General features: G+C 38.4%; 3 protein-coding genes and 1 pseudogene across 8 annotated transcripts; 3 read left to right on the top strand and 1 right to left on the bottom strand.

Moving 5' to 3' along the window:
- Window positions 1-8465: 8465 nt before the first annotated feature.
- Ccdc126 (coiled-coil domain containing 126) lies at window positions 8466-72894 on the top strand. Of its 2 annotated transcripts, XM_071613801.1 has the most exons (6): window positions 8471-8553; window positions 16414-16482; window positions 22765-23153; window positions 58125-58331; window positions 63785-63892; window positions 72715-72894. In XM_071613801.1, the coding sequence occupies exons 3-6, from the start codon at window positions 22916-22918 to the stop codon at window positions 72735-72737; spliced, it is 576 nt and encodes a 191-aa protein (XP_071469902.1). In that variant the 5' UTR covers window positions 8471-8553; window positions 16414-16482; window positions 22765-22915; the 3' UTR covers window positions 72738-72894. The 2 variants fall into 2 exon arrangements, with proteins under 2 accessions (XP_027788486.1, XP_071469902.1); XM_027932685.2 differs by lacking the exons at window positions 16414-16482; window positions 58125-58331; window positions 63785-63892; window positions 72715-72894 and adding an exon at window positions 32693-34666 and having other exon boundaries at window positions 8466-8553.
- Window positions 55308-80521, top strand: LOC114090486 (tubulin beta chain-like). Of its 2 annotated transcripts, XM_071613799.1 has the most exons (4): window positions 55308-55466; window positions 77970-78078; window positions 78402-78512; window positions 79194-80521. In XM_071613799.1, the coding sequence occupies exons 1-4, from the start codon at window positions 55386-55388 to the stop codon at window positions 80258-80260; spliced, it is 1368 nt and encodes a 455-aa protein (XP_071469900.1). In that variant the 5' UTR covers window positions 55308-55385; the 3' UTR covers window positions 80261-80521. The 2 variants fall into 2 exon arrangements, with proteins under 2 accessions (XP_071469900.1, XP_071469901.1); XM_071613800.1 differs by lacking the exon at window positions 78402-78512.
- A 5443-nt stretch (window positions 80522-85964) lies between these two features.
- LOC114090535 (HUWE1-associated protein modifying stress responses pseudogene) lies at window positions 85965-86590 on the top strand (annotated as a pseudogene).
- A 4061-nt stretch (window positions 86591-90651) lies between these two features.
- LOC114082660 (protein FAM221A) lies at window positions 90652-113633 on the bottom strand. Of its 4 annotated transcripts, XM_071608098.1 has the most exons (7): window positions 113569-113633; window positions 109835-110008; window positions 106703-106893; window positions 103839-104045; window positions 98086-98193; window positions 96070-96152; window positions 90652-90720 (listed from the first exon to the last, which is right to left on the bottom strand). In XM_071608098.1, the coding sequence occupies exons 1-7, from the start codon at window positions 113631-113633 to the stop codon at window positions 90652-90654; spliced, it is 897 nt and encodes a 298-aa protein (XP_071464199.1). The 4 variants fall into 4 exon arrangements, with proteins under 4 accessions (XP_071464199.1, XP_071464218.1, XP_071464208.1 ...); XM_071608117.1 differs by lacking the exon at window positions 109835-110008; XM_071608107.1 differs by lacking the exon at window positions 98086-98193.
- Window positions 113634-136831: the final 23198 nt, after the last annotated feature.

Raw genomic sequence — 136831 nt, forward strand, 5'->3', positions numbered from 1 at the left:
TTAACCTTCTTGTAAAACCACCAAGTGTGGGTCTGTTGTTCTTGCCATGTGTTCTCCAAGGCACCAGGCATAAATCTGGGCAGTTGGTGTTCTAGAAATATTTGATGAACTGACTCAATAGAGAAAATTATTTGTATGATAACTGAGAATGTGTGTCCTATTTGTTATCATCAGCCAAATGAGGAAACAGTGTAGTTAACTGCCTGCTGTTTTTTTTTTTTAAACTTCTTTTCCTCCCTCTCTTTTTTTTTTTTTTTTTAATTTTGTGGAATCTGAGAGAGATGGCTGACAGGATGTGGGTGGGAATAGATGAATCTGACAAGGACTCGAGTTTTAATGTTGCATCTATCTGTTCTGCTAAAGGACTATCTATTCTGCTGAAGGATTGATCTGAGTTGTGTGTAATGAGGAATGTATTAGGATGCGTGAATTTTGTAGAACACATTTAAGTGGAACAGATGACAGACAAAACTCTTGGGATTATAAGAATTAAATGTAATAAAGTTATAATGCTTAGATGAAAATATTAATATGATTCAACACCACATTACATTTCTTTCTGTAAATTCTCAGTGTCATCTATCTTGATTGATTAGATCTCATAATCTATTTGAGAAAGTCTAAGAAGAGAGAAACTTATTTTAGTCAGCTGCTTTGTGTTGCTGTGACCAAAATACTTGATAAAAACAAGTTAAAGGAGTTTAACAAGTTTATATGGGGCTCATGGTTTCAGAGGTCTTAGTCCATGATTTGTTGACTCCATTGTTCTGGGTGAGAGGTGAGGGAGAATATAATGGTAGAAGGGCATGGTGGAGGAAAGGTGCTCAGCTCAAGGCAGCCAGGAAGCAAAGAAAAGAAAGGGAAAGGGGCTGGAGACAAGATAAACCCTTCAGGACATGTTCCTAGTGACTTACTTCCTCCAACTAGTTTCCATCTCCAAGTTGTAGTTCATTCAGCTATCATGTATTAATCCTTCAAATGAATTAATCCACTGATGATTTGCCGGGATTTGTTCACTCAGGGGTCACTCCAGGGGAACTGGGCTAACTGGGCTGTGTGAAATAACCACATAAGAGACAGAAATACCTTTTTCTTTGGGGTTGCTATGAGGGCTCCTCTGACCTTAAAGGTCTTCAGGAAGAGAGAGAGAGAGAGAGAGAGAGAGAGAGAGAGAGAGAGAGAGAGAGAGAGACTGCCTGTGCTGACCCCTTTTATTGAGGAGAAGCTATTCAAATGAGGCAAGGGGTCAGGTTTCAGGGGGCTGAGTCTAGCTTCAGGATGTCTGCTGTCAGCAGGTTGACTGACATATAGGTAGGCCACACTCAAGGGCACAGTAAGATAAGGGGACACACAAAAGGCATTTCCATGGAACATTCTAACCCAAACAGGGCAAGGGGTAATATTACAAAGAAACAGGTGAGCATAGTTCCATCCATGGGGCTGTAGGAAGACACGCCCATGCACGAAGATATGGTCCCTCAACCCAAGAAGGGTGGGGCAGTCTGCCAAGCTCTCAATCACTTAGCTTGCACTCAGTCACGTGCAAGGTTGGTCTCCCACAATGAGGTCCAAACCCTCATGATCCAATCATTGCCTAAGAGCCCCACCTCTGAACCTTGCTGCATTGGGGATTAAGGTTTCATCACATGAGCTTTTGGGGGACATTCCAGATCCAAACTATAACAGTACCTATAATTTTATAATAAATAAACTAAAACATAACCAGGTAAAATGACTTAATCACTGGGATTTATTAAATAAAATTATTAAAAATTGAATCCATTTTAGAAATTTTCATTATGGTTAGCAGGTTACTTTCACATTCCAAGGTCCCAAAGAAGAGGGAAAAGGCAAGTCCTGTCCTTACCTAGCCTGTTGGACTCCTCCAGATCAAACATTTGGGACTATCATACTGAAAAATAGAGGTGTCCATGGAGGTCAGGCACCCCTACAGCCGAATGGAAGTTGCTTCCTGGTTTAGGCCTTACCAACAATGGCCTCCACCAGGGAGGCTTACTTCACTTCTGACTTGGCTCTCTCTCCTACCATTGTACTCCCTATAAGCGCATGGTGACCAAATGATGGAGGCAGGAAAGGGGAAGCAAACTTTGGATCAGTAAGCTTTCTTTTATTCTTCAGCGAAGTCAATCAATCAGGCACAGGAGGGCTCATTTTCTGGGTACAGGAAATAGGCTCCGGGGTTTACAGAAGGAATTTGGGTTAAGTTTACAGTGAGGGTGACTTAATCACTGGGGATGGCAGACATGCAGTTTGGACAGACAGGGACCTAGTTGTGCAGGTTAAAATTTTAACTCGGGAAGGCAGTTGTAAAAAGTTTTAAACTTGTCACTGGGAAAAGCCCACAACTAGGTGTTCACTGCTTATCTCTGGGACCCATTGTTATCTAGAGATTCACTATTTGCTTTTCTCCTTCCAGAACTCATCTGCAATGGGAAAGGGTAAAAGTCCAGGGCCTAGTGTTTCAGTATTTGCCTCCTTCCCTCAGGACCCATTGTGGGTTGGAAGGGGTAAATGTTTGCTTTTGGTGGAGATGCTGGAGATGAACCCTGGGAGGGATGAAAGTTTGTTTTTTTCCTCAGGGCCCATTGTTAATGTTTGGCTAATTTCCCTCCCTCCTCCTGAGCCACACTGCCCTCCATTTTTTCTTGGGAAGCTATTTTGTAGGAGCATTATTTTCCATAACCCTTGACTCCCCATTTCAAACTCAGAAAAGAGTCAAATCTGCTCACAGGAAAGAATCACCATTTCCTTATATATTTAGTGCAGGATTCTTTTCATGGTTTTAGGAAATCTGAGATATTTCAGGCCTGAGCATTATGCTCTTCCTCAGAAATAAGAATGGAACTAGAAACTCCAATTCTACTTCCTTATACCTATTCAGGTTAACTCTTTTCCTCAGAGAGTGCACAGTTAAACTTGGGAATGACTATTTCTCTTGTTTGCATATTACTAGTCTTGTCTTTTTAAAGATATCTTTCTTTTTTTTATAAATATTTTTTTAAAGATGGACACAATATCTTTATTCATTTTATTTTTTATGTGGTGCTGAGGATCAAATCCAGTGCCTCACCCATGCTAGGCAAACACTCTACCACTGAGCCACAACCCTAACCCCCAGCCTTATCTTTTAGGAAGAGATTACCTTCTTCTGTATTATGTTGTTTAGGAAGGTGGCAATTTCCTAGCAGGAGTCTGGTCCTAGTTGGCTGTGGGTTTTCTCTTTGTTTCCAGAAAGCAATACTTTCAACTCTTATTAAATTCATTTGAGCAGCTAATTACATTTTTAAAAAATTCTAGGTCTTTCTTTGACAGATGAGTGGGAGGAGTTTGGCAATACATCTCCCTATTAAGAAAATGGTTTCTAAGTTGGAAAGTGCTATAAAAGATAGAGCAATTATTATTATTTTTTAAGTCTCTTGAGACTTCTAAATTAGTTTACTCTTTGTCTACTAAGATGTATGTGACAGGAAGTCTTGAAAGTAGCTTTAACTGAACCCTTAAAATTGAGGGAAACTCTGTCAGAGAGTTAAATAACACTTACTAAATAGATATAGTGACCAGAAATTCGTGTACTGTGGTCCAGAGATAGATTCATTCACTCACCATGTATTTATCAAGTGCTCTTGCCAGTGTCTGGAAACAGTGGATAGCAAGGCGTTTATGATCTAACATAGAAAATTGGTTTAATATACATAAATATGAGGTAATCAAATACAGAACCACCTCCCATCTTAACACTTCATGACTTCTCAAATTAAAGTTCTTTAATTTGTTCTTTAATGTGGCATTTAAGGCCCTCCAAGCTCCTGTTTCTCCTACCTTTTTAGTTTTCTCATATAACTCTATAGCAGCACTGTCCAACAGAAATATAAAACAAGCTGGATGTGCTAGCGCAGGCCTGTAATCCTAGGATCTTGGAAGGCTGGGCAGGATGATCACAAGCCTGGGCAATTTAGTGAGCCCCTGTCTCAAAATAAAATAAAAAAGTCTTCGTAATGGAGCATGCCCTGTAATCCCAATGGTTCAGGAGGTTGAGGCAGGAGGATCACGAGTTCAAAGTCAGTTTAGGCAATTTAGCAAGGCACTTAGCAACCCTGTCTCTAAAATACGGGGGAAAAAAGTGAGGGTAGGAGGGTGCGGTGCTGGGGATGTGGCTCAGTGGCTAAACACCCTGGGTTCAATTCCCAGTACTAAAAAAAAAAAAAAAAAAAATCTGAGAGTGTACCTTGATGGTAGAGTACTTGCCTACCATGTTCAAGGTTCTGGGTTCAATCCTCATTATCCACCTCCTTTTATATACATATGTATATATATATATATATCAATCCACAAATCTGATTTTATTTTCGCTTACAATTATATTTTAAAAAGTAAAAAAATTATGTAAATTAATTTTTAAATTTTTGTACTGGAAATTGAATCCAGGGGAGCTTAACCACTGAGCCTTATATATCCCCAGCCCTTTTTATTTTTTAATTTGAGACAGGGTCTTGCTAAGTTACTTAGGTGCTAAATTGCTGAGGCTGGCCTTGAACTTGGGATCCTCCTGTTTTAGCTTCTTGAGTCACTGGGATTATAGGCCTGTGCCATTGCACCTGGCAGATAATTTACTTTTAACAATGTATTTTATTTAACTAATACAAAAAAAATGTATCATTTAACATATATATATATATATATCCAATATTTTAAAACCCTAAGAAATTTTGCTTTCTTTTTCATACTAAATCTTCAATATTTGGTGTGTATATTATATTTACAGCACAATTCAAGTCACATTAGCTACATTGAAGTTCTCAAGAGTCACATGTGGTTAGTGCTACTGCCCCATTCAGATGCAAGTATTTTTTCTCTACATGTAGCAGATACCACATTCTACTGAGGCTGTTTGTATATTTATTATCTCCATATCCTCTACCATACAGGTTTATCTCATGATTTACCTACTTTAGTGTCTTTAATGTGATAAAATGATAATAATCAACACCTCCTGAGGACTTGTCCAAGCTCTGTGAACCGGTGGTGTTTACTGCTGAACTACATCCCCAAGCCTTTTTTTAAAAATTTTGAGACAGGATCTTGTTAAGTTGCCTAGGCTGTCCTTGAACTTGTGATCCTCCTGCCTTAGCCTCTTTTTCTTCAATATTTATTTTTTAGTTTTAGGTCGACACAATATCTTTATTTTATTTTTCTGTGGTGCTGAGGATCGAACCCAGTGCTTCATGCATGCTAGGCGAACACCCTACCACTGAGCCACAACCCCGGCCCAGCCTTTATTTATTTATTTTTTAAACTGGGTGGAATATGAACCATTTTTAAAAGTATTTATTTATTTTTATATGGTACTATGGGTAGAACCCAGTGTCTTACACATGCTGGGGAAGTACTCTGCCACTGAGTGATAGCTCTAGCTTTGCCTCACCCTCTTGAGTCCCTGGGATTACAGGTGTGTACCACCACACCCAGCTGCTCTTTTATTTTTAAATTGGCAAACATGTGGAAAATGTATAAACAATAAATATACTATAGTCTAACAAATTATACAGTTTACAACTGTGTAACTACCACCTATACCAAGAAATAGAGAGTTGTAGACTGTCTGCCGGCCTCTTCCCAATCTCAACTCCCTCCTCTTAGGGCTTCCAGAGGTAGTCATTACTTACCCTTTTATGGTAACCAATTCCTTGCTTTTTTAATATTTTAACACCTAAGTATGCATTCTTTTTTTTTCTTTTTTGAAAATTATAAGATGGAATTACACAGTATATATTATCTTGTATATAATTTTTTTAACATTATGTTTTAAGAATTCATCTATTTGTAGCTTGTTCCTTTTCCTAAATTGCTCTATTAATTTGCTCTTCCTGTAGCAAAGTATGAGAATTCCCAATGTTTTCTGCTCCTGGTCAACATTTGCAATTGTTAGCCATTTTTATTTTGGCCATTCTGGTGGGTGATGTAGCATTCTCTCATTATGGTTTGAATTTTCCTGTTTTTAGATGAAGTTGACTTTGTTTTATGTGTGTTTACTGATTATTTGGATTTATTCCTTAGTGAAGAGTCTGTTGAAATATTTTTCTTATAATTGCATTTCTTTATATATTCTGAATAAAAGTTCTTTCTTGATTATACATATTGTAAACTTATTCAACTCTGAGGCTTGGCTTTTTACTCTTTTAATGGTGTAATTTAATTTGATGAAAACAAGTCTTTTATTTTATTTCATTTTAGTTGTCAATGGACCTTTATTTTATTTATTGATATGTGGTGCTGAGAATCAAACCCCGTGCCTCACACATGCTAGGCAAGTGCTCTGCCACTGAGCCACCACCCCAGCCCTGAAAGCAAGTCTTAGTGTAAGCAAATTTATTCATTTTTTTCTATCACAGTGCTTTTTGAATTAGCTTAAAAAAACTGTCCCCTACTTTTGAAGTCATAGATACATGCTTCCATGTTATCTTTAAAAACAAAACAATTAAAACTTTATTGTTTTTGCCTTCCAAATTTATGTCTATTATCTACCTGGAATTGATTTTTGTGTGTAATGTGGAGTCCAATTTCATTTATTTCCCATGTAGAACTATTTTTCTCAGAACAATTAGTTATTGAAAACTGTCCTTTAGGTATTGCTCTCCATTGCCACCATGACAACATAAATCAATTCCTATTTATGGGTGAGACTTTCATGGCTCTTTATTCTGTCCCATTGGTATGTTCTGTTCCACTGATATATATAACTCAATGTAGTATATCTCAATATATCAAGCCTAAGGAGTTGCTGGGCCCAGACTCTGACAGGAAATTTTAAATTACTTTGTCAAGTTTTTCTGTTTCATACACAGACAAATCTATTGATACAGCCTGGACTAGCCCTGAATATATAGATAAAATTGGAGAGACTTTGACATCTCTAAGTATTGAGTTTTCCAACCTATGAGTATGGTATAGCTCTGATTTATTTAGGTCTTCTTCAGTACCTTTCACTGTTTTCTTCATACAGATTTTGTATCTTATTCAAACGTCCTTGATATTTGTTGGAGTTACTCTAAATCATATTATTTTTTCCCTGGCATACAGAAATAACATTGATTTTTAAAAGTCTGATTTTGTGTGGTATTCAACTAAGGCCATGTTCTTGCTAGGCTAAAGCTTTACCACTGACCCCAAGACCCCAATTTAAAAAATCTATTAATTTTGTTAAACTCTTATTAATCATAATAAAATTTTGTTTTGGGGGGGTTGGGGTGGGTGGAAGAATGCAACCCAGGGTGTTTTTATCACTGAGCTACACCTCCAGTTCTTTTTATTTTTTGAGACAGGGCCTCGCTAAGTTGCTGATTCTGCTCTGGAATTTAACAATCCTCCTGCTTCAGCCTCCTGAGTCGCTGGGATTACAGGTTTGTAATCTGTAATTAATTGTACTAATTTATCTGATATTCTTTTTGGCTTGTCATATACAAAATTCTATCCGTCAAAAGAGTAATTTTGCTTCCTCCTATTTGATCTTTAGTCCTCTTATTTTTCTTGCGAGGCTAAAGACCTTCGGTAGCGATATTGGGCACACTGGCACACTTAAAACACTAGTAAGCCTCGCGAGGGAGGGTTGGTGGGCTAACGGAAGGTCTGGAGACGGCGGCGCCCTCCTTTCTGCGCCTGCAGCGGGTTGGGGCGCGGGTACGCCTCTCGTAGGCTCCTTTTCCAATCCCAAGAAGCCGACCGCCCCTCTCTGGTTGCCGCGCAACCGCGTCACCCTGACCCGGAGCAGCTGCAGGGCTGCTAGGAGCACGTGCCATAGTCCCTAGGGCAGGGACTACGTTCCCCATAATGCCGCGCGTAAGGGGCGGCGGGCCCGGGGAGTTGGGGAAGGGCCGGGCTGGGAGGCGGAGCGGAAGCGGAGTGCGAGGGGCGAGAGGAGTACTATCTGCACACGCCGGGAGCCTACCTCGTCCTGACTCCAAACCCCGGCCTTTCTCCATCCCGACGTGGAGGCTGTTCCTCCACTGCGAGACGCAGCTGACGCCCGCTAATCGGCTTTGGCTGCGCCCCTCCGGCTCGGGAGCCCAGTGGCGGCGGCGACCGTGACGAGAAGCCCACGAGCAAGGTAATGAGGAGGGGCGACACAGAAGCGCGGGGAGGTGGCGGCTCCGCGGACCCGCCCGGGCCGCCCCTTCCCCGGCAGGGATCCCGCCCCCCGGGGCCTCTGCCGCCGCTACGGCTTCGGGACTGGCCGGCAGCCCCTGCCGCGGCGGGGAAGGCTCTTTGTCCCTCTCTTCCTTCGGCCGCGACCCTGCCCCCGGGATGTCACCGCCGCGACCCCGTGGACCCGGGGCGGAGGAGCGAGCGTGGCTCTGGCTGCGTGAGCGGAGCGGGGCGGGCTAAGTCCCGAGCTGCAGCGATGGGGAGCCCGGCGGCCGCCGCTCTCACTTCTTGTTCTGTTTTTGACAGCTCAGTTCTGTTCTACTTTGGGAAAGAGAGAGGAAGTCAGATGCCCTTTTTAAACTCGCTCTTCAAAACTCATCTCCTGGGTTACTGGTAAGGATGAACTTAAACGGCTTTGATATTGTGGAGCGTGACGCGAGAGCCTAGACCAGGGTTCGAACCCTGATTGTCTCGCTCTGAATTTGTGATCTTGGTTCATTAGAAGGTTCTAAGCCTGAGTTTTCTCACCTAGCAGTAGGAGATAATATTAGGATAGGATATGCCTGTTGTACCACTAGTTCTTCATTTGATGAAAAGAGCCTTTGAATGCGATACTTGAAATAGCTACGACTGAAGTGGCCTATGGACTTGTGAGTTTTGTGCTTTATTTTGTTTAATCATTAGCATCCTGGATTGTGTTTTTCACTTTATTTTTTGTTCACCTTAAACCTAAGCAAAAAAAAAAAAAAAAAAAATCCTTGGAAATATGCCGTCTTCTTAATTTCCGTTGTTTTAAAATGGCTGAGAACGTTCTTAGGAAATTGATGACTCTGCTTTTCTGGGGATCAGCTGTAGAGATTCTGTACAAGGACTTATTCACCTCCCCATCCTCCCCAGCTGCGTCCTGTGGGGATCCTTAGAGGAGGTTAAATGTCTGTTTTGTCAGAGTCAGCATCTAGGTGTTCTGCAAACCTGCGGGGGTGGGGGGTGGCCCATGGGGGACTTTGCCAGTTTTATCCTCTTGTCAACTTTTTTGTACCTTCCTCTACACTTTCTCACTGGGTTCATAATTTTAGCTCCCTTTGGAATTGTGTTTCTAAGGTGTAGTTTTTGTTCTTAAGACACAATGAATGTGATATATTTGATAAGCAATGACTTGGAAAATTTCATGTTAGTCCCACTTCAGTTTTGATTGTTCTTGCACTCTTTTCGCCTTAATTTCTACTGAAATTGGTGGTGAGTTTTTCAAGGAAATACTTGTGGTCCTTAAATTGAATCTTATTTTTCATTTAAATGCCTGCTCTGTATTACTCTGAGTTCAGACACTATTTTGCAATATGTGAAATAACATGTCTTGAGTAAATGCTGTTTTTTACATATAGAATTGTAAGGGGTTGGGGAAAGGCAGTAGTCTAGATGAATTAATTGTCTGTAATTCTTTAGTGACAGGTGATTTAAAAAATATTTTTAATTATCAGTGGACCTTTATTTTATTTTTTACGGTGCTGAGAATTGAACCCAGTGCCTCACACATGCTCTACCACTGAGCCACAACACCAGCCCTATGACAGGTTTTTTTTAAAGCAATTTATATGAGGGGAAAGAAATTTAATGAAGATGTTTTATACAAGTAACTAGAGGGTCAGAGTAAGTAAGTGGAAAAAGGCATATGGACATAAAGATTTCTGGTTCGCTTTAATATGTTTGTCAAAAATACTCATTTTGAGGGAAATGTTTCTGTATTGGTGTTATTTAGTGCAGTGTAGGATGGAGAGTACAGACAGAAATAGGAGACCTTGGTTCTTGTCATAGCTCTGTCTCTATCTTTGTAACTGTAGGAAACTGTGTGGTCCTCCATTCTTTAATATACTGAATTGATGTGATTTCAAAGACTTATAGCTTAGGTTTTCATTGCTAAGGGTTTTTAAAGGTTCTTTTTAACATGAAAAAATTTGATATAGCTGGCATAGTCTGAAATCTCAGCTGTTTTGGGAGGCTGAGGCGGAGGATCACAATTCAAGGTCAAGGCCAGCCCCTGAATTTTAGGAAGACCATGTCTCAAAATAAAAAGGGCTGGGGATGGGATGTGGCTCAGTAGCAGAGTGCCCCCAAGGTTAATCTCCAGTTAAAAAAAAAAAAAAAAAACTGCCAGAAATCAGAATCTACCAGTCAGCTCATCCCTCTCTCTCATGAGAGCTGCATGTTTTTCTCTGCATCCCCATACCCACCCCCAGTACTGGATACTGAACCTAGAAACACTCTACCACTGAGCTACATCCCAAGCCCTTTTCATTTTTTAATTTTGAGACAGGGTCTCTCTAAATTAACAAGGCTGGCCTCTAATTTGTAGCCTCCTGCCGCAACCTCCCAATAACTGGGATTACAAGTGTGTTGGTCATCATGATGTATTTTAGATGAGACCTTTACCATATTACAGAATTAAGTAGTTTTCCTTTTGCTATAAAATTTTCTATTTCTATTCCTGTATTGCTTTACCCTTTTTCCTCTATTTTTCTAATTTTCAGTACTATTGTCTTCTCCCTTTCCCAAAGATGCCATCTAAAGGTGATCTGATATCTTCATATTTGTATTTCTGTATCTCAGCAGGAATAGTGCAATTTCTCTCAAGGCAGTGCGGTTTTTTTTTTTTTGGTAGTTGTGTTTGGAGAGCATGCCTTTATTTTATTTATTTTTATGTGGTGCTAAGGATCGAACCCAGTGCCTCATATGTGCTAGGCAAGCGCTCTGCCACTGAGCTACAGCCCCAGCCCCAAGGCAGTGCATTTTGTTATTTATTTTTACTTCTTATTTCTGGGGATTGAAACAAGTAACTGAACCCTCAGGCCCAAGGCAGTGCATTTTTAAATCTTAGACTTAATTTTGGAGTGCACGGCTGTGTCTGTACATAGGTATTAGCTCCAGGCAATATTTTGTAGAGAAACTATTTCAGGAATGGACTTTTCCCCAGAAATGACATTCTAGGGTCAGGTCTGCTGAGGGATCATTTCTGAGTCTTTTTTGGAAAGAACTATCTGCACCTCTGAGCTCTGTTGAACATACCATGTCTTTTTGTAATAAACATATGCCTCTCTGGCTGTAAATTCTTTTGAAGATTAATAAGCAGTGATTCTCATAGCACCTTTGACTGAGTTGAAAGCTGCTCTGCTCAATGGTTGCTGCTATTGTTGTTAATAGTTACTTTTAGCTATAAGTCATAACACTACAAAAATTAGAGCACTGAATAAGTGCAAAGATGGGATTTGAATGAGAGTTTTTAAGGTAGGATTAACCATCTGTTAATGTTTTTAATGTCATTGCAATGTTTGCATAAAAATGCATGGAAGTACTTCATGACAAGCAGTGTGAAATGAAGTGTTTTGAAAAGCTTTTTAACTGCAATTCACAGCAAGAGATCTTTTTAATTCAATACTTCATAAGTTTATAACTATGCACATGTGTATCTGGGTATGTAAAAATAAAGTTTTAGAAAAATTTTACAAAAATTGTAGTAGTGTGTACAGTCTATTCTGGTGGTTTCTATTTTATAACTTTAAAAATTTTTTTAAAAAGTGCTAGTTGCAAATTGTTAAGGTGATTTTTGTTCCCTCCTTTTGAAAAACAATGGAGCAGGCCTGGAGATGTAGCTCAGTGATGTACCAGAGACCCTGGGTTTGATCCCCAGCATCAAAAAAAAAAAAAAAGAGGGCTGAGGTTGTGGCTCAGCAGTAGAATGCTCGCTTAGCATGTGCGGGGACCCAGGATTTGATCCTCAGCACCACATAAAAATAAATAAGCAAAAGGTATTGTGTCCAAACACAACTAAAAAATAAAATATTAAAAAAAAAAGAAAGAAACATTGGGGTCCTGAGTTCAGAGTTTGGATGCCTAATCTCTCCTCTTTTTTTTGGCATTGGATACTTATTAATCCTTTTTGTATTTCACTTTCCTTATCTTTTTAAAAAATATTTATTTCTTAGTTGTAGTTGGACACAATACCTTTATTTTATTTATCTTTTATGTGGTGCTGAGGATCGAATCCAGGGCCTCGCACATGCTAAGTGAGTACTCTACCGCTGCGCCACAACCCTAGCCTACTTTCCTTATCTTTATAAGGAAGGTTTTCTGGTTTAAGTATTTAATGATTCTTTGTCTTTACTTTTCTCTAGCAGTGGAGTTGGACTAATGTATTTATCTTTAGGTTTCTGGCTAGACAGAAGCCACTGAAAAATTGCCTAAATGTCTGGTTGTTTACATGGTGTATTATTTGGCAAGTGGCATAATAGAACTTTGAATACTATTTTTCCTAAAAAATCTTGTAAATTGGAGTGGAAACATTGGGGCTTGTAATAAATATGAAAATATAACACTTTTGTGTTAACAAAGAATATTTTAGAGTTTGAGAAACTGTACTTAAAATGCTTAGTATGTTAACATGCCCACAGATTGCTGCTCAGGCTTCGTTCCATGTCTCACCTTGCCACTGCCTCTTTCAATTAATTAAAACACCAAGAAGAATCTGTTTTTCTTTGTCTCTCTCTCTCTCTCTCTCTCTCTCTCTCTCTCTCTCTTTTTTAGTTGTAGATAGACCTTTATTTTACTTTATTTATTTATATGTGGTACTGAGAATTGACCCAGTGCCTCACACATGCTAGGCAAGCACTCTGCCACTGAGCCACAATCCCAGCCCAAGAATCTGGTTTTTTGTTTTGTTTTATGTAAAGGCCACCACATCAGATCATTACTGTTCCTTGTATATTACCAGACAATGAAACTGCTAGTCTCATAAGAAAGGGAAACTCAAGGCTTTATTTGCTTGTGGTTTCCTTCTGTTCACTTTGGATGATTTCTCTAGACCAGACTATTCCAGGCTAGGGATTGAGAGTTCTTTGATTCTTATTTGTTTGTACCAAAGATTATAGGAATAAGGAATTTAATGCCTGCTCCCAAGATTCTGGTCAGAAAAGGTTTTAGTTGGAAGGAAATTGGAACCACATTTTGTACTGCCTCAGATCAAATATTATATGCTTAGAAGGCCTTCCTTGACCCCATACCTCATATAGACTTCCCAGACTCATCAGCTAGTTTAAAGTTTCTTCACAACAATTTATTATAAGCTCAAATTAGCTTGTTTCTTTTTACTTATTTGTTGTCCCACTCCTACTAAAGCTTAGTATCTAGGAGAATGGAATTCTATCTTATTTCACCTTTTCACTTCTCCAGTTCCCAGCACATAGTAGGTACTTTAATAAGTATTTTGAATAAATGGATAAACAAATGAATGAATAAAACAAGTTCTTTTATGGTTTTAAACAAAACTCTTGTATAGTGAGGCCTGGGCCTTTATGCATTTTCCTCCAAAGTCTTTTTTATGGAAATAAAAAGAATAGTGATCCTGGTGAAGTTCTCTATCTCTAGAAGATTTTGTATTTATTTTTGTGTTACTTTATACTTTTTCAATTCTATTTTTTTTTTGCCTGTATGAGAAATAATATAAAACTTACTTCTAAATCCTTTTGTAGGTACTTTGTAATACATTGATTTATGTGAATAAAATGTATTTGAAACTTTAATGGCTAACTTTTGGGTAAATTAATGAATAGTCTAAGTTATACACCTTCAGGATTTTAGGATCACTGCCCTAAACTGCCTTTATTATTTTTTAGTTCTAGTCTTTTAAAGCAAAAAAGAACAAAGCTTCATTTACTATTGCAATTCATTCAGTATTTAAACACAGCCTTGCTAGTAGATGTAAAGGAGTCAGTGTGGTGAAGAATTGAGACAGTGAGTTAAACCTATGTTCTGGACCAGTACACTTTCTGCCACTGGGTTAGTCAGCTTTTTTTTTTTTTAAAAACTTTTCTCCTTTTTTTTTTTTTAAGAGAGAGAGAGAGAGAATTTCCCAACATTTATTCTTCAGTTTTCGGTGGACACAACATCCTTGTTTGTATGTGGTGCTGAGGATCGAACCCGGGCCGCACGCACGCCAGGCGAGTGCGCCACCACTTGAGAGCCACATCCCCAGCCCTTAGTCAGCTTTTTGTTGCTGGTCAAAATACTCAACAGGAACAGCTTAGAGGAGGGCAAGTTTGTTTTGGCTCACAGTTCCAGAGGTTTGGTTCATGGTTGGCTGAGTCCATTGCTCTGGGCCCAAGGTGAGGCAGAACATCATGGTGGAAGGATGTGAAGGAGGAGCACTGCTCCATTTATGGCAGCCTAGAAGCAGAGAGCCAGCGAACCAGGGGGAAGGACCACAGGAGAGATGAACCTTTTCAGGCCATGTTCCCAGTGACCCTCCTCTTATAGCCATGCCCCACCTACTTACAATAACCACCCAGTTATTCTGTTTCAACTAGGATGGACTGATTAGGTTAGAGCTCTCAATCCAGGTATTTCACTTTCCAGACATTTCTGCATTAGCACAGAAACTTTTGGGGGACACCTCATATCCAAATCATAATAGCTGCTAACTGGTTATTTCATTTTAGGCAAGATACTTCACATATTTGTACTTCACTTTCTTCACCTGAAATTTGAGGGGATTAAATTGATTTCCTCTTGGATACTTCCAGCTCAGAAATGGATAACTGAAGATACTTTAACTTTACCTCCAAATTTTCGTCCTTTGTTACTGTGTTCTCAAAAGAAATTGCAGTGAGGTCACATTGCTGCTTGGGTTAAACTCAGGGACATATTTTAAATAAAGTAAGGTGTTTTTTAGTGATTACTGATAATTCATTAGGCTCTCTGGGAGATGTGGCAGCTGTCTAAGGCTTTTTTTTTTCTTTCTTTCTCAGAATTGAACCCAGGACCTTGTGCATGCCATGCAAGCCATCTACCACTGAGCTACACCCTCAGACTTTCACCCGTCCCCCCATCCCAATTTTGAATCAGGTTTCAGTAAATTGCTGAGACTGGCCTAGAATTTGTAATCTTTATGCCTCAGCCCTTCCAGTAGCTGGGATTATAGGTGTGTGCCACTGTACTTAGCTTAAGGCATGTAATTCTTTTAAGGAGGTGGGATTTAATCAAGGAGAAAAAGGCTGAGGCACATGAATAGCAATATGATGTATAAAATTGATGAGCACAAAATGTGGGTTAGAAGAAAGTTAGTGTGGGCCAAAATAAAGATTTGAGGTTTTAAAATCCTATAGCAGAGTTGAGCATGGTGGCACATTCCTGTAATCCCAGTGTTTTGGGAGCCTGAGGCAGGAGGATCTTGAGTTCAAAGCCAGCCTCAGCAATGACAAGGTACTAAGCAACTCAGTGAGACCCTGTCTCTAAATAAAATACAGAATAGGGCTGGGGATGTGGCTCAGTGGTTGAGTGCCCTTGAGTTCCATCCCAGGAACCCCTCCCTGCCCCCCACCCCCCAAAAAAATTCTTTAGCAGAGGCTCTATTGAAGCAAGTACTTTCATATAGTCTGTTTTTTTGGGCTATTTGAAAGATGAACTGTTCTGATCAACAATATGCTATTATGAAGTTTTAGGACTTCATTTAGTAACTTAATGAAACATTTCTGTCATCCACAAATTATGAGTAGAAACAGCCCATGAATGCAATCAGGAAATGTTAAAAGCTTTTCCTATATTTCCTCAAGTTGCTCAGATGATCAAGAATTAGCATTGTTGCATAAGTGTCTGATGCTAATAATAAGGGTTAATATTTATCGAGTAATATGAGATATCATTTAATCTTTATCAATATTAGGTAGGCACTATTGTCCTTATTACAGAAGTGAGGAAATCAGGACTTTGGGATATAAAGTATAGGGCAATAGTTCAGTGATAGACTGCTTGCCTGGCATGTATGAAGCCATGGGTTTCATCCCCAGCACTGAAAAAAGAACTTAAAGATAGAATATGAAATTTCATATGAAGAATATTTAAAAAGGACCTTGTGGCAGGAGGTGGGACAGAAATGAGAATGCTGTTTCTAAAGAGCTGACATTTGAGCCAAGTATTAAAGAATGAAAAGGAACAAACCACAGGAAGAGCATTCTAATCTGGGGAATGGCAATTGTAGATAGCCAAGGGTCCGAGAGAATTTAGTGTTTGTCTAGTGTGGCAACAGCACACTGAAGGAAGTGGTACAAGATTGAGACAGAGAGAAATGGGTGGAAGTTAGGTTATAGGACCTTGTGGACCTTTCTGTGGAGTCTGAATGTTATATTAGGATCAGTGGTAAACTATTGAAGGTTTTTTTTTTTTTTTTTTAGAGAGAGAGAGAGAGAATTTTTAATATTTATTTTTCAGTTTTTGGCAAACACACATCTTTATTTGTATGTGGTGCTGAGGATTGAACCCGGGCCGCACGCATGCCAGGTGAGTGCGCTACCGCTTAAAGCCACATCCCCAGCCCCCTTGAAGGGTTTTTAAACAGGGGAATGATACGTGTGTGTGTGTGTGTGTGTGTGTGTGTGCAGTAAAAAAAATATATAACATAAAATTTACCATTTGAACCATTTATAAATGACACAGTCACAGTGATGTTACGTAATGCTCATTGTTGTGCAACCATCACTACCATCCATTTCTAGAACATTTTCATCTTCCCAAATTGAAATTGTACCTATTAAATCATAATTCTCCCTTCTCTTTCATTGGCCCCTGACAACTATTTGTCTTTATAAATTTGCTCTTCTAGATCTTTTATATGAATAGAATAATAAAATAGCTGTCCTTTTGTGTCTGGCTCATTTAACTTTGCATAATATCTTTAAGGTTCAGTCATGTTGTAGCATGGTTCAGAGCATCTTTTCTTTTATGGTTGAATCATATTCCATTGTATATCTATGCCACATTTTGTTTATCCATTTATCTATGATGAATATTTGGGTTGTTTCCACCTTTTGGCTATTATGAGTAGTGCGGCAGAGAGCATTGATGTACAAATATCACTTTAGTTCCTCTTTTCAGTTCTTATGTATATGTACATTTTTTTTTTAAGTACTGGGGATTAAACCCAGGGGTTCTCTACCACTGAGCCATACCCCCAGCTACCCCCACCCCACCCCCTTTTTTTCTTTTTCAGATTTTGAGACAAGTTCTTACTAAGTTGTCCAGGCTGCCTTCAAACTTGTGTTCCTCCTGCCTCAGCTTTCTAAATAGATGGAATTAAAGGGGTATGCCACCCACCATTCCCATCTAGACACTTCATTTTCCTTTTACCTTTTTTGTATAAGTTTAATTTTAAATGTGTTTCTTCTCCTAAATCTTTCTACCTTTGTGCCATATTGACTTCATACCTTTTGTAATTCCTGCAATTAGAAATCCTAAAAATATTCAGGAGTTTATCTTAGGTCAAAATAATAATGATGGTAAAAGTGATGATTTTATCTTACTTTAAAAGGTCTCTTGGGCTAGGATTGTGGCATAGTGGTAGAACACTTGCCTAGCCCGGGCGGGACCTAGGTTCGATCCTCAGCACCACATAAAAATAAAGGCATTGTGTTGTGTCCATTTACACCAAAAAAAGAAAAAAGCTCTCTAGTTGCCTGGGTGAATTTGACATGTTTTTGTTGTTGTTTTGTTTTTTTGTTTTTAAGTCATCAGTAGAAAATTGATACAGAGGCCTACAAGTTAAAGTTAAAAAGTTTTTAGATTGTAGACCATTTTGGTGGAGGAGGGCTCTATAACAAAGAGTATGCTGGTTGCTAGCCTAAGCCCCCAGTAACAGTGTTGCCCTTTCAGATTTTAATTAGTGGTTCTTTCATGATCTAGTGGTTGTCAGGGGTAGGATCAGTACTTAAAACATGAAGAAAAGTGGTGAGATTCAGAGTGCAATTTCCTCTGTCGTCTGCAATTTTGAAAATTGCACAGAAAGAAGGGATTGCATCTTCCCCTTTCTTTATTTTTCTTTCCTGAAGATTGAAGCTAAGACTTATTTTCCTTTTTAATCACTAATGTAAAAGTACACTAGTAAATTATGTTCAGTCACTAAAGACTTTAAACTTCTTGCCTCCTCCTCTCCTACTGTGTGAAACCATAGACATAGTTCTCAGAGAACAGAACAGTGTATTCATATTGATTCTGGGAATTAAAGTAGTACCAATGGCAATTACTCTCTTTTCTTTACTTGCATGCTTGCCTCATTCACCTTGAAAGTAATAATTTGATGGGCTGGGGATGTGGCTCAAGCGGTAGCGCGCTCGCCTGGCATGCGTGCGGCCCAGGTTCGATCCTCAGCACCACATACCAACAAAGATGTTGTGTCCGCCGAAAACTAAAAAAAATAAATATTAAAAAAATTCGCTCTCACTCTCTCTCTCACTCTCTCTCTCTCTCTCACTCTTTTTAAAAAAAAAAAAAATTAGAAAGTAATAATTTGGGTTCCAGAAAAGATCACCTCTTTTCTTTTCTTTTTTTTTTTTTTTTTGAGAGAGAGAGAGAGACAGACAGACAGAGACAGAATTTTTTAATATTTATTTTTTAGTTTTCCGGTGGACACAACATCTTTGTTTGTATGTGGTGCTGAGGATCGAACCCGGGCTGCACGCATGCCAGGCGAGCACGCTACCGCTTGAGCCACATCCCCAGCCCCAAGATCACCTCTTTTCTGTCTCACCACTTTAAAAGGTTGTTGTGGGTAGGTCTAAGTAACAGGATTCCTGTGTCACACTGTTGAACTGAATTATAGATTTGAATTTAGACACCCTTTCTGCAGCTGTCATTGTTGCTTTATAAGAAGTTTGAGTTTTGGACAGTGGTTCTGTAACTTTGCTGCATAAAGACTCCAGTGTTCTTTAAAAAACTCTGATGCCTGGCTCCCATCTCCAGGCAGATTAATTTAGTTGGTACTGGGTGAGACTTGGCACTAGGATTTAAAACACACACACACACACACACACAAACAAAAAAACACAACTCTAGGTGATTTTAATGTGAAGCATTCCCTTGGAAGAGACCAAAGACAGAAATGTATCCTTTTAGAAATCTTACTCACCTCTGTTAGTTTTGTTTGGAATTTCTTATGAAAATGAACCCTTAGATAAAATAGTTTTCAGGCAGCCTTGGGTTGCTTTAGGGAATGCATGGGGTCCTTTGAGCTGCTTAGCTCTTTCTCAGGTATAAACTGGCTCCCAGCCACCTTTTTATATTTAGCCCCATTTTTGTGGTGGGGATAGAACCCACGACTCCCATAAGATAAGCAAGGCTCTACCCCTGAGCTACAGCCCCAGCTCTCAGGCCATCTTTTCACTTGGAGACAGCTCCATGATATTCTGTCTTCCTTGGTAGTCTTTTTGGAATTCCCTAATGTGAGTGAGATTAAGTGCTCCCAACTTCTCAGATCTTTGCTAATCCCAAAGACAAAACCTTTTTATGTTTAATATTTTACTTTTCACTGTAAAAATATATAATAAACATTAACAAGTTTCAAAACATTAAATTCCTTACCATGATAGTCCCTGTAAAAATTCCTGACTTTCCCTGAGATGAGCATCTGCACTGCTTTCATTTTGTTCAGGGCAGTGCTGAGCATTCACAGTCCATACAGAGTCCAGGCTGCTAAAGCCTTTCAATCATGAAAGCCTCATTTCTGAGTGTGATTCTACAGTGATATAGAGCAATAAGGATCTCAGATCTAAGTATGCAACTGAGATCTTTGGCCCCTTCTATTGAGAATCAGTAAGTTTAAACTAGTTCCCAGAGACTTGTTCCTTGGGACTTATTCTTTTGGGGTCATAAGTTCATCAGCTGTTCCTCTGTCCTGTCTAGTACCTATGTTTGTTGTTGGTTCTACTATTTACTCTTTAAGACAGTGCACAGTGGTTAGAAGCTTTGACATTCTTAAGTTTGTTCCTTCTTGGAAAGTTTTACCTATTATAGATGAGGCTCCCTGGGTTTGACTATCCTTTTCCCTACTCCATCTCCAAACTTGGCCTACCAAATCTCCTTTTATCTTCCCAATGCTATTGTAGTCTTGGTATTTTCTACTTTAATGAGTCTTTGGAAAACCTATGAGTTCTAATGGGGCTAGACTTTCTATAAAGGAATAAGAACAGACTTTGAATGGATATATAGATTCTAAACTTTTGGACCTTTAGTTCTTACCAAGTTAAGGCAACTAAAGTCAGTTATCCCCGACAAAAATCTTAGGCAGGTTAATCTCTGTAAGCCTTAATTTGATCATCTTTAAGGGGAGAATAATAATACATACTTCAAGATATATAGGAGGAATATATTGAAGGAAGAATAATGTTAATATGTAAAACATTTATTTAATTTGGCGAATAAAGCAAAGTTTAATAATCCAATGTTGATTTAATAGTATTATTTTTTATAAGATATAAAGGAATTTATTCTGTGCATGGTAGCTAAAGAAATAAGTAGAAGAAACTTTGAAAAGGACTTAATTCCTAATTTTTAATGTAGTTTTTATTTGACTACAGCAATTATTATTATACTAATGGTATATCATGTTGTAATGAGGTTTGGCAGGATAGTATACTTCAACAAAAAACAGATAGCTGTTGTTCAAACCTTGGAGCCCCAGAGTTTAGTAAAGATATATCAGAGATTGTGGGGTGGCCTGATGGACTGAGTGGGAGTTTTCTGAGCAGGACAGGTGAATCAGCAGGGCAGAGAATTCCCATCTTATACATGCTTTATCACACATCTAATAGTGAAGTTCTTATTGTTTTTAGGCTGGGAATTGGGTTACTCTACCACTAAGCCACATCCCTAGCCCTTTGAAAAATTTTTTTTTTTAATTTTTATTTATTTTTTTTATTTTGAGACAGGGTCTTGCTAAGTTGCCAGGTAACTCTGAGTTACCTAGGTTGGCCTCTAATTTGTAATCTTCCTGCCTTATAAATTCAAATTGATGGGATTATAGTGTACCACTGTGCCCAGCTGAGAAGTTTTGACTGTGTGTATGTGTGTGTGTGTGTGTGTGTGTGTGTGTGTATATATATATATATAAAACGTGACAAATATATATATGTATTTTGATATTTTGTATAGATTTTAAAATACCTTATTTTTAAAAAGTTTGAAATCATGTGCTCTAGGAACAAATTTCCAGAGTAGAACTATAGTATCCCTGATCTCCAGTCTATGTGCTGCTCAGTAAATATTTTTTGAGTAAAAGTGATGGAATGCTCTGTAAAGTTACCTTTATAATGCATAGTGTTCATTTTTAGTCTTATCCTCAAACTAGGTTTTATTCAATTATGTGATCATTCCCTAGTAAGCAGATTAAAATTGGGATGTTTTGTTACAGGAAGTTAAAAAGTTCTTAAAGATTATTTTTAGTAAGCTGTGAAATATCCTTGTGAAATGCACTCCAGCCATTTGGTGTAATCAAATCTTTTCTTCACTGGACACTTTGGTGATACATATATGTCATTATTCTCCAGGTCTTTCTAGATTTAATGATGGTTACAATCTTTCTCTTAAAAAAAAAAAAAAAAAAAGTTGAAGTATAGTACATGGCATGTAGATCAGTGCCTAGCACTTGCCTGGGCTCAATTTCTAGCAACACACACACATACACACAGACACAGTTGATATATAATATTCTAATTTTTTTCCTTAAATTATACAAATACATACACAAATGAATACCTTTGTCATTTAAATTGTGGAATTGTAAGGGCGAGGCAGGAGTATCTCAAGTTCAAGGCCAGGCTTGGAAATTAGCAAAACCCTTAAAAAGGACTGTGGATGTAGCTTGGTGGTAGAGTGCTTACCTAGTATGTGCAAGGCCCTGGGTTCAATCTCCAGTACTGCACCATAAATAAAATAAAATAAATTGTAAGCCAGGAAATATGGGAAAATATTCTAACTTGTTTTAGCATTTGCCACACGTTTTTTTTTTTTGGGGGGGGGGGAGGGTACTGGGGGTTGAACTCAGGGGCACTCAACCACTAAGCCACATCCTCAGCCCTATTTTGTATTTTATTTAGAGACAGGGTCACACTGAGTTGTTTAGCGCCTTGCTTTTGCTGAGGCTGGCTTTGAACTCGTGATTCTCCTTCCTCAGACTCCCTCAGCTGGGATTATATCCTGGCCTGTCATACTTTTATAAGATATAAACTAAGAAATCATAACTTATTTTTCATCTTAGGTTGGATACTTCCTAGGGTTATCTTCTTCCCATTAGTTATATCTGCTAGTGACATTTTTAAATGTTAGCACACTTACGGAAATTCTTGTTAGACAGGCATTTTGATTTTAAATTTCTTTTATCTTATTTCTAATTTTTATTTGGCATTTACTTGTTTTTTTTTTTAATTTATTACTTTTAAAAATAACGAGAAATAGCCTTTAGGTATTAGTTTGGTGATATATTTTTGAACAGATTTAGATCTCTTATAAGTCTTATTGTATGTCCTTGGTTTTAGTTAGAAATGAGAAGAAACCAAAGATTTTTGTAACCATGGTTGCATTTTTTCAGATATTTTCAATGAATTGACATTTATTTTTATTTAAATTTTGATAAGATATAAAATGAAACTGATGAAAGACCTCAAATCTTACTTAGTAGAGAGAAAGTTGTCAAGGAAAAAGATATTCTTCCAAATCAAAACTAGAGCATCTCTTTATCATTGTTTATTTTGTTGCTGATATAGACTAAAACTAATTGTCTTTTTTTCTTCTCAGTTTTACAGAGTTAATATAAGAGTGGAGGCAACTTTGCTGAAGATGAAGATTATACCATATTAGAAGAGTTTTTTTCTTTCAAAAGTCTTGATTGTTCGGAGGCTTATCTCCAGTTACTGCTTTTAAATCAAGTCTGTTTGCTTCATCAGAAATGTTTTTTACAATCTCAAGAAAAAATATGTCTCAGAAATTGAGTTTACTGTTGCTTGTATTTGGACTCATTTGGGGATTGATGTTATTGCATTATACTTTTCAACAACCAAGACATCAAAGCAGCGTCAAGTTACGTGAACAAATACTAGATTTAAGCAAAAGATACGTTAAAGCTCTAGCAGAGGAAAATAAGAACACAGTGGATGTTGAGAATGGTGCTTCTATGGCAGGATATGGTAAGATAACCACAGAATATTTCTGGTTTTCTCCTCTTTAGTCTATCCCCATTTAAAGATAGTCATGGAAATAGAACTTATTATTTCATGTATAAGTCTTAAAAATATATATCTTCATTTATTTATTTGTTTATTTTTATGTGGTGCTGAGGATCGAACCCAGTGCCTCGCATGATAGGCAAGCACTCTACTGCTGAGCCCCAGCGCCTGTCCCCATGTATAAATCCTTACAAAGTAACTGTTTCTTGACTGTTTATTAAAATTGTTTTCAGATGTACTGAAAAGTAGAGATATATTCATCACCCAGATTTGATAATTATTAACAGTTTGCAACATTTGTTTTGAAAAATATTAAAAGTAATTATAGGGCTGGGGCCATAGCTCAGTAGTTGAACAGTTGCCTCGCATGTGTGAGGGTCTGGGTTCAGTCCTTAGCACCACATAAAAATAAACAAAAATATACAAAAAATACATTATAGAAATTGTGACATTTCACCACTAGGTTTGTACCTCTTTAAAAATATACATGTGTAAAAATGTTTGTTTGTATATGTAAATGTATATATTATTTATTTTGAGACAGGGATTCATCAGGTTGTACAGGTTGGCCCAGAACTTGTGATACTGCTAGCTCAGGATCCCGAGTAACTGGGATTATAGGTGTGTGCCACCCCCAGGTTTTATTTATGTGTGTGTGACATACACACACATATATATATATATATATGTGTATGTATGTATGTATTTTTAAAGTCACCTATTTAAATTATTTTGAATGTCCCAATTTTTATATAAATCATCAGTTGTGTAGAGTTTAAAGTTTATTTATCCCTAAGACACAGGATTTACATTGTTTATTGCCTGGGTTTGTTGTTTATTATCCTGGATTTCTGCTATATTTAAAGCTCCTTTTGCATGCCATATTCTCTTTCTGTGGGGTCAGGGGTGCTAACTCAGAAGAAAGAGAAGAATATAGAGCAAACAGAATGGTTCTGATACACTATGTATGTACATGAGTTTGTGGACAATTTCAGTATTTAATTATAAGTTACACTGGCATGTATTTCAAGAATCAAAATGTGAAAAAAAAAAAAGAATCAAAATGTGTTGATTCTTATAATGAAAAGGGCAGTTTTTCCCATTCTCAGCAGTCCTCAGATTTCCTCTTCCTTGGAGCCACCCATTAAATTTTTTTTCATTTATTTGGGGACTATCTCTATATCCAAATAACATGATGTATGAACCACTTCTTGATTTTTTTTAGTTATAGGCATTGTTTGTTAACTTTCTACCATGTAGGGTGAAGATTTAGCTTTCTTTTTAATCCCAAAATATATTCTACCCATCCCAAGGTTGCCTTCCCTGACACATGTCTTTTTCCTCCTGATATTTTACCTTCATAATTTTGGTTAGAATAATACTCACTGTTTGCACTGTGACTATTAGTGATATTCATTACTGAGCCATGTGGTACATTATCATATGTTTCCTTTCATGTAAAACTTAATTTTCTTCCTAGAAGTAATAATTACAGGTTTTTGTTTCTTTGCCTATTTTTATATTCCATCTCCCCAGAGTTACTTAAATCTTTTCCTGATGTATTCAGACACATTAGTATTCCATTACTTCCTTTATTTTGAAGGAATCTTTCCTGGCCAGGTATGGTGATACATACCTGCAGTCCCAAGTACTCAGGAGGCAGACACAGCAGGATTGCAGATTTGAGGCCAGTTTGGTAACTGAGAACCCTGTCTCAGAATAAAAAAAAGGGTTGGGGATATAACTCAGTGGCATTATAGCCCCTAATTCAATCTCTAGTACTGCCAAAACAAAAGAAGTCTTTCCTGGAGTTTTCTGATCAGCTCAGTTCTGGTCTGAACTGCTTGTTCTCTAGGCTTGAAGCATGAATTGTTCTAAGATCTCACTCGGTCATCATTCTGTATATTCTCTTTACTCCTCTCTTAATGTTGTATCCCCTATTTTCTAGAATTCTATAGCGTCTTCCTGATTTTAGGTTATCCCCTTTCTTGAGAAAGGTATAAGGGAGATAAAGTTTTGAGTTCCTTGTATATCTGGAAAGGTCTTTCCCCCCCTGCAAACCTTCATGCTTAATTGAAAATTTGGCTTGGTAAAGAATACTAGGCTGAAAATTATTTTCCTTAAGATTATAAAGACTATTCTGTTTTGTGTTTTTCCATCCCATCTTCCATTTTTAAGAATTGAATCCTGTTCTTATTCTTCAGCCTTTATATATAACTTATTTTTTGAAGCTTACATTTTTAAAAATTATTTTTAATTGTAGATGGATGCAATACCTTTATTTTGTTTATTTTTATGTGGTGCTGAGGATTGAACCCAGTGCTTCACATGTGCTAGGGAAGCACTCTACCAATGAGCTACAACAACAGCCCTGTAGCTTACTTTTTTGAAAGTAAGGTTTTTGTTGCATACTGTTCTGAACTTTCTCAATTATCTGTCTGGATTGGGTATCTTTGTATATATCTTGGGAACTCAGTTTATATTTTAAAATCTGCAACTTATGTCATTTAATTCCAAGATATTTCTTAAATTATTTATTTGATTTTAAAAAAATTTTATTCTAAAATTCTGTTATTTAGCATTTGGGCTCCCTGAACTTGTCCTCTAATTTTCCATTTTTATTTTTGGTGCTGTACTTGGAATTTAACCCAGGGATGCTCTAGAACTGAGCTCTATCATCCAAGCCCCTTTTAATTTCTATTTTACTTTATTTTATTTTTTTTTGAGGGTGACTAGGATTGAACCCAGGGTCTTACACATGCTAGATAAATGTTCTGCCATTGAGTTACATCCCCAGCACATTTATTCTTTTTCTTCTATTTATCCGTTTGCTTTATTTATTTTTTATGTGTTTTTTTTTTTTTTTCCGCACCTGAGATTGAACCCAGGGGTGTTTAGCCACTGGTGGCATCCCCATCCCTTTTTTATATTTTATTTAGAGACAGGGTCTTTCGAGTTGCTGAGGTTGGCTTTGAATTGGTGATCCTCCTGCCTCAGCCTCCCAAGCTGCTGGGATTACAGATATGCATGACTGCGCCAGCCCTTTTGCTTTATTTTTGAGAGATTTATTTTCTAGCTCTTCATGGAGCTTTATTTTCAATTTCTAAGAGCTCTTTTTTTTTTTTTTTCCCTCTCTGAGATTATTAGTGGCAGCTTTTTTGGAGTGCTTTTGTGTTTCTTCCAAATGTCTGATGTTCCCTTTTGCCAGTAATTAATCCCTTAAGTCCCAAGTTTTCAATTCTGTTAGTATTTCAGCAAAATTGACACAGGTACATTAACATAGGTTATAAGTCATAATCTAGAGTTTATATTTTATGTTAATGTTATATTATAGTTTTTAATAATAAAATTATATGGTTGTGTAGTGTTTACATATTTACTTTTTGAGGTTTAAAAAAATTTTTTATTTGTTATAATTAGTTATACCATAGTATATATTTATTTAGTAAGGTTTTGCGGGTTTTTTTTTTTTTTGTGTGTGTGTGTGTGTGTGTGTTGCTGGGAATTGAACCTAGGGCTTCCTGCATGCTAGGCAAGCATTCTACCACTGAGCTACATCCCCAGCCCTATTTAAATTTTTATAGGTGTTCCATTTCTGGGACAATGGGACAAAATTGATTAAGAATGGGATATTAAAAAGTTGATGGAAATACTGAATTGTTGGGTGGTATTCACTTTAAGATAATCTAGAGGGAATATTTCTTTAGTTATAGCTTTAATATTTAAATGACTTCTGATACCAACTACCTGGAGTTAGCCAAATTTCACAGGTTAAGGGCACAGTCCTCCATATAACTGCCCTCACTTTAGAAATGAGCCACAAGGCTGAATATCCCCAAGTCACCCTTACTCCTGACCGTCTCACTACAAATTCAGGCTTTACCTTTCCCTCATGTTTGATAGTTTGATAGAACCACTCACAGAACTCAGTTACTGTGCTGCTTATAACAGTGGTATTATGCAAAAGGATACAAACCAAACCAGCCAAAGGGAAATACACATGGGACAAGGTTTGGGAGGACTCCAGATACAGTTTCTATTGACTTATCTTCATGGAGTCAGTACACATAACCCACCTGGCACATCAAGGCATATTAGGGTGTAATAACATGCATACTATTATTCAAATGTGGTGGCACACATCTGTAATCCCAGGCCCCTGAAAAAATGAGGCAGGAGGATTGCAAGTTCTAGGCCAGTCTTGGCAACTTAAGTGAGACCCTGTCTCAAAAAATAGAGGGCTGGGATATAGTTCACTGGTGGAGTGTTCCTGTGTCAGTCTCCATCCTGGGAAAATTGCAGAATATTACCGACTAGGGAAGCTTGCTCAAACTTCCAGGTGCAGGGTTTTTATTGGGGTTTTGTTGTATAGGTATGATTGATTGAATCATTGGTCACGTGGATGAATTCAGTCTCTAACATTTCTTCGTTCCTGGAGGTCATCTGAAATCCTCAATCCTTTAATCACATCCTTGATTTTTCTTGGATGGTCAGCCACCATCCTGAGTTATCTTATTAGATAATTATTATCTTATTTGTAGATATTAATACAGAAGATCTAGGGGCCTATTTTGAGTCATCTCCTCAATGTAAACTAACAGAATGTGTCTCAGGGGCCTACCTTGACTAACAAAGACGTTCATCAATTAGGAAATTGCAAGTACTTGGTGGCTACCTCCCAGGAACCAGAGACAAAGACAAACTAAATTCTTTATTATATGATACTGTAGTCTACCCTTTTCCATGGTTTCACTCTATATAGTTTTAGTTACATGTGGACACAGTTCAAAAATATTAAATGGAAAATTTCAGAAATACATCTTAAGTTTTAAGTTGCATTTATCATTCTGAGTAGCATGATGAAATCTCATGCCATCCCATTCCATTCCTCCCAGGATGTGAATCATCCTTTTGTCCAGTGTATCTACTTTGTGTACACTACCTTCCTGTTAGTGTAGCCATCTTGGTTATCAGTTCAACTGTTGCATTAACACTGTGCTGCTTCTGTTCAATTCATCTTTATCCTACTTTTTGTGGGTTTTTTGCTGTGTGAATGTGCCATGCTGGGGATGAAACCCAGGACCTGTGTTTGCTAGGCAAGTGCTCTGCCACTGAGCTACATTCCCAGACCATTATTGGCCTCCTTATTCTTTTTTATTAATGACTTCAAAATACAAGATTAGTGAGGCTGGCAATTCACATTTGCCAAAGAGAAGCCATAAACTGCTTCCTTTTAGTGAAAAGGTGAAAGATACAGATTTAGGAAAAAAAATGGTATGCTGAGATTGCTAAGATATATGGTAAGTTATTGTCATTAAACTTTTGCTGTGCTTAATTTATAAATTAAACTTTATTGTATGTATAGGAAAATACATCATATATCTAGTGTTCAGTAGTATCTGTGGTTTTTCAGGTATCCACTGGGGATTTTGGAATATATTCCCTGAGAATAAAGGGGGGCTATGTAAATTTTTTTAAATTTGGGATTATATCTAATATCAGTATATTTTAGTCCTTCCTGTTCAGCTAATCAGAAATCCTAGAAAAGTACTGTCATCTCTTGTTGGGGAATGTAGGCTTATAAGTGCTCTGGGATCTGAGTAGAGAAAAAAAGGCAGAATGAAGAAGGCTGGTTCAGCACTCACTATGTAGCTGTCCATTTACTCCCCCAGTTTTCACTTGGCACCCAGTGAAACTCAACTGCCTCACCCAATGTGAAAATACATCTCAGATCTTCTTCACTGGGGGAGGTTTTGGATAATGTAGAAAATTTAGGAAAATCAAATTGCTACATAAACAGATTTTCACACAGTCCTTTTTTAAGTTCTTTCTTTATCCTGTTTTCTGTAATACATGGCATAAAATTCCTGGGCATTTTGGGGATGGGATTCTGTGGGGAAAATTGGATTGCTTCTTGGCTTTTCCTACTTCTTGTTTAAAATTCATCCATTTTAGGTAAGCAATTTAGTATGTGAATGAGGTATTGGGAATTAGCATAGGTTAAATGCCTGTATTTGGTGTATCATCTTTACCTGGAAATGTACTGGACATTCTCTATATTTTCTTCTTTCCTTTATGATGATTTTCTTGATGTTATGAGTGTTGGTTTTGTATATGCTTTTGAGAATCAAATTTAAGGCTGGGGTGTGGCTCATTGGTAAAGCGCTTGCCTAGCATTTGTGAGGTTCTGGGTTCAATCCTCAGTACCACAGGCAAAGAAAGAAAGGAAGGAAGGAGGGAAGGAAGAAGGAAATGAAGGAATGTAGGTAAGTCTCGTGTCCATCTATAACTAAAAATATATTTTAAAAAATCAAATTTAGGTGATTAGAGATGAAGATGGGTATAAACTGAGATGGAGGTCCTTGTCTCTCTCTCTCTCTCTCTCTCTCTCTCTCTCTCTCTCTCTCTGTCACACACACACACACACACACATATATATATATATATATACACACACACACACACACACACACAGACATTATATTGTTTTGCATTCTGTTTAGTTCAAGGATATGGTTAGAAACAATGAAGAAGCAGATTCTTACAGGAGAAATATTTGAAAGACAATTCCTTCTAGTTGAGCACAATAATAGTGATATTTTAAAAACCAGCCATCTGTAGCTGGGTGAGGTAGAAAAAGCCAGTAATCCCAGTGACTCAGGAGGCTGAGGAGGAGGATAGCAAGTTCAAGGACAGCCTTAGCAACTTAGTGAGACTCTCAGCAATTTATTGAGACCTTGTCTCAAAAATTGGGTTCAATCCTCAGAATCACACACACACAAAAAAGCAAAAACAAAACCAAATCTTCCTCCCACAAACCAACTATCTATGCTGTGCAATCCAGCCATGTATAATGGCTAGATACCTTTATGGAGAAAAAAAATAAATTACCAAAAAGCAAAGAGAGAGGACCACTGTTCGGATTTTTTTTTTTGTTTTATTGAGTGCTAAAAATTTTCTCATCCCCTTCTACTATTATATACCACTACTCTCCTGCTCCTTTTTGATATCTATTATTTATTCATTTTTAAAAATTTATGGTAAAATACTTAAAGCATTTGTCATTTAATTTGTGTGTGTGTGTGTGTGTGTGTGTGTGTATACACGTGTATGTATATGGTTCTAGGGATTGAACCCAGAATGCTCTACCACTAAACTGTATTCCCAGCCCTTATTATTTTTAATTTTGAGACAGGGTCTCACTAAGTTGCTGAGGATGACCTTGAACTAGTGATCCTCCTCCCTCAGCCTCCTGAGCACTTGGGATTATAGGTATGCAACACTGAGCCTGGTGACACTGAACCATTTTTAAGTTCATTGGTATTAATTATATTCACAATGTTGTGCAGCCATCACGATGCTTTTCTAAAACTTGCACTACTCCAAACAAGGAACTCTAATTACTATTAAGCAATAATTTTTTTTTTTTTTTTTTTTTTGGCATCCCTGGATGGGCCCAAACAGTAATAAGTTTTTATCCCTTCCCTTCCTCTGGCCCTTGATAATCTGTATTTTCTGACTCTCTGGAATTGCCTGTTTTGAATATACCATATAAGTGGAATCATAAAATATTTGACCTTTTGTGTCTGGCTAATTTCACTTTGCATAACATCTCCAAGGTTTATTTATGTTGTAACATAGATCAGAACATCATTTCTTTTATGACTGAATAATATTTTTTTATGTTTATTTTTGCACCAGGGATTGCATTCAGGGGCACTCAATCACTGAGCCACATCCCCAGCCTTATTTTGATTTTTATTTAGAGATAGGGTCTCACTGAGTTGCTTGGCACCTCATTTTTGCTGAGGCTGGTTTTAAATTGGCAATCCTCATGCCTTAGCCTCCCTAGCCACAGGGATTACAGGTGTGTGCCATTGTTCTGGTTTATTTACCACATTTTGTTAATCCATTCATCTGTGGTTAGACCTTGAGTTGTTTCCACCTTTTGGCTCTGGTGAATAAAGCTGCAATGAACATTGGTATACAACATTTCTTTTGAGTCCTTGCTTTCAATTTATGGGGATTTCTACCTAGGAGTGGAATTCCTGGGTCATGTGCTAATTTTATGTTTTTAACTTTTCGAGTAACTGATAAACTGTACCCACAGTTTATATTCCCACTAATAATATGTGAGAGTTACAATTTCCCTGCATCCTCCCTCTTCATTGATGAGATCCATCCTAGTAGAAGTGGTATCTCATTGTGGTTTTGATTTGCATTTTCCTAATAGGTGTTGGGTGTCTTGTCTTATCTTGTTAACCATCCATATCTTCTTTGGAGAAATGTCTGTTCAGTCTCTTGCTCATTTTTTTTTTCTTGAAAGTATAATTTTACTTCATTTTTTCTCCCAGAGGATAGTTTTTCTTCAGTTCTTGAAGACTCAGCTTCTTACATGGGCTTTGTTGGAGGTTGTGGGGCAATACCTGCATGTCTAAATCTGGATGGGGTGTTCTGTCCTTCTGGGCTTCATGAGATCTATGATTCTTGACCACCTGGCTACAAATGGCACAACTCGGCACTGCTCACGTAGTAATATAGCTTCACGTGCAGTTTGGGAAGCATATAGGCATTGAGGACACTGAAGACATGTCCTGATATCTGCAACATCTGCTATGTTTCAAACTTCTTAATGGCTTTTGTTCTTGGACACAGAATCTAGTGCAGTCCATGCTACTGAATTGTCTATACTTGTCTGTGGCATTTTTTGACACAACCTTGTTCCTTTTGGCTTTTGGTCATCTTGCAAGTGAGAACTCAAGACCTTTGCTCATATATTAAATTGGGTTATCTTTTGTTACAGAATATATTTATATGTTCTGGATAGCAGATCGAGAGAGAAAGAAAATTTTTTAAAATATTTATTTATTTATTTATTTTTGGTTTTCGGCGGACACAACATCTTTGTATGTGGTGCTGAGGATAGAACCGGGGCCGCACACTTGCCAGGCGAGTGCGCTACCGCTTGAGCCACATCCCCAGCCCGTCTTTTTGCTTTCTTGATAATGCCCTCTAATGTCCCAAAGTTTTAGATTTCGATGAAATCTGATTTATAGTTTTTAAGTCTTTATGAAATCTGATTTATCTCTTTTTTTTCATTTGTGGCTTTTTGTTTGTTTGTTTGTTTCAGTACTGGAGATTGAACCCAGGGCCTTAGCATATGCTAGGCAAGCACTCTACTACTGAGCTATATCCCCAGCCTTTGGCTCAAGCGTTTTCTCTCTTTGTAACAGAACTATCTGCAAATATCTGCTCTATTACCCTAGAAAAGTGAGAGATGCCCTCATAGTTACACCTCGGACACTCCTTTTGGAAACTCTGTATGTGATGCTGTGAATTAAGATAATTACGCTTTCTCTAGGAGTGGTATGAATGCATTTTTCAGTATATTTTCTCTCAGATCTCTAATAACTGTTCACCTTTTCTCTTAAACTATAAAAACACAAATATCAAGTACTCTATCAATGTTTAATATGGTTTATTCTGATTTTTCCTCCTAGCGGATCTGAAAAGAACAATTGCCGTCCTTTTGGATGATATTTTGCAACGCTTAGTGAAGCTGGAAAACAAAGTCGACTACATGGTTGTGAATGGCTCTGCCACCAACACAACCAATGGTACTAGTGGGAATTTGGTGCCAGTAACCACAAATAAAAGGATAAACGCATCAGGCAGCATTAGATAGCAGTTGAAGATCACCCTGTGCTGCTATGTCCACCGTGGATTATATCCTATTGCAGAAAAGCTTTTGAATTGCTGGCTAGGACAAAAGAATTCTTTTAAAAAGCTCCATGTGTTTTCAAGGAGTGTGCTGGATTCATGGAACTCTTAATTCTGTATATAAAAATTTAAAATGTTATTAGTTTGCTATCAGGCAAGTCTCTTCAATGCTGTAATATATCCTTAAAGGGAATTTGATAACATGGTTAATGTAGTATTAAGCGGATAGGTGATCTTGTATAAATCTTTTGAGTTTGAGGTGAAGCTGAAACAAAAACACTAAAGACATATTTGTTTCTATAAAATATTTATTTACGTATGTAACTTGTTTTTTTCAGACAAGTGGAGAATATTGTTATTGATTCATTCTGTCACTTGTTCTCAGTAGATGTAACTGTTTGACTAAGGCTATTAGAAAACACGTTTTACTTCCAGGACTATATTTTGTTACTAAGATATGAGCAGAGAAAGGAAGTATAATGTTGAAAATGTTTTGAAATCATGACCCAAAGAATGTCTTCATTTGCACTATCCTTCAAAATAACTGAAGGTTAATTATTGTATATTTTTAAAAATTACATTTGTAAGAGTATAATATTGAAATGGGTAGCAGCCACTGTCCATAAGCTATTCTTAACATTGGGGGCAACTTAATAACAACATTAAAATAGTATTCTTTAATCACATACTTAAAATTTTCTTATATATATTCTAAAGAGTAAGAGATATTTTTATGATGAAATTAAAAGTAACTAAAGTATTCATGATTTTTCACATACATGAGTGTTGCTTTAAAAGTTCAATCCCTTAGCTGGGTGCAGTGTCCCATGACTGCAGTCCCAGTTGCTTAGGAGGCTGAGGCTGGAGGATCAAGAGTACAAGGCTGGCCTGGGCAACATAGTAAGACCCTGTCTAAACAAACAACAAACAAAACAAACAGCATTTGACCCCTTAGTATTTATGTGACCGGGATGCATATTATTTCCACGTTTGGATGAGTTTGCTTTTGTTATGTTAGTGGGGAGGAGGATACTCTTGAGGATTTTAATCAGATATGTATAATGAAGGTGTTTGTGCTACATAACACTGCTTAGAAAATGTTAATATTACTTGATGTTATATAAGAGTATCATGCTTTATGAAACCTTTTTGATTAGGTTTTCATTTAATATAAGACCACTTAAAATAATTAAGAATAGTTAAGATATATTTAAATTATAAAAATTGGCTATCCTTTCAGATATTGAATACAGCACAAGAAATACCAATCTAGGGTAATTTTAGTATAGAAAGAAGTACACCTTTATTTAAATTTCCCTTGTAGCAAATCTAATTGCTATATGGTACCCTATATGTCATAGTATTTATTCTCTAAATACCTGCTGAAGTGCAGCTACCTTCTAGATTGAATTTAGTTTTAGATATTGTATTCATTATTATAATGTGCTACCACAAACAGTAGCAATAATTATAATATTTTTGTTTGAGTATGTGTGAGAAAATATTATTTCATGAAAGATGATTTCCATATTGTCTTTTCTGTACCTTTATGTGAAGAAACTAATTATATACAATTGCCAGGTGAAGTGTGGAATAATTGTTCTCTCTGATGAGATGTGGACATTTTTTTTTGTTTGTTTGTTTTCAGGGATGAAATAAAATATATTATTTGTATTTACAAAGTGTTATACATTTTTAAAGTAGTGGTTATTCACTTAATAAATGGTAAATAAATAAGAGGAATTTTAACATAACTTTGGGTTTTATTTCAATAACACTGGATAACTTTTCAAAAGAGAAAAATTTTAGGTTATCCAATAGTGCCTCTCATTTAATGCTTGGATGGGACACCTAGGAATAAGTCTGGATTGAGATTTAGTGTGGATTCTAAGTTTGTACCCTTACGTTGAAATTTACTGTTGATTTTTTATGAAATTTTTTTATTTGTCTGTGGACCTTTATTTTTTATTTTTTAAATTTATTTGTAGGTGGTGCTGAGAATCGAACCCAGTGCCTCACACATGCTAGGCAAGCACTCCACCACTGCGCCACAAGCCCACCCTTACTGTTGATTTTTTAAGAGTCAATTCTTCATAGTTGGGAGCAGTGGCGCATACCTTGCAATCCCAGTGGCTTCAGAGTCTGAGGAAAGAGGATCTTGAGTTCAGAGCCAGCCTCAGCAATTTAGTGAGGCCCTAAGCAATTCAGAGAGACCCTGTCTCTAAATAAAATATAAAGAAGGGCTGGGGATGTGGCTCCATGCACCTCTGGATTCAATCCTCAGTACCAAAAAAAAAAAAAAAAAAAGGCTTCATAATTATATTTTCAGTTAATTTTAGTTAATTGCACCAAGCCGGTCACTGTAAAAGAAAATAAGAAAAGAGGGGACAGGAATGCTATTTTAGGAAGATGATCAGAGATACCTTCCCTTCCATAGTAACATTTGCGTTAATACATCTGAATTGTATTTGGGAGGGAACTATGAAAATATCTGGGGTGAGTGAGAGTCACAGACAAATATCAAGTTTGAATTTGCTGAGGCAAAACCATGATTGATATGGCCTAGGAAGAAAAAAATCTGCAGAACTGAGCAGGAACAAGAGAGGTGGTTGGCCAAAAAGACTCAGGTAAGAAATGCAGCCTGGGGCAATTTAGAGTTGAGTTTAAAGTTCAGTTGAGAACTCCAGATTTTAAGTGGAAATGGTAAGTCAGTAAGAATGTGGCCATTCGGATATCAAAGTAACTGTTATTGTTCTCTTTTGCAGTGCTGGGGATTGAACCCAGGGTCCTGCATATGCTAGGCATGTGTTCTACCACTGAGTGACATCCCCAGCCCAGAGATTGACATTTGTATACTAAAATGTCAACAGTATGTATCCCTGGGCAGAAAGATTTCAGATGTTCTTCCCATTTTGCTTCTCTGATTTTTTTTTTTAAATTTATTCTCAAGCAGTGAGCCCTACCATTCTCCTAACCAATAGTTCTTAACAAAGTTTATCTTTTTTGTACAATATATAAATTCCTTTCCAATTCAGTAAGTATAATGGTTAATCTGTTGTTTGGCTGTATTACATATATCTTTCACTCAATTTTTAAGCATTTTGGTTGCAAATAAAATATTTAGCTTTTTGTGTGAGGGCACCTCTAAAGTCTGACCACTATGCATGTGTTATTTAAGATGCTGGAAGGTAACAATAAAGTGTGATAAATTACCCATTTTGGGGAAACAAACTGGCAAAATGTTACCACTTGAATGGAAAAGTAAGGGCAAGACTGGCATGGTGACACTTATAATCCTAGCATTTTAGGAGGCTGAGGCAGGAGGTGTGTAAATTCAAGAATAACCTTGGCACTGTAGGTAGATCCTGTCTCAAAATAAATGAATAAATAAAAAGGGCTGGGGATATAGCTTAGTGATAGAGCACCCCAGGAACAACTCCCAATAGTGCCCCCCAAAAAGCATAGAAAATCCAAAGTAGGTGACTATCCTCAGACTTTGTTTTAGATCATGAGGAACAGTTCAGAAGGATTTTGCAGCATAAGGAGAAGATAGAATGTTCAGTGGCTTATCTATAATTCGGTTAAAGAGTGAGGAAGGGATTGGGTAGTGGTTAGACTTAAACATATCAATTTTGTCATTTCATAGCTTGTTTTTTTTTTTTTTTTTTTGGTGCTGGGTGTTGAACTGATGGCCTTGCATATGCTAAATATGTGCCATTTTACAGCTTTTTTTAATATTTTAAAATATAGTTTAGTGATTAATGGACCTTTATTTTATTTATTGGTATGTGGTGCTGAGAATCGAACCCCGTATCTCTTACATGCTAGGCAAGTACTCTTCCACTGAGCTAAAACCCCAGCCCGGCTACAAAGATTATTTAAATTTTAATTTTTTTTTATTTTATTTTATCAGTTTCTGTATCTTTCAAATATATGTTGAGTGAGTTTAAGACATTAAGTCTGATTAGGTCAAGTGTAATTTCACAGTGCTTTTTTAATATGTGTTAGCAGCATTATTCATTTTAATAAATCACTGTTTATTGTTTTTTATTTATTTTTTATCTTAACTCTTTCTGTGTTGTTGTTGTTTTCTTTTGTAGTATTGAGTATATGAACCCAGGGATGCTCTACTACTGATCTATGTCCCCAGCCCTTTTTATTTTTTATTTTGAGAGTGAATCTAATTTATTTAGGCTGGCCTTAAACTCATGATCCTCGTGCTTCAGCCTTCTGAGTAACTGGGATTACAGATGTGTACCACCATGCCTGGCTCTAGTGCTTCATTTTATCTACCCACCCCCTTTCTTTAATATCTACAAATTTTTTAGGCAATGAAATGAGCTATGGCTCTGAGGAGTCTGTTGGAGGTGAAAGGATTGTTATTATGAAGGCCAGGGGAAAAAAAGGAAACATTATGAATCACTGGTGTGAGAATTATATTCAATTTGAGACATTTTTGTTTGCCTTAAAATAACATTTAATAAGTATTTGAAACGACTGTGATACATGGGAATTGAACATTCCCTAAAGGCTTGTGTATTGAAGGCTTGGTCCCCAATATAGCAATAGTCAGAGGTGGGGTGTTGGGATGGGATTGGATCATGAGGATTCTGACCTCATCATGGATTAATCCATTGACAAATTAATAATTTGATGGCATTATTGGCAGCTGGTAGAGACCTTAGGAGATGGGGCCTATTTGGGAAGTGGATCATGGGACATGCCCTGGATAGGATATCTTGTCCCTAGTCTCTTCCTTGCTGCCCCCTGTTCTGCTTCCTGGCTGCCATGAGCTGAGCAGTTTCCCTCCACCACACCCTTCTGCCATGATGTTCTGCCTCACCTAAGCCTCAAAGCAATGGGGCCAATCAACTAGGGACCTCTGAAATCATCAGCCAACATAACTCTTTCCTCCTTGAAGTTGTTTTTCTCAGGTATATGCCAACAGTGAAAAGTTGACTAACATAACTTTATTAAACCTTTTAATTTTTTCTATGAAGAAAAGTATTGAAATGATACATAAAATAAATACTATGTTGAAATTGATTATTTTAAAATACCTTAGGTTTTAGAGTTGAGGTTGGATTTTAAACTTTCATGCTGTAATGATATGACTTTGGGAGAATGTGTATTTTCTAATTCAGAACTTCCAGATCCAAAGCACTGATAATGTCTATCCTTTGTGACTCCATGGGGTTTTTGAAAAATTAAGCACGATATGTCTAAGACCCTGTGAGATCTTAAGAAGATAATATGTGAAAGAAGAACTATCGGATGATTATCTCAATTTTCTAACATAAGGCTTAGCTGAAAGAACGTGTTCAATACTTACTTGTTAATTTAACACAAAAAAAGGCGTCTGAGTAGTAGCATATATGACACAATAGAAAGATGTTTCTTAGTACCATAATTCTCAGACTGTATCACCACACAATTTGTATTTATAACCATAAGTATCACACAGTATACTGTTTGAAATAATGAGCTATACTTTTTTGGTACCAAGGATTGAACCCAGAGTCAGGCTTGCTATTTTGTAACAACTCTCTCAGGGTCCCATGAGAACTACTTTAATCTAATGAAGGCAACACTCCCAATGGTCTAATCGCCTAGCACTAGGTTCTACCTCTTAAGGATACCACCAACTCTGTGCTGCGACACCAAGGCCAAGCTTCCAACACATGAACCCTCAGAGGGCATATTCAAACCATAGCAACCGCTGACTTTTCTGTTTTGTTTATCTCCCTATACCCTGAGATCCTAGTATAATACTTGATATGGAATAGGTAGATGGTAATATTTGTAAGATGAATGGTTATAGGTTGTAGAAACAAGTTCATTGTAGATCTATGTTCAGTGTTGACTACATCTGCAATAAGATTCAGTTTCCCTAAATATATAAAGAGTAAAATTTGCTAGAGTAAAATAAAATAACTCTTCTTGTGGTTTATATATGAAGTATCCCCCCCTTAAGCCTCATTGTGAGATAAAACAAGAATGTTTAGTGGTGAAATGATTAGGTTATGAGAGCCTTAACTTAATCAATGGGTTAATCCACTGATATAGCTTAACTGGGAGGTAGCTATAGGCAGGTAGAGTATGAATGAATGGAGGAAGTAGGTCACTGGGGGCATGCCTTCAGGGTTTATATTTTGTCCCTGGTTAGTGGAGCTCTGTTTTCTGGCTGTCATGTCCTGAGCTGCTTTCCTTAACCACACCAGTTTGCCTTAGATGTTTTGTCTCACCTGAGGCCCAGTACAATAGGGTTGGCCATCTCAGCACTGAGACCTCTGAAACCATGAGCCAAAATGGACTTTTCCTCCTTTATATTGTTCTTGTTAGGTATTTTGGTGACACAGATGCAGAAGCTGACCAAAACCACCCCATACTAGTCAACTTTTATATATTTGTGTGATTAGTAAGATGAGAGACACTTATGAGAAATTCAAGAAAGTAAATTAAAATACAGACCAAGACTCATTTTAAGAGTCAAAAATTTCTTTAATAAATAAAATCTCAATTTTCAAAGGAATTTTGCAAATTCTTTTGTTGTTCTATCATTTGTATTATATTGATAGTAATCCAGTTAATTGGGCCATGGTAAGGAGCTTAGAAATGTTTAGGATATATTAAAATTTTTGTTGTGTGGGTAATTACAACAAAACATGATCTGTTTATGAAATAAGTTTTGAAAGCAGTCATTATTTTTTTTAGATAACTAAATGTATGAATCAAGAAAAGTATCCCCCCAAAAAAGACGGGAAAAGGGATCATTTTAAACTTATTGTCTTAATTTTAAAATGTAAGATAACTAAAACATACTAATGAAATAAAATCAAGGAGATCTTTTCCTCATATGAATGTATTTATTTTCTATTGTAAAGCAGGGTTACCTTCAAAAATAAAATGACACCAACATGGTATATGACAATTTGGACCATGAAATTTCAATAGTCAATATTGACAAATCAGGGTTAACACTGTATTAAAGACCATTAACTAATACTCATTTAACAAACTTTTAATAGAGTGATTATATATCAAAATTGTAGCAATACCCAAGGTTATACAAGTGTAGTTTAAAATTTTTTTTTTTAAATTGTAGATGGACACAATCCCTTCTTTTTATTTTATTTATTTTTATGCAGTGGTGAGGATCCAACCCAGTGCCTCACACGTGGTAGGCAAGTGCTCTACCATTGAGTCACACTCCCAGCACCAATACAATTATACTTTTATTGTAGCTGTCCTTTACTGAGAGCTAATTAAATGTGGAGCAAGTGCTTTAAAGGAGTTATCTCAGTTCATTCTCATGGGAGAGATGCTTTTATTATTTTCAACATACAATTGGGGACAGAAGCTTTCCAGAGTTCTGCTTTCAAAAAATTCGCCTGGAGGGATGAGAAGAATAATAAACAAAGTGCTAAGTGCTCCAGTGGAGAGTGCCTAAGAAGAACTGCCTTTAGCTGGTGGCAGGAAGGAAAGTCTTCCAGAGGACAAGATTCCTGCTTTGGATTTAAAAGAGGAGTTTGCAGGGTAGAGAAGAGTGGAAAATATTGCTAGCATCTCAGAAGAGTGGAAAATACTGCTAGTATCTCAGAAGACTCATATGACATGAGTTGAAGATTAGTGAGACTTTTTCTATAAGTATGTTTTTTTCATCACATAACACACATTGCAGAGTTCCTTGTTTAAATAAAGATCTGGCTTGGGCCAGGAGGGAACAACTGTTTGAGTTGTCATGAAGTGGCGGGGGTGGGGGGGGGGGTGGGGGGTGGGGGGTGGGGGGGGGTGGGGGGGGGTGGGGGGTGGGGGGTGGGGGGGGGTGGGGGGGGGTGTGGGGGGGTGTGGGGGGGTGCTGGAGTTCTGCAGGGATTGTAGGACCAGCATATTGGCTAGAACTTTGTTACTCATTTATCTGTTGAACACTTTTTGGCCTTAACAAGTCTCTATAGAATGTATAAATGTCTGGGACACTTCATAGCTTATTAGGTTATGGCTGAGTTATTGCACTTTGGTTAACAAACACTAGATAGGAAGTCAAGAGTGGCAATGGGACCTGCCTGAACAGATGGATGGCTTCAAAATGGGGCAAAGGGCACTAATAAGGGAGAGGGGCACCCAAACAAGTTGTCTACATAATATTTTACTTTTTGGACCTGAAAAATGTAAGAAAGTACTTTTGAAAGCAAGCATTGTGGTTCAATATTTTCTTATTATTTGCCTATTCTGTCAGCATCCAAACTCACATTACTATTGATATTCTGATCTCCCATGAGGCAAAAAAGTGAGCACTGCAATTAAGGGCGTTCATGAATTTTTTGGGGTGTGCTTTCCAGTACACAAAAACATATTTCTTTTTTAAAAAAAAAAACTTTATTTTACTTATTTATTTTTATGTGGTGCTGAGGATCAAACCCAGGCCTTGCCTGTGCTAGGCAAGTGCTCTACCGCTGAGCCATAACCCCAGCCCCAAAACATTATGTTTCTACTCTATATGTGTCTATTAAGTGTATAAGATCATGTCTTAAAAAAGTGTATACTTGAATTCAAAAAACTTTATTGCTAAAATAATGCTAATAATCACCGGAACCTTCAGACAGGGGCAATCATTTTGTTGGTTGTTTTGATGTTGATGGCTGTTGACTCATCAGGGTGGTGGTTCCTCAAAGCTGGGGTGACTGTAGCAATTCTTTCTTTCCTTTTTTTTTTTACATTTGCTGCATTGGTCAACTCTTCCTGTAATAGAAGATTTCTCTGTAGCATGCAACACTATTTCATAGCATTTTATCCACAATAGAGATTCTTTTGCATTTGAAATCAATTATCTTATCTTAAACCCTGTCACTACTTTATCAGCTAAGTTTTGTAATATTTTCCATCCTTTCTTGTCATTTCGACAGTATTTACAGCATCTTTACCAGGAGTAGTTTCCATCTCAAGAAACCACCTTCTTTGCCCATTCATGAGAAGCAACTCCTCATCTATTACAATTCATCATGAGATTGCAGGAATTCTATGACATCTCCACATTCTACATCTAATTCTAATTCTCTTACTGTTTTTACCATATCTGCAGTTACTTCCTCCACTGACATCTAGAGCCACTGCATGTCAACCATGAGGGTTGGAACCAACTTCTTCCAAACTCCCGTTACTATTGATATTCTGATCTCCCATGAGGCATTAATGTTCTTATAGTGTTAAAAGATAAAATTACAATAAATCTAGATATGCACATCGTCAATTGGCTTCATTTGTAATTCTAGAATCAGGCAACAGTCTGGACCAAAAATAGTTCAGAATGACCTCTTCTACCAAATGGTTGGGGTTATATTTATAACCAGAGAATGGAAGTGATGTACAGAAAATGAAAGCAAGGCACAGAAATAGCTCAGCTGATTATAGCTCACATTTGTCTTATTTGAACATGGTTTGAACACTTTGCCACTTGTGATATGCTGAGATTCAGCTACTTGTTGTAAGAGTAGGTTACAGTCTGTTCATGTATCAAATTAGGTTATATTTCATTATGTACAGAAAAACCTTCAATTCTTTTGGTTAAAAATGTACAGAGACAGCTTAAGCTAAACTTAACAATGGCATTTAGGATGGTGAAACCTTTCCAGAAGTCTTCAATTTACTTTGCCCAGCTTCATCAAATAAATCACTATCTATAGTAGCTATAGTTTTTTCTAATGTGTTTCTAAAATAGTAAGTCTTGAAAGTTCAAATGACTTCTTGCTTCATGGGTGGAAGAATGGATATCATGAAATCAACATTAATTTCATTCTCTTTTTTCTTAATTTCATTCTCTATTAATCTCTGTCAGAGCATTGGGGTGACCAGGTGCATTGTCAATGACAGAAATATTTTAAATGAAATAATTTTTTTTTTCCTCTGAGCAATAGGTTTCAGCAGTGAGCAGCAAAAAGTAAACTATGCAGTTACCCAGGCTTTGTTGTTCCATTTGTACAGTGTTGGCAGAGAAGATTTACAGAGAAGATTTGGCCTTAGGATTTTTGGAATGATAAGTAATCACTCCCTTCAATTTAAAGTCACTAGCTACATTAGCCCCTCATAATTGAGTCAGTCTGTCCTCTGAAGCTTTGAAGCCAGGCATTGACTACTCTCCAGCTATCAGTCCTAGACACATCTTCATCTAGTACAAGTCTGTTGGATCTCTTCTTTAGTGTAATCACCTTATTTAATTATTTCTGCTAGAACTTCTGGATAACTTGCTGCAGCATCTACATCAGCACTTCTTGCTTTGCTTTGCAGTTTTATGTTATGAAGATGGCTTCTTTCCTTAAGCCTCACGACCCAACCTCTCCAGCTGCAGACTTTTCTTCTGCAGTATCTTCACCTCTCTCAGCCTTCCCTGAATTGAAGAGAGTCAGGGTTTTGTTCTGAGTAGGGATTTGGTGTAAAATAAGTTTGTGACTGATTTGACTTTTCATGCAGAACACTAAAGTTTTCTTCACAAAATCTTTTGTCCTGTCTCACCTTTCTACTAAGCCTAAACTTTTCTAGCTTTGGATTTATTTATTTATTTATTTTTAATGTTTTCTTAGTTGGCAACAAACCTTTATTTTCCTTATTTATAAGAGAATCAAACCCAGCATCTCACATATGCTAGGCAAGTGCTCCACCACTGAGCTATGTATGTCCCCAGCCCTATAGCTCTGGATTTAAAGTGAGAGGTGTGAACTCTTCCTTTCATTTGAACATTTAGAGGGCACTGTCAGGTCATTACTTTGCTTATGTTTGATGTTGCTGTACCTTAGGGAATAGGGAGGCCTGAGGAAGTAAAAACAGATTGTGGACTGGCAGGTAGGTGGAATAGTCAGAACACACTAACTTTTATTGGTCAAGTTCAATGTTTTAGGATTGGGGTTTTTGCAGAGTAGTATAGAATTTGCCTAGCCTGGACAAGACCATGGGTTGGAACCTTAGCACCACAAAACAAAGTGTATTGTTTTATATGCTGTAGTTCGGTGCTCTTAAAACAATTACAATAGTAATATCAAATATCATGGATTATAGAACATAACAGATACAATAATAATAAAAAATTTTGAAATATCACAAGAAATACCAAAATGTGACAGAGACATCAAGTTGGCACATGCTGTTGGAAAACTAGCTGTGATAAACTGATTTGATGTTGGGTTGCCACAGACCTTCAATTTGTGAAAACAAAACCAAAAAAACAATGATTTCTGAAAAGCACAATAAAGTGATGGGCAATAAAGAGTGTTATGCCTTTAATTTACAGAAGGTACTAGAGTGGATCCCCAGGGAGCTTCAGAGTTTAAGTGCTCCACCCTCCTGAGTAGTGGATTTCCTACCCCTTTGATATGGTAATTCAAATTCAGGCAAATTTAGGGGAAGTATTTCCAAAGGTTAAAAAAATTTGGGGCTGGGATTGTGGCTCAGTGGTAGAGCACTTGCCTAGCATATGTGAAGCACTAGGTTCGATTCTCAGACTACATAAAAATAAATATATAAAAATTCTCATCAACAACTAATGAAGATGTGTGTGTGTGTGTGTGTATAAATAACAACAACATCAAAGGAAAAAAAAACTTGGGGTTTGGGATGTAGTTCACTGGCAGAAGCTTCTCTACCATGTTCCAGGCCCTGGGTTCCATTTCCAGCATCAAAAATGTAAAACAAATCAAAACCCGACAAAGCAACAACAAAAACCCTGAAAAACAAACCATCAAAAGCTTAACTAAATTATTTTCCCTTAAACTTATTATGTACTTTTTTTGAGGACCATGTTGTCTTGTCAAACTAGACTCAAATACCCATGACTATGTTACATCAATTTTTTAGAAATTTTATTATTATTTTTTGTGGTCCTGAGGTTGGAAACCAGGGCCTCCTGCTTGCCCAACACTAGCTCTACCACTGAATAATACCTTCAGTCCCTTTATTAGTGTTGAAAGCCAATTTTGAAAACACTGCTATTGTGGTGAGGCCAGCTTCAAACTCACCAGGACCTTCTGGAAATCACTTGTTTCCAAGACTTGGATTAAGTGAAAAGAGCTATTTCCCATGAATCCATGATATACAAGGCATTGTTCTCCCTTGTTACTTACAAGGACACTGGCCAGAAGGGAGCGGTGACGGAAATCCTCTTTGGCTGGCTGCCAACTGCCCCCACGCGGCCAGGGCCTTGCTGCAGCACAGGGGCTCACGTGCCTGGAAGTTTGCTGGCAGCTGGAAGTGTGCTGGGGCTCCTTTGGCTGTGGCTCTCAACATCTCCCCCTCTCTGTTTAAACAACAAGCATGTGGCTTAGGGACCGTGCCTGCCTTAGGTTGTCCAATAGTACATATGGTTCTTACCCATAATCGGATGAGCTGACCTCAAGGCGTCAGCCTCCTGTCTTAGGTTGGTACCATTGCAATTGGATCTTACCCGTTATTGACTACCGGTTCAGCATACAGCCACACCTGTGGATAGGTCTTTGTACCAGCGGGGGGTGGGGTGGGGTGGGGTGAGGTTCTTTGCCTCACCTCTGTTGGCCCCCAAATTTTAGCTGAACGACCATGACAAGCAGAAGGGAGGAAGATACACCAAGCCAATTGACGGCTCCTTTTGGAAAAATTGTACCACTGATGACACCATCAGCAAAAATACCCCAACACTACCACAAGTCGCTGCACCAACAGATAGTTCACAATGCATACAAGTGAGTTCACAATGCATACAAGTGATACATAGTCCAGGCAAGTTCTGCAAGCAGTTCAGTGATGGCTATTGCAGAAGCTGTAGATTGGTTTTATCTTTGTCTTCACCGGCACTGGGATGAAGATAGGAATTCTGGCAATAATGGCTAAAGAAAAAATTATGTAACATTCCAGAAGGCTCTAAAAGAAAACAATTTTCTTAACAATTTACATTATCTTAAACAGAATTATTAAATATAATGAAAAGGAAAGGTGAAAGTAAACAAACAGATCTGTTAACCTCCTTTTTTGTTCACATTTTAAAACAATCCTCAACAGCTGTTTACCCAATTTAAATTAAACCATTTAAATCACGTGAATAAAAAAAAAATATTTGGATCCTTTTTTTCATGAGCGCTCATCATATATGATATATGGATATATGTACATACAAACATACAACATAAAACACAAGTGTGCACATATAATATAATACATACAACACATAACATAGTAGTAAAGGCCTTATGACTTTTTACAGGTGAAATCTCCATTGCAATGTTTAAAAACTCTATAGTCAAAAAATAGAACTGATCAGCAAAACATTAACCTAGGTCTGTATGAGCTCAAAAAACAAAATAGAACTCCATGATGTGGGAAAGGGTAATAATAAAATAGATATTGAAAAAAGCATCCTGGTTCTGTCGCAGATGTAAGGATAGCCAAACTGGAGTTTTGGATATCAGCTGTTATGGATTTGAGCCAAATCATCTTCTTTTTGGTCTGTGGAAATCACTTTAGTTAATCTCTCTGGAATCCAAATCGGCTGCTGTTCTCCCTGTGGAAACATACAAACAGACCCCCGACTCCAGACAATCACTGGGTCAGGACCTTAGTTAATCTCTCTGGAATCCAAATCGGCTGCTGTTCTCCCTGTGGAAACACACAAACAGACCCCTGACTCCAGAAAATTACGGGGTCAGGACCTTTCCATTGTCCTGTTAGAATATCCTTCCAAAGTACCTTGGGCTTATGTACATTTTTTGGATACATATGCCTTTCCGCAGCACTAAGCCCTGATGAATCCAAATTTAAAAAGTTTAGAGTAAAAAGGGTTATTTTAAGTTTATCTTTGGGGAATATATACCCCTTCCCAATTCCCTCTTTTTGCTTTAATAAGTACATTTTAATAGTTTGATGAGCTCTTTCAACTATGCCTTGTCCCTGTGGATTGTATGGGATTCCTGTTATATGAGTAATGCCAAATGATGAGCAAAATTGTTTAAAAGAGGTAGAAGTATAACCAGGGGCATTATCTGTTTTTAACTGTTTTGGAACGCCCACAGTGGCAAAATTTTGTAAGCAATGAGCTATAACATCTTTAGTTTTTTCTCTGGCATGAAGGGAGCCCATCAAAAATCCAGAAGTAGTATCAACTGTAACATGCAAATATTTTAATTTTCCAAATTCTGGCAAGTGTGTGACGTCCATCTGCCAAATATGGTTAGGTATCAGTCCTCTAGGATTGATTCCAAGATTAACTTGTGGTAAAAAGATCACACAATTTTGACATTGTTTTATTATTTGTCTAGCTTGTTCCTTAGTTATTTTAAAATGCTTTTGTAAAGTATTAGCATTGACATGGAACTTTTTATGAAAATTTGTAGCTTATTCTAGTGTAGAGAAAATATGTATGTCATGTGTAGTTTTATCTGCTAAATCATTGCCCAAACTAAGGGCTCCAGGCAATCCTGTATGTGCCCTGATATGTCCTATAAAGAATGGATCTTTTCTGTCCCAGATTAGACTTTGTATAGTGGAAAGCAAAGAGAAAACAGTAGAGGAAGGGGAAATCCTACCAGCATCTTCAAGGGATATTATAGCATTAACTATATACTGACTATCGGAAAATAAATTAAATACAGAATCTTTAAACATCACAAAAGCTTGTAATACTGCATTAAGCTCTACCTCTTGAGCTGATTGTTTGGGTACTAAAAATGTAAAAGTTTGATCAGGGGTAACTACTGCTGCTGTACCATTATTTGGCCCATCAGTGAATATATTTGGAGCATTCATGATAGGTGTTTTTCTTGTCATTTTTGGAAAAATTACAGGATGCAATGACCAAAAAGATGGTAAAGGATTAGATGGTAAGTGGTTATCAAATGAAACATTAGATTTGCACATGATTATTGCCCAAGTATTTAACTCATTAGCTAACTCATCAATTTGATTCATAGTATATGGAGTAATAATTTTATTGGGAGAAATTCCAAACACTCCCTTTGCTGCTTTTATTCCTTTGAGTATTAATTGTCCTACAGCCTCAGGATACCTAGTAAGAATAGTGTTAGGAGAATAAGATAAATGTATCCATAATAATGGACCTTCTTGCCAAAATACTCCTGTAGGAATATTTTTTGTTGGTAGTACAATAAATAATAAAGGCAAACTTATATCAATTCTATCCAAATGCATATTTTCCATATATGTTTGAATGATTTTTAATGCCTTTCTTGCTTCAGGCGTTAACATTCAGGGTGAATTTGGATCTGATGGACCTTTTAGGATATCAAATAAAGGTCCCAATTCTCCTGTTGGTATACCTAGATAAGGCCTTATCCAATTTATGTCTCCTAATAACTTTTGAAAGTCATTAAGTGATTTGAGTTGATCTACTCGGATTTGAATTTTTGGTGGACGGACCATGGTTGAGGATAATAGAACTCCTAAATAATTAATTGGAAAATTTAATTGTACTTTATCTATTGCTATCTCTAGATTATAATTTTTAATAAGTTTGTAAGTGTGGCATAACATTCTAGCAATGTGTTTTTATCTTTGTGTGCTAATAATACATCATCCATATAGTGAAATATTTGTAGTTCAGGATTTTGATTTCTAAGTGGCTGGATTGCTTTGTTAACATAAATTTGACACATAGTTGGGCTGTTAGCCATCCCTTGAGGGAGTACTTTCCATTCATATCTCTGATCAGGACCTTCATGATTCAGTGCAGGGATAGTAAATGCAAAACGTGGACTATCCTCAGGATGAATTGGAATTGAAAAAAAACAATCTTTAATATCTATAGCTAAAACATACCAGGTTTTTGGCAAAGCAGACAATTGAGGAATCCCCGATTGAGCAGATCCCATAATAACCATCTCATTATTAATGGCCCTTAAATCTTGCAATAATCTCCATTTACCAGATTTCTTTTTGATGTCAAAAATGGGAGTATTATGGGGAGATACAGAAGGTTGTATATGTCCTTCCGCTAATTGTTGTTTGACCAGGTCATGGGCTGCTTGTATCTTTTCCTGTGTGGCCAGGTAGCATCGCTCGCCACCTATGACGTCACTGCACTCAGGCGGGGGGGGGGGGGGGGGGGGATCTTTGGGCTGGGCCAATCCACCGGGTCCGTGTATGCCGTGGCGGTTTTGCCTCCCCTTCCCAGAGGGATGTTAACTATATTCGTGCAGAGCCCCGTGGTTTCCCCCATCCCTAGGTGGCCCCTGGAGAATCCCACACTGAGCACACTCAGTTAGCAGACCTCGAGCTCGCACGTTATTCCAGTGTTAGGGCAAGTCGTGAACTTCGAACGTGCTCCCAGCCCCGAGGTGCTGGTTTGGACAAAAACACCCCAACGGGTGTAGTTTTGATGGCTTTGGAGTCTTGTGTCCCAAACAGGAAACACAGCCTCTCCTTTGGCTTGAGGATGTGATTCACTGTCAAGGCTCTGACAAAGGCTGAGGCATTTTTATGGAAGGATTTTTAACCCTCCTCCGTCCCTCCCCCATCTTCTAACAAAAAATGTTGACAGTTGGAAAACAGACGAATGGGGAATACCGAGAGGCCTGTCAGGAGGATGAGAAGTTGAAGGGGAGAGCTGTGTATGTACCCATGATAGGTGACACAATCCTGGCTGGACTTGGGAGACCTAAGCAGAAGGCGACTCTTCCTGAAGCTGGTTACTCTAAAGGTCTGCGAGGGTGTGGGGAGCACAACAACGACTGGGGATGGGTCCCTAGCAGATGGGTTCTCTGGCGGATGGGTTTCTCAGCTGACTGCTGCCCCGTCCGGCTAACGGAGCCAAGTCCGGCGAGGGACGGGGGGTTAAAAAATACACAGGACACCAAGGTTCTTCATCCAGGAGGGAGCATGTGCGCGCTTTATTGCCAGATTTGTTCCCCTTATATATCTTTTTAACAGCTGCGGGAAATCACTCAAAAGTGAGGAGGGAAGAGTAATAACTGCGTCCTTGGATTACCGTCATGTCACCGTCCCCTATCAGGAGGCTCGAACAGGTCAAGATGTTCCTGAGAGACACATATGAGCGAGGCAGATAAACAGGGAACCACAAGCCCGCCTCACGGCCTTGTGAGCTGGCCACATTGACATGCATAACAAAGAACTGGGGGTTGAGTCCCCAGGGGCCAGGGCGGGCCTGCTACCAGCAACTGCTAGTTTAGGAGTGACTGAAAATTCTGAGCTGGAATCGTGAGATTGTGGAAGGAACTTGATGGGTCATTCCCCATGTCCTCTTAGGTGGGTCTGGGTAAGGCAGGTTATAGAAACTACACTCAGCCCTTACCCAGGGCAGAACCGGCTCCTGTAACCTTCACGTTTTTGTGCTTTTTCTCTGGGAGCAAGTTGCTGAGCCCTGGTGTTGACTGATGTTAGAATACAGAAGGGCATGCCACCAAAGAAAATCTCCAGCAAGCACACTGGGAGGGCAGTCCACCTGCTTTTATCCCTAAGGCTGTGCTTGTCCTGATAGGAGGAGCCTGGGGTTATAATCTACGTGATTGGCTAATTTTACAATCAGGGTGGGCAAAGGGAAGGACTGTAGGTAAAATGGACCTTACATCCCCAAAAGGCTAAGGAGTGTGTTTTGAAAAGGGACCACTGAACTTTCTATTTCCCACAACTGAGAACTTAGATATTTAGATGTAAGAATTGTGGGCCTCCGCTTGTCCCTTACCCAGAAAGTGCTAAGGGAAGGCCTGTGGATATTATTTTTGCAAGCATAAATAGCACCAACATTTCTCTTTAAAAGGGATTATCAGATCCCTTGTTTAACATCAGGATTTGAGAAAGGCCAGGAAAACCGGACTTGGGTGCTTAGATATGAAAGAGGATCTGTGAGAAGGGTCAAAAAGATGAGTGTCCATCTGAAATGAAATTTTCTTCCTCAGTTTTCCTTGATTTGGTCATGCCTAAGTGTTTTCGGGAGAGGCAGATGAGAGGGGAAGTGTAGAGTCCTTGCTGAAGTGCCTGAAGCTGAGAACAGTGATATAGATATGACCAGGGAGCTTGCTGGAAAAGAGAATCTCAGGCCCACCCCAGATCTAAGAATTTGAATCTGCATTTGAATGAAACCTCCTGGGATCTGGAAATACAATAAAATTTGAGAGGCACTGGTTTAAAATTTGAAAAACAATCTCTTCCTTAAAAGATCTGCACTTAGTCCTGGGAATCATGTAGTAAGTTCCAGGTCAGCCTAGACAATTTTGTGAGACCCGTCTCAAAATTTTAAAAAAGGCCCAGGAATGTAGCTCAGATTTAGGATGCTTGTTTAACATGTGTGAGGTCATGATTTCAATCTCCAACCCTGGGAAAAAAAACATGGTTTATTTTAAGATCTTTCTGTGGGCCAGGGTTGTGGCTCAGTGCTAGAGGGCATGCCGAGCATGCGTGAAGCACTGGGTTCGATCTCGGATCACATAAAATAAACAAAATAAAGGTATTGTATCCATCTAGTAATAAAAGTATAAATAAATAGATAGATAGATAGATAGATAGATAGATAGATAGATAGATACCTTTCTGTTCTCTGTAGGTATTCTTCTTGATTGTAATAATAAAGTGTAATAATCCTCAGTTTTCCTTGGAAGAAAATGTCCTTTGGACAGAGGTGTTGTTGCATGCCAGCAATCTCAGCAAATTGCCAGGCTGAGGCAGGAAGATCTACAGGTCCTGGGTGGCCTGTGCAATTTAGAGAGAAGATGTCTCAAATTAAAATATGAAAAGGGTTGTGGATGTAGCTCAGTGGCAGAGTACCTCTGGGCTCTGCCAAAACCAACAACAACAAAAAGAATAACAAAAAAAAAAAGTTTTTTTTTTTCCATTGTATATCTCAATTGCTTAAATAAGGAAGAAGGTTGAAGGATTTCATAATTGTTTTTTTTATTTTCTACCTCAACTAACAGTTTCAAGTTCAGAAAAATGTATGTATTCCATAAAAAAGTTATGTTGCGTTTTACAAATGACACTTTTTATGATTTTTAGAAGTTAGGGGGCATTTTCATGGAGAAATGTCTTCCTCTTTGAAGACCTTTGTTTAATTTTACCTTCTTTTCCTCCAGAAATTGTGATGGTTTGATTTTTCCCATAAAATTTTGGAATCTGAAATTAAGCAATGAAACACCTAATTGTCCAATACCCAGGTGTCGGTATGAGCCTGTGCAAATCCAAGCATGTTTTTAGAGCCTACATAAATTTAAACTCCTGGCCAGTGCTTAAGTTCAGGTATGGAATTAGTCATGTTAGCTTCTTCATTGATTTGTTGTTGTTGGTACTATTTTTTTTAAAAGACAAAAACATTAGATTTTCAGCAGCTTAGGCTCTCGATTTTAATGAGAAGAACGAACCTGTCTGACTCAGAGTCACAGGAGAAACTGAGATAAATATATAGTAATCTTCCATTGATATGCCTTAATCAGTAAAGGCAGATGGTGTGAAATCATTGACTTTTAATTTATAATCCTTTGTTATCAGGGAATAATAGGAGAGAAAAGATTTCTTCGGTTATCACTAGGTTAATGGCTGAGGTACCTATGATAAAAGACAGATTAATAAGAGAAAAGCTTGCCAATTTATTTAAGTTTTATAAGACCCTTCAGAAGTGAAGACTCAAAGAAACAGGAGATCTTGTGTGTTTTTATGCTTAGGTTTGATGAAGAGTGGATAGTCCTGGAGAAGTATGATCAAATGACAAAAACACTTAAAAAATAGGCCTTTACATAACACAGTAGAAATACCTAAAAGTTTTTTGTCATTAATTTTTTTTTTTTGGTTCTATTCTTTTAGATTCATAGACTATGCCTTAAGCACCTCTGTTTTCTTGGTGAACAAGATATTGGTGCTCCTGTGGCTCTGCTGTGGATCTTTCAGTTTGGCTAGGAAGCAGTGTCCACCTGTCCCATGCTACCCATTGATAAACAATCATTCCTTCTCAAATTTACTAATCACCCTTCCCATCTTAAAGAACAGCTGTGTTGATACTTTATTTTAAGAACCTTTCTTTAGAAATAAAAACATAAGCATACACTGCTTTTGTTACAATGTTTGCTTTTGGTTACAAGGATCATGTTCCAAGAAAATCACAGGGGCAAAGAGGTTAGGGGGCTCCAGTCCTTAATGCAGGCTGCCTGGGTCTGAGGTTTGCATTTCTCTGTGTACATGCTCTACTTCAGATTTTTACTACCTTCTCACAGTTTCAAAGATCAAAATGATCAAATAGCTTCACAGAAAAACCACTGAACCTATTACGTGTTTTCAAACAACAACTTTGATTTTTTATTCTGAGGAAACCACTGAAGGGTAAATTTCTTGTTTTGATAGGAATTCCTGGGGCTCATTTTTGAGAGACTTTTTGTGTAGTTGCTGTTTACAGTTGCACTTTGCCAGAGGTTGTTTTAGGCAGTTGCTAGGATGAGTAATGTGTATATGGATTGACTTTAAGCTTATCTAACAATCTCAGTTAAAAACATTGTGATGGATGGAGGAGAGGCATGTGTTGCTATCTTTTATAACTGAAGAAGGGTTTGTTAATTTTATGATAGTTTTATAATTCTTAAAAGATTTCATGCTGCTTATAGAAAAGAAGATTCAATGAAACAAAGAGCCTAAACCTGAAAGTTGATTTATAAAAAATAAATAAATAAACTAGAAATCATGTGAGGAACCATTTGCATCCCAGAAATATGTAAATAAATTTATTATCAAAATAAAGAGTTTATTTGATGAAAAAAAAAGATTTCATGCTAGTTTCTTATCTATATAGCATTTGTAGAGCATGGATTTGACCCTCAAAAACCCAGCCAAATTCAATGGAGAAACTTGTAGTACTGAGTTTTCTACTCAAACTATTTTTTTCCCCTTGTTATCAAAGTGAGACATTGTCATTAAGGAAAATGGGGAGGAATATAGAAAAGTAGAACACACACCACCCAACAGCCAGTTGCTGTTATACTACTAACTTTATCTATGTAATTTTTTCTTTGCATAGTTCATTTAGTTGTTGGTTTTGTATGTATATAGAATATTAAGCTCTTTTTTAATGACAGAATCACAGAAATGTTTATACATTATTATAGTAATCTCAAACGAGGTTTTTAATACCTGCGCGATACTCCAGCTAGCCCAGTGGTGTTCATCATGTGTTCACTGAGCTTTGAGCAAGACTCAAGGGTGCACCAGCTGGAAGGGCAGGTTAAGGGAAGGGAAGGGGGCCTTCAATTCCTGCTTTCATCTATTTTACATACAGTGTTATTATTCCGTGAAAGATTTTATTTGAAGAAAGGGTTTAAAAAGTTTGAAAACTATCCTCTAGTCATTTGCTTATCTATTCCCATATATGTGTGAATATGCATATGTACACTTGAACACATATGGTATATATTTGCTATTATAGATACTATTGTTAATATTGTCTTTATGCACAATGCTTTTTCTTTATGTGTAATTATTTTCTTAGGGTATATTTTCCAAAATGAACTTTCTGTGTGAAAGGATGGCTTTATTAAATTTCTTGAAGCATTGTTAAATGCAATGGGTTCTTCTTTAACGCTCTCCTCAGCCACTATATGCAATTGTAAATTACATAATTATAAACTACATGTATTTTTTAAAAAGGTGGTTCTTTTTTCTAAGTGAAAACTAGTATGTCATTGTTTAACCTAAATTTCTTAGATCCTTATTAAGAATAAGACAAATTTAATATTATTTTACTAAGTGGCTCCTTCTGAGAAGGAGTAAAAAATTACTAACAATCTTTTAACAGAATTTTAGTTTTTAAAATATCTGAGGTTTACTTTGAAATAAAAGTTAAAATTATATTAAAATAAGTTGCAATAGTACATACATATGGAGCCTACTTCAATTTAAAAATCAAACCATGAAAATAAATTTAAGTAGTGCATTTAATCAAAAGCATTTTTTTAAATACTCATTTCTTTTAATTGTAGTTGGACACAGTATCTTTGTTTATTTATTTGTTTGTTTGTTTTTGTGTGGTGCTGAAGATGGAACCCAGGGCTTCACATGCGCCTACCGCTAAGCCACATCCCCAGCCCCTCAAAAGCATTTTTATAAAGAACCTTTTTGACACTCTCAGGTTATGCATACATATCAAAGGATCTGCATTGATGAGCAAGTATTTTATGTATCTTGGTATTGCTATGAAACTTCTTATATAACTTAAAATAAAAATCTAAAAGTATGAAGATTCCCTCTGACCAAAGCTGACAAATACTGCATACAGGGGAGTTTGTTTTCCTTATTAACAAGAATAGCAAAACCAAACAAAAATGAATTGTATTTGCATGACAGAGTAGAGATTGTAACTTTTGGTAATACCCGATTGTGTTTGTATGTCTTCCCTTTCTTTTTTCAGGTATAAGCAACATAAAACTGACTTTGAAACAATTCCACAGCAGCGCCCTATTGATCTGCCTTGCCAAGTGATTGGCTGCCAGTGCAGGGCTTACCTTTTCGTGCCTTTGAATGGCACGCAGCCTGTTCGCTGCAGATGCAAGCACTTTGCTGATCAACACAGCCCTGCACCTGGTTTTACATGCAATGCATGTAAGTTACACTATTATACATAGCCGCAGGTTGCTTGAATTTCTCTATTATTGAATATTGAATGTGTCTTTGTACCAGTTTAATCAGGTACAGACCTCAATATTAAAGAGCTAAGCAGACTGGAATAGAGCACAGGAGGGAGGGTGTCTATGTGGGGCTAAAGTGGCTTTGGTTAAAACAGAGGTGGATGTGGATAAGGAACTCAAGGAGGACCCTCATTAACTCACACATATTATCCAAATTATTCATGGCCCTGGATTATTCCTTATGATCATCCTATTTTATAAGAGCTTCATTCATGAAATTACATTATATGTGGATTTACTTAACACAAAATATATATTTAATTTACTTACACAAAATATCTTTATTACTAGGGCACAGTGGGGCACACCTCTAATCCCAGGGGCTGGGGAGGTTGAGGCAAGAGGATCTTGAGTTCAAAGCCAGCCTCAGCAATGGCGAGGCGCTGAACAACTCAGGGAGACCCTGTCTCTAAATAAAATACAAAATTGGGCTGGGGATGTGGCTCAGTGGTTGAGTGTCCCTGAATTCAATCCCCAATACTCATTCCCCGCAATAAAATATCTTTATTAATGATCCAACCCTGACAGAAACAACTCTTCCTATTCTTCTTTTCAACAAAAGCCTAAGAGAGGAGGAGTCAAATGGGCATTCACATCACGTCAGTTCATTCAGCAAATAAATCAGAGCACCTACTCTGTCCTAGGCACTATCATTCCAGGCACTGAAATATAGTGGTAGGCATGAGCATGACCTTCCTCACTTGCAGACACAATTCAGCCTCTTGGTATTTTGGTCTCTTGATACCTGCAATTATCTCTTCATTTTGAATTTTATCTTATCTTGAATTGAAAAAAAAAAAACAACTAAGCAAAATTTAATGTATAGATACATAGAGTTATTGGTATGCTTAATAATCATGAACTCTAACCTCATAAGTTAATGGGAATAGATTTTATTTAGAGAATTATAAGACACGATCCAATCTGATTCAAAAATTTAAAAAGTGGGAGTTTAATCAACTAAATTTTTCTTGTTCTTCTCTCCTTCTCCTTCCTCTTTTGTTTTTCTTGTTTGGGGGATCAAACCAGGGCCTTGTGCATGCTAGGCAAGAACTCTACCACTGAGCTACAACTGCAGGCCTCAACTAAGTTATTTTTCAGATTTAAAATATATAAATGTCTGTGTATTTTTTAGTTGTACTTGGATACAATACCTTTATTTATTTATTTATTTTTATGTGGTGCTGAGGATGGAACTCAGTGCCTTGCACGTGCTAGGGGAGCGCTCTACTGCTGAGGCACCACCTCAGCCCCTTTTCAGATTTCTAAAAAGAATTTCACACATCAAATACTTGAGCTGAGTCAGGCGAGGTGGTGCATGCCTGTAATCCAGTGGCTTGGGAAGCTGAGGCAGGAGGATCTCGAGTTCAAAAGCAGCCTCAGCAAAAAGTGAGGTGCTAAGCAACTCCATGAGAACCTGTCTCTAAACAAAATATAAAATAGGGCTGGGGATGTGGCTCAGTGGTTGAGTGCACCTGAATTCAATCCCTGTCATAAAACAAAAATCTTTGGGGGCCTGATATGATACTCAAAATTTTTCAGATTGGGGAGTAGTCTATGCAAATATTCCAAAATCCAAAGAAGTCTAAAATCTGAAATATTTCCAGGCCTAAGAACTTTTGATAAGGGAAACTTAACCTCTAAAACATTTTAATTGAAAGAAGCAGGAATGAACATGTTTCAAAGACTTCATATAAGTGTTGGATAAAGCAGATTTATGTTCTCTATTTTTGAGAGGTATGATCTGGTAATGATTCTGCTAATGATATATTCTGGCTTCCATTCCAATATGGCTTGTTTTTTTTATATAAAAACTTTATTTAGATATAATGCACATCTTTAAGACATACAATTTAATGATTTTAAATATATTCATCAAGGTGAATCTTGTGCAGGTAACAGCATAATACATTTTAGAACATTTTCATTACCTTAATAAGAAACTCCATATTTGTTAGTAGTCATTCCTTATTCCTATCTCTCTCCACCCCTTTGCAACCACAGTCTACTTTCTATTTCTATGGATTTGCCTATACTGGACATTTCATGTAAGTTAAATCATAGGATATGTGGTCTTTTGTGACTGGCTTCTTGGACTTAGCATAATATTTTCATGACTCCTTGGTGTTGTAGCATTCATCAGTACTATCCTTTGGATCTTTTTTGGGTTTATGGGTTGGTTTTTCTGTATGGCTTTTATCGGAGCTGATCTGTAGGGTATTCCACATGATTTCAACCTGGACCTGCCCACTGGGCTGTCCCCATCATATGTGCATTTAACTTGGGTTTTGAGGACAGGGCCTGCATTTCCTATACTGCATTCTTTAACTTCGTTACTTTAGTCCCAGCCGGTTTTGCAAAAAAATCTTTTTCCTTCTATGTACCTTATGTATGCACTTACCACTTCACCATCTTTCAGAAGTAAGAGCAGTGGCCTGCAGGGAGGTCAGGGGCACTGGGATAAAGGGTCAGAGGATCTAGATTCAGCCATCTTTGGCCAAACCATATCCTTTGGGTGGACAGTACAGTCCCTGAACTTTAAACATGTAACGTCTTTTACGTCTTTATTCAGGTTCCAAGTGTTCAGGATTCCATAGCTCTTTCACGTGTGCTTGTGGTCAGCCTGCATATGCCCATGACACAGTCGTGGAAACAAAGCAAGAAAGAATGGCTCAGGGAAAACCAGTGGGACGGGATGTTCCTTATGCAGCAATGGGAGGATTAACTGGTTTCAGCTCACTGGTAGAAGGCTACATGCGATTAGATGACAGTGGGATCGGTAAGTGATGACAGATGAATTGTGATCTTGTCATGATTTTTATGGCGCTAACAGTAGTGAAGTCTTTGTTGAGCAATTTTTGTTCATCATGTTTATTTTTTTAGAAAATATTCCCTCAGTTGATTGTTAATCTTTAGAAGGTTTCATTGCCACTATGTGATACATTGTCATTATAGAAAATTTAGAAAAAAAAAAAAAAAGGAAAAAGATCATTTCTACTTCAGTACCTGCACGTATCCCAATTCATATCCCCATTGTTTGTGATAGCCAAATAATGTTTATTTTATTCGACATGATACGGTTTACTTGTTACCCTATTTTATCCTGTTTTTAGCATTATAATCATCTCATTTTGGAAAACTGTAGGCCTATGCTCATGTGTGTATATGTACCTTTGCCTGCATACATGAAATCACATCTATATAAAATTTGTCCATACATGTATATACCCCCATATATCTTCTGTGTACATGTAAGTCTAACTAATATAGGGGAAGGTTTAATAGGATGTATTCTAAACTCTTGAAGGTAGCTGTAAACTTAAGAGAGTTGAGGGGGACTGGGGAGGTGAATATGTTCCCTGTCTACATTAAACACTTCTATGTGGGAATTTTATTTTCTTTTTACAACAAAGATATATTTTATTTTTTCATTCAAAATTATGTAAACATACATGTATACTTTCTTGTAAAACTTCAAACAATAGAAATGAAATATAAAGTCCCATGGTACACACTTTTCGTTACTCCAGTTTCTTTCCCAGAGAGTAATTTGCTGTCATTAACTTAATTTTCTCTTAAGCATACATTTTTAGTTTACCTCTTTTTCTTAGAAAAATTTTGAAGGCCTATTATCAGGAAACATGAATTTATGTCATTCTTTTTCATTGTTACACAGTATTCCACACTGGAGTTTATCAGTTTAGCTATTTCCTTGTTCATAGCATTTAAGTTTCCATCTTTTTTGCCATTACACACAATCTTGTCTAGAAAAATACTTGAACTTCCTTCCTTGTGTCCTTTTATGACTTTGACTTTAAGGTAGCTATAGGGAAATAGAATTGCTGGGGTGAAGTGTGTGCTCATGTGAAATTTTAATACGTGCTTAAAACAAGTTGTCTTCCCAAAGTGCAAAACTTCTTTTTTTCCCTAAATATTTATTTTTTAGTTATAGGTGGACACAATATCTTTATTTTATTTTTATGTGGTGCTGTGGATCAAACAGTGCCTCATGCATGCTAGGCGAGTGCTCTACCTCTGAGCCACAACTCCAGCCCCAGAACTTGTTTTCTTTGTTTGTTTTTTGTTTTGTTTTGTTTGTTTGTTTGTTTGTTTTTTGGTGCTGGGGATTGAACCCAGGACCTTGTGCATGCAAGGCAAGCACTCTACCAACTGAAGGTATATCCGCAGCCCAGAACTTGTTTTTAATTCCTCTCGTGGTGATTCATCTGACCTACTTTCTCACATTTGAGCTCATCATTGATATTATTAAACTTAATTTTTGCCAGTCTGTTGAGTGAAATTGTTTATTGCTTCAATTTGCTTTTTCTCACTTTGTTATTAGTGAGATGAGGATCTTTTCATATATATTGGCTGTTTTACTTTCTGTGAATTGTCTGTTCATATTTTTGCTTGTTTTTCTGTGTTTATCTTTTTTCATTGATTTATGCAAAGTCTTCTTTATTTATTCTGAAAACTAATCCTTTCTTTCTTTCTTTCTTTCTGTGTATTGCAGATATTTTCTCCCAATCTGTCACTTTTTTAAAATCTTTTCTTTTCTTTTTCAGTGTTGGGGATCAAACCTAGGGCCTTGCACATTCCAGGCAAATGCTATACCACGGAGCTATATCCTTAGGCCCATCTTTTAATCTTAGGGGGAAAAAGTCACAATTTTTAAATTTTGGACAGGCCTTCCCTATTCAAATTTATTTTTTACTCTAATTTTAGAAACATACTCTTCTTCATTTTACCTTAATATGCAATTACATTTTTACCTTTTTCAGGCATCTGGAATTATTGTCTTTTTTGTGAAACTATGAGGTAATTATGTCTAACTTCAGGTTTTGTCCAAATTGGTGGACAGTTATCCGACACCATTCTTTGTCAAATAATAGGAAACTTTTTCATAGTCTATCACACTTGTAATTTTGTATTGCTGGCCTGTTTGTCTGTCCTGTGCCAATATTATGTATACAAAATTTTGATGGCTTCATGGTGTTTTGATATTTGTTCTTCCTCCTGTTTATGTTCATCTTCTCAGATTGTCTTGATATGTTTATGCATTTTTCTGTTCTAGGTAGTTTAGATATCTAACTTGTTAAATTCCGTAAGTAAAGTAGAATTTGCAGTTTTAATAGGTACATGATTGTAATAGGCTCATGTATCAGCTACAGAGAATCCAAATACAAGTACAAAGATAATGATGATGGTGGAGGCTTTGTGCCAGGGGTTATTCCAGCCGTTTCATGTGTATTTCCTCATTTAATCCTCCCAACAACTCCATGGGTTAGAGTAGTCTTATTTTACACACTAGGAGACTTAGCACAGAATAGTAAACAACTTCCTTTTGTTTTTTTTTTTTTAATATGAGAGTTTTATGGTTATACATAGGAGTTGGGTTCATCTGGATATATTCATGCATGCGTAGAAACTGATTTCAGTTCATAATCTCCCTGTTCCTTTGCCCTTTTCCCTCCTGTCCCACCCCCTTCTCCTTCCTCTATTCTCCTAGACTTCCTTTCTCTTGCCTATTAGTGTTTGATTGCTTCTTTAGGTAATCTTATTCTTCCCTCCCTCTTTCCTTTCTTTTACTCTAGCTTCCACCTATAAGAGAAAACATTCGACCTTTGAGTTTCTGAGTTTGGCTAATTTCACTTAGCATGATACCCTTCATTCCATCCATTTACAAGCAAATGCCATAATTTTCATTCTTTTTAATGATATTTAGGACTCCACTGTGTGTGGAGTGTATAATACAACCATATAGTAAGTGTGGGATATATACCACAATTTCTTAAGCCATTCATCTATTGAGAAGTAAGCAATTACATAGAAGTTAACAACTTGATCTGGGTTCTTCAGCTAATGTTTGGTTTCAACCTACAGAACGTTATGGCCTCCATAGTTGGCCTCAATATTTCTATACAATTTACCATATTGTTTTTATTAATACAACCTTAATTTTATTACTTTAGAATTTTTCTGAGTCATTCTTACCTTTTAATTTTTACTGAATTATAGCATCTTTTTGTGAAATTATACAAATATGAATTATCATTTTAATTGAGATCACATAGAGTGTGTAGCTTGACGTAGAAATAATCGATATTTTTGAAATGTTGTCATTTATCTTCTTCTGTGAAGCTAAGTGAGATTCCGAAATTGTTTTTCTAGAAGTCCTGCACGGTTCTTAATTAAGTTTATTTCTAGTTATTTAATCTCTTTTAAATATAGCTATCCTGGGTTGGAGCTATAGCTCAGTGGTAGAGCAGTTGCTAGCACGTGTGAGGCTCTGGGTTTGATCCTCAGCACCAAAAAAACCCAATAAAAATAAAGATATTGTGTCCATCTATATAACTAAAAAAGAAAATACATAAGTGTAATGCATGTTTTTTCTTCCATTATGTTTTGTTTGTTTATAAAAAAGCAAATGTTTTCTGCTATTTTTATTATCAGTCTTATTACTTAATGTTAGAGTTATTAAACATATTTTACTATATTTTGCAAATAATGGTATTTTTGCCTCTTTCCAATATTTATGAACCTTCTTACTTTGATTAATTTAATGGCTACTACTTTCAGAAAAATGCCAAACAACAGTGATAGTAGCTGGCATCGTTGCCTTTTTGTGATTTCTAGTATTTTATCACCCAAGTATCTTCATAGTATTCAGAAAGGAAAATCTCTCCTCTTGGCCTCTGAGGGAATAGAGGGAGAAGGTACGGAGAGGTGAGATTGAGGAGAGGAGATATATGCTTCCATACTTTGTTTTTGTCCTACAGTCAAGTGTGGGGGGGGAGCCCAGGGGCAGAGGGGCCCTGTAGCCATGTAGGCCCCTAAATAGAGGTGACCTCTGGCTGGGATGCAGTTCCTTTATGGTACACAAGGACCATCATTCCTAGCTCTCAGGGAATGCTTGTCAGGTAGCTCAAATGTGAGATAATGGCAATGCCGTGACATCTGTCATAGGGGGACAAGGTGGCCCCAGGGCCAGAACTGAAGATGGGTCGTAAGAGCCAGGGGATCCCATAGAAGAAGTGGCAAGCTTTGAGGGAGTCTGTACTTCTAGTGAGAGTCAGTATGAGGCCACCAGGTCCTATCAAGCTGAGGAACCAAATGACCAGTTAGGCCATCCTTGAGCATCTGAGATCAGTAACACATGCATCAACCAGAGGACAGCACCAGGGCCTGAATGGACCTGAACCTCCCCTCCCACTCCTATATTCTCATGTGCCACATGAGAGGGTGGCTGGGGACAGGAAGGGGGCCAAGATTTGGAAGGGCTGAACAATTTTTCTATACTGTTCACATTACAAGATGGGACTAACTTTAAAACCATTTAGGGCTAAAAGTTTCTTTCCTTCCCTGTGCCCATATGTGGGGACAGGGCTGTGGGGAAGTGGTAGTTTTGGAGGAAGTGCACATTTTCTCTTTACTTTTCCTTTTGGTCCAGAAGTCCAGGCACTAAGCACCAAGTCCAGGCACTAAGGTCTTTGTAATTTGTGGTTTGGGGATGGTGGATATTTCCTTAAATCACTGGAGAAGGAGCTTTCTTCTTTATTTTTTATACTTTTTTAGATATATTTTTAGATCAGGAAAAGATTGAAAATACACTTATTCTATCCTCGTCAACCAGAGGTTTCTTTTAGTGAATGTTGTAACTATATTAGGGTTTAGTAATTTGCTGACATAGGTACATTAATGGACAATATTTTTTCATAGAAAAAAATGTTTTGGAGAAAGGTGTTGAAAAATGCAAAAATACTTTTTTTTAACCATTTTCCGTTATGTCACAGATAAAAATTGAAATAAAAATTCCTGTGTGTTTTTTTGTTATTGTTTTTTTTTTTTTTTTTTTTGAGATGGGATTTTGTGTTGCCAGGACTGGTCTTGAACTTCTGGGCTCAAGTGATCCTCCCACCTCAGCCTCCTGAGTTGCTGGGATTATAGGCATGCATCACTGTACCCAGCTAACATTTTCTTTTTTGTAGAAAGGAGTTTTCTGCTGGGCATGGTGGCACATGTCTGTAATCTCAACGACTTTGAAGGCTGAGGTAGGAGGATGACAATTTCATGGTCAGCCTAGGCAACTCAGAGAGACTCTCTCAAAACAAAACAAAACAAAAAGTTTGCCAATGAGTCTTCTTAGATTCTAATTTACTTCACATTAGACACGATAACTTGTGTGTATCCCTGTAAGTACAGATTTTCATTCTGCATGTGTTTTGTTCTCAGGTGCACCTTCAGTTGAATTTTTAAATTCTCCAGTTACTGCCATGGACCACGCGTTTCTAAAAGCATTGCAAGGACCATCTACTTCTTCTCCAGAAACACTAACAAATGGTAATGAATTAGAGTGAGAAATATTTTTGGACATAGTAAGAATACTGAGCTTTGGTTTCCTTCCTAAGCTTCTCTTCTTTCTACTATTATGTAACACAATTTGACCTCAAAGTTAGCCTTTTGTTTTACTTTTCTTTTATATTGGCACACACTGCAAGAAAGCAAGCAACTTCATTTTTTATTTGGGAAAAAATAGATAAATCTGAGAATAACAAGGAATCTGATAATAATAATATAAATTAAAATTTAGACCTTTTTCTGGTTCTATGGCTCTGGTGTTTGAATCAGAGTGCCCTCTAGTGGACTGATTACCTCCATTCTTTGGATTCTCCCCAAGAGGATGTAATCCAGTGATAACCATGGGTTAGGAGGATTTTGCCATTCATATATTAAGTGCAAATAAATTCATTTTAAACAAGTAGTATTCCATATTTCATTTATTTAAAAAGAGAATGAAAACATTGGAGATAGAAATCAAAAGGCTTTTTGGTTTTTGTTTTGTCGGTGGCGTGCATCCTACCTAGGGCTCCATGCAGGCTGGGGCAAGTGCTCTGGAAATTGTATGGTATATTTTAGGTTTTAATATTTTAAAATGAGAACTTTCTTTGACTTTGTTTGTATCTTCATACACCCTGACATTCTCCACAAGACATTCTAATGCTGCTTATAAAATCAACACTCAATGAAGCAATAATTGAATGTAAAAATTGAACAACAACAACAAAAAAAAGACAATCGTGGCAGATTTCAAGATTGATATAATTGCTGCATTAAGCCTCAGTTTAGACTGAGTGTAATGGCAGCCACGGCATGGGGCAGGTGAGGTTGATTAAGTCCTTTCAACTTATTGGAAAGGAGAAAGCACAAGTTTCCCAGTGTCGATGCATGGAATACCAACACTGAATTTTAAAGAAGTTTGTATAGTGATCTTCAGTGATGCAGTGGCCAAGGACATCCAAAAAGAGCTTTCGAGAGCTACTTTTCAGCAAGTACAGACTATACATGCTAGTTTTCTGTAGTCACCTCTGGTAAGAGTGATCATGTACCATTAAAATGCAGGTCTGGGAAAGGGAGTCTGCAAGGACATAGTTTAAATGGCCCAACCTGATCCAGGAATAGACCCAGAGTTTCCAGAGGTGTGGATTTTCCTTTCATATTGTAAGCTTTCTCAACAAAGCTTTTGTGAAAGATAGTTGAGATATGGTTGCACCCTGTGGAAACTTACTGGGGGTTAGATGCTTTTATGGTTGCTGGTTGAGGGTGAATTTATATACTTTAGAAACCAGAAGAAGAGATGTCTAGATTGATATTTTGTTTTGGAAATGAAAGCACCCAATGAAGACATTCATTTGTACTGAAGGTGAACTTTTCTCCATAGGCTTTTAGATGATCTACAAAGAAAATTAGATTTTTCACACTGAAGCAGTTTTAAATTTCTTTTAGCCTACAAATTAGAACTTCATTAATTTTACAAAATAAATACTATGAAAGATGGCTAAAATTCAAAGTGGATAGTATCATCATTGTGGTTGCCTATACAAGGCTTCAGTAAAGCCTCAGTAATGCAGACAGCAATGCATTACATCATGCATTTATCATACTTTTGTATTATATTATCCTTCATGTACAAAGCATAGCATGGATTTCTAGTTGTAATGTCAAAAGTTGGACATAGCTAAGTGTACTCATATGGAATAGCTACGTTGCGTTAATACAGCCAGTTGAATATTTGAGAGAATGTTTGCCGCTGTTGGTTTACTTCTGTCTTGTGATGCCATGCTTTCTTAAAAAGAATTAGGTATTGGGACTTCTTGGGCCATTTCTCATTCAGAAAATAAAACATCACCTAGCAGGAAGAAATATTTCATTGTATTTTTTTCAATTCTGGGGGAATATATGTCATAAATATGTCATTACTTAGTTTTTTTCCATGTCAGTAGGTACAAGTAGTCAAGATTCTTCCTTAAGGAGACCTGATGAGGATGACATGGCTTTCTTTGAAAGACGATATCAGGATAGGGTAGGTTTTTAAGGAAATTCATGGTATAAAAATTTAGTTATCACAAATATACTATAGAATGATTATACATTGAATTTGGAATATCATAAAAAATAATTTGCAAAGTCTTTACTTATAGTTGGTGTTAGGCCTGGAGGTTTATGTAGAATAATTCAGAAAGAAGCAGGACTAATGAATAATGTGTTATATACTAAGATTGATTTATAGAGGTCATAAATATTGATTAATATACAAATAAAATAACAATATCAACTGTCAGCATATTTGTAAATTATATGGACTCCCCTCTGCCCTGCTGCTGGGAATTTAGCTCAGGGCCTCACTCATGTGAGGCAAGTTTTGTACCATTGAGCTATAACCCCATGCCCATGTGTATCTGGAATTTGTGTTTTCTTAAAGTACCAGATCTATTTATTTTTAAATTTAAAATATGTGATTGTCAGGGAGGGGGGATAGAAAAAGGATGGTTAACAGGTACAGAGGTATAGGAATAACTTCCAGTGTTCTGTAACATAGAAGGGTTTCTATGGTTGACAACAATAAAATGTACATTTCAACATAGCTAGTAGGATTTTGGAATGTTTTCAACACCTAGAGAAAATAAATGTTTAAGGTGATAGATATGCCAGTTACCCTGATGTCATTACACTTATGTACACGTAGTGAAATATCACACTGTGCCTCATGAATATATATAATATGTGCTCATTAGAAATAAAACATGTATCATAAGAACCGACAAATTGTCAAATGAAGATTGAATATACCTTGAATTTTTAATCTGTACTATTTCTTTTTACAGGTTTTTTTTTTTTGGTTTCAAGTTAAAATTTCCTGATAGCTTTTTTTTTTTTTTTTAAAAAGAGAGACCACTAAAGAAAGGTCTTAACAATTGCTAGGACCCAAGCAGTGTGGTATGATGTGTTCCCACTTTCAGTGATGGCCAGTTTCATCACTTCTCCCCAGAGTGTGAAGGCCTGGAGAAGAAGCATAGTGTTTTGTTCATCTTTGTATTTTTCCGAGTACCTAGTGTACTGCCTTATATGTACTAAGTTTTGCATAAGTAATTATTTATGGAAAATAAAAAAAATTAACACATAATGACATTTGCCTTCATGGATGTCAACTACAAAGACCTTTTTTATACTTCCAAAAGTTTCATAGCAGTGTTCATATTTGAGAAATTTGACTTTGGTTTTTGTTAAATGAAAGTCTGTTGGCTTAAGGCACTATGAGGGATGGCATTTCAGCTGTATGGCAGAAACTGCTTCCTTTAGGACTGTTTTCTTGTTAGGGTATTATAATCTCTCCAACTAAGTAGCAAACCCCACAAAAGTAAAGACTATTTTTTTCTTTGTGGTGCTGGGGATCAAACCCAGGACCTCATGCATGCTAGGTAAGCATTCTGCCACGGAACTACACTCCCAGGCCTCCTATCACTTTTTGTTGTATCCTCTATGACTCTTAGATAAGAGCTCATTGAATAACTACAGATATGAAAAAGAATACCAAATAAATTTACCATCCAAGAGCAAAGGAAATGAATGGGAGATAGATTAGCTTAGCTTTCCTGATGAAGACTTTTGAAACAAATGGGGAGAGTCCTGATCAGTGTTTAAGGCTTAACTGGACAGTAGAACTTTTTTGAGATGGAACTATCTGTGCTATAGCCATTCACCATAAGTGCTTCTGTGAGTCTAAATTTAAATGACTTAAAATTTGAAATGAATTACTTCAGTCACACTACCCACATTTCAAGTGCCTAGAAGCCACATGTGGCTAGCGATTGCCTTAAAGGACAGCACAGATATTAAACTTTTCTATCTTTGCTGAAAATTCTTTGGAAAGCTCTGGCTTAAAGTTGTCTCAGTTTGTTGGGACTGCTGAAACAAAATTCCTAAACTGGGTGGTTTGTATACAATTTTATTTCTCAGTTTTGGAGGTTGAGTGTCTTAGATCTAGGTGTGCAATTTCAGTGTCTGGTGAGGGCTGCTTTCTGGTCCACAGATGGCGCCTTCACATTATGCCCTCACGTGGTAGACAAGGCAAGGCCCCTCTCTGGGGCCTCCTTCACAGGGCGCTAGTCCCATGTACAAGGTGCCAGCTCTCATAACCTAATCCTTGCCTGTAGGTCCCACTTCCTAAGTTTCAGCATATGAATTTGGGGGTGGAGGTCAGAAACTTTTAGATCATAACAAAGAGAAAAGAGGTAGTAGGAGGACATCAGGGATGGAGATGAAATGTCCAGAGTGATTTTTAAAAACTGCTTTTTTTGCAGCCTCATTGAGGTTAGGGCTTATAATGGAATTGATCTTCATTCTTGGAACACACATAATCACAGACTGATTTTAATTGTTCTGGGTTCTAGAACTCTATGTCCTCCAGAGGCCTGGGTAGTGTGATAGTGTTGAAGACATGCCAGTGTATTTGCTTGTGGGAAGATAATGAAAGGAGATCTTATTTATGAATGTTTTAAAGGATATTCCAGGCCCATCCAGAGTGCAGTAAACCTGGAATGTCTGGATTTATGAGATATAGTTCATAACTCTCCAGCCTGTGTGATTGATGGCTTTATGAGACAACTTATAACCTGTCTAGCCTGTATGATTAATGGTGTTCAAATCTAAGAAACCCCAACAGGAATGATTTCCTCTGAGTTGACATGTATCTCACACATCTGTAGTCCCTGTCTTTTACTCCAGAACTGTTGAGAGGAAAGGGACCATTAGCAAACTGTATCTCTTGGTTCAGGATCCCTCTCAAGAGCAGTGCTATGTGGGTATCTGGGTTTTGCTTCTATCCTTTGCCAATCACTGGTAACATTTGGTGTGGGAAGAATCTTATAATAAAAGTAAGTTGGTTTGGACAGTTGAAGCCTTGGTGGTAACATGGTTTAGCAGCTACTTTCAGAGGTTATTGAAAAGTTGCTTCTTTTATATATCAGGTCAAATTATTTTCTTCTGCTATGATGATGCTTGTTCTCTTTTCCCCAAGAAAGGAGAATTTTAGTAAGGAAACAATTATGAAAGATCTGCTAGGTGCAAGGTACTTTATGCAGGAATTAATTGTTTTAAACATTTTTTTAATAACTTTATCTTATTTATTTATATGTGGTGCTGAGGATCAAACCCAGTGCCTCACCATTGCTAGGCAAGCACTCTACCACTGAGCTACATCCCCAGCCCCAGGAAATAAATATTAAAAGAAAGGGAAAGTAGAAGAAGGAGGTACTTGGGACTCTAGATGGATGTATTAAGTATTATTTTAAGTGAGTAAACACTGCTTTTGTTTGTTGTTTTGCATGTTTGCTGCATTTTTTTAAAAAAAGAGTTAATATAATTGGGCATGGTGGAACACACCTGTAATCCCAGCCACTCAGGAGCCTGAGGCAGGAAGATTGGAAATTCCAGGTCAACCTCAGCAACTGAGTGAGCCTTGTTTCAAAATAAAAAAATAAGAAGGCCTGGGGATGTGGCTCAGTGGTAAAGTGACACTGGGTTCAATTTCCAGTAGTCGTTCCTACCAAGTGTTACTGCAAATCTAACATTTGGCTCTAAATGAGAGGAGACAGGGGGAGCAGCAATTGTTGAGTACTTATTGATCAATTATATTGATCTATATAATCTTACTTATACCTTCACAACAACCTTGAGACATAGCTATTACTATGACTTTTTTTAAAAACAAATGAGAAACTATTGGTTAAATTACTTGCCCCAAATCTTTAATAAAGAGGTAGAATTCAAATGCTCTTCTTTCGCCCCCAAAACCGGTAATCTTTGCCTTAGAGTAGGGTGTCTTTTGGAGGTCCTTCAGATGACCTGTTGACTGATAACAGTGTGTGACAGTGACATGAATGCATGGTTCCTGAATGAGGTTTGTTTCACAGAGGAGAGAGAAAATAATGAGGGAGAAGTACAGGTTAGATTTATTACTTTTATTATTGGGAATTTGTTGCTTTGATTTGATGGGATTGGATAGACTGGTTTTACCAGGTCCCTTCTGGTTTCTTCACACTATCCCTCCCAGGTTGGAAGCTAGGAAGCCTTGTCTCCACCTGCCATGCCCTTTATTTTCTGTCCCCTTCTCTTGCCTATGAAAATTGAGGTGTGTGAATATGAGTGGGGGTAAGAAGTAGGTGGGCTTGTGCTCTTCTTTGTGTTCTTTAATCCCATGGGAAGCGTTTACATGTGTCTGAAATGTTAGAAGGCTGCCACTTTGTGAATGTATGCGGCTGCTTTGCTTGAACTCCAGTGGAGGAGTACAAGGCCTTTGGGAATATAGACACCAGAATTACAGGGAAGCATCCTTAAAGGAGTCCAGGTGTCAGAGACAGTCTGGCTGGCTTAGGTGCATTCTGTAACTGTAGGCAATGTGCACAGGCTGGATGTATAGTTAGGCTTTTAAGTATTAAAAAAATTTCTTTAATAGCAATTCAAGTTAATTGATCCTCTCTTCTAAAGCAATATTTATTTATATATTATTTTTATTAAAATGCTTCTGTAAAGTTAAAATCACAGCATTTAAAAACAGGCAATCATGTCTCTTTAAGGATCGGATTTTGTCAACACGCATAAATCAAAGGCATTCCTGTATATCAGCGGCAAATCCTCTGAAATGGAAATGAGGACAACCACTCCATTCACAATATCCTCAAAAAAAAATAAAATAAAATACTTGGGAATCAACCTAACAAAAGAGGTGAAAGACTTATACAATGAAAACTACAGAACCCTAAAGAGAGAAATAGAAGAAGATCTTAGAAGATGGAAAAATATACCCTGTTCATGGATAGGCAGAACTAACATCATCAAAATGGCGATATTACCAAAAGTTCTCTATAGGTTTAATGCAATGCCAATCAAAATCCCAACGGCATTTTTTGTAGAAATAGAGAAAGCAATCATGAAATTCATATGGAAAAATAAAAGACCCAGAATAGCAAAAACAACTCTAAGCAGGAAGTGTGAATCAGGCGGTATAGCGATACCAGACTTCAAACTATACTACAGAACAATAGTAACAAAAACAGTATGGTACTGGTACCAAAACAGGCGGGTGGACCAATGGTACAGAATAGAGGACACAGAATCCAATCCACAAAACTACAACTATCAAACAACTATATTTGATAAAGGGGCTAAAAGCATGCAATGGAGGAAGGATAGCATCTTCAACAAATGGTGCTGGGAAAACTGGAAATCCACATGCAACAAAATGAAACTGAATCCCTTTCTCTCGCCATGCACAAAAGTTAACTCAAAATGGATCAAGGAGCTTGATATCAAATCAGAGACACGGTGTCTGATAGAAGAAAAAGTTGCCTACGATCTACATACTGTGGGGTTGGGCTCCAAATTCCTCAATGGGACATCCATAGCACAAGAGTTAATAACTAGAATCAACAAATGGGACTTACTCAAACTAAAAAGTTTTTTCTCAGCAAAAGAAACAATAAGAGAGGTAAATAGGGAGCCTACATCCTAGGAACAAATCTTTACTCCTCACACTTCAGATAGAGCCCTAATATCCAGAGTATACAAAGAACTCAAAGAATTAAACAGTAAGAAAACAAATAACCCAATCAACAAATGGGCCAAGGACCTGAACAGACACTTCTCAGAGGAGGACATACAATCAATCAACAAGTACATGAAAAAGTGCTCAGCATCTCTAGCAGTCAGAGAAATGCAAATCAAAACCACCCTAAGATACCATCTCACTCCAGTAAGATTGGCAGCCATTCTGAAGTCAAACAACAACAAGTGCTGGCGAGGATGTGGGGAAAAGGGTACACTTGTACATTGCTGGTGGGACTGCAAATTGGTGCGGCCAATTTGGAAAGCACTATGCAGATTTCTTGGAAAGCTGGGAATGGAACCACCATTTGACCCAGCTATTCCCCTTCTAGGTCTATTCCCTAAAGACCTAAAAAGAGCATGCTACAGGGACACTGCTACATTGATGTTCATAGCAGCACAATTCACAATAGCTAGACTGTGGAACCAACCTAGATGCCCTTCAATAGACGAATGGATTAAAAAAATGTGGCATTTATACACAATGGAGTATTACTCTGCATTAAAAAATGACAAAATCATAGAATTTGCAGGGAAATGGATGGCATTAGAGCAGATTATGCTAAGTGAAGCTAGCCAATCCCTAAAAAACAAATGCCAAATGTCTTCTTTGATATAAGGAGAGTAACTAAGAACAGAATAGGGAAGAAGAGCATGAGAAGAAGATTAACATTAAACAGGGATGAGAGGTGGGAGGGAAAGGGAGAGAGAAGGGAAATTGCATGGAAATGGAAGGAGACCCTCAGGGTTATACAAAATTACATACAAGAGGAAGTGAGGGGAAAGGAAAAAAAAACAAGGGGGAGAAATGAATTACAGTAGATGGGGTAGAGAGAGAAGAGGGGAGGGGAGGGGAGGGGAGGGGGGATAGTAGAGGATAGGAGAGGCAGCAGAATACAGCAGACACTAGTATGGCAATATGTAAATCAGTGGATGTGTAACTGATGTGATTCTGCAATCTGTATACGGGGTAAAAATGGGAGTTCATAACCCACTTGAATCAAAATGTGAAATATGATATATCAAGAACTATGTAATGTTTTGAACAACCAACAATAAAAATTATATAAAATAAAGGATTTTGGCTTTAGTATATGGCAGCTTATTAACTGTGTGACATGGTTGTGATAAATAAGGCCTGAATCCAAATGAGGTATGTGCAATCTTTTGTTCCTTAGAATGGTCTACTACTTAGTAAATAAATGAATGTTTTAAATTTACAGGTAAAAATGGAAAAGGCAGCTAAGATGAAAGGAAAATCTCCGTTGCCGTCAACTACAAAACCTTCGTGAAGGCTGTTGGACAGCTTAAAACCATCATGCAAATACGTCTTTCTGTTCACTAAAATGTAATAATAGAGTTCATCTTCTCTCAAATTATTTACTTTTTATTAAGTAAATATGTCTTTTGGCTGTTTTGTTCATTTATTGAATGGAAAAATTGCCTTATATTATTTTGATAAAAATAAATGATTTACTACTTTTATATACTTTTTCTCTCTCTTGGGTAGGGAAGTTAGGTTATTCTCATAGAATTCAAACTGAAAATACAGTAAATATATTTAGTCTATTATAATTTAACTTTTCCAGCCTATTTAACAAATTAAAGACATTATCAATGTTTTTCAATAAACATGTCACTTTCTCATTTAAAATTGAAAGTTAAAATTATTAAATTTTTTCTTTTTTAAGTTTTGGAAGGTCTATTTATTTTTTTAAATAAAAAAACTGCACTTTAGAATTATGCAATAATTTTCTAGAGATATCCACTGATTTTTTTTACACTGGTAACTAACTATCTGCTGTATAAAGAAAGAGGAAGCAAGAGCACAATGTACACAGAGGGCTGATTCTGTAGATGGCAAGATCAGTGAGGGTCCAACTGCATGTTCTGGGGCTAGGCCAGAAAGTCACACCAGACAGGAGAGAAGCAAGGAGCAAAGTCTTATATATGAGTTGACACCTTGGGTTTGTGTCAACTAAAAGGAGACTTGGGAAATTGTAGTGGCACCCCCTTTCTCCACAGAAAATCTTAACTGCGTTTTTCCAGAAATCTTCACCATGGCTGATTTTATGACTGTTAATAAAATAGTTCAATGAGATAAACTTCCTATTTTCCTGTTGCCCTAATTTATCTGGCCTCTTTCCTGGAAGAAATCAGCACTCCAGGTGCTGGACACCCCCTTTACTAGTTTTTCACAAATATATATCTAGTATAGTAGTTTGTAGAAATGTGTAAACAAGGCCTCTGGCTTTGAGCTGGGGATTCACAGAGATGTCTATTAAGATAAGAGAAGTTACCAATTAGGCTCAGTGGTGACAGCTGGCAGGGGGAGGAAAGAAAGGGGAGAATAAGCTCTCCCCTTCTCAGGTGTTGTCTTTGAAGGGTTAACTTGCCCAAAACAGTGAAAGAAAAGGTGCTTTTATGTGGACTTCTGCAGACTGTGAACTTCTGAGCCCCTCCCATTATATGCTGGGTATAAAATTCTGAAACTACCTGTACTCAGGGTTCAGGGGATTGATTGATTACAGCAAAAGCTATGCCGTCTGAACCTGGCTGCAGCCAAAGAAAACTGTTTCCTGCTGTCTTCGGTGCCTTGCCTTGTCTGTCCCTACAACAAAATGGAGCCTTGGTTTGTGGCTAGAGTTGGTATTTTGGGATGCTGAGTGACATTTATGGCAATGGGAGCTAGGAGCAATACCAAGGTACTTAGATGGATCCAGGTTTGTGTGCGGGCTCCATCATTATCTGTGTGTCTCTGGGCACTGCACATGGCATTCTATACCTCTTTCCTTTTGAGATGAGATGATGATAACTAGTATCTCCAAATATTCTGGAGGTTTGTGTGTGTGTGTGCACGTGCTCGCACACTACTTTACAAATTTATTGTAGGGAAAAATTACTTTTCTGCACACAGTTTTATGTTTCCACTTTGTAAAACCCAGACAACTTCAACAGAGGTCAGAATTATAAACAGTCCCTTCTACAACCTAATCAGGACTAGAAATTCCCAAAGTTCAAAAAGTAGGAAATTGTGGGATGTGAGGAAGTGTAAGGAGAGCAGGAGCTGAGCAGCCAGCTATTCAAGGGGGGCTAAGCTCATCCTTTTTGCCATGCACACAGCTGCATTTAGATTCTATAGCAAGAGGGGCTTATTTTTTCTTGAAACTCTCTTCTAGAGGATACTAATATAATACTGAAAAGCACACTTTTGTTTGGAATGAGTCCTCAACCTACTTAATGAGAATCAGAATGCCTAGGGAGACAACTCCATCACATATTATCATACAATAAAATTAATCTGAAAAATTAATGTTGTACACATTGTTGTTTTTCCAAACTGAAGGGGAAAGATGTGGAATGAACTCAGTGTGAACAGACCAATCTCATTTTTGCCTGAACTCCAAATGTTCTCGACAGCCTAACTATTGTAATAAGGAAGAAATAGTGTATAGTCTTCAGACTGCATCCATAGGACTGGGGTTTTCCTGCAATAAGTGGTTTTTATTTTAATTTGCCATAAACAAAATTGCAATCAGAAAAAATGGAAACCTCAACACTTTTTCTGACTCTTTGTTCTTATAGAGTGTATCAAGGTTTGTAAAAGAGAGTCTCTGCAGGAATTAACTTTCAGTGCCATAGAACCACTTTCTACATACCCCTCCTTTTTTTTTTTTTTTTTAAATGAGCAGGTTATCTTTGTTTTAGGAGATATGGCCCAGCATTTCATTGTTGGTTAAGACCTAGGCACATGACACAATTGCAGGCAATGAGATAGAAGGAAAATTTGCTGGGGTCCTCTGGAAGATTGCTTGGCTCTTGCAAGGATATGAAGTAGTGACTGTAGAAATAAAGAGTGAGACCAGACTCACTTTACCCATTGCGAGATAGACTTTGGTCAGGTCTCCATTTATCACGAGGCTTCCATAAAACCTTTCTCTAAGTTGTTCATGATGTGGGTGCCTGTAGTGCCAGTTCCAGGGGAGGCTGAGCTGGAGGATCACTAGAGCCCAGGAGTTCAAGTCCAGCCTGGGCAACATAGAGAGATGCCAACTTTCAAAAAGGGAAAAATACAAAGACTCTAATGCTAATCAATGGACCACAATGGTGATTTGGGTCCTTTGAAATCCATTTTAGTGCAGATCCTTGGTTAGAGATTCTGAGCATTCCTCTTTATTCACTCTGTAGTTACTGTTAAGGGATAGTAAATGACTACCCCTGTGAGAAAGGATCAGGGGCCCCTCCCTTCTATTCTGGGCTTTCAACTTGAACCACCTTAGATCTGGAAACTAGCTGAGGAACTGTGATTTTTCCTTCCCATGACTGATGTCAGCCTGCTACTTGTCAATTCTTAGGTTCTTCTTTTCTATCTTTTTTTTTTAGTTGTAGATGGACAGAATGTATTCATTTATTTTATTTGTTTGTATGTGGTGGTGAGGATCAAACCCAGTTGCTCACATGTGCTAGGCAAGAGCTATACCACTGAGCTACAACCTCAGCCCTCTCAGATTCTTTATGAAGGGGGAGGGGCAGTAATACAAATCAAATACCTTTTTTTTTTTTTTTTTTTTGTATCAGGGATTGAACTCAGGGGCTTTCAAACACTGAGCCCCAGCCCCAATCGTATTTTGTATTTAATTTAGACACAGGCACTTGCTGAGTTACGTAGTGCCTCGCCTGTTGCTGAGGTTGGCTTTGAACTTGAGATCCTCCCAGCCAAATCAAACATCTTCAACCGAGGTACTTCTGTCTTGCCCCCTGGAACATCATGAACATCAACTTGTTCAGACTCATGCCTTGGTGGTCATTAAGTTAATTATCAATCAATAGGCTCATTTGATTAGAAGAGACACAGATAATCTCCCTATTTGAGGTCAAATAATTGGGAACTGATTGGGAACCTTAATTATATCTGTAAAAATTCTTAACAGGAGTACCTAGATTACTGTTTGAACAACTGGGAAAAGATGTGTGCACCTAGGTCAGGTGAAACTTGGAAACATCTTAATTTCACCTCGCACACCTCCTACTGTTTAGGAGTAGAAACAATGTGCTTATCAGAACTAGATGAACCTGTGTTTACCATACGGCAAGTGAATTCAAAGCCAGTAAGCACTGTGCTACAGTATGGAATTGGAGGCAGGGGTGGTGTGGAGGTGGAGGCCATGCCCTGGACAAATGTGAATAGTATGAGTGGCACAAGCTGTCCAGTGGAGGCCCAGAAGCTTGTCCAAGGGCGAAAGGGGTAGTACAGAGTCCATGATATCCAACCCCAGCCTGAGAGGAGGCACCAGGCAGGCACCTGCCTATATGCTGGGAGTACTCCCAGGTCTGGCTTCCTAAAGCAGGACTAAGTAAGACACAGCTAATGCCCAGAGACTCCTCATGGGTGACTTGATTTTCGCTTCCACCTCTGATACAGACCAACCCTTAGTATTGCAAGTAGAATTCATATTCATGATGAAGGCATCACCTGGGGCTTTACACAAGCATTTTTGCTCCTTCAATTTGAATCCCTTTCATAGGTAACCTCTCATTTCCCCCGCCCAGCATTACGTCACTGGGGCTGGGCGGGATCCCAGGATAGAAAAGCAGAGCTGCTGGCTGAGGCAGTCTTTCCTAAACCAAGAGCTCTGGCCTCCTCTCGCTCCAAAGAGGCCTTCACCTCAGCTCCTTCACCAGCCTTTGGGCATCATGCGTGAAATCGTGCTCATCCAGGCAGGCCAATGTGGCAACCAGATCGGCGCCAAGGTGGGCACGTCACTGGGGAGCGGACCCTGCGTGACACAGACCAGGGCAAAGGGTTCCAAGGATAAGAGTGGACTGAGGGGGGGAGTCTGGTGTGCGCGGCTACCAGGTGTGCCAGGGCGGCACATGAATATGGTGATGGAGCTAGGTGTGCCTTGAATCAGTGACCTTTAAATAACCTAGGGACACATCCATCCTTTGTGGGCACACGTTTCCTCATGATGGCCACTTTCTTCCTCTGCCACTCAGATGCCCTCCCAACACCATGCCTACCCTCCTTCACCCATTCGTTGCCAGGGTTAGGATCCAGAGGACAACATGTACATGCCTGGCAATGACCTGTACCCTTCAAAGCTGCCTGAGGTTTGTGCAAGGAGTGGGGCCACTTGATCCTTGGTCCTGCTAGAACCCATCCTGGGACCCATCCATCAGCAGGGATTTAGGGACATTCAAACTTGCCTGGAGGGACAGCCCCATTGTGCCCACTGCTTCCTGCAAGAGGTTCTTGGTCGCCCCCTTCTCTCCCAATGTGCTTCCAGCCCATCAGTCTGTGACCATATATGGCTCGTGCCCTGCAGACTTCCAAACCCCTAGGAAGCAACTGATATGGGAAATAGACCAGCTCTCTGGTCTTAGTCTGACACTCTTAACTCTCTGATCACTATTCCAAGGCCATTCTAGTGACAGGATGCAGGGCCATGAGTGATTTTTTTTTTTTTTTTCATTTCAGTTTTGGGAGGTCATCAGTGATGAACATGGCATTGACCCCACAGGCAGTTATCATGGAGATGGTGACTTACAGCTGGACAGAATCAATGTGTACTACAATGAAGCAGCTGGTGAGTATATGCATATTAAACTTGCTTCCCATACTGTGGCAGAGGAAAAGTCCTAGGTGCATAGAAATGACAAAGGAATGCATTTTTGCACATTCATATAAAATGCCAACCTCAAAAAACAGATTTCATAGTTCCTTAATAGTCCTTTTTTAATTTAACACAACTAAGCATGCACAGCATTTTTTTCTTTTCCCTTTTTCATTCCTTTGTCTCAAATGTTGGAATCTTCTGTAATGAATTCTTCTGTGAGAACTACATAGAATTATGACCCTACCCATGTTTTTTTACCAAGCACAGGTGTAAGTGAGTTTTTGTTCCTGCAGGCAATAAGTATGTTCCTCGGGCCATCCTAGTGGACCTGGAGCCAGGAACGGTAGACTCGGTGAGATCGGGACCATTTGGCCAGATATTCAGGCCAGACAACTTTGTGTTTGGTATGTCCTCATGGTCCATGGGACTGTGACTCACCTTCTTCCTGACAGCCACACACTTCACAGTTCTCAGTGTTCTGTGCCCAGGTGAGACTGTGTCCACAGATGGCCCCAGTCCTGGCCTAACCCCTTGCATGGGGGTGGGGAGATATCTCTGGTCACTCTGGACAACTCAGGATTTCATGTCAGCCTCCTTTACAACAAGCCCTGAAGGGAAAGACTCAAGAGCAAGAAGAGCTTTTAATGAGGCTTAATAGGCTACAGGTCACTTGAAGGGACCAGGGAAAACAGTGAACCAAATTAAAGTAATGAAGGCCAAAAGCACAGCCTGTGACCAAGATTCAGACAACTTCCTAGAGTCCCTCTTTCCCTCTGATCACACTGTGCCTTCCTCTTGCCTAATCGTACTGCATGAGAGTAGTGAACAAGGTTCCCCTAATTGCCGAGGCAGCTGAATTTAGTTAAATATTTTCTCTTCCTCAACTTGTTTTTTTTTTTTTTCACCTTAGGATGATCCCCAGCATTTTTGAGGTTCACTGATAACATTCAGTCTTGCAGACAGTCTTAGGTAACCAAAGCATATCTAAAAGGTTTTGTAAGACTAGTCCCACCTTCTCCACAGTGCAAATGACAGCATCCAGAATCCTTGTCCGTTTGTGTCTCATATTCTCTTTCCTGTGGCAGGCCAGAGTGGTGCAGGGAATAACTGGGCCAAGGGCCACTACACAGAGGGAGCCGAGCTGGTGGACTCCATGCTGGATGTGGTGAGAAAGGAGGCAGAGAGCTGTGACTGTCTGCAGGGCTTCCAACTGACCCACTCGCTGGGGGGCGGCACTGGCTCAGGCATGGGCACCCTGCTCATCAGCAAGATCCGGGAGGAGTACCCAGACCGCATCATGAACACCTTCAGCGTCGTGCCTTCACCTAAGGTGTCAGACACGGTGGTGGAGCCCTATAATGCCACCCTATCTCTCCACCAGCTGCTGGAAAACACGGATGAAACTTTCTGCATCGACAACGAGGCCCTGTATGACATCTGTTTCCGCACCCTAAAGCTGACCACCCCCACGTATGGTGACCTCAACCACCTGGTATCAGCCACCATGAGCGGGGTCACCACGTGCCTGCGCTTCCCGGGCCAGCTGAACGCAGACCTGCGCAAGCTGGCCGTGAACATGGTGCCCTTCCCCCGCCTGCACTTCTTCATGCCTGGCTTCGCGCCCCTGACCAGCAGGGGCAGCATGCAGTACCGCGCCCTGACGGTGCCCGAGCTCACCCAGCAGATGTTCGACGCCAAGAACATGATGGCCGCGTGTGACCCCCGCCACGGCCGCTACCTGGCAGTGGCTGCCATCTTCCGAGGCCGCATGTCCATGAGGGAGGTGGACGAGCAGATGCTCAACATGCAGAACAAGAACAGCAGCTACTTCGTGGACTGGATCCCCCACAACGTGAAGACAGCCGTGTGCGACATCCCACCGCGGGGCCTCAAGATGTCAGCCACCTTCATTGGCAACAACACAGCCATCCAGGAGCTCTTCAAGCGCATCTCTGAGCAGTTCACTGCCATGTTCCGGCGCAAGGCCTTCCTGCACTGGTACACAGGCGAGGGCATGGACGAGATGGAGTTCACTGAGGCCGAGAGCAACATGAACGACCTGGTGGCCGAGTACCAGCAGTACCAGGATGCCACTGCTGAGGAACAGGGAGAGTTCGACGAGGACGAAGAGGAAGAGGTCGAGGAGGCTTAGGAACTTCTCAACCTCCTTGGTCAACTTGTTGTCCACCAGCTCCTCTGATTGTCAACTAAGCTGATCAGGTGTGTCTGTCCAAGTGCACTGCACTGATAATATCTGTACTCGTAATTCAGGGCTCCATACTCTCCCAATTTTCCTTCTTGCTGTTCTCAAAGTTTCAGGATTTTCTTTTTCATCAGGATAGGTTTTCTGCTTCAATGCTTTTGAGCAGTATTCCTGTTCCTTTAGTAAAGAGATGAAACTTTTTTTTTCTAATCTTCCGTTTCCCAAAGTATTCAAATAAAGATATTCTCAAAAGCAATCTGGGAATGATGGTGTTCCAGAATCATGTGAATTTGTAGAATCTAGGCCTTTTAGGTAGGGACTTCTCTTTCTCTGAATTCTTTTGAACAATGTGTTGAATACAAAGAAAAACAAGTGCTGTTTTACCTATCAGATAAACAGTATACTCTAAGTTGGAGGTGTTCTAAAAGAGCAGGCAGGGACACAACAGAGTTACGCCTAAAATGTATTTGAAAACCACAGCAGGAATTTAAGAGAATGATGGAAGCTAACAATTTAACATTTTTTAAAATTTTTTTATTTTTTTTACAACAATCTTTTGTTTTTAATATTTTATTTATTTATTTATTTAGTTTTTGGCAGACACAACATCTTTGTTTGTATGTGGTGCTGAGGATCAAACCCGGGCCGCACGCATGCCAGGCGAGCAGGCTACCTCTTGAGCCACATCCCCAGCCCTAACATTTTTTTTTTTAATTACGTCTTTCTACCTATTGAAAGCAGCCTCCAGTTTTAATATTCTGATGGATTAGGATCCCGTTTGGAGAGAGGAAAAAAGCTGGGAAGGCAGGTGAACTGAGGTATGCAGTAAGGAAGGGAGTTTCTGAGGCTCTAGGATATGGTGTGAATAGGCAGCAATACAATCAGCCCTGTGCTAAGGAACCACTAAGACATGAAAGTCCTTACGGGTGGCTTCATTTGTAGAAAGTGTTTTGCTAACTTGTTGAATGCAAAATGCAAGTGTAAGTTGTTTGCCTTCTGGCATCAGATGAAACTTTTTAAATAAAAGGTACATTAGAGCCTGGGGTTGTGGCTAAGTGGTAGAGCACTTGCCTAACATCATATAAGTAAGTAAAGGTATTGTGTCCATCTACAACAAAAGATAATTTTAAAAATATCTTTAAAAAAAACAATTATAATGACACGTCTTGGAAAACCCTTCCTCTCCCCAACATTTCAAGAAAATCTAACTGCCATGTTTTTCCCCACAACTTGCTCCTAGGACATTTTTATATTCATGGAAAGTTTATACTGCTACCTTACATGAGGGTGAAGCCTGCTAGAGGTTCTGACCACTCCATAGGTTGGTGGAAGGGGGATCAATTAACAGTGGCACACATTGTATTTGGAACTACACTAGGGAACAATTTGGAAAACTGAAAGCAGGTGAGGTGATTTGGTGGATACTTCTTTTGGTGTTTTTTTGTTTTGTTTTGTTTTTGGTACTGGGGATTGAACTCAGGGGCACTTGACCACTGAGCCACAATCCCAGCCCTGTTGTGTATTCTATTTAGAGACAGGATTTCACTGAGTTGCTAAGTGCCTCACCATCACTGAGGCTAGCTTTGAACTTGTGGTCCTCCTGTCTTGGCCTCCCGAGACACTGGAATGACAGGAGTGCACCACAGATCCCTGCTTGGTGGATACTTTAAAAGAAAAAAGAAGCCAGCTAGGCTGGGAAAGTAGGAGGAGCACTTGTCTAGCACTTGCCCAGAGGGAGGTCTTGAAACTATCAGTTTTTCCTTCCAAGACCATGCAAAACTGCTAACCCTAAACACCCTGATTTTCATGGGGGGAGGTGGGAACCTGTTTTACAGTTTAGCTATTGTGAATTGTACTGCTATAAACATTGATGTGGTTGTGTCCCTGTAGTATGCTGTTTTTAATTCATTTGAGTGTAGAGCGAGGAGAGGGATAGCTGGGTCAAATGGTGGTTCCATTCCAAGTTTTCCAAGGAATCTCCATACTGCTTTCCATGTTGGCTGCACCAATTTGCAGTCCCACCAGCAATGTATGAGTGTATCTTTTCTCCCATATCCTCTCCAACACTTATTATTGTTTGTATTCTTAATAGCTGCCATTTTGACTGGAGTGAGATGATATCTTAGAGTGGTTTTGATTTGCATTTCTCTAGTTGCTAGAGATGTTGAACATTTTTCATGTATTTGTTGGTTGATTGTATATCTTCTTCTGAGAAGTGTCTGTTCAGGTCCTTGGCCCATTTATTGATTGGGTTATTTGGTTTTTTTGGTGCTTAGCTTTTTGAGTTCTTTATATACTCTAGAGATTAGTGCTCTATCTGTGTGAGGGGTAAAAATTTGCTCACAAGATGTAGGCTCTCTATTCACCTCACAGATCGCCTTTTGCTGGGAAGAAACCTTTTAGTTTGAATCCATCCCATTTTTGATTCTTGATTTTAATTCTTGCACTATAGGAATCCTATTAAGGAAATTGGGGCCTAATCCCACATGATGAAGATTAGGGCCTACTTTTTCTTCTATTAGATGCAGACTCTCTGGTTTAATTCCTAGGTCCTTGATCCACTTTGAAGTGAGTATTGTGCATGGTGAGAGATAGGGGTTTAATTTCATTTTGTTGCATATGGATTTCCAGTTATTCCAGCAACATTTGTTGAAGAGGCTATCTTTCCTCCAATGCATGTTTTTCGCACCTTTGTACCCTTCAGTAGATGAATGGATAAAAAAAAATGTGGCATTTATACACAATGGAATTTTACTCAGCAATAAAAGAGAATAAAATCATGGCATTTGCAGGTAAATGGATGGTATTGGAGACAATAATGCTAAGTGAAGTTAGTCAATCCCCAAAAAACAAATGTTTTCTCTGATATAAGGAGGCTGATTCATAATGGGGTAGGGAGAGGGAGCATGGGAGGAATAGACGAACTCTAGATAGGTAGAGGAGTGGGAGGGGAAGGGAGGGAGCAGAGGGTTAGCAAGGATGGTGAAATGTGATGGACATCATTATCCAAAGTACATGTATGAAGACATGAATTGGTGTCAACATACTTTATATAGAACCAGAGATATGAAAAATTGTGCTGTATATGTGTAATAAGAATTATAATGCAAAAAAAAAAAAAAAGAAAAGAAAGAAAGAAAACCCATTTATCCCATTTTAGAAAGCTTTGAAAGGTGGTGATGGGTGAGCTGCAAGCTCCTTCCAGCTGCTAAAGCTGGCAGAGGACATGCCCAAGCTTTACACAACCAAGTATTTGGGGATGGGGGTGGACATCTCAAGGAGAAGTTCCTTTTCTCAAATGCGGTCATGGCTAAAGCATTAGAAATAAAGGTGAGGCAGCTTGAGTGGACTGCTTCTGCTGGGCGCCCTGGATTGTTGCTTTCACCTGGTGTGTGGAGGACAAAGCCTTCTCCAATGTGCTGGAATCCTAGGACTCTGGCTGGAGGAGCCTTCAGACTGAAGTGAAAGCTTTCTTTCCATAGCAGCTACAAGTAAACCCGAAGTGCCATCAATGAGTTAAATGTATGTGTTCTATGGAGCAGGACATGGCTGGTCTCACCAGGATGATCTATCCTGGCAGGTTCTATCGTCTCCCTAAGCCACTGTCCTTCATCTGCAAAATGGGGGCAATCATAGTTTCTTTCCCATGGTTTTATTCTGGGGACAAAATGAGAAGATGCATGGAAGGTGCACAGCATGGTGTATCTGTAGGCACATAGCACTCGAGTGTCACCTCTGCTATTGCACCTTAGGAAAGTCCTTATGATGATCAGCTCTTTGATTATATATTCTAACTTATGAAAGTCTTTATGAAGGTTCTGCTTGCTTACAGCATACTGAAGAATTGCTCTGACTCGGGAGAGGAATTGATTTACTCTTGTTGACTGAGACAAAACCTCCAATTGGTAGATTTTTCCCCTAAGAAAAGGTTTGCAAAATGTGAATAAGATTTGCCTAGAAAGGGTTAGACTCCACTCTTTAGGAGTCTTTACCAAAGACTTGCCTTTGTTAGCATTGCATAATTCTGTTTGAAGTTCATCCTGAGCAAAGTCTTATGCTGACTGCTTTCTTTTCAGAGAATGCAATTAAAGCAGCTCTTTGGAACAGTAGGATAGCCAGCAGAGGGAAAAGTCACCAGGGCATTAGGAATGGGCAGGGCAAACTCACTGCCCCTCAGGCAGGAAGAGGACTAGAAGTGGAAGCTCCAAGAGTCATCCTTCCCTCAATGTCTACCTCCAAGTAACCTGGCTTTTCTATTCTTCACATAGGTCAGAAAGGTCAAGGTTTCTTTTCCTAGGTCCATTCATGTCACTCCAACTAGTGTACAGCTCACATTGGCCTGCCCTAATAGGCAAGGTCCATCTTAGCACTGGTGGCCAGACTTGAAGAGCCAAAGAAGCTGCAGGAGAGGCCATTACCACCCTTCTGAAACCCAGAAAATGGACAAGGTCTAGTCCAGTAACACCCCTCATTGCCAGTCTGGCAACACATCCTCCAGTAAACCCACCAAAGTCCCAGTCCCCTGTGGAAAGGAGCATGCCCCCATCAGCCCTTCCCTGTGTGATGGTTAACTTTGTGTCCATTTGAATGGACCTCATAGTGCCCAAATATTGGATCCAATACTGTTCTGACCGTGTCTGAATGTGTTTGGGGATGATGACAGCATTTGAATCCATAGAGATTTCCTTCCCTAATGTGAGTGGGCCTTGTCCAATCTGTTGAAGGCCAGAATGGAATAACAAGGCTGAATAAGAGAGAATTCCTTCTGCCTGATGGCCTTCAACCTATCCACTTTTGTCAGCCTTGGAACTTGGCCTAAAACATGGGCTCTTATTAGGTTTTGAGCTTGCAGCTCCAGGATCCACTATAGAATTGCCTCTTCTGGTTCTCTGTCCTTTGAACTCAGACTACAGCCACCCAATTGGCTCTGCTGGATCTCCAGGTCGATGACTCACGCTGTAAAAATTGGGATCTGTCAGCTTTCCTAACTGCATGAGCCAATTCCTCCTAATCTGTCCCTCTCTTTCCTCATACACACATCCCCTACTGGTTCTGGTTCCCTGGAAAACTCTAAAAGACTCCAATACCTCTGCTAATAATGGTTCTGAAAGCTGGTAGAGAGAGCAACCTGCCCCTGATGTCATGCCAACAATTCATTAATGTCTCCTGAGGCCCCTGTCACCTGCACCCACACCAGCCTTCCATCCAAAACAAACAACAACAACAAAAACCCCAGCAGTTACTGTGTGACTGTGTGTTGTTTTCTTTTTTGTCTTCAATGTACCAATGCCTCCTCATTAAAGCCTCATAAATAGTCCGATTTAGGTGGAGGGCTCGGTGGGCAGCAGCGGTGGCCTTAGGGAGGCCGCGACGCGAAGGCTGGGGACAGGGGACCAGTAGGCGTGTGAGCCAGGCACAGCAACAGCCTAAACGCCCCCGGGGGCCAAGATGCCCCAGGGCCCGGATGCCCCGGGATGGGCCTCTTCCGGATTGGGCGGGGCCGCGGGGCTGGGTCCCCGACCGTCCCGGGGCAGGAAGCCTGGGCCGCCTCAAGGAGGCGCCAAAGGCTGCGGGGCTCAGCCACCTGGCCGCCCTTGAAGAGGCTCCCGCGGGGAGGTCACGGCAGCGGCGAGAATGGGGGAAGCCACGGAGGATGGAGGAGTGGAAGGAGGAGGGCGAGGAGGAGATCCAGGAGCACGGCCCGAGCGTTGGCTCCCCAAGTGGGAGCGGCAGTGCCAGGCCCAGGCAGAGCAGGACCAGCAGCTGTCCCCTGAGCTGCAAGAGGCGGCGGCCGCCACGAAGCCCGAGCACAAGCTGCAGCAGCTGTGGCACCTCTTCCAAGACCCAGCCACCGCAGTGGCCCAGCTCTACAAAGACCCCGTGTGTCAGCAGCCAGCACTTTCTCTGTGCTCCCTTTCAAAACGCAACTGCCGCCGACACCAACCTCTACCAAAAAAGCGTGGAGACCCATCAGCGAAGTTTTGATTTTGGAGTTCAGATTGCTATCAGCGAGGCAGCGAAGTTTTGATTTTGGAGTTCAGATTGCTATCAGCGAGGCAATGAGGGTGCGCTGGCTTGGGATCAAAAACGCAGAAGAACCAGATTTCATCAGCTTCCTGGGTGGAAAGTTACCTCCAACACCAAACTCTACAGCTCCCCAAGATTGACTGGAGTGTCCCCAAACTGAGTTACTTCAAAGGAGACTTCTCATCTGGAGAGACTGATTTGTAACCCTTCCTGGAGGCAGGAGCTCAGCATATTTCTGTGGAAAATTGGTGAAGAGTGTGCCTGTGGACCCATTTTCACGTTTAGGTTTAGATCCAGATAGATTTTTTTTTCCTATTAGAGTCAACACTTGCTCTAGAAATGTTGAAATAAAATGTAAGAATATTGAAATAAAATGTAAGAACTGCAATTTTTGACTGTTAGATAGCCTATCCTAAAAATATTTTTATAAAATTTGAGCTTACTGGGGTTACAATAACAATTTTTTTTTTTTCCCAACACTGAGTAGTTTGTTGCTTTACACTTTCATGTTGTACATGTTTTCTTACACTCTTGAGTCAAGGGAAGTTCTTATGTCTTAGAACTCTGTTATGGTTATAGTTGCTTGGAAAGCCTGCTCCATGACAATTAAGTACAACAGGTAATTGTTGGGTTAGTTCTCATGGGAACTGGGAACTGCCTTTGACACCCTTCATTATCTAGTGTGCTGTCCAGAATGAGAGTTGATGAGCCAAGTGAGAGGGTAGATTGAAGAGTCATCGATGTTCCTTCTGCCTGTTGTCCCTCAGGTCCTCCTTGCTTTATAGTCAGGATTACCAGAGATGCAACTAGTGGACAGGTCCATCACCACCTCCCCAGCCAGATGTGTCATCAAAAGACATTCTCAGTTAAGGAGCTTAGTGTTCTTGGAGAAGCCGGGGCAATGCTGTCAGTGATAAGTCTGTTGCTCCCTGCTCTTTAATGCAGACTTCCATATAGAACTGTAGACTTAGCACCTGTATCATCGCATGTCAAAATTGATGCTAAAACCCAGCAACAAAATAAGAAGACTTGGTTGAAATCAAGATGAAAACCTGACAACAAACAGAGACTAAGCAGGTAGAGGTAATTAGTGAGTTAGATAATGAGTCCTGTTAAAAGGTAACATTTCTGGGCCATAGAAACTTTGTTTCTAAAACAAAGTTAACCTGCACATAAAAAGAATGGGATATGTAGAAAGTGCTTCTATAGCACTGGAAGTTAATTCCTGCATAGACTCTCTTTGACAAAACTTGATTCTTTTCTATGCTCTTAATCAGAACAAAGAGTCAGAAATAAGTGTTTAGCTTTTGACTTCCTGATTGCTAGTTTGTTTATGGCAAGTTAAAATAAAAACCACTTATTGCAGGAAAACCCATGTTGTATGGATGTAGTCTTAAGACTATATACTATTTTGTACTTATTACAATAGTTAGTCTGTTGAGACCTGTCGCAGGCCAGCCATGGACTATATGTGAACTATGAGCATGAGTACATGAGTGGACTGAACTGATGTTGCCTGTTTGGGCTGTGCACATATGTGTCCTTTTCACTTGCTCTGCCTATGATCCCCACACAGCACCTAAGATTGGTGTGGCCTTCCAAGATGTCAGTCAATCTGCTGACAAGATATCAGGATATCAGGAAGCTAGACTTAACCCCTTGAAAGCTGACGGAGCTAATTGGGGTGGAAATTACTCAAGTGTCTTCCCCACAATAAAAAGGGACTTTAGAATGTCCTCCTCCTCTTTTGTCTGCCTCCCAGTGGGAGCTGGAGCAGAGGAGCCATCACTGAGGAATCCCAAGAAAATGGTATTTTCTCTAACTTGGTGTGGTTATTTCTGCCAAATTCACCTGGAGTGGCCCTGAATGACTTATTTGCATGTGGTGGAAGAGAATATTTGGAGTTCAGGCAAAAATTAGATTGGTCTGTTCACACTGAGTTCATTCAACATCTTTCCCCTTCAGTTTGGAAAAACAACGTGTGCATAGTTTGTTTAGATTAATTTTATTGTATGATGATATGTGATGTAGTTGTCTCCACTAGGCATTCTGATTCTTATCAAGTGGATTGATGACTCATTCTATACTAAGGTATGCTTTTCGGTATTATACTAGTATCCTCTAGAAAATAGTTTCAAGAAAAATAAGCCCCTCTTGCTATAGAATCTAAATGCATTCGAGTGCGTGTCAAAAAGGATGAGCTTAGCCCCCCTTGAATAGCTAGCTGCTCAGCTCCTGCTCTCCTTACACTTCCTCACAACCTATGTTTTCCTACTTTTTGAACTTTGGGAATTTCTAGTCCTGATAAGGTTGTAGAAGGGACTGTTTATAATTTTGACCTCTATTGAAGTTGTCTGGGTTTTACAAAGCAGAAACATAAAAGTGTGTGTAGAAAAGTAATTTTTCCCTACAATAAATTTGTAAAGTAGTGCGCATATGCAGACACACACACACACACACACACACACATTCACCCCTCCAGAATAGTTGGAAATACTAGTATCATCATCTCATTTCATAAGGAAAGAGGTATAGAATGCCATGTGCAGTGCCCAAAGACACACAGATAATGACGGAGCCGGCACACAAACCTGGATCCATCTAAGTACCCTGGTATTGCTCCTAGCTCCCATTGCCATAAATGTCACTCAGCATCCCAAAATACCAACTCTAGCCACAAACCAAGGCTCCATTTTGTTGTAGGGACAGACAAGGCAAGGCACTGAAGATAGCAGGAAACAGTTTTCTTTGGCTGTAGCCAAAGAAAACTGTTTCCTGAACCACTAGTTCAGGTAGTTTCAGATTTTTTCAATCCCCTGAATCACTAGTTTGTTAGAGTCTGTAAACAAGTCAGGATGGCGCCTGGCAAATGTTAGAGTCTGTAAACAAGTCTGGATGGCGCCTGGCATTTTGCCAGAGGGAGTGGTTTGTGAAGTAACACCAGCGAGCCATTAAGTGTGGAGATTCCTGATTGGTTGACTGCTGTATCTATTTTATGTTAATTAAGATAAGCTGTGTGGAATGTATAAATACCTCTGTTGTCCTACAATAAACGGCTCCTACTCCTGCTGTATCAATCTACACAAGTTCTTCGTCACCCCCCGGCTATTTTGCCCAGCCAGCCGGGCTGCGGCACTAGTTCAGGTAGTTTCAGAATTTTATACCCAGCATGTACGGGGAGGGGCTCAGAAGTTCACATAAAAGCAGTTTTCTTTCACTGTTTTGGGCAAGTTAACCCTTCAAGGACAACACCTGAGAAGGGGAGAGCTTCTTCTCCCCTTCTTCCCTCTCCCTGCCAGCCAGTTGGTAACTTCTCTTATCTTAGAAATGTAGACATCTCTGAGCCCCAGCTCAAGGCCAGAGGCCTTGTTTACACATTTCGGCAAACTACTATACTGGATACATGTTTGTGAAAAACTAGTAAGGGGGTGTACAGTACCTGGAGTGTAGATTTCTTCCAGGCTTTGGGCCAAGTAAATCAGGGCAACAGGAAAATAGGAAGTTTATCTCATTGAACTATTTTATTGACAGTCCTAAAATCAGCCATGGTGAAGATTTCTGGAAAAACGCAGTTAATATTTTCTGTGGAGAAAGGGGGTGCCACTACAATTTCCCAAGTCTCCTTTTAGTTGTCAGGAACCCAAAGTGTCAATGGCATACATAGACTCTGCTTCTTGGTTTTCTCCTGTCTGGTGTGACTTTCTGGCCTGGCCCCAGAACATGCAGTTGGACCCTCAGTGATCTTGCCATCTACAGAATCAGCCCTCTGTGTGCTTTGTGCTCTTGCTTCCTCTTTCTTTATACAGAAGATAGTTAGTTACCAGTGTAAAAAAATCAGTGGATAACTCTAGAAAATTATTCCATAATTATAAAATGCAGTTTTTTACATTTAAAAACATAAATTGACCTTCCAAAACTTGTAAAAGAAAAAATTAATGATTTTAACTTACAATTTTGAATGAGAAAGTGACACGTTTGTTAAAAAACATTGATAACATATTTAATTTGTTAAATAGGCTGGAAAAGTTAAATTATAATAGACTAAATATATTTACTGTATTTTCAGAGTTTGACTTCTATGAGAATATCCTAACTTCTCTACCCGAGAGAAAAAGTATATACAAAGTAGTAAATCATTATTTCAACAAAATAATATAAGACAATTTCTCCTTTCAATAAATGAACAAAACATCCAAAAAGACATATTTACACAATTAAAAAGTAAATAATTTGAGAGAAGATAAACTCTATTATTACATTTAAATGAGCAGAAAGACATATTTGCATGATGGTTTTAAGCTGTCCAACAGCCTTCACGAAGGTTTTGTAGTTGATGGCAACGGAGATTTTCCTTTCATCTTAGCTGCCTTTTCCATTTTTACCTGTAAATTTAAAACATTCATTTATTTACTAAGTAGTAGACCATTCTAAGGAACAAAAGATTGCACATACCTCATTTGGATTCAGGCCTTATTTGTCACAACCATGCCACACAGTTAATAAGCTGCCATATACTAAAGCCAAAATCCGATCCTTAAAGAGACATGATTGCCTGTTTTTAAGTGCTGTGATTTTAACTTTACAGAAGCATTTTAATAATAATAATATATAAATAAATATTGCTTTAGAAGAGAGGATCAATTAATTTGAACTGCTATTAAAGAAATTTTTTTTAATAGTTAAAAGCCTAACTATACATCCAGCCTGTGCACATTGCCTACAGTTACAGAATGCACCTAAGCCAGCCAGACTGTCTCTGACACTTGGACTCCTTTAAGGATGCTTCCCTGTAATTCTGGTGTCTATATTCCCACAGTGTTCTTCCCAAAGGCCTTGTCCTCCTCCACTGGAGTTCAAGCACAGCAGCCACATACATTCCCAAAGTGGTGGCCTTCTAACATTTCAGACACATGTAAACCCTTCCCATGGGATTAAAGAACACAAAGCAGAACACAAGCCCACCTGCTTCTTACCCCCACTCATATTCACACACCCCAATTTTCATAGGCCAAAGAAGGGGACAGAAAATAAAGGGCATGGCAGGTGGAGACAAGGCTTCCTAGCTTCCAACCTGGGAGAGATAGTGTGAAGAAACCAGGAGGAACCTGGTAAAACCAGTCTATCCAATCCCATCAAATCAAAGCAACAAATTCCCAATAATAAAAGTAATAAATCTAACCTGTACTTCTCCCTCATTATTTTCTCTCTCCTCTGTGAAACAAACCTCATTCAGGAACCATGCATTCATGTCACTGTCACACACTGTTATCAGTCAACAGGTCATCTGAAGGACCTCCAAAGGACACCCTACTCTAAGGCAAAGATTACAGGTTTTGGAGGTGAAAAGAAGAGCATTTGAATTCTATCTCTTCCATTTATTAAAGATTTGGGGCAAGTAATTTAACCAATAGTTTCTCATTTGTTTTTAAAAAAGGCATAGTAATAATAGCTACGTCTCAAGCTTGTTCTGAAGGCATAAGTAAGATTATATAGATAAAGATCTGGATACTCAATAAGTACTCAACAATTGCTGCTCCCCTGTATCCTCTCATTTAAAGCCAAATGTTAGATTTGCAGTAACACTTGCTAGGAACAACTTCTGAAAATGGAACCCAGGGTCACTTTACCACTGAGCCACATCACCAGGCATTTTTATTTATTTATTTTTATTTTAGAGACAAGGCTCACTCAGTTGCTGAGGTTGACCTGGAATTTCCAATCTTCCTGCCTCAGACTCCTGAGTGGCTTACAGGTGTGTTCCACCATGCCCAATTATATTAACTCTTTTTTTTAAAATGCAGCAAAAATGCAAAACAACAAACAAAAGCAGTGTTTGCTCACTTAAAATAGTACTTAATACATCCATCTTGAGTCCTAATTACTTCCTTCTGCTACTTTTCCCTTTCTTTTAAAATTTATTTCCTGGGCCTGGGGATGTAGTTCAGTGGTAGAGTGCTTGCCTAGCACTGGTGAGGCACTGGGTTTGATCCTCAGCATCATATATAAATAAATAAGTAAGATAAAGTTATAAAAAAAAAGTTTAAAAAATTTATTTCCTGCATAAAGTGCCTTGCACCTAGCAGATCTTTGAAACTTATTTCCTTATTAAAATTCTCCTTTCTTGGGGAAAAGAGAAGAAGCATCATCACAGCAGAAGAAAATAATCTGACCTGATATATAAAAGAAGCAACTTCTCAATAACCTCTGAAAGTAGCTGGTAAACCATGTTACCACCAAGGCTTCAACTGTCCAAACCAACTTACTTTTATTATAAGATTCTTCCCACACCAAATGTTACCAGTGATTGGCAAAGGATAGAAGCAAAACCCAGATACCCACATAGCACTGCTCTTGAGAGGGATCCTGAACCAAGAGATACAGTTTGTTAATTGTCCCTTTCCTCTCAACAGTTCTGGAGTAAAAGACAAGGACTACTGATGTGTGAGATACATGTCAACTCAGAGGAAATCATTCCTGTTGGGCTTTCTTAGATTCGAACACCATTAATCATACAGGCTAAGGGGAGGGGGGATAGTAGAGGATAGGAAGGGCAGCAGAATACAACATACACTAGTATGGCAGTATGTAAAACAGTGGATGTGTAACTGATGTGAATCTGCAATATGTATACGGGGTAAAAATGGGAGTTCATAATCTGCTTGAATCAAATGTATGAAATATGATATGTCAAGAGCTTTGTAATGTTTTGAACAACTAATAATAATAAAAAAATCATACAGGCTAGACAGGTTATAAGTTGTCTCATAAAGCCATAAATCACACAGGCTGGAGAGTTATGAACTATATCTCATAAATCCAGACACTCCAGGTTTACTGCACTCTGGACAGGCCTGGAATATCCTTTAAAACATTCATAAATAAGAACTCCTTTCATTATCTTCCCACAAGCAAATACACTGGCATGTCTTCAACACTGTCACACTACCCAGGCCTCTGGAGGACATAGAGTTCTAGAACCCAGAACAATTAAAATCAGTCTGTGAATATGTGTGTTCCAAGAATGAAGATCAGTTTCATTATAAGCCCTAACCTCAATGGGGCTACAAAAAAAGTATTTTTAAAAAAAAATCACTCTGGACATTTCATCTCCCTCCCTGATGTCCTCCTACTACCTCTTTTCTCTTTGTTATGGTCTAAAAGTTTCTGACCTCCACCCCCAAATTCATATGCTGAAACTTTGGAAGTGGGACCTACAGGCAAGGATTAGGTTATGAGAGCTGGCACCTTGTGCATGGGACTAGTGCCCTGTGAAGGAGGCCCCAGAGAGCTGCCTTGCCTTGTCTACCACGTGAGGGCATAATGAGAAGGTCCATCTGTAGACCAGAAGGCAGCCCTCACCAGACACTGAAATTGCACACCTAGATCTAAGACACCCAACCTCCAAAACTAAGAAATAAAATTGTATACAAACCACACAGTTTAGGAATTTTGTTTCAGCAGTCTCAACAAACTGAGACAACCTTAAGCCAGAGCTTTCCAAAAGAATTTTCAGGAAAGTAGAAATGTTTAATATCTGTGTGTTCCAAGAATGAAGATCAGTTTCATTATAAGCCCTAACCTCAATGGGGCTACAAAAAAAGGCAGCCGCAAGCCACATGTGGCTTCTAAGCACTTGAAATGTGGGTAGTGTGACTGAAGTAATTCATTTCAAATTTTAAGTCATTTAAATTTAGACTCATGGAGGCACTTATGGTAAATGGCTATAGCACATATAGTTCCATCTCGAAAAAGTTCTACTGTCCAGTTAAGCCTTAAACACTGATCAGGACTCTCCCCATTTGTTTCAAAAGTCTTCATCAGGAAAGCCAAGCTAATATATCTCTTACTCATTTCCTTTGCTCTTGGATGGTAAATTTATTTAGTATTCTTTTTTCATATCTGTAGTTATTCAATGAACTCTTGTCTAAGAAAACATAACAAAAAGCGAATGGAGGCCTGGGAGTGTAGTTCTGTGGCAGATGCTTACCTAGCATGCATGAGGTCCTGGGTTTGATCCTCAGCACCACAAAGAAAAAAATGGAGACAGGAGTCTTTACTTTTATGGAGTTTGCTACTTAGCTGGAGAGATAATAATACCCTAACAAGTAAACAGTCCTAAAGGAAGCAGTTTCTGTCATACAGCTGAAATACCATCCCTCATAGTGCCTTAAGCCAACAGACTTTCATCTAACAAAAACCAAAGTCATATTTCTCAAATATGAACACTGCTATGAAACTTTTTTTTTTTAAAGAGAGAGAGAGAGAGAGAGAGAGAATTTTAATATTTATTTTTTAGTTTTCGGCAGACACAACATCTTTGTTTGTATGTGGTGCTGAGGATCGAACCCGGGCCGCACGCATGCCAGGTGAGCACGCTACCACTTGAGCCACATCCCCAGCCCTGCTATGAAACTTTTGGAAGTATAAAAAAGGTCTTTGTAGTTGACATCCATGAAGGCAAATGTCAATTATGTGTTAATTTTTTTGATTTACCATAAATAATTACTTATGCAAAACTTGGTACATATAAGGCAGTACACTAGGCACTAGGAAAAATACAAGGATGAACAAAACACTATGTTTCTTCTCCAGGCCTTCACACTCTGGGGAGAAGTGATGAAACTGGCCATCACTGAAAGTGGGAACACATCACACCACACTGCTTGGGTCCTAGCAATTGTTAAGACCTTTGTTTAGTGATCTCTCTTTTTTAAAAGCTATCAGGTAATTTTAACTTGAAACCCCCCCAAAAAAACACTAAAAAAAATAGTACAGATTAAGAATTCAATTTATTCAATATTCATTTGATAATTTATCATTTTTGAGAGAGAGAGAGAGAAAATTTTTTAATATTTATTTTTCAGTTTTCGGTAGACACAACATCTTATGTGGTGCTGAGGATCGAACCCAGCGCCCTGCGCATGCCAGGCAAGTGCGTTAACACTTGAGCCACAACCCCAGCCCCAGATAATTTATAATTTTTTATGATACATATATTTTATTTCTAATGAGCACATAATTGTATATATTCATGAGGCAAAGTGTGATATTTTACTACCTATACATAAGTGTAATGACATCAGGGTAACTGGCATATCTATCACCTTTAACATTTATTTTTTCTAGGTGTTGAGAACATTCAAAAATCCTACTTGCTATGTTGAAATGTACATTTTATTGTTGTCAACCATAGGAATCCTCCTATGTTACAGAATATTGGAAGTTATTCCTTCTACCCAACTACACCCCTGTACCTGTTAACCAACCTTTCTCTATCCCCTCTCCCTGACAATTGCATACTTTAAATTAAAAAATAAATAGACCTTGTACTTAAAAAAACACAAATTCCAGATACACATAGAGGATGGGGTTGTAGCTCAAAGGTACAAAACTTGCCTCGCATGAGTGAGGCCCCGGGCTCAATTCCCAGCAGCAGGGAAGAGGAGAGTCCATATAATTTACAAATATGCTGACAGTTGATATTGTTATTTTATTTGTATATTTAATCAATGTTTATGACCTCTATAAATCAATCGTAGAATATATCACATTATTCATTTGTCCTGCTTCTTTCTGAATTATTCTATGTAAACCTCCAGGCCTAACACCAACTATAAGTAAAGACTTTGCAAATTATTTTTTTTGATATTCCACATTCAAAGTATAATCATTCTATAGTGTATTTGTTACAAGTAAATGCTTAATACCAGTGAATTTCCTTAAAAACCTACCCTTTCCTGATATCGCCTTTCAAAGAAAGCCATGTCATCCTCATCAGGTCTCCTTAAGGAAGAATCTTGACTACTTGTACCTACTGACATGGAAAAAAACTAAGTAATGACATATTTATGACATATATTCCCCCAGAATTGAAAAAAATACAATGAAATATTTCTTCCTGCTAGGTGATGTTTTATTTTCTGAATGAGAAATGGCCCAAGAAGTCCCAATACCTAATTCTTTTTAAGAAAGCATGGCATCACAAGACAGAAGTAAACCAAGAGCGGCAAACATTCTCTCAAATATTCAACTGGCTGTATTAACGCAACGTAGCTATTCCATATGAGTACACTTAGCTATGTCCAACTTTTGACATTACAACTAGAAATCCATGTTATGCTTTGTACATGAAGGATAATATACAAAAGTATGATATATGCATGATGTAATGCATTGTTGTCTGCATTACTGAGGCTTTACTGAAGCCTTGAATAGGCAATCAAATGATGATACTATCCGCTTTGAATTTTAGCCATCTTTCATAGTATTTATTTTGTAAAATTAATGAAGTACTAGCTTGTAGGCTAAAAGAAATTTAAAACTGCTTCAGTAAGGAGAATCTAGTTTTCGTTGTAGATCCTCTAAAAGCCTATGGAGAAAAGTTCACCTTCAGTACAAATGAATGTCTTCATTGGGTGCTTTCATTTCCAAAACAAAATAGCAACTTAGACATCTGTTCTTCTGGTTTCTAAAGTATATAAATTCACCCTCAACCAGCAACCATAAAAGCATCTAACCCCCAGTAAGTTTCCACAGGGTGCAACCATATCTCAACTATCTTTCACAAAAGCTTTGTTGAGAAAGCTTACAATATGAAAGGAAAATCCACACCTCTGGAAACTCTGGGTCTATTCCTGGATCAGGTTGGGCCATTTAAACTATGTCCTTGCAGACTCCCTTTCCCAGACCTGCATTTTAATGGTACATGATCACTCTTACCAGAGGTGACTACAGAAAACTAGCATGTATAGTCTGTACTTGCTGAAAAGTAGCTCTCGAAAGCTCTTTTTGGATGTCCTTGGCCACTGCATCACTGAAGATCACTATACAAACTTCTTTAAAATTCAGTGTTGGTATTCCATGCATCGACACTGGGAAACTTGTGCTTTCTCCTTTCCAATAAGTTGAAAGGACTTAATCGACCTCACCTGCCCCATGCCGTGGCTGCCATTACACTCAGTCTAAACTGAGGCTTAATGCAGCAATTATATCAATCTTGAAATCTGCCACGATTGTCTTTTTTTTGTTGTTGTTGTTCAATTTTTACATTCAATTATTGCTTCATTGAGTGTTGATTTTATAAGCAGCATTAGAATGTCTTGTGGAGAATGTCAGGGTGTATGAAGATACAAATAAAGTCAAAGAAAGTTCTCATTTTAAAATATTAAAACCTAAAATATACCATACAATTTCCAGAGCACTTGCCCCAGCCTGCATGGAGCCCTAGGTAGGATGCACGCCACCGACAAAACAAAAACCAAAAAGCCTTTTGATTTCTATCTTCAATGTTTTCATTCTCTTTTTAAATAAATGAAATATGGAATACTACTTGTTTAAAATGAATTTATTTGCACTTAATATATGAATGGCAAAATCCTCCTAACCCATGGTTATCACTGGATTACATCCTCTTGGGGAGAATCCAAAGAATGGAGGTAATCAGTCCACTAGAGGGCACTCTGATTCAAACACCAGAGCCATAGAACCAGAAAAAGGTCTAAATTTTAATTTATATTATTATTATCAGATTCCTTGTTATTCTCAGATTTATCTATTTTTTCCCAAATAAAAAATGAAGTTGCTTGCTTTCTTGCAGTGTGTGCCAATATAAAAGAAAAGTAAAACAAAAGGCTAACTTTGAGGTCAAATTGTGTTACATAATAGTAGAAAGAAGAGAAGCTTAGGAAGGAAACCAAAGCTCAGTATTCTTACTATGTCCAAAAATATTTCTCACTCTAATTCATTACCATTTGTTAGTGTTTCTGGAGAAGAAGTAGATGGTCCTTGCAATGCTTTTAGAAACGCGTGGTCCATGGCAGTAACTGGAGAATTTAAAAATTCAACTGAAGGTGCACCTGAGAACAAAACACATGCAGAATGAAAATCTGTACTTACAGGGATACACACAAGTTATCGTGTCTAATGTGAAGTAAATTAGAATCTAAGAAGACTCATTGGCAAACTTTTTGTTTTGTTTTGTTTTGAGAGAGTCTCTCTGAGTTGCCTAGGCTGACCATGAAATTGTCATCCTCCTACCTCAGCCTTCAAAGTCGTTGAGATTACAGACATGTGCCACCATGCCCAGCAGAAAACTCCTTTCTACAAAAAAGAAAATGTTAGCTGGGTACAGTGATGCATGCCTATAATCCCAGCAACTCAGGAGGCTGAGGTGGGAGGATCACTTGAGCCCAGAAGTTCAAGACCAGTCCTGGCAACACAAAATCCCATCTCAAAAAAAAAAAAAAAAAAAAAACAATAACAAAAAAACACACAGGAATTTTTATTTCAATTTTTATCTGTGACATAACGGAAAATGGTTAAAAAAAAGTATTTTTGCATTTTTCAACACCTTTCTCCAAAACATTTTTTTCTATGAAAAAATATTGTCCATTAATGTACCTATGTCAGCAAATTACTAAACCCTAATATAGTTACAACATTCACTAAAAGAAACCTCTGGTTGACGAGGATAGAATAAGTGTATTTTCAATCTTTTCCTGATCTAAAAATATATCTAAAAAAGTATAAAAAATAAAGAAGAAAGCTCCTTCTCCAGTGATTTAAGGAAATATCCACCATCCCCAAACCACAAATTACAAAGACCTTAGTGCCTGGACTTGGTGCTTAGTGCCTGGACTTCTGGACCAAAAGGAAAAGTAAAGAGAAAATGTGCACTTCCTCCAAAACTACCACTTCCCCACAGCCCTGTCCCCACATATGGGCACAGGGAAGGAAAGAAACTTTTAGCCCTAAATGGTTTTAAAGTTAGTCCCATCTTGTAATGTGAACAGTATAGAAAAATTGTTCAGCCCTTCCAAATCTTGGCCCCCTTCCTGTCCCCAGCCACCCTCTCATGTGGCACATGAGAATATAGGAGTGGGAGGGGAGGTTCAGGTCCATTCAGGCCCTGGTGCTGTCCTCTGGTTGATGCATGTGTTACTGATCTCAGATGCTCAAGGATGGCCTAACTGGTCATTTGGTTCCTCAGCTTGATAGGACCTGGTGGCCTCATACTGACTCTCACTAGAAGTACAGACTCCCTCAAAGCTTGCCACTTCTTCTATGGGATCCCCTGGCTCTTACGACCCATCTTCAGTTCTGGCCCTGGGGCCACCTTGTCCCCCTATGACAGATGTCACGGCATTGCCATTATCTCACATTTGAGCTACCTGACAAGCATTCCCTGAGAGCTAGGAATGATGGTCCTTGTGTACCATAAAGGAACTGCATCCCAGCCAGAGGTCACCTCTATTTAGGGGCCTACATGGCTACAGGGCCCCTCTGCCCCTGGGCTCCCCCCCACACTTGACTGTAGGACAAAAACAAAGTATGGAAGCATATATCTCCTCTCCTCAATCTCACCTCTCCGTACCTTCTCCTTCTATTCCCTCAGAGGCCAAGAGGAGAGATTTTCCTTTCTGAATACTATGAAGATACTTGGGTGATAAAATACTAGAAATCACAAAAAGGCAACGATGCCAGCTACTATCACTGTTGTTTGGCATTTTTCTGAAAGTAGTAGCCATTAAATTAATCAAAGTAAGAAGGTTCATAAATATTGGAAAGAGGCAAAAATACCATTATTTGCAAAATATAGTAAAATATGTTTAATAACTCTAACATTAAGTAATAAGACTGATAATAAAAATAGCAGAAAACATTTGCTTTTTTATAAACAAACAGAAAACATAATGGAAGAAAAAACATGCATTACACTTATGTATTTTCTTTTTTAGTTATATAGATGGACACAATATCTTTATTTTTATTGGGTTTTTTTGGTGCTGAGGATCAAACCCAGAGCCTCACACGTGCTAGCAACTGCTCTACCACTGAGCTATAGCTCCAACCCAGGATAGCTATTTTTAAAAGAGATTAAATAACTAGAAATAAACTTAATTAAGAACCGTGCAGGACTTCTAGAAAAACAATTTCGGAATCTCACTTAGCTTCACAGAAGAAGATAAATGACAACATTTCAAAAATATCGATTATTTCTACGTCAAGCTACACACTCTATGTGATCTCAATTAAAATGATAATTCATATTTGTATAATTTCACAAAAAGATGCTATAATTCAGTAAAAATTAAAAGGTAAGAATGACTCAGAAAAATTCTAAAGTAATAAAATTAAGGTTGTATTAATAAAAACAATATGGTAAATTGTACAGAAATATTGAGGCCAACTATGGAGGCCATAACGTTCTGTAGGTTGAAACCAAACATTAGCTGAAGAACCCAGATCAAGTTGTTAACTTCTATGTAATTGCTTACTTCTCAATAGATGAATGGCTTAAGAAATTGTGGTATATATCCCACACTTACTATATGGTTGTATTATACACTCCACACACAGTGGAGTCCTAAATATCATTAAAAAGAATGAAAATTATGGCATTTGCTTGTAAATGGATGGAATGAAGGGTATCATGCTAAGTGAAATTAGCCAAACTCAGAAACTCAAAGGTCGAATGTTTTCTCTTATAGGTGGAAGCTAGAGTAAAAGAAAGGAAAGGGGGAGGGAAGAATAAGATTACCTAAAGAAGCAATCAAACACTAATAGGCAAGAGAAAGGAAGTCTAGGAGAGTAGAGGAAGGAGAAGGGGGTGGGACAGGAGGGAAAAGGGCAAAGGAACAGGGAGATTATGAACTGAAATCAGTTTCTACGCATGCATGAATATATCCAGATGAACCCAACTCCTATGTATAACCATAAAACTCTCATATTAAAAAAAAAAAAAACAAAAGGAAGTTGTTTACTATTCTGTGCTAAGTCTCCTAGTGTGTAAAATAAGACTACTCTAACCCATGGAGTTGTTGGGAGGATTAAATGAGGAAATACACATGAAACGGCTGGAATAACCCCTGGCACAAAGCCTCCACCATCATCATTATCTTTGTACTTGTATTTGGATTCTCTGTAGCTGATACATGAGCCTATTACAATCATGTACCTATTAAAACTGCAAATTCTACTTTACTTACGGAATTTAACAAGTTAGATATCTAAACTACCTAGAACAGAAAAATGCATAAACATATCAAGACAATCTGAGAAGATGAACATAAACAGGAGGAAGAACAAATATCAAAACACCATGAAGCCATCAAAATTTTGTATACATAATATTGGCACAGGACAGACAAACAGGCCAGCAATACAAAATTACAAGTGTGATAGACTATGAAAAAGTTTCCTATTATTTGACAAAGAATGGTGTCGGATAACTGTCCACCAATTTGGACAAAACCTGAAGTTAGACATAACTACCTCATAGTTTCACAAAAAAAGACAAAAATTCCAAATGCCTGAAAAAGCTAAAAATGTAATTGCATATTAAGGTAAAATGAAGAAGAGTATGTTTCTAAAACTAGAGTAAGAATAAATTTGAATAGGGAAGGCCTGTCCAAAATTTAAAAACTATGACTTTTTTCCCCTAAGATTAAAAGATGGGCCTAGGGATATAGCTCCGTGGTATAGCATTTGCCTGGAATGTGCAAGGCCCTAGGTTTGATCCCCAACACTGAAAAAGAAAAGATTAAAAACAAGTGACAGATTGGGGGAAAATATCTGCAAAATACAGAAAGAAAGAAAGGATTAATTTTCAGAATATATAAAGAAGAGTTTGCATAAATCAATGAGAAAAGATAACAGAGAAAAACAAGCAAAAATATAAAATAAATATAAAAATAAATAGAATAAAGATATTGTGTCCAACTACAAGCAAAAATATGAACAGACAATTCATAGAGAGTAAAACAGCTAATAAATATGAAAAGATCCTCATCTCACTAATAACTAGAGAAAGCAAATTGAAACAATAAACAATTTCACACAACAGACCGGCAAAAATTAAGTTTAGTAATATCAATGATGAGCTCAAATGTGAGAAAGTAGGTAAGCTGAATCACCACTAGAGGAATTACAAACAAGTTCTGGGCTGCGGATATTGTTCAGTTGGTAGAGTGCTTGCCTTGCGTGAACAAGGCCCTGGGTTCAATACCCAGCACCAAAAAACCAAAACAAAACAAAACAAGTTCTAGGGGCTGGTGTTGTGGCTCAGTGGTAGGCAACTTGTCTAGCACGGGTGAGATGCAAGGTTCAATTTTCAGCACCACATAAAAATAAATAAAATAAAGATATTGTGTCCAACTATAAGTAAAAAAATATCCAAGAAAGAAAACAAGTTCTGGGGCTGGGATTATGACTCAGAGGTAGAGCACTCGCCTAGTATGCATGAGGCACTGGGTTCCATACACAGCACCACATAAAAATAAAATAAAGATATTGTGTCCACCTATAACTAAAAAATAAATATTTAGAAAAAAAAAAGAGAAGTGTTTGCATTTGGAGAAGACAACTTGCATTCGGCATATATTAAAAATTCACATGCGCACACACTTCACCCCAGCAATTCTACTTCCTTATAGCTACCTTAAAGTCAAAGTCATAAAAGGAAACAAGGAAGCAAGTTCAAGTATTTTTCTGGACAAGACTGTTTGTAATGGCAAAAAATATGGAAACTTAAATGCTATGAACAAGGAAGCTAAACTGATAAACTCCAGTGTGGAATACTGTGTAGCAATGAAAAATAATGAAATAAATTCATGTTTCCTGACATAATAGGCCTCAAAATTTTTCTAAGGAAAAGAAGTAAATTGTAAAAATGTATGCTTAAGAGAAAATTAAGTTAGTTAATGACAGCAAATTACTCTCTGGGAAAGAAAGTGGCGTAAGGGAAAGAAAGTGGTGTAACGAAAAGTGTGTACCATGGGACTTTATATTTAATTTCTATTGTTTGAAGTTTTACAAGAAAGTATACATGTATGTTTACATAATTTTGAATGAAAAAATAAAATATATCTTTGTTGTAAAAAGAAAATAAAATTCCCACATAGAAGTGTTTAATGTAGACAGGGAACATATTCACCTCCCCAGTCCCCCTCAACTCTCTTAAGTTTACAGCTACCTTCAAGAGTTTAGAATACATCCTATTAAACCTTCCCCTATATTAGTTAGACTTACATGTACACAGAAGATATATGGGGGTATATACATGTATGGACAAATTTTATATAGATGTGATTTCATGTATGCAGGCAAAGGTACATATACACACATGAGCATAGGCCTACAGTTTTCCAAAATGAGATGATTATAATGCTAAAAACAGGATAAAATAGGGTAACAAGTAAACCGTATCATGTCGAATAAAATAAACATTATTTGGCTATCACAAACAATGGGGATATGAATTGGGATACGTGCAGGTACTGAAGTAGAAATGATCTTTTTCCTTTTTTTTTTTTTTTCTAAATTTTCTATAATGACAATGTATCACATAGTGGCAATGAAACCTTCTAAAGATTAACAATCAACTGAGGGAATATTTTCTAAAAAAATAAACATGATGAACAAAAATTGCTCAACAAAGACTTCACTACTGTTAGCGCCATAAAAATCATGACAAGATCACAATTCATCTGTCATCACTTACCGATCCCACTGTCATCTAATCGCATGTAGCCTTCTGCCAGTGAGCTGAAACCAGTTAATCCTCCCATTGCTGCATAAGGAACATCCCGTCCCACTGGTTTTCCCTGAGCCATTCTTTCTTGCTTTGTTTCCACGACTGTGTCATGGGCACATGCAGGCTGACCACAAGCACACGTGAAAGAGCTATGGAATCCTGAACACTTGGAACCTGAATAAAGACGTAAAAGACGTTACATGTTTAAAGTTCAGGGACTGTACTGTCCACCCAAAGGATATGGTTTGGCCAAAGATGGCTGAATCTAGATCCTCTGACCCTTTATCCCAGTGCCCCTGACCTCCCTGCAGGCCACTGCTCTTACTTCTGAAAGATGGTGAAGTGGTAAGTGCATACATAAGGTACATGGAAGGAAAAAGATTTTTTTGCAAAACCGGCTGGGACTAAAGTAACGAAGTTAAAGAATGCAGTATAGGAAATGCAGGCCCTGTCGTCAAAACCCAAGTTAAATGCACATATGATGGGGACAGCCCAGTGGGCAGGTCCAGGTTGAAATCATGTGGAATACCCTACAGATCAGCTCCGATAAAAGCCATACAGAAAAACCAACCCATAAACCCAAAAAAGATCCAAAGGATAGTACTGATGAATGCTACAACACCAAGGAGTCATGAAAATATTATGCTAAGTCCAAGAAGCCAGTCACAAAAGACCACATATCCTATGATTTAACTTACATGAAATGTCCAGTATAGGCAAATCCATAGAAATAGAAAGTAGACTGTGGTTGCAAAGGGGTGGAGAGAGATAGGAATAAGGAATGACTACTAACAAATATGGAGTTTCTTATTAAGGTAATGAAAATGTTCTAAAATGTATTATGCTGTTACCTGCACAAGATTCACCTTGATGAATATATTTAAAATCATTAAATTGTATGTCTTAAAGATGTGCATTATATCTAAATAAAGTTTTTATATAAAAAAAACAAGCCATATTGGAATGGAAGCCAGAATATATCATTAGCAGAATCATTACCAGATCATACCTCTCAAAAATAGAGAACATAAATCTGCTTTATCCAACACTTATATGAAGTCTTTGAAACATGTTCATTCCTGCTTCTTTCAATTAAAATGTTTTAGAGGTTAAGTTTCCCTTATCAAAAGTTCTTAGGCCTGGAAATATTTCAGATTTTAGACTTCTTTGGATTTTGGAATATTTGCATAGACTACTCCCCAATCTGAAAAATTTTGAGTATCATATCAGGCCCCCAAAGATTTTTGTTTTATGACAGGGATTGAATTCAGGTGCACTCAACCACTGAGCCACATCCCCAGCCCTATTTTATATTTTGTTTAGAGACAGGTTCTCATGGAGTTGCTTAGCACCTCACTTTTTGCTGAGGCTGCTTTTGAACTCGAGATCCTCCTGCCTCAGCTTCCCAAGCCACTGGATTACAGGCATGCACCACCTCGCCTGACTCAGCTCAAGTATTTGATGTGTGAAATTCTTTTTAGAAATCTGAAAAGGGGCTGAGGTGGTGCCTCAGCAGTAGAGCGCTCCCCTAGCACGTGCAAGGCACTGAGTTCCATCCTCAGCACCACATAAAAATAAATAAATAAATAAAGGTATTGTATCCAAGTACAACTAAAAAATACACAGACATTTATATATTTTAAATCTGAAAAATAACTTAGTTGAGGCCTGCAGTTGTAGCTCAGTGGTAGAGTTCTTGCCTAGCATGCACAAGGCCCTGGTTTGATCCCCCAAACAAGAAAAACAAAAGAGGAAGGAGAAGGAGAGAAGAACAAGAAAAATTTAGTTGATTAAACTCCCACTTTTTAAATTTTTGAATCAGATTGGATCGTGTCTTATAATTCTCTAAATAAAATCTATTCCCATTAACTTATGAGGTTAGAGTTCATGATTATTAAGCATACCAATAACTCTATGTATCTATACATTAAATTTTGCTTAGTTGTTTTTTTTTTTCAATTCAAGATAAGATAAAATTCAAAATGAAGAGATAATTGCAGGTATCAAGAGACCAAAATACCAAGAGGCTGAATTGTGTCTGCAAGTGAGGAAGGTCATGCTCATGCCTACCACTATATTTCAGTGCCTGGAATGATAGTGCCTAGGACAGAGTAGGTGCTCTGATTTATTTGCTGAATGAACTGACGTGATGTGAATGCCCATTTGACTCCTCCTCTCTTAGGCTTTTGTTGAAAAGAAGAATAGGAAGAGTTGTTTCTGTCAGGGTTGGATCATTAATAAAGATATTTTATTGCGGGGAATGAGTATTGGGGATTGAATTCAGGGACACTCAACCACTGAGCCACATCCCCAGCCCAATTTTGTATTTTATTTAGAGACAGGGTCTCCCTGAGTTGTTCAGCGCCTCGCCATTGCTGAGGCTGGCTTTGAACTCAAGATCCTCTTGCCTCAACCTCCCCAGCCCCTGGGATTAGAGGTGTGCCCCACTGTGCCCTAGTAATAAAGATATTTTGTGTAAGTAAATTAAATATATATTTTGTGTTAAGTAAATCCACATATAATGTAATTTCATGAATGAAGCTCTTATAAAATAGGATGATCATAAGGAATAATCCAGGGCCATGAATAATTTGGATAATATGTGTGAGTTAATGAGGGTCCTCCTTGAGTTCCTTATCCACATCCACCTCTGTTTTAACCAAAGCCACTTTAGCCCCACATAGACACCCTCCCTCCTGTGCTCTATTCCAGTCTGCTTAGCTCTTTAATATTGAGGTCTGTACCTGATTAAACTGGTACAAAGACACATTCAATATTCAATAATAGAGAAATTCAAGCAACCTGCGGCTATGTATAATAGTGTAACTTACATGCATTGCATGTAAAACCAGGTGCAGGGCTGTGTTGATCAGCAAAGTGCTTGCATCTGCAGCGAACAGGCTGCGTGCCATTCAAAGGCACGAAAAGGTAAGCCCTGCACTGGCAGCCAATCACTTGGCAAGGCAGATCAATAGGGCGCTGCTGTGGAATTGTTTCAAAGTCAGTTTTATGTTGCTTATACCTGAAAAAAGAAAGGGAAGACATACAAACACAATCGGGTATTACCAAAAGTTACAATCTCTACTCTGTCATGCAAATACAATTCATTTTTGTTTGGTTTTGCTATTCTTGTTAATAAGGAAAACAAACTCCCCTGTATGCAGTATTTGTCAGCTTTGGTCAGAGGGAATCTTCATACTTTTAGATTTTTATTTTAAGTTATATAAGAAGTTTCATAGCAATACCAAGATACATAAAATACTTGCTCATCAATGCAGATCCTTTGATATGTATGCATAACCTGAGAGTGTCAAAAAGGTTCTTTATAAAAATGCTTTTGAGGGGCTGGGGATGTGGCTTAGCGGTAGGCGCTCACCTAGAGCATGTGAAGCCCTGGGTTCCATCTTCAGCACCACACAAAAACAAACAAACAAATAAATAAACAAAGATAATGTGTCCAACTACAACTAAAAGAAATACGTATTTAAAAAAATGCTTTTGATTAAATGCACTACTTAAATTTATTTTCATGGTTTGATTTTTAAATTGAAGTAGGCTCCATATGTATGTACTATTGCAACTTATTTTAATATAATTTTAACTTTTATTTCAAAGTAAACCTCAGATATTTTAAAAACTAAAATTCTGTTAAAAGATTGTTAGTAATTTTTTACTCCTTCTCAGAAGGAGCCACTTAGTAAAATAATATTAAATTTGTCTTATTCTTAATAAGGATCTAAGAAATTTAGGTTAAACAATGACATACTAGTTTTCACTTAGAAAAAAGAACCACCTTTTTAAAAAATACATGTGGTTTACAATTATGTAATTTACAATTGCATATAGTGGCTGAGGAGAGCGTTAAAGAAGAACCCATTGCATTTAACAATGCTTCAAGAAATTTAATAAAGCCATCCTTTCACACAGAAAGTTCATTTTGGAAAATATACCCTAAGAAAATAATTACACATAAAGAAAAAGCATTGTGCATAAAGACAATATTAACAATAGTATCTATAATAGCAAATATATACCATATGTGTACAAGTGTACATATGCATATTCACACATATATGGGAATAGATAAGCAAATGACTAGAGGATAGTTTTCAAACTTTTTAAACCCTTTCTTCAAATAAAATCTTTCACGGAATAATAACACTGTATGTAAAATAGATGAAAGCAGGAATTGAAGGCCCCCTTCCCTTCCCTTAACCTGCCCTTCCAGCTGGTGCACCCTTGAGTCTTGCTCAAAGCTCAGTGAACACACGATGAACACCACTGGGCTAGCTGGAGTATCGCGCAGGTATTAAAAATCTTGTTTGGGATTACTATAATAATGTATAAACATTTCTGTGATTCTGTCATTAAAAAAGAGCTTAATATTTTATATACATACAAAACCAACAACTAAATGAACTATGCAAAGAAAAAATTACATAGATAAAGTTAGTAGTATAACAGCAACTGGCTGTTGGGTGGTGTGTGTTCTACTTTTCTATATTCCTCCCCATTTTCCTTAATGACAATGTCTCACTTCGATAACAAGGGGGAAAAAAATAGTTTGAGTAGAAAACTCAGTACTACAAGTTTCTCCATTGAATTTGGCTGGGTTTTTGAGGGTCAAATCCATGCTCTACAAATGCTATATAGATAAGAAACTAGCATGAAATCTTTTTTTTTTTTTACATCAAATAAACTCTTTATTTTGATAATAAATTTATTTACATATTTCTGGGATGCAAATGGTTCCTCACATGATTTCTAGTTTATTTATTTATTTTTTTAAAATCAACTTTCAGGTTTAGGCTCTTTGTTTCATTGAATCTTCTTTTCTATAAGCAGCATGAAATCTTTTAAGAATTATAAAACTATCATAAAATTAACAAACCCTTCTTCAGTTATAAAAGATAGCAACACATGCCTCTCCTCCATCCATCACAATGTTTTTAACTGAGATTGCTAGATAAACTTAAAGTCAATCTGTATACACATTACTCATCCTAGCAACTGCCTAAAACAACCTCTGGCAAAGTGCAACTGTAAACAGCAACTACACAAAAAGTCTCTCAAAAATGAGCCCCAGGAATTCCTATCAAAACAAGAAATTTACCCGTTAGTGGTTTCCTCAGAACAAAAAATCAAAGTTGTTGCCTGAAAACACATAATAGGTTCAGTGGTCTTTCTGTGAAGCAGTTTGATCATTTTGATCTTTACAACTGTGAGACAGTAGCAAAAATCTGAAGTAGCTGTACACAGAGAAATGCAAACCTCAGACCCAGGCAGCCTGCATTAAGGACTGGAGCCCCCTAACCTCCTTTGCCTCTATGATTTTCTTGGAACATGATCCTTGTAACCAAAAGCAAACATTGTAACAAAAGCAGTGTATGCTTATGTTTTTATTTCCAAAGAAAGGTTCTTAAAAAAGAGTGTCAATACAGCTGTTCTTTAAGATGGGAAGGGTGATTAGTAAATTTGAGGAGGAATGCTTGTTTATCAAAGGGTAGTATGGGACAGGCAGAGACTGCTTCCTAACCAAACTGAAAGATCCACAGCAGAGTCACAGGAGCACCAATATCTTGTCAACCAAGAAAACAGAAGTGCTTAAGGCATAGTCTATGAATCTAAAAGAATAGAACCAAAAAAATTTAATGACAACTTAAAAAAACTTTTAGGTATTTCTACTGTTTTATGTAAAGGCCTATTTTTTAAGTGTTTTTTTTTTTTTTTTTTAGTTGTAGATATATAGCATGCGTTTATTTGTTTACTTTTATGTGGTGCTAAGGATCGAACCCAGTGCCTCACACTTGTGAGGCAAGCACTCTGCCTCTGATTTACAGCCCCACCCCAAAGCCTATTTTTAAATGTTTCTTAATCATCACAGTATTATTTATGGAAGGAGAATATGTTTTGCTATTGTTCTTATTTTCTAGTCATGAGAAAATAGCAGTAAACTATGTTACCTATGTGTACAAAAACACAGTGTCTCCGGGCCAACAAGTTTACAATCCATTCCTGTTGGTGATCGCCAGCTCACAAATAACCTGTTCTGTAAGCGCATAGGTAAAACTTTCTTTTTGTATTCTTCATATTCTTCAGGAGTAAAAAGTTTTCCTCCATCGGCCTCACCAACAATTCTAGAACAGAAAACATTGGTCTTATTACCCTTGAGAATGTTCCAGGTTACACATACTAAACTCTAAAACTATACTTGTATAGTTAAAGGAAAGGCTGCTTTGAGGTTTTTTGTTTGTTTGTTTTGTTTTGTTTTAGACACCTGTTAAAAGCCACATTACAAACAATGATAATAAAGCTTTTGCTTCTGATGGCGTTCAGCCATGCTACCCCAAAACATGACTCCTTGGCATTTGAGGAAGCAGCAGAAGCAGGAAGGCCACTCTCACCTTCCCTGTGTTCTTCTTCTATGCAGTAGGTCATACATCAGTCATTCCAGAGGTCCCCTCCCCATACCTGGAGGAAAAGCACATGCTGGAGGAGACACCATGACAGGGAGAAGAATCTGAACAAATAGGCCTTACTAAATGCTCCCCAATTTGTACCATTAGGACACACCCTTTTGTCCTTTGGTCATACTTCTCCAGGACTATCCACTCTTCATCAAACCTAAGCATAAAAACACACAAGATCTCCTGTTTCTTTGGGTCTTCACTTCTGAAGGCTCCATGTCATATAAACTGAAATAAATTGGCAAGCTTTTCTCTTGTTAATCTGTCTTTCATCATAGGTACCTCAGCCATGAACCTAGTGAAGATTGAAGAAATCTTTTCTCTCCTAAATTAAAAGTCAATGATTTCACACCATCTGCCTTTACTGATTAAGGCATATCAATGGAAGATTACTATATATTTATCTCAGTTTCTCCTGTGATTCTGAGTCAGACAGGTTCGTTCATCTCATTAAAATCGAGAGCCTAAGCTGCTGAAAATCTAATGTTTTTGTCTTTTTAAAGATAGTACCAACAATAACAAATCAATGAAGAAGCCAACCATGACTAATTCCATACCTGAACCCAAGCCCTGGCCAGGAGTTTAATTTTATGTAGGCTCTAAAAACATGCTTGGATTTGCACAGGCTCATACTGACACCTGTGTATTGGACAATTAGGTATTTTATTGCTTAATTTCAGATTCCAAAATTTTATGGGAAAATCAAGCCATCACTATTTCTAAGGGGAAAAATTTTTGTCTTTCTGGAGGAAAAGAAGGTACAACTAAAGAAAGGTCTTCAAAGAGGAAGACATTTCTCCATGAAAATGCCCTCTAACCTCTAAAAATCATAAAGTTTCATTTGTAAAATGCACATAACTTTTTTTATGCAATACATACATTTTACCATACTTTGAAACTGTTAGTTGAGTAGAAAATAAAAAAACAATTCATAAGTTATGAAATTCCTCAACTTCTTCCTTATTTAAGCAATTGAGATATACTATAAAATATTTTTTTTTGTTGTTGTTGTTCGTTTTGGCAGAACCCAGAGGGACTCTGCCACTGAGCTACATATCTAGCCCTTTTTATTTTATTTTGAGACAGCCTCTCTCTAAATTGCCCAGGTCACACAGAATCTTTACATTCTTCTGCATAAGCCTCCCAATTTGCTGAGATTATTGGCATGTACCAACATCCCTGTCCAAAGGACATTTTCTTCCGAGAAAAACTGAGGGTCATTACACTTTATTATGGCTATCAAGAATATCTAAGGAGAACAGAAAGATTTTTTAAAATTTTATTTTAGTAGTAGATGGATACAATACCTTTAATTTTGTTTATTTTTATGTGGTGCCCAGATAGAACCCAGTGCCTCATGCATGCTCGGCAAGCCCTCTAGCACTAAGCCACAACCCCGGCCCACAGAAAGATCTTAAAATAAACCATGTTTTTCCCCAGTGTTGGAGATGAAATCATGGTCTCACACATGCTAAACAAGCACCCTAAATCTGAGCTACATTCCTGGCCATTTTTTAAAATTTTGAGACAGAGTCTCACGAAATAGCAAGGACTCTACACTTCCCCTCCCAACTGCCCCCCACCAAAACACGGAGGCATGACCAAATCAAGTTAAACTGAGGAAGAAAAGTTCATTTCTGATGGACACTCATCTTTTTGACCCTTCTCTCAGATTCCCTTTCATATCTAGGCACCCAAGTCCGGTTTTCCTGGCCTTTCTCAAATCCTGATGCTAAACAAGGGATCTGATAATCCCTTTTAAAGAGAAATGTTGAGTGCTATTTATGCTTGCAAAAATAATTTCCCACCCGCCTGCCCCTAGCACAAGCGGAGGCCCACAATCCGCACATCTAAATACCTAAGTTGTGAGAAACAGAAAGTTCAGTGGATCATTTTCAAAACTTACTCTTTAGCCTTTTTGAGATGTAAGATCCAATTGTAGCCATTTTACCTACAGTCCTTCCCTTTGCCCACCCTGATTGTAAAATTAGCCAATCACGTAGATTATAACCCCAGGCTCCTCCTATCAGGACAAGCACAGCCTTAGGGATAAAAGCAGGTGGACTGCCCTCCCAGTGTGCTTGCTGGAGATTTTCTTTGGTGGCATGCCCTTCTGTATTTCTAACATCAGTCAACACCAGGGCTCAGCAACTTGCTCCCAGGGAAAAGGCACAAAAACATGAAGGTTAAAGGAGCTGGTTCTGCCTGCCCTGGGTAAGGGCTGAGTGTAGTTTCTATAACCTGTTTTACCTAGACCACCTAAGAGGACATGGGGACTTACCCATCAATTTCCCTCCACAATCTCACGATTCCAGCTCAGAATTTTCAGTCACTTCTAAGCACTGGGCAAAACTAAACTAGCTGGGCAGTCAGCTGGGAACCCATCCGCCAAAGAACCCATCTGCCCTGGTCCCATCCCCAGTCGTCATGCCCTCCCCACCACCCGACCTTTGGAAGTAACCAGCTTTAGGAAGAGCCACCTTCCGCTTAAGGTTTCCCAAGCCCAGCCAGGATTGTGTCACCTATCACCTATACACAGCTCTCCCCTTCAACTTCTCATCCTCCTGACAGGCCTCTCGGTATTCCCCATTCGTCTGTTTTCCAACTGTCAACATTTTTTTGTTAGAAGATGGGGGAGGGACGGAGGAGGGTTAAAAATCCTTCCATAAAAATGCCTCAGCCTTTGTCAGAGCCTTGACAGTGAATCACATCCTCAAGCCAAAGGAGAGGCTGTGTTTCCTGTTTGGGATACAAGACTCCAAAGCCATCAAAACCACACCCGTTGGGGTGTTTTTGTCCAAACCAGCACCTCGGGGTTGGGAGCACGCGAAGTTCACGACTTGCCCTAACACTGGAATAACGTGCGAGCTCGAGGTCTGCTAACTGAGTGTGCTCAGTGTGGGATTCTCCAGGGGCCACCTAGGGATGGGGGAACCACGGGGCTCTGCACGAATATAGTTAACATCCCTCTGGGAAGGGGAGGCAAACCGCCGCGGCAGACCCCGATTGCTGACTAGAACTCCGGGTCAGCATATTTAATTTCAGCAAGACGAGATGTGAAATTAATCTAGGCCTCCCTCAACAGCCTGGGAAGAGATTCCCCGATCCCCAGCGCTCGCCCGGCAGGCAGGTCAGGGCCAGCGCCACCAGTCCCCTCGGCGAGGGAGACCGAGTCGGCCCCGGAGTTCTCCCCGGCGGAGGGGCGGGACGTGAGCCCCGAGCGGCCTCACCTGCGGTACTCCAGGTACTCGTCCACCGCCGCGGCGCCGCCGGGAGGCAACCTCAGCCGCTCCATGGCCTCGGGGAGGCTAAAGACGCCTGCGCCACTCGCCCAGAGCTCGCCCTGCACGCGCCAGCACACGGCCGAGCAGCCGGGATGGCCCCGTGGATTGGCCCAGCCCAAAGATCCCAGCGGGCGGGCGCCGTGACCGCGCAGGTGGCGAGCGCTGCTACCTGGCCCCTCGTGCACAGGCACGTGAGCCCCTCTGCTGCAGCATGGCTCGGGCAGGGTGGGGGCAGTTTGCAGCCGGCCAAAGACGATTTCCGTCACCGCTCCCTTCTGGCCAGTGTCCTTGTAAGTAACAAGGGAAAACAATGCCTTGTATATCATGGATTCATGGGAAATAGCCCTTTTCACTTAATCCAAGTCTTGGAAACAAGCGATTTCCAGAAGGTCCTGGTGAGTTTGAAGCTGGCCTCACCACAATAGCAGTGTTTTCAAAATTGGCTTTCAACACTAATAAGCGGACTGAAGGTATCACTCAGTGGTAGAGCATGTGTTGGGCAAGCAGGAGGCCCTGGGTTCCATCTTCAGGACCACAAAAAAAAAAAAAAATAATAAAAATTTTAAAAATGGATATAACATAGTCATGGGTATTTGAGTCTAGTTTGACAAGAAAACGTGGTCCTCGAAAAAGTACACAATAAGTTTAAGGGAAAATAATTTACTTAAGCTTTTGATGGTTTATTTTTAAGGGTTTTTGTTGTTGTTGAGAAACCAGCCTCTACATCCAGAGCAAAGCCTGTGCAAGGAAGGGGGCGTGACCCTTGTCCTTGGAAAAACCCACAGAGCACTCCTAGGCACATACCCACCCTGCTGAGTTGTTTATCTACAAATAACAAGAGAGATCTTCTGTGCCAGGTGTCCCTGACTCAGTTAGGCTAGGTGGAGACCCATAGCAATCCCCTAGCAACCACCAATCAGCATGAGACAGGGAAAATACCTGGGATGCCAAATGACCCTCCCAGTAGTTTATGGTGGTTAACATGTTGGGAAACCATATAGTTCAGCACTACTCCCCTCGTGGCTTAAACCAATCAGTTCAAACGAATCCCCCATCTTGTACTAACCAATCACCCTTACCCAACTTGTTCCCGTCAGTGAATGTACTAATCATGTTTTAGAGTTGTTTTATGATTTCCCCTTGGTGTGTGATGATTTTTTAAGAGATGTTATGATGTATGTGAAGTCCCTGCCTTCCCCAAAAAGTGTATAAAACTGCTGCAAACCTTGGCTCGGGGCCTCTCAGCATCAGCAGTTGTTGTGTGCATGTAGGACCGAGCTAGCTCACAATAAACGCCTCTTTGCTTCTTACATCGATCTCAGTCTCTGGTGGTCTTTGGGGGTCCGGAACTCGAGCATAACATTGTATTGTCAGATTTGATTTGTTTTACATTTTGTGGTGCTGGAAATAGGACCCAGGACTGTGGGAGACCAACCTTGCACGTGACTGGGTCACACTCCCCAGCTGGATGCTGAGGCACTCAGTCACAAAGATGTGGCAGAGCTTTCCCCACCCTTCTTTGGTTCGAGGGTCGGTGTCTAGTGCATGGGTGTGTTTTGCTACAGCCCCATGGGTGGAGCTACGCTCACCTGTTCCTTTGTAATATAATCCCTTGCCCTGTTTAGGATAGAATCTTCCATGGAAGTGCCTTGTGTGTGTCCCCTTCTTTTACTGTGCCCTTGGGTGTGGCCTACCCAGGTGTCAGTCAACCTGCTGACAGTGGACATCATGAAGACAGACTCAGCCCCCTGAAACCTGACCCCTTGCCTCATTTGAATAGCTTCTCCTCAATAAAAGGGGTCAGAGCATGTTCTTGCTCTCTCTCTTCCTTGGGACCCTTAAGGTCAGATGAGCCATCACAGCGACCCCAAAGAAAAAGGTACTTGTGTCTCTTGTGTGGTAATTTTGCGCAGTCCAGTCAGCTCAGTTCAACTGGAGTGACCCCTGAGTCTTTTAGTTTCGAGGTCAGAAACCTAGCACAGGGCCTTGCACATGGTAGAGAAGAGTTCTGCCAGTGTTATGGTCGAATTCGGGACCCCCAAAAGACCACCAGAGACCAAGATCAATGTAAGCAGCAAAGAGATGTTTATTGCGAGCTAGCTCGGTCCTTCACACGCACACAGCAACTGGTGACGCTGAGAGGCCCCCGAGCCCAGGGTTTGCAGCAGTTTTATACACTCTTCGGGGAAGGCAGGGACTTCATATACACCATAGCATCTCTTAGCAAATCATCACACACCGCGGGAAAATCATAAAACAACTCTAAAACATGATTAGCATATCAAGTGGCTGGAAAGAATCTGGAAAGGATTATTGGTTAGTTCAAGGGGTTGACACACTTAAAATTGATTGGTTTAAATTGTGAGGATGTCGGATGTCACAAGGGGGTATGGATGTCACAAGGGGGTACGGATGTCACAAGGGGGTACGGATGTCACAAGGGGGTACGTGCCAAGCTGAAGGGCTTCTAGTTTAGATATTGGTCACCACACCTAGGTGGGGGCCATCTGGAATTTCAGATATTTCAATATCTTGGCCTATCTTAGGCAATCACCATCTGGGCTTTTCCAAGAACTGTTTCTACAGAGCTTTTCTGTGGTATTTTCCTGACTTTAGGGCTGCAGTAGGTCAGAGGTTAAATTTCAGAGCAAAATGAGGTCTCAAGTAGAATGAGGTTGCTTAGGTCTTTCACCAGTGAACTACATCCCAAGCCCCAAGTTTTTTGGTTTTTTAATATTTTTATTAGTTGTTGATGAAAATTTTTATTTTATATATTGATTTGTATGTGGTGCTGAGAATCGAACCTAATGCCTCACATATGCTAGGCAAACGCTCTACCACTGAGCCATAATCCCAGCCCCAAGTTTTTTTAACCTTTGGAAATACTTCCCCTAAATTTGCCTGAATTTGAATTACCATGCCAAAGGGGTAGGAAATCCATTACTACTCAGGAGGGAGGAACACTTAAACTCTGAAGATCCCCAGGGATCCACTATAGTACCCTCTGTAAATTAAAGGCATAACCCTTTTTATTGCCCATCACTTTATTGTGCTTTTCAGAAGTCATTGGTTTTCTGGTTTTGTTTTTACAAATTGAAGGTCTGTGGCAACCCAACATCAAATCAGTCTATCACAACCATTTTTCCAATAGCATGTGCTAACTTGATATCTCTGTCACATTTTGGTAATTCTTATGATATTTCAGAATTTTTTATTATTATTGTATCTGTTTTGATCTGTGATCCATAATATTTGATATTACTATTGTAATTGTTTTAAGAGCACCGAACTACAGCATATAAAACAATAGACTTTGTTTTGGTTTTGGTTTTGTGATGCTGAGGTTCCAACAATGGTCCTGTCCAGGGTAGGCAAATTCTATACTACTCAGCCAAAATCCCAATCCTAAAACATTGAACTTGACCAATAAAAGTTTGTGTGTTCTGACTGTTCTGCCTACCTGCCAGTCCCCAATCTGTTTTTACTTCCTCAGGCCTCCCTATTCCCTGAGATACAACATCAAACATAGGCAAAGTAATGACCTGACAATGGCCTCTAAGTGTTCAAGTGAAAGAAAAAGTCTCACACTTCTCACTTTAAATCCAGAGCTAGAGGGCTGGGGACATACATAGCTCAGTGGTAGAGCACTTGCCTAGCATATGTGAGATGCTGGGTTTGATTCTCTTATAAATAAGGAAAATAAAGGTTCATTGCCAACTAAGAAAACATTTTTAAAAAATAAATAAATCCAAAGCTAGAAATGTTTAGGCTTAGTAGAAAGGTGAGACAGGACAAAAGATTTTGTGAAGAAAATTTTAGTGTTCTGCATGAAAAGTCAAATCAGTCACAAACTTATTTTACACCAAATCCCTACTCAGAACAAAACCCTGACTCTCTTCAATTCAGGGAAGGCTGAGAGAGGTGAAGACACTGCAGAAGAAAAGTCTGCAGCTGGAGAGGTTGGTTCATGAGGCTTAAGGAAAGAAGCCATCTTCATAACATAAAACTGCAAAGCAAAGCAAGAAGTGCTGATGTAGATGCTGCAGCAAGTCATCCAGAAGTTCTAGCAGAAATAATTGAAGAAGGTTATTACCCTAAAGAAGAGATCCAACAGACTTGTACTAGATGAAGATGTGTCTAGGACTGTTAGCTGGAGAGAAGTCAATGCCTGGCTTCAAAGCTTCAGAGGACAGACTGACTCAATTATTAGGGGCTTAACGTAGCTAATGGCTTTAAATTGAAGGCAGTGATTACTTATCATTCCAAAAATCCTAAGGCCATTAAGAATTATACTAAATCTTCTCTGCCGATGCTGTACAAGTGGAACACAAAACCTGGATAACTGCATAGCTTATTGTTTGTTGCTCACTGCTGAGACCTATTGCTCAGAGGAAAAGATATATTTATTTAAAAATATTTCTGTCATTGACAATGTACATTTGGTAGAAGAGGTCATTCTGAACAGTCCAGACTGTTGCCTGATTCTAGAATTACAAATGAAGAACTACAAATCTAGATTTGTTGTAATTTTGTCTTTTTTTAATATTTATTTTTTAGTTGGACAAAATATCATCTTTATTTTATTTATTTACTTTTGTGTGGTGCTGAGGTTTGAACCCAGGGCCTCACACATGCTAGGCGAGTGCTCTACCACTGAGCCACAACCCCGGCCCCAAATTTTGTCTTTTAACACCATGAAAACATTAATATCTCATGGGAAATCAGAATATCAATAGTAATGGGAGTTTGGAAGAAGTTGGTTCCAACCCTCAGGGTTGACATGCAGTGGCTCTAGATGTCAGTGGAGGAAGTAACTGCAGATATGGTAAAAACATTAAGAGAACTAGAAATAGATGTAGAATCTGGAGGTGTCACAGAATTCCTGCAATCTCATGATAAATTTTAATGGATAAGGAGTTGCTTCTCATGAATGGGCAAAGAAAGTGGTTTCTTGAGACGGAACCTACTCCTGGTGAAGATGCTGTGAATACTGTCGAAATGACAAGAAAGGATGGAGAATATTACATAAACTTAGCTGATAAAGTAGGGACAGGGTTTAAGATAATTGGTTTCAAATGCAAAAGAATCTCTACTGTGGATAAAATGCTGTGAAATAGTATTGTATGCTACAGAGAAATCTTCCATGACAGGAAGAGTTGACCATTGCAGCAAACTTCAAAAAAATAAAAAATAAATAAAATAAAAATAAAGAATTGCTACAGTCACCCCATCTTTAAGGAACCACCACCCTGATGAGTCAACAACCATCAACATCAAAACAACCAGTAGAAAGATTACCCCTGTCTGAAGGTTCAGGTGATTGTTAGCATTATTTTAGCAATAAAGTTTTTTGAATTCAAGTATACACTTTTTAAAGACATGCTCTTATACACTTAATAGACACATGTAGAATAGAAACATAATGTTTTTGTGCACTGGAAACCATCCCCCGCAAAAATTCATGTGACGCCCTTTATTATAGTGCTCACTTGTTTGCACTGGTCTTCAACCATATCCACCATATCTTCAAGGAATGACTGTTTATATTAACTAACAGAATTGGCAAACAATAAGAAAATATTGAACTACAATGCTTCATTTCAAAAGTAGTTTCTTACATTTTTCAGGTCCCAAAAGTAAAATATTATGTAGACAACTTGTTTGGGTGCCCCTCTCCCTTATTAGTGCCCTTTGCCCCATTTTGAAGCCATCCCTCTGTTCAGGCAGGTCCCATTGCCACTCTTGACTTCCTGTCTGTTAACCAAAGTATGATAACTCAGCCATCACGTAATAAGCTATGAAGTCTCCCAGACATTTGTACATTTTATAGAGACTTGTTAAGGCTAAAAAGTGTTCAACAGATAAATGAGTAACAAAGTTCTAGCCAATTTGCTGGTCCTACAATCCCTGCAGCACTCCAGCCCCCTCCCCCACCTTCATGACAACTCAAACAGTTGTTCCCTCCTGGCCCAAGCCAGACCTTGATTTTAACAAGGAACTATGTAATGTGTGGTATGTGGTGAAAAAGATGCTTATAGAAAAAATCTCACTAATCCTCAACTCATGTCATATGAGTCTTCTGAGATGCTAGCAGTATTCCACTCTTCTGAGATGCTAGCAATATTTTCCACTCTTCTCTACCCTGCAAACTCCTCCCTATCTTTCAAATCCAGGGCAGGCATCTTGTCCTCCTTCCTGCCACTAGCTAAAGGCAGTTCTTCTTAGGTACTCCCCACTGGAGCACTTAGCACTTTGTTTATTATTCTTCTCATCCCTCCAGGTGAATTTTTGAAAGCAGAACTCTGGAAAGCTTCTGTCCCCATTTGTATGTTGAAAATAATAAAAGCATCTCTCCCATAAGAATGAACTGAGATAACTCCTTTAAAGCACTTGCTCCACATTTAATTAGCTCTCAGTAAAGGACAGCTACAATAAAAGTATAATTGTATTGGTGCTGGGAGTGTGACTCAATGGTAGAGCACTTGCCTACCACGTGTGAGGCACTGGGTTGGATCCTCACCATTGCATAAAAATAAATAAAATAAAATGAAGGGATTGTGTCCATCTACAATTTAAAAAAATTTTTTTTTTAAACTGTACTTGTATAACCTTGGGTATTGCTACAATGTTGACATATAATACACTTTATTAAAAGTTTATTAAATGAGTATTAGTTAATGGTCTTTAATACAGTGTTAACCCTGATTTATCAATATTGTCCATTGAAATTTCATGGTCCAAATTGTCATATATCATGTTGGTGTCATTTTGTTTTTGAAGGTAACCCTGCTTTAAAATAGAAAAGTAAATACATTCATATGAGGAAAAAAAATCTCCTTGATTTTATTTCATTAGTATGTTTTAGTTATCTTACATTTTAAAATTAAGACAATATGTTAGACCAGGACGCAAGAAAAGACCACTGACTCCAATTAAAATCAAATTAAAGCAAGCTTATTATTTCAACCTGCCGGGCTGCCTCTCCCTCCCAAAACGGCGGGAACAAGACAGCCACCCCAGCTTTCCTGCAGCCCAGCTTTATAGCCCAGAAAGTTACACAAAGGGGGGTTACAGATAACAGAACTCTGACAAGCATCACACTAATGGTAGTTTACATTTTTTGCTGGCCCCAACATCAGAATTTATGAGGACCATTAGAGCCTCAGAGAGAGTCGTTGTCTGGCCATGGAAGGCCAATATTTATGAGGTGTCACTAAAGTTTCAGAGAGGGCTGCTATCTGGTCAGAGAGCCAGGCATGGGTGAGTTCAAGGCACGGGCAGGCATTCCAAGCAGATTCAGAATTTGCAGTAATTTATAGTAAAGCCAAAATTATCTTTTCATGGCTTCATGGCTTTGTGGCGAGATGGCTCCCAATTTTAAGAAAAGATCAGGTTGGGTCTATCAAATAAGTTTAAAATTATCCCTTTTCCCTTCTTTTTTGGGGGGATACTTTTCTTGATTCATACATTTAGTTATCTAAAAAAAATAATGACTGCTTTCAAAACTTATTTCATAAACAGATCATGTTTTGTTGTAATTACCCACACAACAAAAATTTTAATGTATCCTAAACATTTCTAAGTTCCTTACCATGGCCCAATTAACTGGATTACTATCAATACAATACAAATTATAAAACAACAAAAGAATTTGCAAAATTCCTTTGAGAATTGAGATTTTATTAGATAAAAGAAATTGCTGACTCTTAAAATGTGTCTTGGTCTATATTTTAATTTACTTTTTTGAATTTCTCATGGTGTCTCTCATCTTACTAATCACACAAATATATAAAAATTGACTAGTATGGAGTGGTTTTGGTCAGCTTTTGCATCTGTGTCATCAAAATACCTAACAAGAACAATATAGAGGAGGAAAAGTCCACTTTGGTTTATGGTTTCAGAGGTCTCAGTGTTGAGATGGCCAACCCCATTGTACTGGGCCTCCGGTAAGGCAAAACATCTTGGCAAACTGGTGTGGTTAAGGAAAGCAGCTCAGGACATGACAGCCGGAAAACAGAGCTCCACTAACCAGGGACAAAATACAAACCCTGAAGGCATGCCCCCAGTGACCTTCTTCCTTCATTTATATTCTACCTGCTTATAGCTACCGCCCAGTTAAGCCATATCAGTGGATTAACCCACTGATTAGGTTAAGGCTCTCATAACCTAATCATTTCACCTCTAAATATTCTTGTTTTATCTCACACATGAGGCTTAAGGGGGAATACCTCATATGTAAACCAGAAGAAGAGTTACTTTATTTTACTCTAGCAAATTTTACTCTTTATACATTTAAGGAAACTGAATCTTATTGCAGATGTAGTCAACCCTGATCATAGATCTACACTGAACTTATATCTACAACCTATAACCATTCATCTTATAAATATTACCATCTACCTACCTATTCCATATCAAGTATTATACTAGGATCTCAGGGTATAGGGAGATAAACAAAACAGAAAAGTCAGCGGTTGCTATGGTTTGAGTATGCCCTCTGAGGGTTCCTGTGTTGGAAGCTTGGCCTTGGTGCGGCAGCAGAGTTGGTGGAATCCTTAAGAGGTAGAACCTAGTGCTAGGCGATTAGACTATTGGGAATGTTGCCCTCATTAGATTAAAGTAGTTCTCATGGGACACTGAGAGAGTGAGTTGTTATAAAATAGCAAGCCTGACTCCTGCTCCCTCTCTGGCTTCCTTTCTTGCCACCTGATCTCTCCCTCTTGCACACACTCCTGCATGATGCCATCTACCCTGATGGGATATGGATCAAGGAGACATTCATCAAACAGATGGCAGCACTATGCTCTTGAACTTCCAAAATTTTGAGCTAAATAAATTTGTTTCTTTATAAAGTACTCAGACTCTAGTATTTTGTTATAGCAGTGAGAAATGGACTAATATGGTAATGTGTTATCAAGAAGAAAAAAAGCAGATTGAGGGGTTGGGGTTGTGTCTCAGTGGTAGAGTGCTTGCCTAGTGTGGGTGAGGCACTGAGTTCGATCCTCAGCACCACATAAAAATAAATAAATAAAAATAAAGGCATTGTGTCCATCTACAACTAAAAAATATTTTTTAAAAAGCAGATTAAGGGGAATAAAGAGTGAAGATGATGGCTTTATATAAATCAGGCCTATCTGACAAGATAGTGGCTTGAGCAGAATTCTAAAGGAAAGAAGTGAATGAACTACAGACACTGAGAAAGAGAACCTCAGGCAGACAATTTAGCAAGTGCAAGGTCCTGAGGCAGAAATATATTTTACTTGAGATTAATGTGGTTGGAATGGTGAGAATAAAGAAGAGAAGAACAATAGGAGATGAGGTCAGAGGGGAAGCAAGATCCATTTCCCACAAAAAGGCAACATGAGTCATACATGTAATTTTTAATTTTCTATTATTAAAAAAGTGAAATTTTAATATTTATTTTGCTCTATATAACCAAGAAATTATCATTTCAACATGTAACCCATATAACAAAATGCAAGATATTTTTTCCTTTTTATTAAATCTTTAAAGTTCAGCGTATATTTTATACTCGTAACACATCTAAATTCAGACTAGCCACATTTCAACTAGTCAATAGCCACATATAGCTAGGAGCCACCATATTCAACAAGGCTGAAACAGAAAACTGTGAAGCTTTTGAAGTCTTTGGTTCTGGTTCATTTTTCAAAAATATACAAAACCAAAAAGAACAGTATAATAAACTCAGTGTTGTTATTGCCCAGTTTCAATCATTAGCAATACATGGCCAATCTTGATTCGTCTATACCTCCACTTACTGTCCCCAAACCAAGATTATTTTGAAGAAACATTGGCAAGTTTTGAACAATCTGCTTTTTTGAGCTCACTCTGACTGACAAGTGGAGAATAGCTTGTGAAGAGGAAGTATGGATGGAAACCTGCCCCAACAATCCAGGGGAACTGACAGCACTGTAGTCTGTGGTGATGGCAGTGGAGACAGAGACAGTGGATTGGATTTGTTGGTTCCCTGGCATAGTTCAAAGGTAGAAGCTGACGAGATATACTGACAGATCAGTTGTGGAAAGTGAAAAAGAATCAAGATCTGAGTAAAACAATAAAGTTGCTATTTACTGAAATAGGGGAGACTTAATAAGTTTAACTACCTCTAAAATATCCAAGTGGAGATAGTGAATAAAAAGTTGGATACCTAGATCTGCCAGTACAGGCGGGAGACATATATTAGAGTGTAGTCAGAAAACAGGTGACATTTAAAACTACAGGACAAGATGAGTTTATTAGGAAGGGAATAAATGCACATAGGTGAGAATAAAAGTCCCTGGGCACTCCTAAATTTAGAGCACAAAAAGGAAGAACCAGGAAGTTGGGCAGAGTAGTGGAAGCCTGTAATCCCAGCAGCTTGGGAAGCTGAGACAGGAGGACTGGGAGTCCACAGCCAGCCTCAGCAACAGTGAGGCACAAAGCAACTCAGTTGAGACTCTGTCTCTAAATAAAATACAAAATCAGGCTGGGGATGTGGCTCAGAGTTTGAGTGCCCCTGGGTTTGATCCTTGGTACCCATCCTTCACAAAAAGAAGAGGAAGAACCAAGGAAAAGAGACTGGATGGCACACACCTGTAATCCAGATACTGTGGAGGTTGAGGCAAGAGGATCGCAGGTCAAGGCCAGCCTGGGAAACTGAGCCACACCCTGTCTTAAAATTTTAAAAAAGGGCTGGAAATGTAGCCAAGAGGTAAGTGCCCTGGTTTCAATCCCCAGTACTACAGGGAGGTTGGGGTGGGGAGCACAACTGAGAAGGATCTCCCAGTAAGAAAAAAAAAAAAAGAAAAAAAAAAAAACACAAGAAAAAGTAATGCCACAGGATAAGAAAAAAAGCATTTTAAGTAGTAGGGGCTGGGGTTGTGGCTCAGCAGTAAGAGCCTTTGCCTTGCATGTGTGAGACACTGGGTTCAATTCTCAGCACCACATAAAAATAATCAAACAAAATTAAGGTGTTCTGTCCATCTACAACTAAAAAAAATATATATTAAAAAAAGGAGATAGTAAGAAAAAGCACAGAAATAACTGAAGAAAAAACAATGCCTAGAAGGGAAACAATTGAATAAGATGGAGTATCATTTGCTAAAATCCCATAGAGAAAAGAATTATTCCAACTGACCTTGGAACAAAATATTTTCACTCTACATTTCTTAATGAGATACTCAAAACCTAAAATAAAGGGCAAACATCTCAAATTATCTAGTTTCATTTCATAGTCTTATTGTTAATAACAATGCTGTTATTTTGAAATATGCACATTGTAATATAACAAGACACTATGTTAAAGTTGTTAAGACATGATGTTCAGCATAAAAAAGCTCAGTGAAAAAAACAAAACAAATAACCTTAGAATGGGGCTGGAGATGTAGCTCAGTGGTATAGTGCTTGCCATTGTAGTTATAAATCCCAGTATAAAATTGTAATTATTTTGTATCAAAGATTGAACTCAGAGGTGTTTAACCACTGAGCCACATCCCCAGCACTTTTTTTTTTTTTTTGAGAGAGAGAGAAAATCTTTTTTTTTTTTTTTGTAGATGGACACAACACAACACCTTTATTTTATTTATTTTTTTATGTGGTGCTGAGGATCGAACCTGGGTCCCGCCCATGTTAGGAGAGAGCTCTACCGATGAGCCATAATCCCAGCCCCAGCACGTTTTATGTTTTATTTTGAAACAGGTTCTTCCTGAGATGCTTAGGCCCTCACTAAGTTGCTGAAGATGGCTTTAAAATCGAGACCCTCCTGCTTCAGGCTACTGAGCTACTGGGATTACAGGTGTGTGCCAGCATATCCAGCTAATTTTTAAAAGTTGTATATATTCTACCTCTATCCATGGAGGTCAAGAAATAATGATGATCCAGTTTTAAGGAGAATTCTTTACTGTGATCTTTAAATACCATTCCAGACTAAAAGAACTAAAGACTTTTTAGATGAACAACCAATTCCAGGAAATGTACCAGTCATACTTGGGACATCTTATTATGACAAAAAAGCAAGGAAGCAATCAAAACCTAATATCGCCTAATTAAAGCCACAATATCACCTCAGACCTGTTACAATGGCTAGTACCAAAAATACAAAGAGCTGGGCCTGGTAGTATATGCCAGTAATCCCAGTTGTTCAAGAGATGGAGGCAGGAGAATCCAAGTTCAAAGCCAGTCTCAGCAATTTAATGAGGCCCTGAACAATTTAGCAAGATTCTGTCTCAAAAAATAAAAAGGGGCAATTCCTCAAAAACCAAATATCCTATGTTTTCTCTGATTTAAGGAAGCTGATTCATAATAGGGTTGGGGGAAGCATGGGAGGATTCCATGAACTCTAGATAGGAAAAAGGGGAGGGAGGGGAAATGGGATGGGAAAGATGGTGGAATGAGATGGACACCATTATCCTAAGTACATGTATGAAGACACGAATGGTGTGACTCTACTTTGTGTACAACCAGAATATGAAAAAGTGTGCTCTATATGTGTAATATGAATTGTAATGCATTCTGCTGTCAAGTATATACAAATTAAAATTAAATAAATAAAAAGGGTTGGGGATGTGATTCAGTGGTTAAGTGCCTGGGTTCAATCTCTGGTATAAAACAAAATGGCCAAACATAGGTAAGTGTTGGTGAGGATGTAGAGAACACGGTACACCTGTACATTGTTGGTGAGAATGTAATTTAGTACAACCATATGGAAACATTATGGCGGTGCCTCAAAAAATTACAAATAAAACTACCATAGGATTCAGCAATCCTACTACTGGGTATATGAAAAGGAAATGAAATCAGTATGCCAGATACCTGTAGTCCCATGTTCAATGCAGTATTATTCACAATATCCAAGATAAGAAATTAACCTGAGTGATCATCAATGGAAGAATTGGTGGAAATTACCATACACACAAGGGAGTAGTATTCAACTTAAAAAAGAAGAAAAGCCTGTCTTAGGCAATGACATAGATAAACCTGGAGGGACATTATGGTAAGTAAAGTAAACTAGGCACAGGAAGAAAATACTGTCTGATCTCACTAGCATGTCGGATCTCAAAAAGTCCAACTCACAGAAGCAGAAAGTAGACTGATGGAGGTATCAGGCCTGTGCTAAGGGAGAAGGGGTATGGATAGGGCAAGAAAGACACCAAGTTTCTGGTAGAAAAAATGAGTTCTGGAGATCAACTTTATAGCACAGAGACTAATCTTCATAACAATGTATGGAATTCTTGAAAATTGCTTAAATAGTAAGTTTTTAAAAATATTTATTTATTTTTATTTTTTTATTTTTTCCGGTGGACACAACATCTTTTATTTTATTTTTATGTGGTGCTGAGGATCGAACCCAGCGCCCCGCGCATGCCAGACAAGCATGCTACTGCTTGAGCCACATCCCCAGCCCAAATAGTAAGTTTTAAATGTTCTCTTTACAAAAAGATGGTAAGTATGTGAGGTGATATGTTAATTAATGATGTAATTATGCCTCAATGTACATATATCAATATACATATATCAAAACATCGTGTCATATGCCACAAATATGTTTAATCTTTTAATCAGTTAAAATGATTTTTAAAAATTAGTTTGGAGTTGTAGCTCAGTGGTAGGGCACTTGCCTAGCATGTATAATTCACTGGGTGCGACCCTCAGCACACATAAAAATAAATAAATAAATAAAATAAAGATACTGTGTCCATCTACAACAACAACAACAAAACAAATTAACACTGCCAGCCAGGTGCGGTGGCACATGCTTATAATCCCAGCAACTTGGGAGGCTGAGGTAGGAGGATACAAATTCAAAGCCAGCCTCAACACTTAGTGAGGCCCTGAACAACTCAGCAAGACCCTGCCTCTAAAATAAAAATATAAAAAGGGTTGCAAATGTTGCTTAGTAGTTATTTACCCCTGGGTTCAATCCCCAGTACCAAAAACAAAACTAAACCAAAAAATTAATATTGCCATATCACCAAATGTCACTGGGAAAGGGGTCCAAGGAGGTTCCCAGAGGGAGGGGATCAGAACAACCAGGTTCTTGATGTTCACCAAGAAAAATAATTCAGGACATAGAGGAGTGACAGGCTGACTCTTTTTTTTTTTTTTCTTATTTAGATTCTGAGGATTGAACCCAGGGTGCTCTGACACTGAGCTTCATCCCATCCTTTTAAAAAAATTTGAATCAGGGTCTTCCTAAATTGCCAAGACTCACCTCAAATTTATGATTGTCCTGTGTCACTCTTCTAAGTAGCTGGGATTACAGGTGTGTGTCACTGTACCCAGCTCAAGTTGATATCATTTTTTTCCATATGGGGAATTGAACCTAGAGGCACTTAACCACTGAGCCACATCCCAGGATTTTTTTTTTTTTTTTTTGAGACAGAGCCTTACTATGTTGTTGAGGCTGGCTTTGGACTCATGATCCTCCTGTCTCAGCTTCCCTAGCTGCTGGGATTACAGGCATGTGCAACTGTACCCAGCATCAAGTTGATTTCTTAAGCAATCAAAGCAACACACACTCAGAATTAAATATTTTATTGACAACTGTTGAAAGTAGGTGAGGGTGGGCACAGGGAAGTTTGTTAAAGTATGCTTCCTACTTTTATGTTTGGAAATTTTCATGAATTAAAAAAATAGCAACTGTGATTAAATACAAATAGGTAAGGACAGTAGAGTGAGTATTGGCTATTGGATTTGGCAATATGAAGTCACTGGCAACCTTGAGAAGAGCTGTGGCAGTAGAATGGTGATATTTATACTGAAGTTCAGCAAGAACTAATTGGTAGCAAATGAATGTGGTTGTGGTCAACAGCCTTAAGATGATCCCAAAGCCCCACTTCCTTTTCTTGTGTGACTTTCTTATATCAATAGACTATGGCAACATTTAAATGTCTGTTAGACTTTACATCCAATGGATCATAACTCACCATCTAGGATGGGTATGGTGGCATACGCCTGTAATTCCAGGGGCTTGGGAGGCTGAATCAGAAGGATCTTGAATTCAAAGCCAGCCTCAGAAATTTAGTAAGGCCCTAAGAAACTCAGTGAGGCCCTGTCTCTAAACAGAATACAGAAAAAGGGCTGGGGATGTGGTTCAGTGATTGAGTGCCTCTGGGTTCAATCCTTGGTACCAAAAAAGTATAACAATTCACCATTTTCAAACAGTATACTGTGTGGTACTTATGGTTATAAATACAGATTGTGTGGTGATACAGTCTGAGAATTGTGGAACTAAGAAACATCTTTCTATTGTGCCATATATGCTACTACTCAGACGCCTTTTTTTATGTTAAATTAACAAGTATGTATTGAACACGTTCTTTCAGCAAAGCCTTATGTTAGAAAATTGAGATAATCATTCAGTAGTTCTTCTTTTACATATTCTCTTCCTAAGACCTCAAAGGGTTTTAGACATATCATGCTTAATTTTTCAAAAAACCCCATGGAGTCACATAGGATAGACATTATCAGTGCTTTGGAACTGGAAGTTCTGAATTAGAAAATACACATTCTCCCAAAGTCATACCATTACAGCATGAAAGTTTAAAACCCAACCTCAACTCTAAAACCTAAGGTATTTTAAAATAATCAATTTCAAAATAGTGTTTATTTTCTATATCATTTCAATATTTTTCTGCATAGAAAAAATTAAAAGGTTTAATAAAGTTATGTTAGTCAACTTTTCACTGCTGGCACATACCTGAGAAAAACAGCTTCAAGGAGGAAAGACTTATGTTGGCTGATGATTTCAGAGGTCCCTAGTTGATTGGCCCCATTGCTTTGAGGCTTAGGTGAGGCAGAACATCATGGCAGAAGGGTGTGGTAGAGGGAAACTGCTCAGCTCATGGCAGCCAGGAAGCAGAACAGGGGGCAGCAAGGAAGAGACTGAGGACAAGATATCCTATCCAGGGCATGCCCCATGATCCACTTCCCAAACAGGCCCCATCTCCTAAGGTCTTTACCAGCTGCCAATAATGCCATCAAATTATTCATTTGTCAATGGATTAATCCATGATGAGGTCAGAATCCTCATGATCCAATCCTATCCCAACACCTCACCTCTGACTGTTGCTGTATTGAGGACCAAGCCTTCAACACACAAACCTTTAGGGAATGTTCAATCCCCATGTATCACAATAGTTTCGAATATTCATTAAATGTCATTTGAAGGCAAACAAAAATGTCTCAAAATTGAATATAACCTAATGTTTTGTGTAAATTCTCACACCAGTGATTCATAATGTTTCCTTTTTTCCCCAAGCCTTCATATCAACAATCCTCCCACCTCCAACAGAGTTCTCAGAACCATAGCTTATTTCATTGCCTAAAAAATCTGTAGATATTAAAGAAATGGGGGGTGGATGGGTAGATAAAATGAAGCACTAGAGCCAGGCATGGTGGTACACATCTGTAATCCCAGTTACTCAGAAGGCTGAAGCAGGAGGATCATGAGTTTGAGGCCAGCCTGAATAACTTAGTGAGACCCACTCTCAAAATAAAAAATAAAAAGGGCTGGGGACTTAGAGCACCCCTGAGTTCATTACCCAATACTACAAAAGAAAAGAAAAGAAAAAGCAACACAGAAAGAGTTAAGATAAAAAATAATAAAAAACAATAAATAGTGATTTATTAAAATGAATAATGCTGCCAACACATATTAAAAAGCACTGTGAAGTTACACTTGACCTACCTAGGACTTAATGAAGGTCCTAAACTCACTCTCAACAGATATTTGAAAGGTACTGAAACTGATAAAAATCTAAAAAAAAAAGAAAACATTAAAATTTAAATAATCTTTGTAGCTGGGCGGGTTGTAGCTCAGTGGAAGAGTACTTGCCTAGCATGTATGAGGCACTGGGTTTGATTCTCAGCACCACATACCAATAAATAAAATAAAGGTCCATCAACCACTAAACTATATTTTTAAATATTAAAAACAATCTTGTACCCATCCAAGGTGGTTTATGCCTGTAATCCCAGCTGCTTAGAAGGCTGAAGCAAGGAGATCATAAATTTGAGGCCAGCTGGGAAACTCACCAAGACCCTATCTCAAAATAAAAAATAAACAAGTTGGGATGTAACTCAGTGGTAAAGTGTCCCTGGGTTCAATTCTCAATAGAAACACATAGACACACACACACACACCCCTGTATGACTTAAATTATTTAAGTGCACATTAATATTCAGTTATGAAAGAAAATGTGTAAAATGGCACATGTTTAGCATATGCAAGGCCATGAGTTCAACACCCAGCACCAAAGGAAAAAAAATACCAAACCCAAGCTATGAAATGACAAAATTGATCTGCTTAAGTCTAACCACTACCCAATCCCTTCCTCACTCTTTAACCTAATTATAGATTAGCCACTGTACATTCCATCTTCTCCTTATGCTGCAAAATCCTTCTGACCTGTTCCTCATGATCTAAAGCAAAGTCTGAGGATAGTCACCTGTCACCTATTTTAGATATTCTATGCTTTTTGGGGGGGGGGCACTATTGGGGGCTGTTCCTTGGGTGCTCTATCATTGAACTATAACCCCAGCCCTTTTTATTTATTCATTTATTTTGAGACAGTATTTAGCTATAGTGCTGGGGTTATTCTTGAATTAACATTCCTCCTACCTCAGTCTCCTAAAATGCTAGGATTATAAGTAAGTGCCACCATGCCAGCCTTGCCCTTACTTTTCTATTCAAGTGGTAACATTTTGCCAGTTTGTCTCCTCCAAATGGGTAATTTCTCTCCCCCAAATGGGTAATTTATCACACTTTATTGTTACCTTCCAGCATCTTAAATAACACATGCAAAGTGGTCAGACTTTAGAGGTGCCCCCACACAAAGAGCTAAATATTTCATTTGCAACCAAAATGCTTAAAAATTGAGTGAAAGATATATTTAATACAGCCAAACAACAGATAAACATTTATAGTTACTGAATTGGAAAAGAATTTATATATTGTACAAAAAAGATCAAACTTTGTTAAGAACTATTGGTTAGGAGAATGGTAGGGCTCAATGCTTGAGAATAAATTTAAAAAAATATCAGAGAAGCAAAGTGGGAAGAACATCTGAAATCTTTCTGCCCAGGGATACATACTGTTGACATTTTAGTATACATATGTCAATCTCTGGGCTGGGGATGTTGCTCAGTGGTAGAACACATGCCTAGCATATGCAGGACCCTGGGTTCAATCCCTAGCACTGCAAAAGAGAACAATAATAGTTACTTTGATATCTGAATGGCCACATTCTTACTGACTTATCATTTCCATTTAAAATCTGGAGTTCTCAACTGAACTTTAAACTCAACTCTAAATTGCCCCAGGCTGCATTTCTTACCTGAGTCTTTTTGGCCAACCACCTCTCTTATTCCTGCTCAGTTCTGCAGATTTTTTTCTTCCTAGGCCATATCAATCATGGTTTTGCCTCAGCAAATTCAAACCTGATATTTGTCTGTGACTCTCACTCACCCCAGATATTTTCATAGTTCCCCTCAAACATAATTCAGGTGTTTTAACGCAAATGTTACTATGGAAGGGAAGATATCTCTGACCATCTTCCTAAAATAGCATTCCTGTAGCCTTCTTTTCTTATTTTTTTTTTTTTTTACTTTCTTCAGAGCTCTGATACACCCAACATTAAACAGTATATTAACTATCAAGTTTTCTCTGATGCTTCTTAGACTCTAAGTTCCAAGGAGGCATGGGTATCTAAACAGTGCCTGGCCAGGCACAATTAACTAAAATTAACTGAAAATATAATTATGAAGACTTGACTCTTAAAAAAATCAACAGTAAATTTCAACTTAAGGGTACAAACTTAGAAGTCACACCCAATCTCAATCCAGACTTGTTCCTAGATGTCCCATCTAAGCATCAAATGAGAGGCACTATTGGATAACCTTCAATTTTTTTCTTATGTTAAAATTCCTTTTAATTATTTACCATTTATTAAGTGCATAACCAGTACTTTAAAAATGTATAACACTTTGTAAGTACAAATAATATTTCATTTCATCCCTGAAAGCGAAAACAAGAAACAAAAATGTCTGCATCTCATCAGAGACCAATCATTTCACACTTTACCTGGCAATGATATATAATTAATTTCTTCACATAAAGGTTCAGAAAAGACAGTTTAAAAAAATCATCATTTATGAAACAATATTTTCTCACACTTATTTCAACAAAATATTATAATTATTGCTACTATTTGTGGTAGCATATTATAATAATGTGAAAACAATATCTAAAACTAAATTTAATCTAGAAACTAGCTGCGCTTCAGCAGCTATTATAGAGAATAAATACTACAACATGTAGGGTACCATATAGCAATTAAATTTGTTACAAGGGAAATTTAAATAAAGGTGTACTTTTTTTCTATACTAAAATTACCCTAGATAGATATTTCTTGTGCTGTATACAGTATCTGAAAGGATAGCCAATCTTTATAATTTAAATATATCTTAATTGTTCTTAATTATTTTAAGTGGTCATTATATTAAATGAAAACCTAATCACAAAGGTTTCATAAAGCATGATACTCTTACATAACATCAAGTAATATTAACATTTTCTAAGCAATGTTATGCAGCACAAACACCTTCATTATACTCTTACTATGGAAGGGAAGGTATCTCTGACCATCTTCCTAAAATAGCATTCCTGTCACCTTCTTTTCTTATTATTTTTACTTTCTTCAGATTTCTCTGATACACCCAACATTAAATAGTTAACAGATTTAACTATCAGGTTTTCTGATAGTTAAAATCCTCAAGAATACCCTCTTCCCCACCAATAAAACAAAAGCAAACTCACCCAAACGTGGAAATAATGTGCGTTCCCGCCACATAAATACTCAAGGGGTCAAATGCTGTTTTTTGTTTGTTTGTTTAGACAGGGTCTTACTATGTTGTTTGTTTAGACAGGGTCTTACTATGTTGCCCAGGCTGGCCTTGTACTCTTGATTCTCCAGCCTCAGCTTCCCAAGCAGCTGGGACTGCAGTCATGGGAAACTGCAACCAGCTAAAAATAAAATAAAAAGGCTAGGGTTGTGGCTCAGTGGTTAAGCACCCAGGGTTGAATCTCCAGTATAAAGTGAAAGAAAGAGCTTTCTTCTTTCTTTCTTTCTTTTTTAAAGACCTTTCAATCAGGAGTTGAGTAGTGGGAAGGGAAAGGAGGAGAGGTATTGGGAAATGAAACTGATAAGATTATATTGTGTGCATATATGAGCAGGTCACAATGAATCCCATTATGATATATAATTATGCACTAATTGTTGAACCACGACACAAAGAAAAGACCACTGACTGCAATTTTAAACCAAATTAAATCAAGCTTATATTGTGTACATGAAGAGATGGCCAGCTGCTGTCTCACCTGAAACCCAGGACAGAGATCAGCCCAGCTCTCAAGGAAGAAAAGATTTTTACAGCATGAAAAGTTACAAAAGGGGGTGTTTGGGGGAATTTATAGCCACAGGATTCTGGCAAATGTAATACGAAGAGCAGTTAACAGATTAATGATTTACATGGCTTGATATTTCAAGGTAAGGAGTAAATTCAGATCCCAACATCAGAATTTATGAGGTGCTGCTGAGGTTTGAGAGAGGGTTGTTATCTGGTCATGGAGAGCCAGGTATGGGTGAGTTCAGAGCACAGGCAAGAATTCCAAACAAGTTTAGAAATCTCAGTATTTTATAGTAAAACAGAAATGAACTTTTCGTGACTTTGTGATGAGATGGCTCCCAATCTTAAGATAGAATTAGGCTATGTTCATCACTAATAAAATTACTTTAAAAATATAATATTATCTGGCAAATAAGAGAGAACTACTGCCGCAGTCTGGCTGGGCACAAATCACTAGCCACTGAAGCAGGAACAAACTTTATTTTTAAACTGTAGGAAAACACTTCACACAGCTCCCCGGGAATCGTCCTGAACGCCACGAGGCTTGTCCAGGAACCCCCAGCCGGAAATATCTCTCCCGGAAATCCCTCCTCCTGCACTTCCCCAACCAATGGGAACTCTCGGGGAATCCCCGGAAATCCCCACGAGAACTCCAAAATAGTGCGAGAACTCAAAAGTTGCGGCAGAGGCGGATAGTAATGCCTCGCCTGTCAATCAATACTGTTGGCAAAATGCCAGGGGCCATACAGACTCAGCCGTGGCTCTCAGCAAACTACATATATTTTTTAAATCCTTCAGCAATAAGACTAAAACTAGATCTCTGGTTGCCCAGGCAGTCACCTTCTTTATAACATTTGAAATAGCAACCTAGACCAAACAAGTGTAAATAGAATCATGGGGTGCGGGTAGGAGAATTCCTAAAAACTTAACATAAAATGAAGTTAAATTTCTAAGTGTTTTGGCACCAAGCTGAGTTTTGACATGAATTATGAAGATATGGTCTAATCATTAATTAGTGTTAAGGTTAGAAATAGCAATTAAAGGAAAAGGTAAAAATGAATGAGACACAATGTTGAATTGTTTGTTAATATTTTCTTTTTTTTTAAAGAGAGAGAGAGTTTTTTAATATTTATTTTTTAGTTTTTAGCGGACACAACATCTTTTGTTTGTATGTGGTGTTGAGGATTGAACCCGGGCTGGACGCATGCCAGGCGAGCGCGCCACCGCTTGAGCCACATCCCCAGCCCCTTGTTAATATTTTCTTAATGAGTTTCTCATGTATATTCAGGAAAGACATTGATCTGTAGTTTTTTTTATTATATTGTCTTTGGTTTTGGTATAAGAGTGATACTAGCTTCATAAACAAATTGGGAAGGTGCCTTCTATTTTCTAGAGAGTATATAGAATTATTTCAATTATTCTTTAAAGTACCAAGAGAATTCTCCAGCAAAAACTTCTAGGCCTAGAGATTCTTTTGAAGGGGAGTTAATTATATATTCAATTTCCCTAATAGCTAAAGAACTTCATAAAACACTCAAAAAATGTTAGTACCAAATTGATCATCAGTAGAAACTAAATGAAAGGTACATTTATATAATGAAACAATATTGTCATTAAAAAGCATGACCTATATGCATTAAAATGGAAACATAGCCACAGTAATTAAGTGAAAACAAGTAAGTTACAAATAGTATGCATAGTACAATCCCATTCATTCAAAACAAACAATGGATTGGAGAATATACAAATACACCATATATTAGCAAATTACAGCTTGCTGGCTTCCTATCTTTGTAAATAAAATTTTACTGGAACACAGCTAGGCTCATTTAATGCAACAGATACTATAAGACCAACAAAGCTGAAAATCATTACTATTTACCTTTTAATAAAAAGTATGCCAAACCCTGATTATCTAAATTAACTGAGATTCTTTCTGCTCCCCTTATCTGTTATACATATTTTTCTATAATATGTGAATAATTATAATAAACATAATATTTTTATAAACAAATATGATTAAAAATTCTTTGTGGAATTGCTTAAATACTATATGACCATTAAATGATGCAGAAATATATTAACTGACACAGAAATATCTCTACCATATATTGTTTTTAAATATCCATGCACAGATCTCATTTTTGCTTTTAAACCAAGTTTGTGTGCATGTTTATGCACAGAGAAGAAGTATAGTATGTTAACAGTGATTATATTTGTTTTTTTTTATTAGTTGTTCAAAACATTACAAAGCTCTTGACATATCATATTTCATACATTAGATTCAAGTGGGTTATGAACTCCCATTTTTACCCCAAATACAGATTGCAGAAGTGATTATATTTGTGTAGTAGAACTACCAGTGATACTACTTAATTATTTTTGAATTGTCATTTTTTTAACAAAAAACATGTGTTATTAATTATAAAAAACAAATGAATGTGAAAGTTTTTTTTTTATAAATGGCCAGGCATAGTGCACACACCTATAACCCAATGATAGACTGAGGCAGGAGAATTGAAAGTTCCAGATCAGCCTTGGCAACTTAGCTGGACCCTATCTCAAAAAAAAAAAAAAAAAGGCTGTGGATGTGGAGATGTAGCTCAGTGGCATAGTAACAATGGGTTCAATCTCCAGTATTACAAAACAAATAAACAAACCTTTTATCACTGTATACTTTTCTATGTCCTTAAACCCAGGTACAGTCAGAACCTTTTTCTTGAGGAGCTAACATTACTACACACATAATTTAAAGAATTCTAGGTTGATCTGAATGTATAGGTAGTATAATAAAGAGAAACAA

The sequence above is a fragment of the Marmota flaviventris genome, chromosome 1 (genome assembly GCF_047511675.1).
Source record: "Marmota flaviventris isolate mMarFla1 chromosome 1, mMarFla1.hap1, whole genome shotgun sequence".
NCBI lineage: Eukaryota > Metazoa > Chordata > Mammalia > Rodentia > Sciuridae > Marmota > Marmota flaviventris.

Coding starts and splice junctions, on each gene's coding strand:
- Ccdc126 (XM_071613801.1), top strand. CDS start 22,916: ATGTTTTTTACAATCTCAAGAAAAAATATGTCTCAGAAATTGAGTTTA. Junction 58,332..63,784: donor ATTAGATGACAGTGGGATCG/GTAAGTGATGAC, acceptor TTTTGTTCTCAG/GTGCACCTTCAGTTGAATTT. Junction 63,893..72,714: donor TCCAGAAACACTAACAAATG/GTAATGAATTAG, acceptor TTAAATTTACAG/GTAAAAATGGAAAAGGCAGC.
- LOC114090486 (XM_071613799.1), top strand. CDS start 55,386: ATGGCACGCAGCCTGTTCGCTGCAGATGCAAGCACTTTGCTGATCAAC. Junction 55,467..77,969: donor TGGTTTTACATGCAATGCAT/GTAAGTTACACT, acceptor TTTTCATTTCAG/TTTTGGGAGGTCATCAGTGA. Junction 78,513..79,193: donor GCCAGACAACTTTGTGTTTG/GTATGTCCTCAT, acceptor TTCCTGTGGCAG/GCCAGAGTGGTGCAGGGAAT.
- LOC114082660 (XM_071608098.1), bottom strand. CDS start 113,633: ATGGAGCGGCTGAGGTTGCCTCCCGGCGGCGCCGCGGCGGTGGACGAG. Junction 110,009..113,568: donor GAGTACCTGGAGTACCGCAG/GTGAGGCCGCTC, acceptor TTTCTGTTCTAG/AATTGTTGGTGAGGCCGATG. Junction 90,721..96,069: donor AAAGGCGATATCAGGAAAGG/GTAGGTTTTTAA, acceptor TTAAATTTACAG/GTAAAAATGGAAAAGGCAGC.